General features: G+C 37.8%; 7 protein-coding genes across 9 annotated transcripts; 2 read left to right on the top strand and 5 right to left on the bottom strand.

Moving 5' to 3' along the window:
- The first annotated feature begins 35,755 nt into the window (after positions 1-35,755).
- Positions 35,756-44,928, top strand: LOC117222053 (ras-related and estrogen-regulated growth inhibitor). Of its 2 annotated transcripts, XM_033473520.2 has the most exons (4): positions 37,110-38,032; positions 38,197-38,419; positions 40,813-40,999; positions 44,234-44,928. In XM_033473520.2, the coding sequence occupies exons 1-4, from the start codon at positions 37,852-37,854 to the stop codon at positions 44,414-44,416; spliced, it is 774 nt and encodes a 257-aa protein (XP_033329411.1). In that variant the 5' UTR covers positions 37,110-37,851; the 3' UTR covers positions 44,417-44,928. The 2 variants fall into 2 exon arrangements, with proteins under 2 accessions (XP_033329410.2, XP_033329411.1); XM_033473519.2 differs by lacking the exon at positions 44,234-44,928 and having other exon boundaries at positions 35,756-38,032; positions 40,813-41,862.
- Positions 44,797-48,679, bottom strand: LOC117222052 (BBSome complex member BBS2). Its single transcript, XM_033473518.2, has 11 exons — positions 48,403-48,679; positions 48,212-48,331; positions 47,963-48,151; positions 47,709-47,891; positions 47,428-47,650; positions 47,137-47,348; positions 46,913-47,083; positions 46,744-46,848; positions 46,303-46,615; positions 45,083-45,337; positions 44,797-45,024 (listed from the first exon to the last, which is right to left on the bottom strand). Exons 1-11 carry the CDS (start codon positions 48,625-48,627, stop codon positions 44,930-44,932), a joined length of 2,091 nt encoding a protein of 696 aa, XP_033329409.2. The 5' UTR covers positions 48,628-48,679; the 3' UTR covers positions 44,797-44,929.
- Positions 48,680-48,947: 268 nt separating this feature from the next.
- On the bottom strand, positions 48,948-50,196 carry EMC10 (ER membrane protein complex subunit 10). Its single transcript, XM_033473521.2, has 4 exons — positions 49,984-50,196; positions 49,615-49,878; positions 49,273-49,542; positions 48,948-49,199 (listed from the first exon to the last, which is right to left on the bottom strand). Exons 1-4 carry the CDS (start codon positions 50,041-50,043, stop codon positions 49,101-49,103), a joined length of 693 nt encoding a protein of 230 aa, XP_033329412.2. The 5' UTR covers positions 50,044-50,196; the 3' UTR covers positions 48,948-49,100.
- A 2,797-nt stretch (positions 50,197-52,993) lies between these two features.
- Positions 52,994-53,940, top strand: LOC117222051 (uncharacterized). Its single transcript, XM_033473517.2, has 2 exons — positions 52,994-53,387; positions 53,492-53,940. The coding sequence occupies exons 1-2, from the start codon at positions 53,174-53,176 to the stop codon at positions 53,620-53,622; spliced, it is 345 nt and encodes a 114-aa protein (XP_033329408.2). The 5' UTR covers positions 52,994-53,173; the 3' UTR covers positions 53,623-53,940.
- LOC117222120 (uncharacterized) lies at positions 53,918-56,551 on the bottom strand (the record flags this gene model as incomplete). Its single annotated transcript, XM_033473636.2, has 1 exon — positions 53,918-56,551. A coding segment is annotated over one exon (522 nt), but the record flags the coding sequence as incomplete, so codon positions are not given.
- On the bottom strand, positions 56,532-122,862 carry LOC117222050 (TWiK family of potassium channels protein 18). 2 transcript variants are annotated; one of them, XM_033473513.2, is made up of 6 exons: positions 122,137-122,862; positions 66,114-66,548; positions 63,522-63,876; positions 61,036-61,427; positions 58,011-58,458; positions 56,532-56,664 (listed from the first exon to the last, which is right to left on the bottom strand). In XM_033473513.2, the coding sequence occupies exons 2-6, from the start codon at positions 66,366-66,368 to the stop codon at positions 56,552-56,554; spliced, it is 1,563 nt and encodes a 520-aa protein (XP_033329404.1). In that variant the 5' UTR covers positions 66,369-66,548; positions 122,137-122,862; the 3' UTR covers positions 56,532-56,551. The 2 variants fall into 2 exon arrangements, with proteins under 2 accessions (XP_033329404.1, XP_033329406.1); XM_033473515.2 differs by lacking the exon at positions 122,137-122,862 and adding an exon at positions 121,591-121,701.
- Positions 122,863-133,769: 10,907 nt separating this feature from the next.
- On the bottom strand, positions 133,770-141,995 carry LOC143258925 (two pore potassium channel protein sup-9-like). Its single transcript, XM_076519476.1, has 3 exons — positions 141,859-141,995; positions 140,636-140,820; positions 133,770-133,876 (listed from the first exon to the last, which is right to left on the bottom strand). The coding sequence occupies exons 1-3, from the start codon at positions 141,993-141,995 to the stop codon at positions 133,770-133,772; spliced, it is 429 nt and encodes a 142-aa protein (XP_076375591.1).
- Positions 141,996-144,179: the final 2,184 nt, after the last annotated feature.

Here is a 144,179-nt window from a genome sequence, read left to right as displayed (position 1 = left end):
AAAATCGCCACTTTTTATTAATTTATCTTTTATTTAATTTACCCCAACATCAACCCCTCACATCCTCGAGCGCCCATCACTCAATTGTTGATATAGTCCTCACGCGACAAGCAGGCATCTTTGTTGTGTTTACATTCCCCCTCTTATTAGCTGCGGCAGTGGAACAGCTGGTAAGAGGGGGGAATGTAAACACAAAGATGCCTGCTTGTCCCGTGAGAACTATACGCCGCTGTCAGATACACGCCCATTTTGTTTTCATCCGTCGCTGATGTAATATTTTGTTCCGCGAGCCGATGGGAGCAACGCGGGGAGCGAGACGCTGCGGCGGTCAGCCGTTGGAAGCAACACGGTAATCAGGAGGCGTAGCCCTGGCGGCAATGTTGTGTTCCGAAGCGTTCCGAGCCCTGATGTAGCCGAAGCCAACAATACAGGGTGTCCCATAATTATGCTAACACCCGGAAAGGACTGCTTCCCGAGGTCATTCGAAGTAATTATCATATCGTATTTTACTTCAGCTTATTTTATTATTTTGCAATTAATACTGATACATTCTTTTGATAAAAAGTGTTTTGTTAAGCAATTGTTAATAAACGTGGTACGTATGAGATAATAAGTATATTCGTTTGTTACAATAGTCAAACAATTACTTTGCCAAAATGGCTACAAAAATTGTTAACTCTCACCTGCACTGACAGAATTGCAGCGGCATTTTGCATGTCGAAATTAATGATTTTTGGATATACGTTGATGCGACTGTTCGACGATTTAATACTGCAACGTAAGATTGATTTGAATTCTGCGGATAAAGTGTATAAATCCGTAAAATTCGTAGCTTAATTATGAGCAATCAAAATGTATTTCCCACAAAGATAACTATTACAAGCGCCAGAATTAAAATGTCCCCCATATGAACGTCAGAATTAGAGACTCCCTCATCGATAACAGTTATGAGTAAACAATAGTATTTCCTCATACTAATAACTATTATGGGCGATAAAATTTAAATTCCCCTTATCGATAATTGTTACGAGCGACAGAATTAAAATTTCTCTCGTTGACAACTGTTATGGACAAACATATAGATTACTATTATGAGTGACAGAATTAAAATTTCCATTATCGATCATTGTTATGAGCAAACGAAAGTATCTCACTATACTGATAACTATTATGTGCGGTAAAATTTTAATTCTCCTCATCAATAATTGTTATGAGCGACATAATTAATATTTCCCTCATCGATAATTATTATGAACCACAAAATTAAAGTTTTTCTCATCGATAACTGTTATGAGCAAACATATAGATTACTATTATAGAGGACAGTATTAAAGTTTACCTCTTCGATAATTATTATGAGCAAAGGAAATCAATTTTTCATACAGACTACTGTTATGATCAACAGAATTAAAGTTTCCCTCATCGATAACTGTTATGAACAAACGAAAGTATTTCCTCATACTGATAACTGTTATGAGCGATAAAATTTAATTTCCCCTCATCGATAATTGTTATGAGCCACAGAATTAAAGCTTCCCACATCGATAACTGTTATGAGCAAACGTATAGATTACTATCATGATCAACAGAAGTTTTTCTCATCCATAACTGTCATGATCAACAGAATTAAAGTTTTCCTCATTCATAACTGTCACGAGCAACAGAATTAAAGTTTCCCTAACAGTTATTAAGCGCCAGAATTACGGACTCCCTCATCGATAACTGTTACGAGCAACCGAAGATTCCTCCGCCGATAATCGTTAGCAACAATGAAACCCTGTCCCGTCTCCCATAATTATCACTAGCAACGGAAACCATTTCGTTCGAACGAATAATTGTCACCCTATGACGGTCTTTCGTTCCTGTTGTAACAGTTAGGAACTATGGCCGCAATCGCGGCGAACCTAATGCAACAGTGCTTGCACCGCAGGCCGGCAGACTCAACAGGTTAATAGTGGAGTTTACGCTGATCGAATGGGACGGCACCTCGGGCGTCCCGGGAGGGATGATTGGCGAAAATAATTCTGCTTAGTGATCTAATTCACCTATATTGCCTCGCTCGGGCTCGGTTAAATGATCAGACACGATTGAGCCCCGGGGTTCAGCGGCTGAACGAGCCCACATACATATGTAATTGTTCCACGGCTCTCGAACACGTCGATCGTGTTCGCCCGGCGACGTCGAGGCCGGTCACGGTTTCCGAAAGCGAAGGTCCCGGGAGAAAGATGAAGTCCTTTGTATTCCTCGGCTCCGTGACCCGCGACATTTCGTGCTCAGCCGCTGCCGACGTAATCATCCGACGGGTCTTACGATGTATGTAGCTCTATCTAATTCACCGTGATCATTAGTCTTAATGTAAGCGGCGGACGCGACGCTTCTCTGACACCAGGCCGAATCGCAATTGGCCGTCATAACCGGCGTCCAATGGACTGCTCCGAGAAGCCCGGGCCCCGGTCGTTGCACGTCCATCAACCTCTCTAATTGGCAACCATTCCTGCCGCCGCCGTGCTCTCTGAGAGGTGAACCACGACCGAAATCCACGACCGTGGATCCGTCGTACGGGCGCCGTATTACAAACGTCAACATGCGCTGCTCGACGCGGTGCTCAGCACAGATTTCGGAGACTCGCATATCTCTCTTTAATAACACATCTGATGGTGGGTAACGAAAGTGCGCGAACACCTTTTGAAGCGCAATGACTTCTTTTCAAATTGGATTGAACGACTTGGAAGTTTTTTAGGTAATAGATCGACTAGTCCAGTAGACAATGACTGAAATGCTTTTTCTTATTTTTGCTCTTTCTTGGAGCGACAGAAAAGATCAAGAACTATCGTTTTAATTTAGAAAAGAATTTAGGAAATGCCTTTCGTAGATCCCGGTAACTTATGTGCACTTATATGCACTTATATGCACTTATATGCACGTTAAGAAATTGATCGAAATCGGTTAGCCCAGAGTCAAGCTAAAGGAAAGATTTCAAAAACTGCAGAGTTTTTTACAGTTTTTGGTCGGAAGTGTCAAAAATTGCGGCGAAACTGCGATTTTTAGCGACCATTCATTTATTGATAACAACGTCATAACAACGTCAATCGATTTCTTTTGCCGTTCCAAGTGACAGTAAAAGATGGCTCGATACAGTCGACTTAAAGACGTCCATTTTAGGGCGTACGACGTTCAGACCTAAGATGGACGTAAAATGGACGTCTTCAAGACGTACAGTGCTTATTGGGATGATACAAAGAACTTTTTACGTAATTATTATAAATTAGTTATAATAACTAACGAGTTATAATCGTTAATTATTGATCAAATTACTTCTTCTCCAATTACTTTGTGCCCAAATTATTATAGGTTAGTTATAATAACCAACCAGTTATAACCGTTAATCGTTAAACAGAGTACTATATGAACAATTATTATAAATCAGTTATAATCGTTAATCATTGATCAAATTACTTATTGCCTAATTATTATAAATTTGTTATAATAATTACCGAGTTATAATCGTTACTCATTTATCATATTGCTTCTTACCCAATTACACTATAAATTAGTTATAATAAGTACAGAGTTATAAACCGTTAATCATTAATCAAATCACTTATCGTATAATTATTATAAATTTGTTATAATAACTACCTAGTTATAATCGTTAATCATTAATCTCACTAATAACCAAACAGTTATAATCATTAAACATTAATCGGAGTACATTCTCAACCCAATTGTTATAAATTAATTATAATAACTCCCGAGTTATAATCTTTAATCATTAATTAAATTACTTCTTGCTGAGTTATTATAAATTAGTTATAATTACCAAGTTATAAATGTTACTCATCAATTACATTACTGTTTGCCTAATTATTATAAATTAGTTATAATTACCAAGCAGTTATAAACGTTACTCACTAATCACATTACTGTTTGCCCAATTAATATAAATCAGTTACAATAACCAACCAATTATAATCGTTAAACATTAATCAGAGTACATTCTTCCCAATTGTTATAAATTAATTACAATATTATAACTCCCGAGTTATAATCGTTAATCATTAACCAAATAACTTGGTAATATAATGGTAAAATAATAAATAATAAATCGGTTAGAATAACCAACCAGTTATAACCGTGAACAACTAATCAAAATACTTTTTACCCAATTATTCTAAATAAATTATAATAACTATCGAGTTATACGATCGTTACACATTAATCATTGCCCAACTCTCCGGCATACCAGCGCGCAGAAGAACAATATTCCCGCGACCGGGTAACACAACGCGCGGCCGTTTTCAACTCGTTCGAAACGATCGCAATTGAGAGATAAACAATCATGATCCTCCATGAAGATCCGCGTTGCATTCGCAGAAGCAATTTTCATGATAAAAGAATTGTTATCGGGGACATTGGTACGGGTCGGCTCGAATTGTTCGGCGCGATACACCGTGAGCATGGTTTAGCCGGCGAGGCGAGGCGAGACGAGGCGCGGCGCGGCGCTGCGCTGATCTATTTTTAAAAGCCCGATTGGTGCAAGTGCACGCGACGGAATTGCAGCGACTTCCTGAATTGCAGGCGGGGGACGGGGGCGGAGTTCCCGGAGCGCGAGGCAACACGTGGAAGAAGTAGGTCTCGCCTTGTCCGCCGAGGATCATCCTAATCTATGCTACCACGGGTACTTACCTCGTTGACTGATCATGCACCTTGCTCATGCACATTCCCTCTCCCTCCCTCCCCCCCTCTTCAGCCCCTCCCGCGCCCTGCGATGCCGTTACAAGCCGCGTTAACGCACGCCGACTGACCTCTGATTTATACTGGTACCGTGCGCTATCGTCGGCCGGCTCACGATTGACACACGGCATCGGCCGTGATTACCCGCAATAATTGCCAGACACGCAAATCCAGCGAGATCGCGCGCCATCGCACAGCTCGGTCAACTCGATTTTAGACGGGGCCGGCCGGAGCCGCCGCTATAAATTACGCGTTCGCGTAGGACCCGGCCGTAGGATTCGTCGATCCATCGATGTCCGAGGTCAATATCTTCGTTCGCAGTCTGTGCGGTCGAAGGAGCACCGCGTTAATTCGGCTAATTATTCGATACAGCAGTTGCCGCGGTAATCGATCGATGATGCGGGATTCGATCCCTGTCCTCAGCAGGAAATTTTGTTCACCGGTTATTATTGCTTTTTCGAAACTGGGCTGGATGGCTTGAGTTTGAAACATTTGCCCCCGAGCGGCGACCCCGAGGCGCTGTTAAAAATTGTAGCGTTGCGAGTCGAAATAATTTTATTCATCAAATTTGTTTATATTTGCAGAGCTGCTGAAAGCGCGACTCACGGGACACAATATTCAATTTCACATGCATAAAATGCATTTAGGTCACATTTTAAATTTTTATTATTTTATTATTATTTACTATTGTTATTTTATTATTATTTATTATTATTATTTTATTATTATTTATTATTATTATTTATGATTATTATTTTATTATTATTTATTATTATTATTTTATTATTATTTATTATTATTATTTTATTATTATGTATTATTATTACTTTATTATTATTTTATTATTATTTATTATTATTATTGTATGATTATTTGAGAAATGGGTTTTATCGATCTCGGTGACTCGTACGAGTGCTGCAAAATTTGAACGAAATCGGTTGAGGTAGAGTGAAGCTGCGAGTGTCGAATGATTTAAAAAGCTAAAGAATTTTGACGGGTGGTGGTCGAAAGTGTCCAAAATCGGGGCAATACTGCGATTCTCGCGATTTTTATGAAGCCATTTTAATGAAATTTTCAGTGCATGCATATGAATTATTAAAATCTACAGAATAAAACAAAATTTTCGTTATGGGCTCGGATAGTAAAGATAAAAAAACTAGTTGGCCAAATCGAAGTTTGCCAATTTTGATTCAAAATTTTGTTATTATTGTTATATATATAATTTCTCCCTAATTCGCGCTCAGATTGCTCACAAAAATGGACAATTTCGGAAGAGGAGATATATATATACATATATAACAATAGTATATATATATATATATATATATATATATATATATATATATATATATATATATATATATATACTATTGTTTAGGGAGAAATGATGATGAAATGAATGAATTAGGGAGAAATTATTGTACAAGAAATTTTACTTTGTGCCATAGAATACACTAACAAAGTTTGAACATTAAAACCTGGGACACCCTGTATAAACAGCTGCACGCGAGTGACATGATATTGTTGATTAAATATCACTGATATTGTTATACAATGATAACAAAATAACGATGTAAATGAAACGATGTGAATAAAAGTGCAGATTAAGTTACGGGAAACTATATTTTTACTTTTCATTTGTCTATCAGGTCATTAAGTACGAAATGCGTATTTTACTCTAGAATTTTATAACAAAATTTTATTATAAAATCGATGCATTTCCTACTTAGTGACCTAATATTTATTGCTAGACTGCGGATCTTCGTGTAAAACAAAAATCGTTTGCATCAATTGCAAGACATAAGAGCCAAGTGCAACATTTTTCCTTTCTTAGATTATTTCAATAAGTAGGAATTAATAGAAACAATTTTTGGTTGCTATGAAACGTTTCACTATCTTATGTTTTATTTATCCATTTTTATTGTAGAAGCATAACTCTCCGCAGTCTATTAATTACATGTACATACAGAATTTATTCTGATTCTATATTTGAACTAGAATAAAGATTAAATTAAATTAAAAAAATAAAATCAGAATAAAAATTAATTATAAACGATTCAGTTAATTTATCAACATCACGGTCCATTTGCCAAAATTTCAGTAGCTTGAACAAAAAACGTTCAAGACATTTTCATTCTTTCAATCTTCTTGCAAATCTGAGTCAGTTGGTCAATTAGGTTTTCAGATACCATGGACACCGTTCTGAAAAACATAGTTTCGAGATAAATGCCTTTCAAGTTTAGTAAATCTATAGTGTATCGAAGATAGTATCAATAACGACATCGTCGCGATTTTCAAACAACCATAACTTCGTCAATTTTAATTTCCAAGCTACATCCATTAAGAATACGCAAAAAGGAAAAATTAATTTTTTTTTGAAAAATACACGATAGAATAGCCGCTTGAACGAATGGTCTAGATAAGCGAGAGACAGTACCTGAACAGCTAATGGATACTAACTGACTTGTTCATTAAATGAAATCCGTCACGCATGCGCGAGGTCTCTTTGAATCGAAGCAACGTGGTGAACTTTCTTTGTTGGTCGATATCCAAGCTGGCTAGGAATTTAGGTTGAATCTCTTTTAGTTCCAGTGATCGGACGTTCGCCTAGATTCTAGGTGGTAGAAGAAAGTGATAACAGCGAAGGAAGCGAGGACAAAAAGCTGGCGGACTGAAACGTGGATGTTTTCTGGCCGGTATTCAACGATAACGGAGTCGTCGACACCACAGTCTCTCGCTCAGTCCGTTCGATCGTCACAGACAGGTCGATCCGTGGCGTCTGAACTTGGACCTCGCCGGCGTAAATCAGCAAAACAACCGTCCCCGCAGATTGTAACTATAATTGGATTTTTACGCTCGCGACGTGCCGCGCGTTCCCCTATTGCAATTTGTGTCGTCGGTCCCTATCGAGAAATTGCGCCGTGTAGGGCTTCGGAAAGACGAGGTCGATTTAAGACGACCACGTGTGCCTCGGTCGCTAATTATCAGAGGTAATTATCATTAACGTCTTGTTATATATACTGCCCCACTACGTTATTGTTGTTACTAGACTCTGCGGATTCATTGTAATATTAAATTATGTTATATATTCTGTTGTTATTTTAATATAAATATATGTAAATATATTTATAATATATTACATTACATTACATTTACATTACATTTACATTACATTTACATTACATTAGATTACATTACATTACATTACATTACATTTACATTACATTACATTACATTTACATTACATTACATTACATTACATTTACATTACATTTACATTACATTAGATTACATTACATTACATTACATTACATTACATTTACATTACATTACATTTACATTACATTAGATTACATTACATTGCATTACATTTACATTACATTACATTTACATTACATTAGATTACATTACATTACATTTACATTACATTAGATTACATTACATTACATTTACATTTACATTTACATTTACATTTACATTTACATTTACATTTACATTTACATTTACATTTACATTTACATTTACATTTACATTTACATTTACATTTACATTTACATTTACATTTACATTTACATTTACATTTACATTTACATTTACATTTACATTTACATTTACATTTACATTTACATTTACATTTACATTTACATTTACATTTACATTTACATTTACATTTACATTTACATTTACATTTACATTTACATTTACATTTACATTGCATTTAAATTACATTTATATTTACATTTACATTGCATTTAAATTACATTGCATTTACATTACATTGCATTTACAGTACATTGCATTTACATTACATTGCATTTACATTACATTGCATTTAAATTACATTGCATTTACATTGCATTTACACTGCATTTGCATTGCATTTGCATTGCATTTACATTGCATTTACATTTACATTACATTAAATTATATTATCTAAATATAAAATAGTGGTGTGTATAATTTCAACTTATTAAAATTATTTATGAAAGGAAAGAAATTGCATTTGTTTCCAGTGCCCTGCAATTGATGCAGACAATTTTCATTTTGCATTAAGGTCCGCAGTCTAGTTATTACCATATTGCTATTACTATCATTTGAGGAGGTATTCCAGACGTTCAACAAAAACGACAAAAAAATAATTACGCGAAAGAAGAACATGAAAATATATATCTCACTTTTTCAAAGCCGTAAACTGTAATCTGAAGAACTCTATTTGAATTACGTTGTATTTAAATTACATTCTATTTCAATAACAGTGTATTTCGATTGCGTTGTATTTCAATTATAAATTACACTTCAATTACACTCGCGATTAAAATAATTAGCAATTGAATTAATCGAAAGCTTTGGATTACGCAACTGAATTACAACGTAGATGAATTACCATGTAATTAAAATACAGTGCACAGTAGAGCCTGTCTTATCTGAGCGTTTATTTTTGTAACAATATCCTGATACCAAAACATTCTATTATCTAAAAATATCATTCAAGTTCTCCGCTATGCGATAATGTATCTAAATAATGCAACGATTAGATAATAGAACGTTTGGATACCAGAATATTGTAAAAACAAACGTTCGGACCGGGGAGCCTCTATATTTATTAATTGAATTGCGAAATTCAATCGCGATGTGATCGAATGCGGCAGAACTCGGGTCTCGCGTAATGAAAATCGTCCACTGCATTCGAAGTCCGTCGAGGATCGAATATGCATAGTTAGATCACCGAACGGTTGCCAAACGATTCCACGAAGTTCCGAATAAATTAGTAATCGGACCGAAGCGAGCGATCACGCGATCGGACGAAATTTCGCCGAACATGGGGCGACGGTTCGTCGATTACACTGTCCGACAAAATCAACCTTTCTTTCTGGGTTCCTACAGCCACTATGAAATTCTTGTAGAGCTTCACTCCCTGAACAAGAATCCGAAAACCGAATTGCTCCATCACCCTCAGTCTTTTTTAAAGAAACGAACTTTTGTAAGAACCCAAAATTTTCGACAAAAATGAGGTATTGCATGAAAAGTACAAACGTTAGAAAGTTCTAATTGGTGTTAAAAGATAGAGGAGAGTTCCCCGAATATAGTGGCATGCAATTGATTAATTGTTTCTGGTCCTAAATAGCAATAAAGTAATGTCAAAGTTTAAAAAAGTGTCGACGTGAGCAGTTTCTGCGCACTATATTTTTATATTTTTACGAAAAGTTTTTTGTTCAGCACGAAAACTTTACTCAGTATCGGATTCTGTAGACATTTCTGAAGAAGAAACGGCCCGGTAAAAGTGTCGGAACGATGTACATTTCGAGTACACGACGTTTTGCCGCTATGTCCTTCGCTATGCAATACCTCATTTTTGTCGAAAATTTTGGGTTTCTACGAAAGTTCGTTTCTTTAAAAAGCTGAGGGTGATGGAGCAATTCGGTTTTCGGATTCTTGTTCAGGGGGAGTGAAGCTCTACAAGAATTTCATAGTGGCTATAGGAACCCAAAAATCGTGTCGGACAGCGTTATTGAATCGCGTTTGCATAACGCGGGAATCGGCGACGGATGCACGCAGAACGCGCATCATGCTCCGGGGAGCAACGTTCAGGGTGCGTTGTCCACGAACAGTTACAGCAATTGTGTAACCGGTTGTTTGCCGGCACACCGCTCCGTGTTTGGGTTCGCCACGGCTGTTTACGACAAAACCGTGAGCGAATCCCGGATCGTCCTTCCTTTCACGGCATTGAAATTCCGCGGGGAACGTGCCCTGGCTCTTCTCGCCGGTCGTCACCGACACGCCGAATCTATCGTTCGATACAATTATCGCTCCCTATCGAAATAGCGGCAAGGTTAACGGTGTTTTAGAGACGATCCGATGCTCTCCCTCTCCCCCTCCTGCCATCGGGGAGAACATCAAAGTGGCAAGCTTGATAATTAGCCCAGCGAGCTGCATTCTTCGTGCAGCTGCTTGATTCTTCGCGCAGCTGCAACCATCTTCGACAAGTCTTCGCGAAGTCGGTAAGAACTTTAGAAGCAATAATAAGTTGGAATGGAATTCCTCATATGGAACGCGCAATTACAGTCGCTACGAAAAGTGTTTCTACGGTCTTCGAACGCAATAACTTTCTTCAAACTGGAATAGAACTGTATCGAATCTCTTTTCTTTTAACTGTTAACTTCTTTTAACTGGGGCTAGTTTACCGTAAAATAAGCACAATATATTTTCCAAATTTTGTTATTAGGGTGGCGGAGCCAGTTACTACGTGGTTGCCAATTACTGCACCTGTAGCTTATTTTCGAGCATAATTAACTTTATATTTATTTTTATTTGATCAAATTTATCTTATTTTATTTTTACTTATTTTTATTTATATCTTATTTTAACTTCGTATTATTTCATCTAAATTCAATTGATCGTTTATTTGTTAAGATTAAACATGCGAAAGACGGAAGTTCCTGAAACATCGCAAAAGTTATTTCAATTTTTATGTAATTTTTTATAATTTTTCATATAGTAAAATAAATCGTTCTAGGCAAGATATCACAATGTTAATTGTATATTAGTAAAACGTAACAAGATTATGAAAAAAACAAAACAGTGGACTTCGTTTTCAGTTTCAATTTCAGTAGTTTATTTACTGTACACAGTAACTAATCTTATTTTCGCTCGATGCGTTAGTTACTGAGCTGCTTACCGCAGAACAGGGCTGTATAACCTCAAATCTGAAATCATCTCTGACATCTTTTCAGAGAGAAGAAATGAGATATGAAATATGATTAAAGTATTTCTCTCTAATGTGAACTTTTAAGTGACTTATTATGATATGAAACATATATGATATTATGAAAATAAAATTTATTAAATTATGATAATAATAAATTTTTATTGTGCACAATTACTACGGCTCAGTACTAAGACAGGAAGGGAATACTAAGGCACAGTAATTGGAGCACAGTATTTCAAGGAAGAGTTACAGTAATTGAAGCACAGTGTTCAAGGAGGAGTTACAGTAATTGAAGCACAGTGTTCAGGGTGGGGACACGGTAACTAGGGCACAGTAATTGGTCTTTGAGGTCATAGGCGCACAGAAACTGGCTCCAGAACTTTCTTGTTCTTTCTCCCAATATTCGAAGAAGATTACACATTTCTTCCAAGAAAAAGTTTATATCGATAAAAAAACTTCGAAATTTAGCTTTAAATTCTTAAGAAATGTCAATTAAATTGTTGAAGTTGGTTCCAGTAGCGAAAATTCTCGAAGTCCGCCAACAAGGCACAGTAATTGGCTCAGCTACACTACTTGGAGTGACAACAAAAAAGACTCATGTTTTTTAACTTTCTTATCTGAGTCTGTGAAGAAAATTTCAAGAATGCGTTTTGTAAACCTGAGTAACTTATTGTACAGTGACTCGCATTAATATTCGGACACTTTTCAAACCGCAATAACTTTTTTAGAACTAGACTTGAATCTTTTTCAGATGATAGTGCGACCAGTCTACTAGATCATAACTAGAAGGCTTTTCTTAAATTTTCCTATTGCTTAGAATGGCAAAAGAATATAGGAAAGTCTCGTTTTTTAACTTTTTTATCTATTATTTTCAACATGCATATAACTTATCGGGATTTACAAAACGCATTTTTTAAATTTTCGTTATAGGCTCAGGAGCAATAACAAAATTTAAAAAAGAAACATACTTTTGTCATTGTGCAGTAAATTCATTGCATCGTTTCAAGAGGTATGCGCTCACTTTTGTTCCTCTCTCTTACTGTACTTACTTTAGAATCAGGAATCAAGACTTCCAAGAAACCTTCGTAATGTTCGTAAGTACCTCAAGAGCAATAAGAAGGAATGGAATTAGTTTAGAACAAATTCGAGTTAACATTAATTTTCTTCTAAGCACCGAACAGTAGTTCATTTATTAATGTTTCTCTATGATAATATTGATATTTCTCATTCGTAAACCTGTTACTTCTTTCTTATATTAAACTACAAAGCAAGCATTAAATTGTTAGGTCATGTTAACACGTGATCGTTCGATCACAAACAGGATCAAGTTAGTTATACAAATCCATGCTCGCCTATTTTCTAACAATAAAAATATAAGAACAGAAAAGTTCGTGCGTTCTCCTCTTCCCAAATCGTCGATTTTGGTTTACAAGCCGAGCGGAGACAATTGCAGAGAATTTACTGTACATATTGGCAGGGGTGGTATTAAAAGCAGATGAGTGCTGCGATCATGCTCGACACAGTTCCCCGGCCGGTCGAAGGATTTTCCGCGAAAGATTCGGAAAATTACGCTACACCGATCGTGTTCCGCGCGCTGTTATTGTTCTATAATTAACTGAAACTTTATCCCCCGTGCGACATTATTGTTATTGTTATTACGTGTATATATTTGCACGCATATATAGAATGCATATACGGTGGCCGTCTCTCGGACAAACACGAGAGATACTCAATAAGGTGCATGACACATCGCGTCGCCGCATCGCAGCGCGAGAAGAAGCTCGCTCTTTCTCTCGGCGAGAAGAAGCGCGAACGGGTCCGCTGCTCGCGCGCTATCTTGGCCGTTCACATCGGTTCAGAGGTCGATCAATTGAAAAGAGAGGAAAAAAGGCGAGTGTTAACGGCGCCGTTAATGGTTCCCGCGTTATAATTGAAACGACAATCTTTATTGTGGCAATTATTCTCAGCCGGGTAATAGGTTTTTTACGAGGCGCGCGGTTTATTAATAGCCGACGTTGTCCGTTCCTTCGCATCTCGCGGATTGCACCAGCCTGGTCAACAATCCTTTCCTATCGTGGGGAATCGTGTCAGGTCACGGAGAATATTCCGGGAAACCGAGTGCAGCGATGGATCGCTGTGGATCCATCGATCATCCCCGTTTCCGTGAAGAACGACGGACCGGACGCCGCCACAGTCCCGCCAACGTGGCCGAAACGTTCTCGAAACTCCCTCTCGCCGTGGCATCCCCGTGACAAATTTTTATGCAGGTATCTAGTTCGATGGCCGAGCTACAATATCGTATTTTTCGTTTTCAAATCAATGCGTTTTCAACGCTGTTGTTCACCGCTTTGAATTCGCAGGCTTCGAACTGACCGGGGACCAGATTCGAGACTAGCGTTGTTTTGCAAATTGAAAGAAACTTTTGTGGAATTAATATGACTGAACATGACGTAGTGGCCAAGTGAAAGGTAAATGAAGTATTTATGTCTTTTTTAATGCATGCATTAATATAATGTAATATAATGTAATATAATGTAATATAATGTAATATAATATAATATAATATAATGTAATGCAAATGTAATGCAAATGTAATGTAAATGTAATGCAAATGTAATGCAAATGTAATGCAAATGTAATGCAAATGCAATGCAAATGCAATGCAAATGTAATACAAATGTAATGCAAATGTAATGCAAATGTAATGTAGTATAATGTAATGTAATATAGTATAATGTAATGTAATATAGTATAATGTAATGTAATATAGTATAATGTAATGTAATATAGTATAATATAATGTAATATAATATAATATAATATAATATAATATAATATAATATAATATAATATAATATAATATAATATAATATAATATAATATAATATAATATAATATAATATAATATAATATAATATAATATAATATAATATAATATAATATAATATAATATAATAATTTAATTATTAATATAATTTAATATAATATAATATAATATAATATAATAATTTAATTATTAATATAATTTAATAATAAATTTCGCATTTTTGCTATAGTATTATTCACCTAGAAGTCGTCACAGTAATTGCAGCACAATGACTAGATCACTGATTGATCAGACTAGATCAGAAATTGACCCAAGCCACACATGGGTCTTACTCCTGCACATGTCTAGGCTGCAGCTTGATAGCGAAGGTCGATACTGAAATTTTAATTGCTCTGATTAGCTGACAATTCGCTGCGCAGACGAGGTCCACTGCGGATTGGAGGCGCAGTAAAATGGTGGGGATGTGCGCGCCAGCTTGGGGAGTAAGAGAAGCGTGTACGAATAGGTCCCATCACTATAATTGAATTAGTGTACGGAAATTGACACACGCTAATTAGATCAGTGTACAAAAAATCAACGCACAGTAATTAGAAGAAGCTCAGTAACCGACACACGGAAATTAACTTTTCGTCTATTTAAGGGCACAGTAACTCGTTCAAATATTGTTGTTTATATATTTCACTTATAAAAAAGATCACACTTATATGGAAGACAAGCGCGACACGGGCAAAAAAAGACTATTTAATTTATTCAACTATTTATTATATTAACTATTTTTTTAATTAATAACTTTATAAGTTATTATTTGTATAATATATTTTTATATTATATTTTATATAAATTATATATATATATATATATATATATATATATATATATAAATTTTTATATATATATATTATATTTATATATATATATATATATATAATTTATATAAAATAATTTATATTATATTATATATATATATATTATATATATATATAAATTTTTTTAATAACTTTAATTTCGAAAACTCCGGACGTCACTTTCATGGGCACTGAAATTGTTGCGCTTACCCTGTTGCATTTTATTCGGCGGCTTATAAAATACGTCCCGAGGATGATAATATGCAAAATGATCTGGCATTAGAGCTAATTAGCTACGGCATGTGCCTATCGCGAGGGAGTTCCGCAAAACTGCGCGGCAAGGTTACGACGCCGTGCCGGCGATGTAAATAAATTGTATGGCCCCCTTTTCAGCCTTCGGTTAAAACGGAACGTGGATCGAGGGAAACGCCGACGGGAAACGCCTCTTACGGCGATTCGCGGGGACCGATAAGAGGGGACGAGCGTGTAAATAGCCTTGCCCGCCGCTCACAATCGGCTTTTTACCGGAAAAGTCTCGGCGATCGACGAAACAAACGATTAGTTGTTTATTAATTTGGCTCGTGGATTATCGACACCTCGATGAGTCACGCCCGACGCTCCACAGCCATAACAGAAACTCCATCGCCCGACGATACACGTCCGCTGATTCTTCCCCTATTAATTAATAAAACTCGCTTGTGATCCGCGCGAAGAGAAAACAGCGTGGCCGCGATAACGGTGCAATCTGAGGGGCGATAACGCGGAATAATTGTTACGGGAACGATTCGAATTCGAATTCCAGATCCTAGGAAGCTTTACTTTGACTCGCGCTTTTTGTCATTTCGAAATATACAGGGTGGTCTAGTTAAATGCATCTCTTTGTTTGCGACGATACTTTATTTTGTGGTTTGTATGAGATTTATGTATTTTGTAGTCTGTGTTGGGAATACATTTCTTTGCAAACAAGTATTAATATTATTATTATTATACATTATTATTATTATACATTTCTTTGCAAACAAGAATTAATATTATTATTATTACACATTTCTTTGCAAACAAGGATTAATATTATTATTATTATTATATGATTTATTTACGGTCTACTAGATCCTTTAAACTCTTTGAGGCACAAAAAAATATAATCTAAATTGCACAGAATTTTTTTAAATAGAGAACATGGAAGAGAATCATTCGTTTCGATTATTTAACATGAAATATTACTTATTCAGCTTCAACATTAGTACAAAGCATTAAAGAATATGTTTTGTTTTGATTAAAAAACAATTTATTCGCTTATAATAAATTTTCAGGAAAGAAACAACATATAAAAGGATAAAAGGATACAAAGGATAAAAATTCACTGCACCATATATAATTAGTCAACATTAATCACAACAGTGTCAATAATTTATTAATATGTTTTTACTTGTGTCAGTTTTTGAAAATTAAATTGAACCGATGTATATTTTCATATAAATTACTTATACTTATGTTTCGAAATGTACTAATTATTTTTGTATTTTATGAATATTAAAATAAAAAATGCTTAAATCAAAACTTTATATTAAATATGTTCATGGTATAAATTATTATTATATATGTAATTTATTCGACAATTTTAGTAAATCACTGTCCTTTCAAAACATCACTTCAGTAAAATACGTCGGACAAAATTAATATACGTCAGTCATTTTTCTAAACTATTTATTTTGAAAGTGGCTTAAGTCACTTTACCGTAATAAAAATTGGTGATTTTTTAATGTTTATACGAAATTATTTATACTGAGAAAAATATCAGTATCCCGAGATAACAAATACAAGTAAATCTTCTCGAAAGTTAGCATCCATATTTTTAAACGTGTTAAAAAACGCAAACCCTTAAATATCTCGACTTAAAAACAAAATGACTTATGCCACTTTCAAAATAAACGGCTCATATTCCACTGTGCATAAAAAGCTAGTGTAAGCAACAGGTGGAACAGTTTTTAACCCCAAAGAATTAAATCGGAGCAAGGAAATGCACATAATCCGGAAAGAGGAAGATTTTATAACAGGTACAGTGGAATTAGTAAATTGGCTCAGGGTGTTTCCGAAGAAATCAAGCTTTTTACTGAACCCATTCGCCGTCCTAATTGCACTTGTGATGCAGTTTTGTGAATCCAATGAAGTTCTGTTGTGACTAGACGGCGGATTTTTATACGAATGAAAAATTCTCTGCGTCAGCTGAAAGATACAGAAACTAAAAAGCAAATTCATTTTTTTGTAAATTAACGTTATCATTTTTAAATTCGTCGAATCTGTTTTCTAGGGTAGTGGAACCCTTTGAATTGTTTTCAGACATAATTAACTTTATATTTATCAAATAAAACATATTAAATTATTGCATCCAAAAACGAACAAAATAAAAGAATAAAAATATATTCAAGTTTTTTGTATTAAAAAATAAACGAAATAAAGAAATAAAAACATATAAAGTTTTTCCTATTCAAAAATTAAAAAAAGAAGGATATAAAGACATATGAAATTTTTGTATTCAAAAATAAAAATATAAAAGAACGAAAACATATTAAGTTATTGTATTTGAAAATAAACAAAATAAACGATTAAAAACATTACATTATTGTATTCAAAAATTAATATAAATAAGAGACTACAAAAACATGTTAAATTTTTGTATTCAAAAATAAAAGAATAAAATTATATTAAATTTTTGGATTCAGAAATAAACAAAATTAAAGGAGAACAAAATTTAATATATTTCATTCCATGAATATAAAGTTGATTATGCCCCAAAGCATACCAAGGGCACAGCAATTAGTCACCACACAATAATCGGTTCTACTACTCTATTTGAAATTGCATCTACTCAATTTTGTCATAGATGCATAAAGTACGCAGTCTAATTATCACTAATCATCTAATTATCATCAACAAGTATACTGATCGCTACGGGGCCCCTTAAACAAATTATTAGCAAATAGCTCGAACGTGTGTGTGCTCGTAGAATAAATTCAAAGAGTCGCAGAAATATGTCCCAAGAATAATGAAATTCGCAAGGATTAACTGCGCATGCGCGGTAGATCGAACTGCTACAACCGACAGGAGCAGTTAGGAAAGTTTCACGGCTAACAGGCGCCAGCCTGTTGATCGATTTTTATGAACGGGCGATAACCGAAGGGCCGGGAAAATCGTCTGTATTGTGAAAACATTGTTGGGCGTCGAGATAATGGTTTATCTAAGCTGAATTAATGTTTTCGTCGGCCGAGTCCCATCGGGGAGCCGAATATCTGTTATTATGTCGTTTATGTAATCCCCTAAAGGCCTTCTGAAGTATTCTCGAAGTAAACTGCAACACGGAATATTTTTGTAAACACTATGTTTACCAAACGGGTTAAAGGACACATCTTGTAATTATTTTTAATTGAAATTATTTTCTATGTTATATGTTTTCTATGTAATCGATTCTCGACTTATTGCTGCGGTAATTAGAAGATTAATTCGGTTTATAGTATAATATAAAATATCGGTAAAAATAGTGTTAGAGATCTCATTTCAATAACCAGGTACATTGTTGCAGATTCTCCAGAAAATATTTTTTGTTCCCTGTAAAACGTTTCAATAGCCAGCTAGATCGTCGTTATTTGGCACGTTTGCTATCGATACTCGTGTCGAGCCTGCAATTTTATCATCAATATGGAAATACATTTGTTCAATAAGAAGTAGAAATTCTCCAGACAATCAGTAAAAATAATATTTTATTACGGTAATAAATACAAAATAAATAAAAATGTACAATAAATTGTAAATGCAAGTAGAAATGAATAATAATAATAATAATAAATATAAAATGAATAAAGATGTACAATAAATTGAAAATGAAATTAAAAGTGAATAATAATAATAATAAATATAAAATAAATAAAAATGTACAATAAATTGAAAATAAAATAAAAAATAAATGATGATAATAATAAATATAAATTAAATAAAAATGTATAAGAATAGAAAGTGAAATTAAAAATGAATAGTAATAATAGTAAATATGAAATAAATGAAAATTAATGTTTTCATAATTATATAAAAGTGTTGCACATATAAAACTGTAACGTAATATAGAAGCTTATCACAGGGATATCCGGGTATCACGGTTATAAAACGACATCGACGATTATTATTACTGCGGTAATAAGTGTAAAATAAATAAAAATGAACATTTACATAATTATATAAAAGTCATATAAAATAGTAACGTAATATAGAACGTCATTATAGAGGTACCCGGGTATCCCGATTATTTATAGAACAACGTCGACAATTATTATTACTGCAGTAATAAATGTTGAATAAACAAAGATGAACATTTACATAATTATGTAAAAGCTATATAAAAGAGTAACGTAATATAGGATCTCATCATTGAAGTATCCCGGTTAAAAAACACCGCCGACAGTTTTCGTTATTGACGTAAGGGTTGCTTAACCCGATTCATAACAAAAAAAAAATTCATAACAATCGGATAGAAAACGATCGCGCCATCAGCAGCCTCCATTTCCGGTTCCTCCACGGGGTTATGCGAAAATGGTTGAGCGCCCTCTGCGTCTGCGGCCGGCGCGATTGCGGCGCCGGTTCTTGCGCGCGGATACGCGTTGTCTCGTTACAAGTCATAAACAAACGTTACAAATGGAGAGGAAAATTACTGGGCCACCGAGTTCAGCGAATAATCGATCTTCCGTGAAGTCGATAGAACTTCCGATACCGGGGACCGAGATAATCGAAAATCCCGGACGCCGACTGCAACTTACACTGCGCCACAAAAGTATCTAAACTGCTCTCAGTTATTCGGAATTTATTAATGCATCTAGTAGATTAATTATCTACGCGCTGTCGATGCTGCGATTTACGTTTTACAATGTTTCAACGCCCTACGGGTTGCTTCTATTGTTTAACAACTGCATTGAACTGAATGGAATAATATTCGTCATCGTAATGGGATGGAATAATATTTGTAATTCAATACTGAATTCTGTATAAGTCAAAACGAAGGAAATATTTCTCTGACGCGTTAAGAGATTCCTTCTGATAAAAATAAAATTAAGGTGCTACTAATTTTTAGTAATGTTCACTACATTTTCTGTATTTTATAAATCTTTATGTGCTGTGAATGCAATAATTACTTTAATTCTTTGCCGCAGAATTTTCATCACTGTTGGTTTGATTAGATCTCATTTAAGTGTAATAATTTCTTGGACGGAAAAGAGAAAATTTATTTTCACATGCATATACTCGAATGCTTAAATGTTGATAACAAGAGGACAGAAATTGATTAATAATTTCTTAGAACAGAATTTGATTAAAAATTTCTTAGACGAAAAAGAATATTTATTTTCATGCATTTATTATCGTTACATTTACTCGAATGCTTAAATATTGATAACGAGAGAACAGAAATTGATTAATAATTTCTTAGAAAAAGAAGAAAATTTATTTTCATACATTTACTCAGATCCTTAAATATTGATAACAAAAGAACAAAATTTCATTAATAATTTCTTAGACGAAAGAGAATATTTATGCTTGAATATTGATAGCAAGAGAACAGAACTTAATTTCGGCTTGCAGGAACAGAATCACATTCTTAATTAATAGTTTATTACTAGAAATCTGCACCACGAATCAGACTCAACAAAGCTCGATAAAGAATTAACAGCCAAAAATTGATCGATTAAAAGTTCAATGAAATTCCCGAGCGATTCCTTTGCCCTCTAGCTAATTGCAATTAGGGTAGCGTCGATACTTTTGGGCGGCAGTGTACACAACATATTTGTGCAGCCTGGAAATTCGAGGCGCCCGAGGTCCACGAAAGATAACCAAGGAACCGTTAATAATCCCTCAGTACCGATGACGATACGATCGAGGCGGATAGCCAGCGGGCTAGACGCCTGGCGTTTATCCAATTTACGATCGTCGATAACTCTCGACGGTGTCCTTTCGATCCGGAGATCCTCGGACACCCTTCGATCGCAGACAGTTCGCTATCAGCAGCCGACCTCGTGCACAGAGATTCGATTGAAAACAAAATGTAACCGATCTCGCGCTGTGTTTACACCAATTTCTCGGCACTTTCCTTATTTCTGTTTGCTTCGTTCTGTTGGAGATCTGGCGTGAGCTTTTTCAAAGCTTTTGCAAGCAACACTATTTAACTGATTAGAAAGTCGCATCGATTTTCCTTATATAGATCGAATTATATGCTACAAAGGCCATAAAGATGTCAATCAAAAGTGCCACCAAAAGCTGGTCTGGCCTTGAAAGTAATTACAGTAAATTACGGTAACCATGAAAACAAGCCGTAAGGCTTGAACAATCGTACTTCCCCTTCGCAAATTGTCCTCTTTTTTTGTGTACAAGCTGACAGTCAATTAGGTGGAATTTACTGTATCTCTTTACATGCAATTGAATTGTAGAACGCAAGTTGGCAATAAATAATAATTAACAGAGAGTAAAGATAATGAATAGGTAATACGTATCACATAAATGTCAAACAAGAAATCCAAACAAAAGTCAGTTCCGTTATTTTTCCTTGCTTTTTTATTGATCTCCCAATGTCAGACCAGGCCCTTTAGCACATTTAATTTATTTTAATTTACATTTTTGACATTTTAAATTTCAATTGAATTTTATCTATTTAATTTTTAATATCAATTTAAATAAAATTTTCAGCATGATCTACGAGCATATCACCAAGATCTACGAGGGGCATTTTTTAAATTTCCCTTATAGGTTCAGATAGAAAAGTTAAAAAACGAGAGTCTTCTATCTTCTTTTTTTGTCATTCCAAGTATGTAATAGCGAAATTGTTTAAAAATGCATTTCGGTCATCGTCTAGTAGACTAGTCCCGTTACCATCTAAAAAGACTTCAAGTCATTTAGTTCAGTTTTAAAAAAGTTATTGCGTTCTAAAAGGTGTACGCTTAATTTTGTGAGTACAGTAATGTCTCCCTAACTGACGCTCAGATTGTGAAGAAAAATGGACAATTTGGGAAGAGGAGATACGATTAATTTGAGTCTTGCGCCTTGTTTTTATAATTACAGATTCTCAACAACTATAAAAACGAGGCGCAAGACTCGAATAATCGTATCTCTTCTTCCCAAATTGTACATTTTTCTGCACAATCTGAGCGTCAGTTATATTATATTATATTATATTATATTATATTATATTATATTATATTATATTATATTATATTATATTATATTATATTATATTATATTATATTATATTATATTATATTATATTATATTATATTATACTATACTATACTATACTATATTATATTATATTATAGTTAGGGAGACATTATTGTAACTGTAAAATATTAGTAACAGTAACAGTAATAGTAATAGTAATATCTGTATAATATTGGTACTATTAGCAATAGTAATGTCTATATAATATTAGCATCAATAACAGTATTAATAGTGTCTATATGTTATTGCGATACGAGAAGCCAAAAATCTCTTCAAGAATCAACATGGCTTCCGCAAAATACGCTCCACCATAAACGCTATAGCGCAAGTGGTGGACGCAGCGCGAAGAATAGACGCCGCCGGTCATCAGCCGAGGCCAGTAGTACTGTTGGTCACGCTTGATGTGAAGGAGGCTTTTAACGTGATGAACCGGCATGCTGGAAGCTTACCTTCTTGGCGCCGGCCTACCTGCTCAACGTTATGCGGGACTACCTGAGGGATCACTGGCTGCGATATGCCACCGAAGACGGACCGTGGATCAGGAAAATTACCGGTGGGTTGGCTCAGGGCTACTCAGGACTTTGTCTTGGGGCCTGACCTGTGGAACGAGCAATATAAGAGCCTGCTGCGACTACAGATGCCGACGACGTGGACGCCATCATCTCGGCTCGTAGCCCGGAGCTGGCACAACTCAGGCTGAAAAAGGGTAGCTCTAGCCTAAGAAGGGTAGAGCAGTGGATGGAAGACCGTGGACCTTGAAGGAAGATCTTCAGTTGGTAATCCAGAAAATGGGGATCGTCATGCTGTCAAGAAAAAAGAGTCCCCACTGTCTTTTCGCTGCGGGTAGGACGACGATTGTACACAAACGCGGCGTTCTGCGATCTGCCTATCTTGACGTCATGCTGGACAATAAGCTTGCCTACGGAGAGCATATACAGTCGGTTTGGAAAGTATTTGTCCAGTGACCAATTGAACGTAAAATTATCTACATATATTCGCATCAGCAATAAATTTTATGAGAAAACAATGATTAGTAAATATTTATAATATACATTTTTTGTGAACAATATGTTATTTCCCCTCGGCATTGCGAAAGTATCAACGAAAATAGACATACGAGCAGAAACAGGCGCGTAGAAAGTATTCATACGTCTCCTATTTTGTGTGTTTATACAATGTAACCTTGCGAATACGTAGAGGATGTCCCGAAAATGTCTCGCAATTCGGAAATAAGGGGTTCCTGAGGTGATTTGAAGTAACCTTTTCCTTAGCGAAAATGCAATCCGCGGCTTCGTTTACGAGTTATTAACGAAATACAGTGACCAATGAGAGGCCAGCTCGCTTAGCGCTAGGCGGCCGAGCCTATGGGCGGAACTAGGCTTTGCGCGCTCGCTGGCTGGGCCAGCTGGCGCCAGCCGAGCTCGCCTCTCATTGGTCGCTGTTTACATTCAGTTCGAAAGTATCATTGGAAACTTCGTTTCTTAGTTATTGCCAATTTCCGAGCTCAAGGTCATCCGAAAGTCATTGTATGATGGATCACTGAATTCATTTCTTCATCAGATACAACAATATGAAGTTAAAAATACATAGTGCTATCTAAAGAAATCAAGATGACCTTAGTTTTTTACTGAATACAAAATTTTTCGCAATTTTTATCAATGCACTATATTCCCATCAAAGTACTGAATAACTTTTATTCGAAACATTTTTTTGTTAGATTGGCCTAAATGCCTCAAAAATCGTGGTGGCGACCGTTACGATGAACACTCTATATATACCTCAGGGACCCCACATTTCCCGGAAGTACCATAATTTTGGGACACCCTGTACAATGTTATACGGGGCTGAGATGTGTGCTGAAGCTCTACGACTAAAAAGTACAGGGCGTGTACCGACAGGGCGTTGATGCAAAGGCAACGCGCGCTAAGGGTAGCCTGCTCCTACAGAACCGTCTCGGAGCAAAGGGTGCTGGTCATCGGTGGCTGCATCCCGATGGACTTGCTCGCTCTGGAACGTAAAGCCACAAACAGTAAATTCTCCCCAATTGTCCTCCAGCTTGTAAACAAAAATGGACCATTTGGGTAGAGGAAATACGATTGTATTCAAGACTCGTGGCTGGTTTCTATAGTCGTCGATTGTCAAGAACTATAAAAATGCGGCTTGAGAAATCGTGCCTCACAAATTGTCTGTTTCTGTTTACAAGCTGAAGGACAATTGGGGAGAATTTACAATATGAGGAAAGCACGGGAACTGACAGGGCGGAGATTGCGGCTCGGAAACGCGCGCCCTCGAGCTGTGGCAGAGACGCTGGGAAGCCTGCGATAAGGGACGATGGACGGCGCGCCTCCTAGGGGATATTAAATCCTGGCTGAAACACAGCCACGTAGAGATCGACTTCTATCTCATCCAGTTTCTCACGGCCAATGGATACTTCCGGCAATATTTACACCGGATGAGTAAAATTGCGTCACTCGGGTGCAGCTATTTGCGACGCCGACATTGTCGATGACTATAGCACGTTTTTCGCATGTGACCGATTCCTCCAGAAAAGATGGGAAATGGAAGCAAGGGTCGGACACGTCTCGGCGGAGTGCATCGTAAATCCGATGCCGCGTAGCTCGGACTATTGGAACGAGATCGCAAAGTACATACGTGCAGGGCGTACTGCGCCTCGAGGGAGAAAAAGGGTGCCTAACTGACACCTACGAACACGTGCACAACGCGTAGGTGAAGGTCAGAGTACAGCACGATCCGAATCGGAGTAATGCAACGAGCGGTTTCTGGTTTGGGGTGTTATGGTGGAATAGGGGGTGGATTTTGTAGTACGACCGCGTTGTGTGGTAATTCCACATCACCTGGCAACGGGTACTTTTTGAAGGTTTTTTCCACCCGTTGCCAAAAATATCTGTATAATACTGGTATTAGTAACAATAATAGTGATATCTGTATAATATTAGTACTAGTAATATCTGTATAATATTAGTAATAGTAACAGTAATCGTGATATCTGTACAGTATTAGTAATAGCAATATCTGTATAATATTAGTAATAGTAATATCTGTATAACATTTGTAATACTTACGGTAATAGTAATATCTGTATAATATTACTAATACTTACAGTAATAGTAATATCTGTACAATATTAGTAATAGCAATATTTGTATAATATTAGTAACAATAACAGTAATAGTGATATCTGTATAATATTAGTAATAGTAACAGTAATAGTGATATCTGTATCATATTAATAATAGCAATACATATCTGTATAATATTAGTAATAGTAATATCTGTATAATATTAGTAATAGCAATATCTGTATAATATTAGTAACAGTAACAGTAATAGTGATATCTGTATAATATTAGTAATAGTAATATTTGTATAATATTAGTAATAGCAATATCTGTATAATATTAGTAATAGTAATATTTGTATAATATTAGTAATAGCAATATCTGTATAATATTAGTAATAGTAATATCTGTATAATATTAGTAATAGCAATATCTGTATAATATTAATAATAGTAATATCTGTATAATATTAGTAATAGCAATATCTGTATAATATTAATAGTAGTAACAATAATAATGACATCTGTATAATATTAATAGTAATAACAGTAATAGTGAAATTTCTATAATATTAGTAATACTAAAAGTAGTAATAATATCTATATAATATTAATAGTAGTAAAAGTAATACTAATAAAATAGTCAATCATTCGTATATTCTTTTACAGGTAAGAACACATTCTATCGTATGAAATAAAATTTGTCATCCTTCATAATACAATTGCACGTTAGACAAGTGCTTTATTAGCTGCGTGTGTCAATACCTTTCGTCCCTAGAGGGTTATATATATAAGATCTATACTTTCCTAAATACTCTTTTTTATTCTGTTTTACTACCTGTTATACGATTAAGGCAATAATCCCATTTCATAGGGACTTCAAGACCTAAAAAATTGTTTACACCTTCTTTTCTGTCTAGATAACACTTAAATGCTCCAAAATTTGGGGCATCCACCCTTACACGTAATTGATACACGTTCCTCGCTTTCTATCGCCTCCGCTCGTTAATTTAAAAGGAAACACTTGGCGTTCTCAAATCAATTAACGTCCTTATCAGCCGTCACATTTATTATCGGTCGACAGAGCTCATCGTTTGATCATTGGCCCCTTCGCCATTCTTTTTCTCCTCACTCAATTCAAATCCAACGGCGCATAGGGTACCCCAAATCTCGAGATAACGAAACTGCTGAGTTCCTTGGAAAAAATCTCTCCCTTTCCATTCTCAGATTAACACTCGAATAACCGACGTAAAAATGAGCGACGCGGTGAGCCGACGCCGGGTCACTTTTGACCCGTAGCTGAATTTTTAGCGTACTTGCTTTGCGTCACACGGTTTGTTACAGGATGTTGTCTGATGATTCTCATAACACAGAGAGGAGAGGAGTTCGTTCAAAAAATGTAAAATTCAATAAACATATTTTTAATATGTTTATTTTAATATATTGTATATTATAGAATATTCGTTACATAAATATGTATAAAATGCTTTTCACAATTATTCCAATAAATTAGAGATCACGTAACAATAAATTACAAGCATTCTTTCCAAATTAAGTGTCGCTAATTGACGACGATTTACTGTCAAGATCTGTTTTAAATATAAATATGCAAAGCATATGCATTATGCGAGAAGTGTAGAGTAAATACTGTATTTTTAGAATCCACTAATCAGAAAATAAATTTCGCGAAGTACAAGATAAAGAGGGCGGTAAAAGACAAAGAATTGAAATGATTATTATTGATGGTAGAGAAGATTTTCCATGAATCACCTCCAGCTTTACAAAATGCGTGGAACTAAGTTACAATAATCGAGTGTGCGACATATATCGAAGCAGAAGAAGCAAATTTTGAGCATTCAGGGTAAATTTTATTTTTTTTTATATATTTTAATTATTATTTAATTTAATATTATATATATTTATTATATATTAATATAATATATATTAAATATATTAAATATATTAAATATGTATAATATTAAATTATAAACTAAAAACCCGAAGCAGCTAAATATACAGTCGGTGCACAAAGTATTCGAATTTTAAAACCGAATAAACATTCTTATAATTGTGCCAAGCGCTCGAAATCTTTTTGGGACATTAGATAGATCAGCTCACTAGACAATGGCTACGAAAATGTTTGGATAAATTGAAATTGGTTGGCGTGATAAAGGAATTAAAAAAATTATGTTTCTCCAACGTTTTTATGTGCGCCAAAAACGAACATTTAAAAGGTGTACGAATACTTTGTACACCGACTGTAAAAATACACAGACGTAGGGACAGAATTTTCTTAGCACCCTGTATATCGTCACGACTTCACTACGAACCATAATCTCATATGTCGTGACGACATCTGCGAACTTCCAGTCGAATTGGTGCAGTAGAGTTCGAGATATCGTGGCACAACCATCTCCGAAAACGAGTTTCGAGTGTTGTCAGACCGAACGACCTGTAAAACTTCGTTATCTTCCCGACTATTGTTACAAAATTTTGGGGAGACGTTTACGAAGAAGATCCGTTCCGCCGATGCACGCAAAGAAAAATCGATTTCTGGGACCTGTCAGAGCGGGCCGATCTCTCGGAGACTGGCGCGGCGCGGCGCGGCGGACACATTTTTTCGGGCGCCGTTGGCGGCGGCGCGGGGGAGGACGACAACCGATAAGGGCGCTAGCTACACAAGACGATAACCCCGTGGAGCGCACATGAGGTCACCGAGGACCGGCACGCTTTGGTCTTACACGGCCGACTTCATGGTGTCTATATTTAGATTATCAATGGCCAGCTGGATATATGTACCAGGAAACACGGCCGGTCTCGGGCGAAACTGTCCAGGAATTCCTGGAACTGGCCGGTGGATGACGAATCGTGTCCCGATCGTGGATTCGCGGTCCCCGAAAACCGAATAAGGCAACTGCACCTATTACGAAACGCTTTTCAAGTGGCATGCGATTATCATTCGAAGTTTCGTACAATTACAATTGAATTACTCAAGGAATTATAAATACAAAGTAATTTAATTATATTGTCTTTCGTAATTCGCTAGTCAATTAAATTACTAAGTAATTCGATTGTATTGCAATTTGTGTAATTCAGGTCGCCATTGAATTAAATTACAGAGTAATTCAATTACATTGGAATTCGTAATTCAGATCGCAATTGAATTGAATTATGAAGTAATTCAATTACATTGGAATTCGTAATTCAGATCGCAATTGAATTGAATTATGAAGTAATTCAATTACATTGGAATTCGTAATTCAGATCGCAATTGAATTGAATTATGAAGTAATTCAATTACATTGGAATTCGTAATTCAGATCGCAATTGAATTGAATTATGAAGTAATTCAATTACATTGGAATTCGTAATTCAAGTGGCCATTGAATTAAAATAGAAAGTAGTTCAATTATACTGTAATTTGTAAATCAGGTCGCCATTGAATTCAAATACAAAGTAATTCCATTGTATTGCGATTCGTAATTCAGATTGCAATTGAATTAAATTACAAAGTAATTCGATTACATTGAAATTCGTAATTCAGATCGCAATAGAATTAGATCACGAAATAATTCAATTACATTGTAATTCATAAATTCAGGTTATATCATTGAATTAGAAAACAAAGTAATTCAATTACATCGTAATTCGTAATTCAGGTCGCCATTGAATTGAATTACAAGTTCATCCAATTACATTGTAATTCAATTAGTTTGTAATTCGTAAATCTGATCGCCCCATTCAATTCAATTACAATGTAATTGGTAACTACATAGGAGTACAATTACAAAATATTAAGTGACTGAATCACATTAACTACTAATTACAATGTAATTAAGAAATAAATGAACATAATTGACATTGCAATTGTAAATATATTCATCAATAACAAATAAACATTATTATTATTTATTATTGTCATCTTCCGTTAAAACTTGCAAATAATAAATAATTTTGTATACATATAAATAATCACTCAAATGATGCCCAACTCTGGATTCCGGATAGTAAAAGTTTCATTATAAACACGAGACAAGGATAGACAAAAAACATGAACATAAGATAGCGTCACGTACTATGAATGACGACGAGGAGCAGAAGAAAATACGCAGATGGGACAAAAAATGGGTATAGGAAAGAAAATAAAAAGATGTCCTCTGAGCTGCGATTTGAGGAACTGCATTTTAATTATATTGTATTTCGATTACACTCATGATTAAAATAATTAGTAATTGAATTAACTGAAAGGTATGAATTATGTAATTGCATGATTGAATTAGCACAACTGTGAGAGTATTATCGATTTTATTACAACTGAAAAATATTATTTTTACATATTCATACTGTTGTTCGATAGATCGATGTTTGTAGATTTCAGCATGCATGTATAATAATTTTCAGCATGCATATAAGTTACCGAGATCTACGAAAGACATATTTTAATTTTCGTTGTAAGCTCAGATAAAAAATTAAAAAAACGAGTTTTTTTATTTTCTTTCGTCATTTCAAGTAATAGAAAAATTTAAAAAAAAAGCATTTTGGTCATTGTCTAGTACACTGATCCCTCTATCATCTAAAAAAAAATTCATGTCGCTTAGTGCAGTTTTAAAAAAGTTATTGCTTTTCAAAGGGTGTAGTGATACACTACAGAAACTATATAACATAATATAAACAAAAACTGCATAACAATGCTAGTTATACTCAAGAGAGCTTATATTTGAGGTTGAATGTAGTGGTTTATTAAATGTTTATTTTGTATTATTTAAGTCTTTTATATCGCTTCAATCTTGAAATGGTGCTGGTATTTTCAAGTAGACTTTCTGCTAGCTTGACATGACAATATTTTTATGAGTGAATTTCTAGTTTTTATTTTATTGTTTGTGCTACTGTTTCAAGAGGGATAATACGTACTTTTAGCAGAACATCGAATTCATCGGTTGAACACTTGGCTGTTGCTTGAACAACGGAATCGTACATTAGATTATTCGACTGCAAAGGTCGCTAAAGTCGCTACGCAAGGAGTGGGGGCAGGCCACGCATGCGCGGGAGTCCCGCGCAGCGGCGTGGGGCATCTACCGTGCGAACATTACAATTCTGAACTACGATCAGACAGAGGCACCGCGTCCCGTCGCCATTGTAGTTCAGAATTACAGTGTTCACCCGTTAGACGCTCTACGCCGCTTTGTGGCGCCTTGTGTAGTGACTTTTCGTGACAGCATTGATCCCGCTACAACACTGTGACAAATACTGTAAAAAGTTTACCAAAATATTTTTCAACGTTTGAAATAATCTCATAATAGGTTTGTGTGCAATGATTAATACAGCATAATTAAGAAACCGATACCGACTGAAGTATGAATGTGTACTGGTCAAGAAACTTCAAGTCGGTGAAGTTGAAATGTTTGAATTAATTATACTAGGGCATGCGACATGATAAACGAACACACGAAACGATAGATTAATTTGTTGAGACGTGTGAACATTGTCGAAACCTCCTTCATTAATCACGATGTGCGGCACCTCGTTATCGACTAGCTGACGTGTCGCCTTCATCGATAAATAGCGTTGCGAAAGCTTAGAGATGCGTGTTGCAAAAAAGGAAGTTGTACGCGAGATCTATTGGTTGATAAGGTCAGCAGACTCTGGAGGTCACCGATAAGTAGGCGGTTTTTACAAATTCACGAAAACTGGATATTATTGTCGTGTCAGTAATTGTACGAATAACGTGTGGAGGCTGAGTTGCTGTCACGGTCGTCTAGCTTAATTGCGAACGTATGTAAGTAGAAATAAAATAACAGAGAGTCCATTCACACAGAAAAATGTACACTTACCGACAAAAGTTATGGAACTTTATGTATCGTTAACGTTTGAGTGAAATTTGATATTTTAACAAATGCACGTCTTGTTAAATTAAAATTACATATCATATTGAGAAGCATATATCACATTGTTTATATCTCGATATTCTTTTACTCAGTGCATACCATAAACAAAAAGGTGATCGAAAATAAAAAAGAAATAGAACAAGTTAAAAGGAAGATAAAAAACTTGGAGAAAGAGTAAAAATATTTTATAAAAAATAAAAGAGTTGAAGAAAAATAAAATAAAAATTATAAAGTTATAAAATTATAAAAAAATCAAATTAATGTTTTCGTTAACATAATACAAATTTTTATTCTTTGTTAAGAACGTTTACTACACTTAAGAATAGGTATTTGTATAACATGTTTCTCAATATTTCTCGATAAGTGTATTTAGTTACTTGTCTCCTTCATCAATTTCTGGTCTAAAATAATTATTTGTATTGGAACACCATTTTATTGGTACACTGTGAAAACCGATACACAACGCAAACTGAACTGAACGTTTAAATCGGCAAGTTAGTCGAAGACCTAATGCAGAGGAGAAAATTGTGTATGTGTGTGTGTAATGTGAACAATTGAATCATGCAGGTTTATTTGCAGTGAAGAATATGATAACGATGATGGTATCGAGTGGCACAGGTGTCCATAAAATAACAATAGAGGTTGCCGGGGCCGTCGATGAAGGCAAACGATGTACAGTCGGGGAAAAATATACATATGTGGATATCATTTGAAATGGTATTACCTCTCTAAAACTAGACTAGTCTAGACAATTGAATTCCTTTTTAGGTGATAAAGGGACTAGTTTAGTAGACAATGACTATAATACCTTTTTTTTTAGATTTTAGATGATAGAGAAATTAGTTTACTAGACAATGACTATAATACTTTTCTTTCGATTTTAGAGGGACTAGTTTACAATACTACAATTGTAATACTTCTTTTTTTTTACTTTTTCTATTATTAGGAATCACAAAAACGATAAAATACTCACAGTTTTTAACTTTTTTATATGAGCTATAACGAAAATTTAAAAAATGCATTTTCGCAGTCTTTAATTGTTTTTAACTCATAACAACGTCAACCGATTTCGACGAAATTTTCAGCACGCGTACAAGTTATCAAGATCTACAAAACGAATTTTTTAAATTTTCCTTACAGACTCGGATAAAAAGCTCAAAACCGAGAGTTTCTTTTATTTTCGCTTGTCATTCCAATAGCAAAATTAGAAAAACCGTTTTAGTCATTGGATAGTGGACCGATCCCTCTGTCGCCCAATAGAAAAATTCGAATCGTTTAGTCCGTTTTCAAAAAAAAGTTGTACCGTTCTAAAGGGTGTCCGCATTGTATTTGTCCCGGACTGTAAGTCGCACGGAGTCGCGAATGAATTAGGTCTGGGTCATCGGTTGAATGGATTCTAAAATGAATGAAATGATTCCGGTGAAAAAATAGAGCCTCGAGATTAAAGTATTATCAAAATACAGAGATAGATATATCTCGCGAGAATATTATCCTCATACAGAATAATATTATTCGCATAGTTTCTGGCGATTCTTCTTGTTGTTAGACTTTGGCCAAGCGAGCTTCACTACTACCGAGCGTGCAGGGAATCTCGGAAAATTCCTGCGCTCGACTCGATCGAGTTTTTAAGTCCTTTGCAAGATCGCCCCTTTGAAACTCGTGTTTCTTTGTAAGAAAATCGCCAAGCATGCAAACGCATCGTGCTTCTAGGTATACGTAGTTCCGTACAGTTTCACAGCCCTCGTCGTCTTCCTTTAACTTCTTCCTCTTCGAAGATCAAAGCAGATAACGGGTCCGTCCATGCAGTTTTCATTTCGGTTGAAATCTCCCTCATAATACAGTTATTTCTCCCTAATTCGCGCTCAGATTGCGCACAAAAATGGACAATTTTGGAAGAGGAGATACGATTATCCGAATCTTGCGGCTCGTTTTTATAGTTATCGACAATTAATAACTATAAAAACGAGACGCAATGGATTTAAATTTTTCTGCTCAGAATTTAATATTCTTTCGATATATAATGTGAAAAATATACATTTCAATTTAAAAAAGGATGTTGACCTTGAACTTTCGACATCACTTTACCACCCTCAAAACTGTAGAACTTTTATATTTAATAATTCTTAATTGGATGCATAATTTAAAAGTTACATGACTCACCCTGTATGCGAATGAAATTACTATCATTTAACAATGATACTATAATAACAATTTATTATGATTAAATGATAGTAATTTCATTCGCATACAGGGTGAGTAATAATTTATTATAGTATCAAAAAATAATATAATATATTACTATATCGAAATTGTCAATCAAGGAATTACAATAATTTCTCCCTAATTATGCCTTGCGGCTCGTTTTTATAGTTGTTGGTAACTAATAATCGGTAACTAACTTTATATACCTTTATTTTTCACGCTTTTATGATTTGTTCATAGTACGAATTTTCTGTTGCTGCAACTTGTATTACCGAATCCATTTTATGGGGATGGTCAATCATGTATAAGACACGTGTTTGTTATCTAATTTGTTATCTGAAGAAATTTGTAAAATTAGCATTCATTAGATCAAAGCGTCTGTTGTCTTCTTCTTTCATAATGCGAATTTCTGTAGATTCGAATAATTATTCAGTCCCTGTTTTTGCTTCCTACGAAAGAAATGACCTTGAAAAAAGCTACTTTTTGCATCGTATTCGTCACTTGATATCGGGAGATACAATTTCACGTTTCGTTTTCATGTTTGGTGTCAAAGGTCATTTCACGGTCAGGAAGTTATACAAGCCTATTTTAACATCGGCGATGCGATACAATAAAAAAAGCTATGCAATTATATGCACCCCGACATCGATGGCCTTGAAAACTCCGGAAGAAGAGAGTATTCCAGGGAGGAAAGTATTCGAACACCTTTCAAAACGGAATAACAATTTCTTAATTAGGCCAAGTGGCCTAAATTTTTTGGGGTGTCAGAGAGATTAGTTTACTAGATAATGGATGAAAAATCGTTTCCAAAAATTGCAATTGGACGGGATCATAGCGAAATTAAGAAATTATGTTTTCTCAATGATCTTTCTATCTGAGCCTATAACGAAAATGTAAAAAAAAGCGTTTTGTAGTTCTCAGTGACTCATCCGCATGCTGAAAATTTTATTGAAACCGGTTCGCGAAATTGCTGAAGTCAAGGTCATCTGAAGGTCGTAGTATAGCAGGCCGTTGAATTCATTTTTTTATCAGCAATAACCCTACGAAGTCAGAAAGACCGAGTGCCATTTAAGAAACATCAAGGTGACCTTGACTTTTGGTCGAAAAGTAACAATTTTTTAAATTTTGTTATTTCTCAATGTATAGCTGATTAAATACTGATTAACTTTCCTTTCGAAACAGTTTTTTGACAGATTATTGAAAGTAACACTTAAAAGATTGTAGCGACAGTTATGCGCCCCACCCTGTATATTTGTGGAGAGGTCATTCTCCGCGTTTAAATTAATTTCGACAGACAATCTTCGTCAATTGACGACACTAAATTTGTGCAAAAAAATGCTTGTAATTTATTGAACTATGATGTATCGGAATAATTGTGATAAGCATTTTATATATGAAATCCACCGTCTAATAATTAGCAATATACATATTGTATATTATAAAATATTATATATAAATTTATATATATATATATTATATAAAAAATATAAATAAATAAATAATATATAAAAATAATAATATAATATAATTAATATAATAATAATATATAATATAATATAATAATAACATATAATATAATATAATAATAATATATATAAATAAATATAAATAAACAGCGAAAATATTTCAAGAATGCAAAAATACCGTTGAATTAACTTGTACATTCTAAACTGATTCAAAAAAGAAATAAATGTAAATCTAGCTTTCACGCGTCATAATAAATGCAGACAATTTTCATTTCGCATGAAAATCGGCAGTCTACTTAATATGCTACATATTAAACATACCAACATACTTCCCATAATTCGCATATTTCTCGTGCACAAATGTCACAGTCCAGCGACAAACAAATAACAGAGAAAAAAAAACAACGAAAGGACATCGCTTCTACAATTCGCTGAAACGTGAAAATCTGATCGACGATTCCTAAGAAGATTTATCGATCGTTTCGAAAAATCGGCTCTCCGACCGAAAGAAACGATTTGACCAGGAATCGAATCGGCATCGGACATCTTTAACTGGCACAACCATCGTCAATCGAGGCCCGTAAAGATGGCGTCGGCGGCTGCGTCCACGGTGCCCACGTGGCGAAAAGTGCGTCGGTCGTCCACGGCGGAAATAGCGAAACGCCAATGACTCAGAATCCGTGCCGGACACATATCTGTTTAGCGTCGCGCACGCCGAGACGGCGAGAGGGGTCGCGGGGGAGAGATCGCCGTGCTTCTTACGTAAAGATAAGTGCGAACGGCGACGAGGGGCGCGTGCCGGGTGTCCACCATGGGGTCGACACCCATCGGATCTGGTGCACGGCTGTCCAATAGCACCCGGTTTTATTCCATCCAGGACGAAGACACGCGAATTGCGAAACGCAGCCATTAAATGTCTGACCTAACGACACTGATACGAAGCGTTTTGATTAGAACCGTGTAGCGACCTTTGCGGGTTCACGTTGCCTGGCGCCACGGCAGAATGCCGCGGGGCGCGCGGGTCCGCAGGAATTTCCTGCACTGTGCCCGCACGCGCGCGCGCGCGCTAATGATTTTTTATAATCGATGACCACGCCGTGCACAGCGCATCATCGAGCATCTCGAGCGCGACTCGCCGCCGCTACGGTTCGGTTCGACGGTGAATACTTACGCACTCTCGTGCACACACGTGATCTGAGAAACATTTTGAATCGATAACGGGCACGTTGCGAAACCGCTACTATAATTGCGATTATCTGGCTGTTACGCAAAAATTATTGGCATACATGGTGGTGAAGCGACGTGATGCACGTGGCCGGCCACATTTATTTTGGCCGGCTTATCGCCGGAACATCGATAACTACGATCGAGAGATTCATCGATCGCCCGCCTGGTCGTTTCAGTTCGAGATAAGAGCGTCTATTTCGGCACGATTTTTAGGGGCTGCGAGATTATCGTCGATTGTCTTCGCTATTCGAGGCGCACGATTTTTAAAGAAAATAAGAACACAAGTTGCACCCCGAGAGAATGTAAGGAAACTTTCATTTCGATTATTTAATAGAAAATGTTATACTTATTCAACTTTGAAATTAGTATAGAACGTCAAGTGATGTGATTTGTTTTATTATGAAACAATTTATTCGCTTTCTGGTAAATTTTAAGAGAAGGATCGACATAGGGTAGATGTCCCAGTTTCTGTGCCTGTCCCAATTTCCGTGCCCCGGGATTGAAAACGTATTGAAAAAGAAAAGTTTCGTATATAAATTGATGATCTATATTTGAGAAGAGTTGATCTTTTTAATTTATAAACTCTTAATAATTTCATTTTCATTTTCATATTCGATAAATGAATTTTGCGAATGTAATTATTGAAAATTGTAACGCATAGCGCACGATATTTAGAGAGCGTATTTTATGAGCGGATACGATTAATGCAATAAATATATAACAACTATCTACGCTGGTGACGCTACTTTCAAACGTGTGAAAATCATAGAAGTATTCAAAGTATTTATAGCCACCGATTAATATTAAATTAATTAATATTTATTATATATATACAATAATAATATATAATAATATAATATAATTATATTATATGGCTAATTAATATTTAATTAATATTAATGCAAATACATTTTATTTTGTACTCCACCAATCATTACGTTATTTATTAACACGTTGGCTGCCGTGGGGGTCACCGGTGACCGGCACTCGACTTGGCTACAGCGCCGTGGGGGCCACCGGTGACCGGCGACGCGACGAATAGTTAAAATACATAATTAGGGTAAACATCGATACGCATAAATTTTTAAATAATATAATATTATAATAATTGTAATTTATTACAATGCGCCACACGAAAAATCCATAAAACAAGTTTATACAACTAAACTTATCTGCTGTAAATAATATTTCAACATAATATGCATCGCATAATGAAAAATTCATGTTGGCGCCTTGGGCAAGTCACGTAAAATTCGCGCGGCAGCCAACGTGTTAAGTTCCAAAGGATTTCCACACTCGTGTGTCGGAAATACGCTCGTTCACGGTTGAATAAAATCGGTTCCGTTTCGAAACGGCTGCTGCGCGAGAGAAGTTCTCTTCTCTCTCTCTCTCTCTCTCTCTCTCTCTCTCTCGGCAGAATAGGTTCCGCTTGAAAGCGTGCTCGCATGAATGGAATCCACGCACGCACACTTGGCCGCGTGTGCTAAAAGCACTGCAACCCTCGCGGAAAGGACAAACGTCACCGATCGATGTGTTTATCAGACACGGTGAAAAAGGGAGGCTCCGATGCCACACGGGCGTGTACCAACGTGTCTATTAAATATCATCGGTGCAGGAGAGGGTTCATAATCGATGGAGCCGCCTCGGCAGGAAAGCAGTGACTTCGAAGTCATGGAGAGGTTCAGTCCACCGGCGGCGTCGCTCAAGAAAAGAATCAGCCCACCGATCGCGTGGAACCTCGGCCTCAGCAGCCCCAAGGAGCCGAAATTGTTCAAGGTGATCCTGCTGGGCCTGCAGGGCGTCGGTAAAACTGGTAAAGCCAACGAGTCGAATGAGACCGTCGTTAACCATTTCTCTCCCTTGGATCGTCCACCGGCGACGTGAACGAGTAGCGAAGTAGCAACGCTAGTAGCGAATCGCCGATCCGCCCTCTGAGAGTCCATTTTACGACGCTGTTGTATCGTTTCGACTGTTCAGCATTGGCGGTTCGGTTCGCGACAAAGCGGTTCATAGGCGAGTATGACTGCAGCACGGAGAGGATGTACAAGGTTGACAACTTCCTGGACGCCTCGTGGGAACTGACCGACCCGCCGGGATTCCTGCCACCCCCAACCGAGTTCAAGCTGCGATTGGCCGACGCCATAATACTCGTTTACTCGGTCTCGGACCGTGTCAGCTTCGACGAAACCAATCGGCTACGGTGAGAATTGATTTCTTTTTATAAACACCGTTCGAACCACCCTCGTTCGCGACCTTCGCGCCATGAATGCTTCTGCGATTACCCAGGCTCGCGGAATCCGTCCGAATGACGGGTCGCTAATTCGGAGATTTACAGTTATTCAAATTGCGAACGTTTGCGAGTTATTCGTTCGATACACGGTGGCGCGAATAATTATAGGCTCGAAGTAACTTTTACGCTTTTAGCGATATTTAAAGGGGAAAACTTAACGATATATCATATATATATTTGTGTATTTCTATTTTGTATTATTTTTTATATAGAAATATACAAATGTAGCTTCTTTCTTGGCTTTCCGTAAATATCTGTTTGTCGCAGGGGTTACTGCGACGGTTTTTATAAAATAATCCGAGAGAGTTTTTTTGGTTTTTATATAACGAGAAGTTTAATATAACTTGTAACAAAAAGGTGATGGGGTACAGTGTGTAAAAGGTAAAGGTAAACGAGTGACGGATGAGACAGAAATATGAACACATCGAGAGTCGGAGGAAAACTAGCTAACTAACGTCTCCCGGTCGAGAGGTCCTCGTATTTATTGGGGAGAGCGTATTGAAATTGGTAAGGGAAGGTCCTTGGGAAGGGCGAAGGCCTTTTCCGAAGATTTTCCGACCGGGGTGATCCAGGACCTAAGGTCCGAAGCTGTGTCTCGACGTTTTTATTGTTTTATGGTGGTGTGTACGCCTTGCGTCGGGAAAACCCGAAAAAGGCATCTGCACACCCCGCTTTTGGAGGACGTGGCTTTTTATGTCTGGTCCGCCACATCTGTAAAAATGTAAAAGTTAGTTTGAGTTTATTTATTTATTTATATTGAGTTTATTTATTTATATTGAGTTTATTTATTTATACTGAGTTTATTTATTTACACTGAGTTTTTTATTTATTTATACTGAATTTATTATTCACGGCGCTCTAAATGATCTCTTTTAGCTGAATCATCCTGTATATTTAAAAAACAACTTAACAGAATACCATATTTGTATACTTCTATGTTAGAGACCACAGAAAATAGAAATATATAAATATAATATTTTGTTAAGTTTTTTTTTATAAATATATAGGATGACTCAGCTAAACGTTACTTCGAGTCTATAATAATATGCACCCCATTATATATTACTTGCGACAAATATTACAATAACACTTGTTCGAAATCAGAATAAATGTCTTACTGTTGCTTTTATAAATTAATATAAAACAGCTACCCCACATTTCCGTATTGCGAGACATTTTTGGGACACCATGTATTGAACGATCCATAAGGAGAGTCGCTTTTAAAATACGTAGGAACGCGAACGTGTCTGCTCAGTGGTGGGGGAAGCGTTCGAATACGGTGGAAGAGAATACGAACTATTGGGAGAGATATATATAGAAAAATAGAGAGAGAGAGAGAGAGAGAGAGAGAGAGAGAAGAGAGAGAGAATACTGTAATTAGATCGCATTATGCCATCGACCTTAGGTTGCAATCTGGGAACAAAAGTTAAGAGCGGCGCCTAGTACAAAATATTAGGTTATCATATATTAATTATAGTATATGATTATTATTATTATATTATATATATTATATATAATTATATTATATTATATATATTATATATAATTATATTATATTATATATATTATATATAATTATATTATATTATATATTAATTATAATACATTATTAATAATATATATAATTATATATTCGCTTAAAAATCGGACATTTCATATACACCAACTTAATAAATACAAAATTTCGCCTTAAACGCGTACGAACAATCCGCTGAATAATCGACGCGACGAAGTTAATTTCCCGAGCAATATTTCGTTCGCGAAATAGCGTATTACACGACAGATCGCATTAAAAAGTAAATACCGCCAGAATAAATCGTTCGGAATCACAATAAATTGTAAGATAAGGAATCCGAAGTTCCTGGTGTTTATGTCCCAGTTCCGAGATATTTCAAGTGACACATTCGCCCCCGAGTCAGCCCCCACTGTTTTGACTGTGGAGGAGACGAAGTTTCGGCAGTCAAGGTCGCGGCCAGATAAAACGTACAGCGCCCGTGTTAGCATAATTGTTTCGATCAGGGAAGAGAGAATGCAACGTCGGAGCCGGGGTCTTCGCCTCCTTCACAGCCGACGCACGTAAGTGCGCGCGTGAAAAAAGAATCTCGGCTGCCGCGAGAAAAAGATAGTTACACACGTATTATGGCGGAATAAGATCGTCTGAGGACTAGCCAGCCAATTAATTTCGTGTCGACGATAGTCGGGGACCGATACCAGTGATACCGCTCGTCGGAAGAGTACACGACGGATTATCGTGTTTTATGTGAATGGTCCGTTAATTCCGATAGCGATTGTGTTGATTCCAGATTTTTGGTGTCGCACGCGAAGAAAACTAGAAAGGTGCCACCAGTAGTGGTGCTAATCGGGAACAAGTCGGATCTGTCGTACACGCCGGGCGAAAGGGTCGTCTCCACCTCGGAAGGACGGCAAAGGGCGGAGCAGATCGAGGCGCACTCGTTCCACGAGATCTCCGTCCGGGAATCCGTCGAACAAGTAATTCATTATCTCACCTTGAACTCACGCAGAACAATCGTTTCGATCTCCTCGACACTATCTTTATCAAGTTCGTCATGTTTTCGACACTATTTTTCTTTCAATTATCGTCGCTTGCGCACATTTTTGTTTACCACCCCCGTAAAAAGAGCGCTTCTCGAGACCCCCGGACACAAGATGGCGGCTGCGCAGGAGGACCCGCTATCTCTGTAACTTCTTTCTAAACTCCGCTATATTATCTCTAAGCAGAGTAGTAACAACACCAGATTAAAAAGATTGCCGCGAAATCGCTGGCCGGCCGCCGGCGTCGCACTGTGTTTTTTAAAGCGGCCCGACCGCGAAAGATCGGGACTTCTATTCGAAGCTGCATCAAGCATGAATTAGATTTTTTTTACCTAGTCGACGGTGCATACTACATGAATGCAACGAATTCAAAGTATTTGGAACAGAGGCTGATATGCTATATGTGCTATTCTCGAAATTTTGTTATCAGTTTGCAATTTTACGCGTGTGCTGAAAAATTGAAGTAAACTCGACTCGTTTGGCCCTCGAGAAATAATGTTCTTTTGTTGAGCGTACGTCTAACTACAATGTACAGGGTGTCCAGAGAGATACGGAACAAATCTCTACTATGTGTTACTGAGGCCGTAGAGACTGGTCGTAAATGTTTATATAAACTTGTGTCCGGAAATACTTTATTGAAAAGATATAAGCATTCAAGGATATTCATGATTTATTATAGCGGTTATAAGAAATGCTCGAATATTCGAGAGAGTGCAAGAATGCAGACTTTTGATCGTTGAATGTTTTCAAATATTCCATCTGTATTGGAAATAATAGTAAATGCGTTTTGAGTAGATTCCCAAAATTTAGAAACTTTGTATAATGTATATAATATAATATATGATATAATAATATTATTATTCCTGTATAATAATATTGTATATACATATAATGTTATTATTATATTGTATATTATATTATAATTATATGAATATATATAAAATAAAATTATAATATAATATACAAAATATAATAATAATATTATATATACATATATTATATCTTTTCTTATCATTTCCGGACACAAGTTTGTATGAACATTTTTAATAATAACACATATTTATAATATAATATATAATATAATAATAATATAATATATAATATAATAATAATATAATATAATATAATATAATATAATATATAATATATAATATAATAATAATATAATATAATATAATATAATATAATATAATATATGAAATAATAATATATATATATGTATGCATACACAAGTTCGTATAAACATTTCTCATCAATTTGACCACGACGACACATGGTACAAGCGCGGTCCCGATCATTCTGGACACCCCGTATACGGTGGAGCGCAGTCGGAATTTTGAATGTCAAACAAACGGAAAGACACGTGTCACGCGTACCCGCGTATCAAGCCGGGGCGAATCGTGTCAAAGCAGCGCTTATAATTGAATATCAGTGAACGTTTATAATTAACTGTCGCCGAAAAAAAAGCTCCGAGTGACACGATAAAGGTACAATAAAAACATGCACGACGTTCCGGCGCAGAAATAATTCCATTCGTTTTTCAAACCAAGAAAACGCTCGCTATCTTCCAGTCGGACCGCTAATTGAAAAAGGAAAGAGCATCCCTCTCCGCTCAAAAGGGATCAAAAATTACGTAACAAAGCGCGGTGAAAATTTGGAATTCGTCGCCTCCTTCCCTTTTCGGTATGAACGTCGCGGTGGGACGCGATCAGGGCGAACGGAAGAGTCTCCACGGACGAACAAAATATCCGAAAGCCTTGGTGTCCCTTGCCTTGATGACGTGGTCTCGAGGCTGCCGAAGACGCGGTGCTACGTCACCGTTATTACGGTGCTAATTAACCGAATTGTCGGAAGCTCTGACGTATGCCGCGCGTCACTCGGCTTTTCCCCTCGGAACAGTTCGAACCCCTCCCCCCCGCTATCGTAGGGGGTCTTTCGCGAATCTGTCCCCGAGAACTTGATTTCATACTGTCGCCGAGTCATAATCGGCCGACAGTTATTTTTCTATACGATTGTTTACTCCTCCGGGAAACCGGTCATGGCGTTTACGCGTGATCGCAAAGTCGTAAACAAAATCTGTATCGCGGCGAGTGTGGACGCGCGATATCGACCGACATCGGTACAATGTGTACGCCGTTATCAGGATCGTAACCGTGCCGCAATTAAAAATTTGTTTCACAATTAATTACCCGGTCACCTAATCGAACAGCTCGACGGTGGCCACGGTTATCGTTTTCGTGGTTCGCCCCGTGTGGCACTCTGGCACCCTTCCGCCGGCGACCCTAGTCGCACCTCTGCACCCTTCGTCGCTCAATTGCCGTGCACTCCGACGACCTTCACCCGGAAGGATATTTAAATTTGCAATCGTTTACTATGTACGCTTTCGCATCGACCTCGAGCGATTACTTTTTATCTGCCGAGAGAAACGCTCTGTTTTATTTCTGATACATACGTATACCGTCGAAAGGATAAAATCGCTGATATAATTAGCTTTCGCGGGGGTTTCGCTGCGAAATTTTGTACGAATGTGTAGAGCGCAGCGTAAATTGGACGAAGACTCGTGTCAAGATGCAAGCGAGCGACGCGTTAGAGGTATCAGCGATATTCGGAAATATTTATTCGGCCTTAAAAATCGATTTTTTGCGCCGACAATATATATAATATATATAATATAATATAATATAATATATATAATATAATATAATATAATATATATAATATAATATAATATATATAATATAATATAATATTATATAATATAATATAATATAATATAATATAATATATATAATATAATATAATATAATATATATAATATATAATATACATAACGCCGAGTGCGTTAGATTTGCTTACGATCTGCACGGTGCAGAAGATATAATCTGGTTTTATTGCAACAATATGACGTAGAAATGAATGGAAACGAGTATGAATGACAATTTTTCGAAATTCGTAAAGGTGCAGAGAGTGAAGAACGTAGGATACGCACGACGCGACGGCCATACACGTGCCGCGGACGTTCAAGGGGTGGGAACGAAAAAACGGCACGAGTGATAATGTTCGAACGTAGCCTGCGAAGAAAAATACTCTCGTCATAGTGACTGAATAGATAATCCCGCTGGGTTATGTAACGGTAGCAGTGTAACTGGTCCGATTATTTTTATTCGACAGGTCATGGCCGTTTTCACCGACGTCTACAAACTGTTGACGGAATTGCCAGGAAATTCTGGACAGCAGACGAACTCCTTCAGGGTGAGGGCGTCCACCGACAGCACCCTGAACGCTCTTCGTCGGCCGTCGCCAGTGCCCCTCAAGAGAAGGTTCAGCATCTCTGTGCGGGGTGCAAACCATTGATCAGTGCGCTGCTTATGCCACAGGAGGGGAACCAGAGAAGAATTTAGATCAGTTGCCCATGTTTATATACTAAAATTCACTTGCCTTTTCACTGAACCGAGCATCTAACTTGCTGAAGCACCTAGATTTAAAATTATGTCGAAGATAACATTGATCAGAAGACCAAAGATGTCTATCTGTCCGATGAAGCATAATTGTCTACTCTCTGTCTTGTTAAGTGCACATCTTGCCTTGTACAAATTGTCCCATTGATAAACGTTTCTATAAAACAGACCTCGATGAAAGTACAAAACCTTGCTGTGGAAAGATTGTCGTACAGCTTTGTCGTCCTCGATCGTTTGAAGGTCGAGTGTTATAGGAAAGACTTACACCCTGTGATATAATTTGTTAAAACTATATATATTGTATAACATCTGGTCCCGAGAAGATTTAGCGGTACGCGACAGTACTTATTTTATGGAGTATTTTAACGGTTATATCGTCCAACAATAAAACAATGATGGTTAAACAGCTTCATCCGTGTCTTATTGCCAACAGAAGTGCTTTCGGATTATTGTCCTGGATAGCGGTTCGACAGTGTGCCACCGTGTTCGATGCGTTCTTGCCGACTGAAATCAAGTTATCAAGGTCCTTCAACGCGCCACTAAAACTGATTTGGTCACTTACCCCTTAATCTAGCAGCTCTCTGCACCCCAAGGTTCAACTCCTTCAAGTTCGCCGCCAATTCCCGGTAACTCTTCATCCTGATCTCGTGTTCCTTGATCAGATCCACGTTGACGTTTTTCAGCTGCACCAACCTCTTCCGCATCTCGTCGATGTTCTCGAGGATCCTGGCGTCCTCTAAACGAATTATAATGTTCTTCAACAGAGTTGTATCGCTGGCTGCCTCTGCCTGCAGCCTAATGTCGATTTCTTTCAAATCTGCAACAGAAGAAAGTATTTTTATTCGTTGAGATTGTTGTATTAAGTTGGTGCGTGTGAAATGTTGGATTTTTAAGTGAATATATAAAACTGCATTTTTTTTTTCAAAAGCTGTTTATTTAATCAAAATATGCTCCATTCGCTTCAATACTCTTTTCCCAACGAGATTTTAATGCATTCTTAAAGAAATTCTGATCTTTAGAATCAATAAACTTTGATATGAAATTTTTCAGACTGTCTCCATTTGAATAAAGATCGGTTGGCCAATGATCCGGCGAATAAGCTGGATGCTGCAAAATTTCATATTTTAATTCATTTAATTTTGCAATTGTTTTGTATGATGTATACAGCAGGGGGCTGTTGTGGAGAAGTATTGAGCCATGGCGATGATTAGTTCATGCGGTACCTACTTATCCATTTTTTACACCTTGCCAATTTCTGAAAGGTGTTGCAATATTATTGTATGATCAACTTTCATTCCGGTAGCAAGTTCCCTTGTAGATACAATTGGATTTGTTTTCACCAATGCTTTCAGAGCATCATTTTTCACAGACGTTTTGGGTCTTCCACGCGGTTCATTTTGTAGGGAAAAATCACCGGACCGCTGATTCAAACCAACGCTGCATTTTTTGATCGTTAACAGTATTCTCCCCAAATGCCTGATTTATATTGCGTGCAGTTTTTGCAACATTATTACCAAGTTTATACCCATATAAAAAAATTACCCCCAATATCGGTTGAATTCATATCCTTACGAAATTCAAAACAAATAACAAAATGGAACACTTTTGAGAAAATCTCCTTTGTTGAAATGTGATTTTGGCAATGGACAGTACGACTATAAACGAGATTACGCCAAAAACAAAAGCATAACGAAAACAGGGAGAGAAACGTTCACACGTAAAGAAAATCCGACATTTCATATGCACCAACCTAATAAAACAATGAGGTAGAGTGTATGTTACCTTTGACTTTTTCTAAAGCGTCCAAGAGCTTCTTCTCCTCTTCTGGAAACGTGACCTCCGAGGACAACTCCCTCAGACCCAAGTACAAAGCTAGAGATTGAATAATGTCCCCTGCAAACGTGGAGTCCTCAGTTTGAATGGTCACTTTCCCGGTTGAGTCTGCTTTGAAGCAATGAACCTTGCCGTCCCTCATCCCGCGAAGCCACATCTCAATCCCGCCGCCATTTGATCCGTCTTCTCTGATCTCGAACTCCTTTGGCAAGATCAGACTCTGGTTCAACCAAAGCGCGATTCTTTGAGGTCGCTCTGCAAACTGGAGAAATGACACCGTAAGAACCTTACAGCTTCTTCTTATCAGATAATTTTGTTGATCAGCGACTTAAATAGTTTAAGAATGCTGGCTGTTTGTCGGTAGGTAAAATGTTAGATTATCCGATGTACCTCGGCGACGACGAAGTTGTTCAGAATGTTATCTTCAGTGCGCCCCGGCTTCATGATCATTTCGTACATGCAAAACCTGGGCAGTTGTCGGGTCATTTCGAACACCTAGAAGAAAATACAATTGAAACGATGATCAGTCATTTCAATTCTGCTTCGACCAGTTTTCTACCTGCATCAGATCTGCGCCTGCAGGCCCGACGCACACCTTGACATGAATGTCAACCGGAGTGTTTTTCGAAGGACGAAGCTCGATTTCCAGTTCCCCTTTCGGCCTCGGGGGATGAACAACGAGAGTTTCACCATCAAACACACCCTCGGTGAACACTATGGCGCAATGGATCTGAAATGTCACTGTTGTTGACGTTGAACCATTAAAACTCCCATAATACCTACCAACAGTCCAGGCCCTGATGCTAGAGCAACCCTTGCAGCACCATTAATAGTCATCAAGGTGACCGCCAGTTTAGTCCTGTGGTACATAGCCGGAACAGACGCAGTCCTTTGCCTAAGTTCCATCTGTAGAACTTGTTTCTTCGCCAGCAATTCACGCATGGCTTCTCCTGGTTCCGGAGTGTCCATCGTGGACCCAGAACCATAGCCACGAACTAGAAGCGATTGATGTTTAGTTTCTTGCATTTTGAAATCTATCAGCACTTTGCTCGTGCTCATTTCTTCAAATAGTACCTTCGCCGCTGGTGGACACTACAACTAGATCAGGCTTGCCGATTCTTCTGTAATCGGCTTCCACGATCCCAGCTATCCCGTTGGATAATTGAATTTTAAAGATCACCTCTCCACTATTCGATGATCTCGCATCGACCTTTCCATTGTTCCAGCCTGTGATAACTTCCGGTGCACCGTCCCCGTTCACGTCGAAGCTTCTCGTGACCACCACTCGGTGCTTTGACTGAACAATTCGTGCTTTATTATTCAAATATCGAGAATAGTGTGTTTACTGAACTCACCTTAACGCGCCATAATCTTTGCGCCATTTCATAGACACCCAGAGTCCCGTTCCCAACTGAATAAACGAACCTTCTATTGGGAAGGCCTGTTAGTGTAGTAATTGGAGCAGTCTCCTTGGCTTCCCAGAGCACATTCTCCTCTTTGTACACCTTGATTTCAAAGTCTTGTGTACCAGTGACCAGCTGAAATAGAAAAGAAATTGAAGAGACGAAATAACATCAAGTCGCAGTAAGGGATGATCGATGAAAGTTACCTCGTTTTCGTTGTCGCCATCAAAGTCAAAGACAGCCAAGGAGCTGACGATGCCCTCGACCACCGTCCAAAATATTTCTGTGCCTTGTGAGTCCAAAATCGTCACTGAACAGTTACCACCAACGATTGCAACCTGATTGGGGAGCCATCCCAATTTACCGATGGCAATGCATTTGACGCCATCGGACATCTACACGAAATAAATGATGAGTCTACGTTCTGATTAAATACTGATCTAGTGTTCTTGTACCTCCTTGTAGAAAATGTCGGAATTGTCCTCGACATGGAAGGCAAGGACGTGGCTTGGTGTTCCAACCAAGAGGACATCCTTATCATCGTTTGTGAGACGACCGATGCTCATCGCCGTGATCTAATGCACGCATTGATTAACATTTGATAAAGAATAAGACTTGTGAGAAATTTTGCAAAAATTTATTGTACCTCGGTTCCTATCTGGAGTTCCGCCAATTCTCCGCTCCAAGACAGCTTTCTGTCCAATTGTTCATGATCGTGGCTCTTTATCTGGGGCTGCCTATGAGGACTGTGAATCAAAATGTTGCCACCGAACGTCGCCGCTGCCAAACAAGCGTGGGAACCATCGAATTTGCCACAAGTGACTAGTCCTGGCTCCACGTGTTTTTGAATGTTCAAAGAGAACGCTGCCATTCTGAATCAGCCTGGTAGACAGTCTGATGCAGAGTGGCAAGCCCTGTGGCTCAATCAATGGAGGTGGATTATTGATCCTTCCCTGGTACACCTGTGTGAACCTCACCTGATGTATTGAACTATCTATACACATATGTATATTCAAGTATAGTCACGACGGTTTTCGTTTAACAAAAAATTAGATGCCTTTGTCAAATTTCTGAGTCGTTCTTCTATATGTAAAGAAATGAAGTAAAGTGAAAATTGATTTTTGATGATCGATACAAGTACCGATAGTGTGTTATATAGGTAGTACACGAGAAAAGTAAAAGCAAACTGAATTAAATTAAAGAATTTATTTAGAGGAGCATACAGTCATGATTACTGCAACTGCATTTAGGAAAGTACATTGTAAATTTTATAAATAAACATCTCCCACACGAGCATACTTAGAAACACAATGCACACGCGAATGCAATAATACAGTTTTTACATCACTGCCTCTGGGCACTGCCACCTGATCCTCCTGCTGCCTCTGGATTTGTTGCGGCAGATAGAACAACAAAAATAAATATGAGGAAAATATACATCCACTGAAACAGAAATAAAGGTGCATAAGATAAATGACGATAGCATTATAAAATGTATTTAATCGAAGGGACTTACGTATCTTGAAAGGTAGGGTCTATTATCTTTGGCTTCTCCTCTTTCCCTCGCTTCCCTTTCTCTTTCTACTTTTAGTATATATGTGGCAGTGTCCGGGACTGGCCCGCCATCAGGGTATTTAACAAGTACATCTGTAGTCCACATACTGGTTACAAGCGAAGCTTCAGTGCTACAAGGACCTGGAGATGTTTGGGTGACGGCGATTGGTTCGCCCATGCTATCCAGCCAAATTGTTATAATGTCTTCGAGGTCCGAGCCAATAAGGTAACACTAAATGCGGGAAGGAGAGTATAATTAGGGCAGCAATAGAATTGGGGCAATGAGATATAGGAAGAAACTTACCGCAGGTACAGACGTTAGGAATGTCATCTCGCTTCCCAAAGGGGTTCGAGCCACAGCTTTGAGTCTGTACTTGCCATCGTGTTTGGCAAGTTCTACTAGTTCATGCGTATGGGCTGTCAACAGACCATTTTGCCCAACAACGGAAACACCGCTGCGCACACTGGGCACTGTAATGTTTCCTCTTTCTTGATAAATCGGCTCCGGACCATCGTTAAACGCGTGCCACAGTCTTAATTGTATCCATGCGTCGTAATCTAATTCGCTCTAAAATTGAACGTTTCCTCTCGTTAAAATACAATCAATTAATTTAAACGATTCGTATAACAATACGTGTATCAAATATGTATACGTATTTGAAGTTTTACTAACCCCATGAACAAACAACGAAGCGCTGACTAATAAATTAATGAGAAGATAGGCTAAATACATTTTTACAATTTTACACTCTGCAAAAGGTGAGAGTAGAATCAGGCTGGTCTCATTTTATTATCGTTAATCTCTTTTACAATTTATTTAACAAATAACGACAACGGTACACGTACCAACACGTATGCTCCGATACTGCAATGTATCTATAAGTGACATTAGCGATCAATGGAATAACATTGGTGGATGTTAGCAGTAACGGGTTATAGTGTCATAGGATTAATCATTAATTTTGTTGAGTTACTATCGATGCTTCGATAAATATTCAGCATTATCTATCCAAAATGATTAAAAATAGTGATTACATAATTATCAACATCGTATGAGGGGTGAATATTGTTTGCAATGTTTAATTAACTATCGTATAGTGAAAATTCACATTTAGAACTGTGTACAGTGCATACAATTCTGGCCAATCATGTTTAGCGTTGTAAGGGGCCACACCTACACAAATTTTTAACTAGCATCGTGAAACTAGCATATAGGGAAATACGTCAAATATTCGATAGAAATGCAATATAAAATTATCAATATCTTGAAACTTAGAATATTCGTAATGATGGAGCTCGCTAAATTTATATCTCATTATTCTATAATTCTGCCTGAATTCGATGATCATAAAAACAGGCTTTTCATGGGTCCACTGCATTGACACACTATAACCACATAGCGGCAAAATGTCCGAACTAAATCAATCCTCTGGAAAGAATTTATAAAATGGGATGAAATATGGCGATTGTATGACTAAAGGAATATTCTGAGGGTACAGAAATGTTCAGTGGAATTTTCTGCATCCATTTCATGCCAACAACGTCTCCTTATTGTTGCAAATATAGTAAGCATTGAATATTTCTTAAAGCTACAATTGATTCTTGCTAACTTCGCAATGAGGAGAATTGTACGCCTAGTAAGAATGTAAAATGGCCCAAAATTTACCACATTGGGCGTGAAATAAATAAATTGAGAGTATGGAAATATTCAGAAGAATCTGTTGCATTTGTAACATCGAGGAAAAGTTTATTTGTTGCTACACATATGGAGAACATGTGGTACTTACCTCTATCCCTATAAATATAGATAAAATATAAATTCTGGCACGAATGATCAACTGTATAAAATAGAAAAATAGCGCCAAGTGACAAAACGCTCGAACTGTTCGTCAAAATTACCTACAACAATTTCTGACAGAAATAGCACCACGATCACAAACTTAGGGTCCAAATTAATGTCACAATCGCGGAGTAAGTGCAAAAAAAAATTAGATTTGTGGCAAATATAAATAATGAAATTTTGTACAGAATTGAAATTTGGTACTGTGATTACAGGTAATTCGAACTCAATGTGTTGTAATGTTATATTATAGAAGACAATAATTCGTCCCTTGTTCCAGAAGATTTTAAGGAACAAAATTTTAAATAGTATATGTAGTTTATCACGTCCCGGAAGTGAGAGTCTATAAGAAAGACATATTATCACAAAGATTTGTTTGGCCAAATATAGCAAAAGATGTGGCAGAATGGATGAGGACTTGTTTATCTTGCCGAAAGAGCAAAGTTCATCGCCATCATAAAAATATACCAGAACATGTATATTCCAATACCTAAAGAAAGATTTAATCATACACATATATGTAGATCCCATTGGCCCACTTCCTAATATTAACGGATATCGTTATTATTTTACATTGATTGATCGTTTTTCTCGTTGGCCCGTAGCAATACCAATTAAACACATTACTGCAGATATAATAGCAATAACATTGTTCAATATATGGATTTTAAGATTTGGTATACCATGTTACTAAATTATGTTATTAATGAATTTTTTGCTATCTTGTAAATATTAATACAACTTTTTAGTGTTACTTACCAATGAATGTTATAATAAACCTTTAAAGAGCGTCCAAAACAGGAATAATTTATTTTTTAATTTAATTGAAATTAAATTAAAAGTATTAAATATTAAGTTGAATTATAATCGTTAATTTAATGTATTATTATATAGTATTAATATAAATTGTGAGTTTAAATTTTAGATTTAGTTAGTTTATTTATATGAACTCCCACAGATTTAACATAGTGGCGACATCTGCCGGGGATTTACAAAAAACCCAAACTTATCTCTTGTCAGTAATTTTAGCTACCAGTTTGAGCGTTTGGTCACTACGTGTAATTACACTATTTTTCTGTTTTTTTATTTTATTTTATTGGCTCATGATATTCCCAATGAAAAATTGATCAATATACCATATAATTTCAAACTTTCTCACAAAACTAAGAAAAGTGTATTCTTGCAGTTTGAATTTGAGCCCTTAGAAGTTCGAAAATTACAACTGGAATACATTTCAACATATGAGCCGTTTATTTTGAAAGTGGCATAAGTCACTTTTTTTTCCTTTTTCGCAAGATTTTGATCAACAAATTGAGAGGAGATTATCGTGAACCACGAGATAGATCTTCAAGTTCGACGTCCAACTCTGACGAAATTCGTCTAAACGGGAAACTGCATGTAATTGTTACTGGCACAAAGAAATATTGCAAAGTTTGTTCCAGTCGAAACAAACCAAAGGGAAGACATGAGACGACCTATTTCTGTGATACATGTCCAGATAAATCAAGAATGCATTTTGGTCAATGTTTTATAAACTATCACATCGAACGAAACTACGAATCATAATTTTTGTAAAATTATGTTCATAAAAGTGTGAATATAGATAAACTAACGAAATATAACGTTTTTGTCAGATAATTTATATGTAAGATCACTTTATTGTATCATATAAGACACTCGACATATTTGCAAAAATCACCTCGTCCTGCTACCTGACTCTGCCGAAAAAGTCGTCGTCCGCTAAGGGTTAATCCTCCAAGAATCAACATTGACGGTCATATCGTAACATTGTGATCGACAGTCGATTCCACCAACAGTATGAACATTCAGCTTTCATCTGATTTCAGACTAGCGAGCGCACTTCAAATTGTGTTTCGGCAATGTCCTCTCCCTTCGACTAAATTGACAAGAACATGGTACATTTCGCGAGCCATTTTGACAAACGAAACCGTGTCAAAGTGACGTGATCCACAATTCTCGGAAACACAGATAAATCACCGACGGACAGGTCGAACAATCAAAAATGAGTTGCGATTTGCTGCCGGAATGGTTGAACCTTATCCTGGACGATGTGGAATCTACCCTGTGTCTGCCGATTCTAATCGTCATGCTCCTCTGCACCGCTCAATTCATAGTGAATCACACGATGGACATAGGGTGCACGTTCTATCAATCTATAAAGCAGGATTCGGACGAGGATGAAGAGAAGGGCGAAGATTTAATTACGAAATTCAAAGGTCCGTCGAGCGCATTTTTCGTCTGCTCTTGCAGCGAACCCTTACTCGAGCTCCTCTCTTACTCCGTATCAGAATTTCTTTCAAATCTGACACGCATTTAACAGGGATCCTAGCTAACTGGGGTATCGGTCAACCGCAAACGAACATCGCCTACGACGAAAGCTCTGCGTCCCAGCTGAACAGACAAAATTCCCAAGACGAGGACTGGGACTACTGCGAAGAGGACGACGAATAATCACAACTGTCCGTATTGTCCTGAATCATCAACGTCGCTTCTGTATCGTCTCAAGTCGCGATTAAGTCGCCAACTTCGCAGCGATTGGCCAGCGAACGTCTTACCTTAGCTCCTCCGTGCAGCTTCTTCCAGGAACATTCGCACATTCCGCCACCGATCTTCAGAGGTTCCCGACGAAAACTTGTAAATTTGTAAATTTGACACGTTGCGAAACCGAACCAGTCGAAACAGGAAACGATACGTTCTTCGTTGAACTCGTCGACGGTCGGTTCGATGCAAGAAAAGATGAGCCAAGTAAAGGAAACAGGATGTAAACAATTTATTCGTCATTCGCAGTGCAAAAAGGGAGAGAAACGTTCGTTAAATCGATTGGTCGTTCGATGGTGCACGCCCCGAGGGGCGTTCCCGGCGCGTGGGCGTGGCCTCGAACAGCCAATCACCGTTACCGACCGCACGTCCCGGGGTTCTCACGGTCGAAAGAAGGAAATCCATGGTGGTCGTTCGGTTTTACTTCGTCTGCTTTAATGAAAATCCATTTTTATCGAGAAAGAGACACGTATGTATATATAAACAGCGTATTTGAACACTCGTTGAGCCTCGATCCAGCCTAGCGATCGAACGATTCTGCTTTCACGTGGACTGAGGTCGACTGGACTTGGTCCGTGTTACGATACCGGAAGAAAGAAAAAAGGAAACAAAGAAAAGAAAAAAGGAAACAACGTTCCGTTCGATGGTTCGTGAAAGTTCACCGTCGAAACCACATCCTCCGTGCCTCGCGCATACATAGCACGGCTCGATCGGTCCGTATTAAAATTAAGCGATTCCCGACGCGTCGGTTAAACGAGTTTCCTTAAACGAGTTATCCTAGGACAGACCGTTCTCGTAGCTGCCTGATCGTCCGTTCTTCTAAACTTTACGATATCTGTCTTTTTTTTTTGTAACAATATTAAGTGAACCGCCTGTGGGCCGCGGTTTAAGGCTGTGTCTTTCTTGTCCTCCTACACCGCCTCTTTCCGCGTTCAACATTACCGAGAAACTCAAATCTCCGAACGAAATATAAGCGAAGCCCCGAGCTAACCGCGAGACGTCCAATCGCGATCTGTCTCGCGAGTAGAACGTTCAGGGGCGGGGGAAAGTGGGCGGAGCACAGAACAAGTGGGCGGAGCGACTCCGAGCAGATTTTCACCGCGAGGCTGGCGCTGACTGAACGAAATCGCGCTGTCGAATCGAATTCGAAGGAAAGAAACGGAAATTACAGCAACCAATCGGGTGAAAATGTTTTCTTTTTTTTTACATGAAACGCACTTCTCGGCAGAATAAATGATTGCGCGGAGAACCGTTTTCGATGGTTTGCTCTCGTGAAAACATGAAAATTCTCAGCAGTCGTTTCGCAACCGAATTATCGAGTTCTGTCCAGCCAGCGCGCGCAGCTCGAAACTCCGCGTGAAAAACTGATCCCTGCGGAAGAGGAGGAGGCGGCAATATAGTTCCATAGTCCGATAGTTCGCAGTGGTGTTCCGTACAAAGTAAGTTCCCCGCCAGCGAATTCGCAGTCCCGGCTGGCACTTGTGTAACCTAGCAACGATAATAGTAAGAAGAAGAGTATCAGCAGCGATAAGAGAGTATTGATTAGTGTTACAGTAACGGTCGTTATAATTTAAACGGTAGAAATCTAGCGTCTTTCTTTCTGCCGGGCACCGGGAACTCGTGGAGCTTGACGCGCCCCCGCCGGCCTCTAATTTCTTACAGAGATTCTGTACACCGGTAGCATCGTGTCGACTTCCTCCTGGCTATTCCCCTGTTCCAGAAAGCACACCTTGTCTCCGTGTTCCTTCATATTAACTATCGTCCCTCGTCCTTCTTTTTCTTCGATGCACACCGTCGTCCTCGGTCAGTTCCCGACGGACGACGGCGTTCCGCACACAACAAATTCTCGCTGGCTCGTCACTGTTCTCACACTGGTTCAGTTTCGCCACCTTGTGCGTGGGATCGAGGACAGTTCACACCTTCGGGACGGCTCCGACAACTCGAACTGGCATACAGAAACAAGTAAATGACGCCGCTCTCGACCTCGCCGAGCCCTTAAGCGGGTCTCGCAGATCGATCTCGCGGAATTCTTCTCGAGATCAACGATCGCAGCTGCCGGACTGAAACTTGGCATCTTCACGTTCGAAGTAACAGCGTGAATGTTGTCGAGACGTTTCCTCGAGAATCGAGGTCGTTGTTGACGAGCGCGAGGCTACTTCGAATATCTCATCCGGCATTCGATCTTCTTCCGAAAAGATTATTCCGTCCCGAAAGTTTTCAGGGTTGGTCTCCCCGGTCACGTCCTCGGCACGGCTGCTCAACGGCTGCGTCCGTGCAGGTCCATCCTCTTCAGATCCGCCCATATTCGATAGTTGCAGCGTCACATGAAAACGTTGTCCAGGCCGGAGACGTTCTTCCTGGTGGGGGTGGAGGTGACGCCCTCGTCCTCGAAGGTGACCATCTTCTCGCGGCTCCTGGTCGCAGTCCCGGTGCACTCCAGCAACCGGGACTGGTTCGACGGATTAGCGACGGAGGTCAACGGGGGCGTGACGGCCGCGGAGGGTCGCAGCACCGACGAGGGCGGCGGGGGCGGGACCGCCATGTCGGTGACCGCCGCCGCGGCCAGGTTGAACTCGCTGACGCTCCTCGGCACGAAGTATTCGAAGTGCAGCGAGCTCTCCTGCTGGCGGTGCTGGTGATGCTGGTGATGATACTGCGTCGGCGACAGGCAGCTCCGTCTCAACGATTGGGCACGCTGGAACTGCTGCACCGACGAGTTCCTCGTGTCCGAGATGACGGACTTCTTCCGTGGCAGAGAATGGTGGCCGGGCGACGGTTTTATGGCAGTGTTGGATGCATGGGCCAGGAGCTTCCCGTCACCGGGACTCCTGGCCTGATGCTGTCAGGATGCTGGCACCATGGACATGGCGATTGCTTCCTCCTCTTGCTCGGACAGCCGCGAGTCACTGGTGCCGCCGCCGTCGTCGAGGTCTCCCTTGAGCCCAGGACCGGAACCTGCAACGAGAAAGCCACGCGTTCAGGCACACCGCAAGCTTGCAGGGCTTTAGTCGCGTGGTTATATGCTAGCTGTTTTTATAACAGAAGGGTCTTGCGGAGTGGTCAAGATGCTCCATCGAAATCCCCGACGCGATTTTGATTAGAACCGCTCTAATATTCGTTCGAACGCAACGGGTGACGAGGGTGAACGTTTTGAGCCCTGCGCTGGCTGATGATCTCTTTTTTTGATTTTGCTGCCTGCTAACAAGGAGAGGTCCCCAGGCGTGACACTCGGCATTCGATGAGATTTTGCGCGGTGGTAGAGCTTGCAAAATTGAATCTAATGATACCCGGTGTTCGGTGCAGACAGCTTATAATCTTTGAGATATTTAATGTTAAATTTGTTAGTGACGAAGCCAGAAATAAAATAATAATAAATAAATGTATAATGTAATATAATATAAATATAATATGAATATAATACAAATATAATATAAATACAATATAAACATAATATAAGTACAATATAAATTCAATATAAATATAATATAAATACAATAGAAGTATAATATAAATACAGTATAAATACAATATAGATATAATATAAATATAATATAAATATAATATAAATATAATACAAATGCAATATAAATATAATATAAATATAATACAAATACAATATAAATATAATATAAATATAATATGAATATAATAAAATATGACATTAATATATAATGAGTTATAATATATAATATAAATATAATAAAATATGATATCAATAATTAGTTATAATATATAATATTATATAATATATGTATAGGTAGACAATATATAAATAATAAGTAATAAATAAATAAGCCGCTGCGCTGCGTTTTGTTCAAGTACTTCAGAAAAGTGCTCGCAAGTGATGGGAGAAGAGAGGGAACAAGGTTCTTCCCCCGTCACTCCTCCACTCGTGAGCACTTCTCTGACATCCCCGCATCCCCACCCAAGCGCACGGTGCCACAGCGTAACTTATCTTTCTGGTCTTGTTACCGACAACTTCAACATTAAATATCTCGAAAACCATAAGCCGTCTGCACCGAAAACCGCTTATCATTAGATTCAGTTTCACGAGCTGTACCACTGTGCGAAATCTCATCGAAAAGCGAGTGTCACACCTGGGGACCTCTCCTCGTAAGATCCGCAGTTCATCCACAAATATTCGAAATCTTGTCAGAAAGCGCGCTATGGCAGCGTCACCATTGTTCTGGCAACGCCACCACGGCCAGGGCTAACTTTTTGAACGGGCTAAAGCGGAACCGGGGGATTTCTCGGCCGGAATGATCTAGCGGTTCCCCGTCGAATGCCTGCATCAGGGATACCTGTACCACCGATAGGTCCGACCACCACCCCGGACGACATGCCGCAGGTTCTACTGAGGACCCTGACCACGCGTACCACCTCCTCCTGGACGAGGTTGAAGCACATGGCGATCAGGCCCATCCCGGCGAGTATGTAGAGCGAGCAGGCGCACAAGCTGAGCTCCTCCAAGGTCGCAGTCGCCGCGTTTCTGCCGACCGGCATCAGGTCACCGAACCCGATCGTTCCCAGGCTGGTGAAGCAGAAGTAACCGCTTTCTAGGAGGCTCCAGCCCTCCAGCCGATTGAACATTATCGCCCCGCCGCATATGTAGATCAGCATGATCACCAGGCATAGGCTTATCGGTATCCTGACGGGGTTCGCCTCGACCATGTAGCCCGGCGACGACGTCGTCGACAGGGACGACGAGCACGGGTGGAAGTGCCGTTTACCGTTTCCGGATGACACGTCCTGCAACCACCAACTGCTCAGTGACACGCGACTACGAGGATCATTGGTCGAACGTTCAGTGTCGTTTGTCCATCAGCGGGCAAACCGTACAAATCCTTTTCTGACTGACCCAGGGAACCCCGGTGTCTGATGGACGCCGATTTTTGTGAAACTTCGCCGAAGAAGACGGTTTTTGATTTTGTGGGAAAAATCAACCCTTCTATACGAAACGGCTGTTCTATGGAAGTGCTTATAAATCGCAGACGACAAGTGCTATTATAATATTATATTATATACTAATATATATATACAGGGTGTCCCACAATTATTTTAACAGCCGAAAATGAGGGGTAGCTGAGGTCATTTGAAGTAACTTTTTCCTTTGCGAATTTGCAATCTGAGGCTTTGTTTACGAGTTATTAACGAAAAACACTGGCCAATGAGAGGTGACGGTGCGAGGGAGAGGGTCCGCGAGAGAGTCCGCAACACGAGGCTTTGACAGAAGGTCGGGACGGACTCGATCCGCGTTCGAAGTATTGAACAAGTCACCAAGCGAGAACTTTCCGGATTTTTTTAACTACATAACAGTGATATTTTTAAGAAAAACGCTGTTCACCTTTACTTTAGAACGTCTGAAGAATATTTACTAATTTTTCGGACCCGAAATAATATGAAGTTTAACCTTGACAGCTGTTTTAATTTTCTGGTGTGCATGACACCTCGTGTGTACCATATGAAATTTTTATGCAAGGTGTACAGTGAAGATTAACGAATGATTTGCAAAGCTGATTTAATAATAAATAAGGGACGTAAAGGATTTGTTTATTAGAGAGATATGAAAAATATTATCAGTAAGAAACTCACCCATTTAGTTGAGGATGCATTTGCTGGCTGAAATTCATGATGTCGAAGGGCACTGACCTTGTACAACGTACAGCTGATCTTTCACTGCACTGTCACCAAACACTGATCACTTAATTAATCACTGATAATCCGAATCACTTGTGGATATTTAAGAAAAATTACTGAGACTCGTTCGCGGATAATCGTTTATTCGACGCGTTCGTTCGGAAGTCGACGTTTCACTGCCAAAAAATCGAGGCCTTGTCGTTCGTCTTTCGGCCGTCCGAGGAAATAACACCCGATACTATTTTCTTCGAAGCGCAGGGTACCGCCAAATGAAATAAACAAGATATGCCGAGACGTAAACTGTGTCCGACCCGCTGTCACCCTGCGCTCTTAGAACGTAATTAATGGCCGTGCGAAGAAAATGGTATCGAGTGTCATTTCCTCGGACGGCCGAACGAAGAACAACAAGGACCCACAGTCAAGGCCTGAATTTTTCGGCAGTGAAACGTCGACTTCCGAACGAACGCGTCGAATAAACGATTATCCGCGAACGAGTCTCAGTGATCTTTCTTAAATATCCACAAGTGATTCGGATTATCAGTGATTAAATAACTGATCAGTGTTTGGTGACAGTGCAGTGTAAGTGAACTTCGCAAATAACCATACCAGAGGTTCCACCGACAGTATCCCTCGAATGTTGCGGTCATCGACCTGGGATCAGCTGTTCGTTGTACGAGGTCAGTACGTACGAGTCAGCAAATGCATCCTCAACTAAATGGGTGAGTTTCTTATCGATAATATTTTTCATATTTCTCTAAAAAACAAATCCTTTATGTACCTTAACGCGATTATTTATTATTAAATCAGCTTTGCGAATCATTCGTTGAATTCTGTTCGTACACGGAGTTATTTAAATTAAAATATCATTTACGAACTTTGCTAATCTTCACTGTACACCTTGCATAAAAATTTCATATGGTACACATAAGGTGTCATGCACACCAGAAAATTAAAACGACTGTCACGGTTAAACTACATATTATTTCGAGTCCGAAAAATTAGTGAATATTCTTCAGACGTTCTAAAGTAAAGGTGAACAGCGTTTTTCTTAAAAATATCACTGTTATGTAGTTAAAAAAATCCGGAAAGTTCTCACTTCGTGACTTGTTCAATACTTCGAACGCGGCTCGAGTCCGTCCCGACCTTCTGTCAAAGCCTCGTGCTGCGGACTCTCTCGCGGACCCTCTCTCTCGCACCGTCACCTCTCATTGGCCAGTGTTTTTCGTTAATAACTCGTAAACAAAGCCGCGGATTGCATTTTCGCAAAGGAAAAAGTTACTTCAAATGACCTCAGCTACCCCTCATTTTCGGCTGTTAAAATAATTGTGGGACACCCTGTATATATATATATATTAATAATAATATATATAATATATATAATATTATAATAAACTATCCAATAATAAAACCATTATTTTACGAAGCATTTTGCATAGCATTGTTTTGGATAGCATTTGTCATTTGCGACTTAGAAATCAATCTTACTTTACCTAGAAGAACCGCTTGGGATAAAAGGGTAGATTTCTTCCTGAATGCAAAAGATGGGCAAGGACGAAAGGGGCTAAAGTTTTAGGTAGGTCTATTGAACACTTGTACGAAGTTTCGTCAAAATCGGTGCACATCAGTCAGATTTGGTGTACATCATCAGATCAGAAGGTGTTCCCTTCTGCGAAGGGATCATTGAAGTACCTGAAGGGCGGCGGTAGAGCTAGTGGTAGCATGGAGTAGTCCCTCGCTTCCGCAGTCTAACAGAATGGCGCTGCTGGTGCCCCTCGTCCCCAAATCGTCGCAGGAACTCTCCCTGCTGGCCGAGTAATAATTGCCGGACTTCGAGTCAACGTGGTTGTCGTATCTGTAGGTCTTGCTCATGATGCCACCGACGGGTGGCGGAGGTGGCGGCGGTTGTTGCTTCCGCGTGCAGTTTCGGGGCCTGCAGAGCCTGCCGTACATACGGCGGAAGCTTCTCGAGAGGACATCACCTACTGTACTCAAGTAGACCAGCACCAGGGGAATCCCGGCCAGCGCGTACACTATCGTGATCAGGCGACCCCAAATCGTGCGTGGTACCACGCTGCCGTACCCTAAAACATTGGTGCAACGTGGTAATCACTCTACCAGAGTCTACAATCGGTGAGGTACCACGAGGCTCTAAATGACTCGATCCTTCAGTTGGCGAGACTGTGAACAAGCCTTGGCTAATATAGATTCTAGAATCCAGACTTTGGAACTTGGACTCTGGAATCTAGAACCTGGATTCTAGAACCTAGGCTTTGGTACCTAGGTTCAAAAATGTAGGATTTCGGACCGAGGTTTTAACATCTACATTCTGGACTTACGTATTACTACTTAAGACTCCAGAATCTGGACTTGAGAATCCAGAATTTGGAATCTAGATTTTTAAATGACTCTAGGTCTTATACTCTAGAAACCTAAACTGTAGGATTTACACTCTAGGACCTAGAATCTGGGACTCACATTCTAGAGTCTAGACATTGGGACTTACACTCTAGAACCTAGACTTCAGAACCTGAATTCCAAAACCTAGCCTTTGGAACTTGGACTCTGGAATCTAGACTACAGAGCCTGGATTCTAGAACCTAGACTTTGGTACCTAGGTTTGAAAGTGTAGGATTTCGGACCGAGGTTTTAACATCTACATTCTGGACTTACGTATTACTACTTAAGACTCCAGAATCTGGACTTGAGAATCCAGAATTTGGAATCTAGATTTTTAAATGACTCTGGGTCTTATACTCTAGAAACCTAAGCTGTAGGATTTACACTCTAGGACCTAGAATCTGGGACTCACATTCTAGAGTCTAGACATTGGGACTTACACTCTAGAACCTAGACTTCAGAGCCTGAATTCTAAAACCTAGACTTTGGAAACTAGGTTTAAAAATTTAGACTTTTGAACTGAGATTTTAACATCTAAACTCTGGACTTACACTTTACAACTTAGAAATCAGATCCTGAAATTCAGAATCTAGAATTTGGAATCTTGATTTTTAAGCTTAGACCTTAGGTCGTTGACTCTAGAACTTACACTCTAAAAACTGGACTCTAGGACCTACAGTTTAGAATCTGAATACTCTAGAACCTGGACTCTAGGACCTACTTTCTGGAATTTAGGCTCTATGACTTACACTCTAGAACCCAGACTTCAGAACCTGAGTTCTAGAACCTAGACTTTAGAAACTAGAATTTGGAATCTTGATTTTTAAACTTAGACCCTAGGTCGTAGACTCTGGGACTTACACTCTACAACCTAGGCTTCAGGACCTGAGTTCTAGAACCTAGACTTCACAAACTAGGTTTAAAAATTTAGACTTCTGAGGTTTCATCATCTAGACTCTGGACTTACACTTTACAATTTAGACTTTAGAATCTGGAACTGAGAACCTAGAATTTGGAATCTTGATTTCTAAACTTAGACACTAGGTCATAGACTTACACTCTAGAATCTAGTCTTCAGAATCTGAGTTCTAGAACCTAGACTTCACAAACTAGGTTTAAAAATTTAGACTTCCGAGGTTTCATCATCTAGACTCTGGACTTACACTTTACAACTTAAACTTCAGAATCTGGAATTGTGAACCTAGAATTTGGAATCTTGATGTTTAAACTTAGACCCTAGGTCGTAGACTCTGGGACTTACACTCTACAACCTAGGCTTCAGGACCTGAGTTCTAGAACCTAGACTTCACAAACTAGGTTTAAAAATTTAGACTTTTGAGATTTTAACATCTAGACTCTGGACTTACATTTTACAATTTAGACTTTAGAATCTGGAACTGAGAACCTAGAATTTGGAATCTTGATTTCTAAACTTAGACACTAGGTCATAGATTTACACTCTAGAATCTAGTCTTCAGAATCTGAGTTCTAGAACCTAGACTTCACAAACTAGGTTTAAAAATTTAGACTTCCGAGGTTTCATCATCTAGACTCTGGACTTACACTTTACAACTTAAACTTCAGAATCTGGAATTGTGAACCTAGAATTTGGAATCTTGATTTTTAAACTTAGATCCTAGGTCGTAAACCCTGGGACTTACACTCTAGTACCTAGGCTCTATGACTTACACTCTGGAACCTAGACGTTATTACTTACATTCTAAAATCTAGACTCGCAATCAATCTACATATCTACGACGAATGTTCTCAGCTCTCACCAATGGTGGTGATGAGCGTGAGCGAGTAGAGCAGACTGCCGCTGAAGGTCCATCGTCGATGCGGCCTGCGATCCATGGGATGATCCCTGGATCTCGATCCGACCGGTTCATATTGGGAAGAAGTCCGTCTGAGACCTCGTGACAAGTTCTCTTGGAACTCGAACACCTCTCTGGCCGCCAGCCGAGTCCAATTCTCTTTGTAGAGTACGTTCAAATCCTCCGTGATGCTCCAAAGCCTCTCGACCGTGCGTGCCCTGAGCTCCATCGCGGCGGTGTCGTCCTCGACGCTGGGCACCACGTAGGATCCTCCCTCGGTCTTCGAGCCTCCGGTAACGAGCAGGTCGCTCGATGAATCCTGGATCAACGGGGATTAATTTCAAATTGGTTTAAGGATCTGCTGCATGCATAATCGCGACGAAGTTCGGAACTGAGCTCAACGACGCTCGAATTCTTGTCCGGGGGATATATATGCTTGCGATTACATTCATGGATAAATCTTTCGATGGTGCTCCTTTGTAGCTTCTCAACCTCTTGCCATTATTTTCACATTTACAATGATCTTGACTTTTTGGGTTGCGTTAATATCGCAAAAGAGAATTGATATTTTTATATCGTGTGCCTACGTTTACTTGAATGGATTATACAGGATGTCCCAAAAATGTCTCGCAATCCGGAAATGGGAGGTTCCTGGGGTCATTTGAAGTAACTTTTTCCTTAGCGAAAATGCAATCCGCGGCTTTGTTTACGAGTTATTAACGAAAAACGGTGACCAATGAGAGGCGAGACCAGCTGGCGCGAGATGGCGGAGCCAATGAGCGGAACCGAGCTTCGTGCGCTCGTTGGCTGGGCCGCCTCGCGTCAGCCGAGCTCGCCTCTTATTGGTCACTGTCTTTCATTGTTTACACTTTTTCTTTAACGGAAATGCCCAATGCAATTTCGCTAACGAGTTATTAATGAAAATTCGTGGACCCTGGGAATTACTCATTTCATTTGATTCGATCACTTTTGGGACACCCTATATAGGGTAGTCGAGTCGAGTACCATGATTAGGGACCAATTGCTATGCCTTTGGTTACTTTTCGGGCATAATTCAATTTATAAAATAAAACATGTTAAATGTTTTTATTCGTTTATTTTATTTATTTCTGAATGAAAAGGTTCGGTATGTATAATTCGAAAAATATCAATTTAATTACGCTCGAAAATAAATCTAACGTCACACAGCAATTGGTCACCCTGACAGTAACCGACTCCACGACTCTATGTCCAAAAAAGGAAGAGAACAAGGAAATTAAATTGAAGTCTACTTTTCCGAATTGTAGGGGGTACGACAAGGGGTTAACAATCGCATCATGGTCCTCTAGGGTAGAAGAGCCAATTACTGTGTCCTGTTAGCAGTGTTTAGGAGTTTTCGCTACTAAACAAAGCTTTCGCAATTTAAATGACATTTTTTAAGAGCTCAAAGGTAAATTTCAAAATTTCTTTTGTTGATATCAATTTTTCTATGATACAAGTATCAAATCCTCTTTGAATTTTGGGAGAAAGAAAAATAGTTCTGGATGCAGTTATTGTTTGTCTATGATATGTATAAATCAGTTAATGCGCCCCAGTTACTGTGTGCCTCAGTTACTGTGTATCCTCCCTGAACACTGTGCTTCAGTTACTGTAACTCCTCCACCTCGATAACTGTGCACAATAAAAATTTAATACATAACATACTTTCATAAATTTCATATTCTATCAAAAGAACGTAATATATTATTAATATATTATAATTATATATTAATATTTTTATTATTATTTTATTTCTCCTCTTTAAGTGTGACATAGATGATTTGAGATTTGAGGTTAGGAACAAATAGATTCAGTTATAATAATAAATATTATATAAATGTGTTATATATATTTATAACAATACAAATTTAATACATAACATACTTTTATAGATTTCATATCCTATAAAAAGAATGTAATATATTATTAATATATTATAATTATATATTAATATATTATAATGATAAGTCATTTAAAAGTTCACATTAGAGACGACTGCTTGAACAAGATTTCATATTTACGTTTCTCCTCTTTAAAAGTGTGACACAGATGATTTGAGATTTGAGGTTATGTAGGCCTATACCGTAGTAAGCAGCACAGCAAACAAACGCATTAAGCGAACAAATAGATTCAGTTACCGTGCACAGTAAATAAGCTACTAAAATCGAAACTAAAACCACAAATTCAAATAAATAATTACTCTTTTGTCCTTTCCTAATCCCAATATATTTTACCAATATAATCAACATTATAATATCTTGCTCAAAACGATTCATTTTACCGAAAGCATTGTAGAAATGATCGCGAATTCGGGATTAAAACATTGAAACAATTTATGTCGTGTTTATAAAGAGCTTCCATCTTTTACACGTTTAATGTTAACGAAAATCAGTAATTGCTTGAATTCAAATAAAAAAGATTCGACGAGTCATACGCGATAAATACAAAGTAAGTTACGCTCATCGAGATGATCAAACGGCACAGTAAATGGCTCCGCTAGCCCAGCATCGCGTACCGAAAGCTGAAACGGGTACGCACCGTCTTGAGGCCGCCCTCCAGCGCCATGAACGCGAACGCGCCGAGCAGCGTGTAGCCCAGGACGAGTACGCAGACCCCGAGGCAGGCCAGCAGGCCCGGCGTCTCAATGGAGGTGGAGGTGCTGCAGCTGCAGCAACAGCAGAGCAGCTCCGCGCCCCTGACGGACGTGCTGAGCCGCAGCGCCTCGGCGCTCGCGTTCGCATTCCTTCCGGGACAGCATCTAGCCCTCTGATAGTAGTCGCCGGTGGCCTGCATCGTTCCTCCACGGTCTGATCAAACCGGTGCTACCGGCAGCGTCGCCGCCGTCGCCGTCGCTGTCGCCGCAGCTGCAGCTGCAGGTGCAGCGACCGACGCCGCAGCTGCAGCCGCAACCGGTCGCCTCCTATCGTTCTGCTATCCTCCCTCGAGCCTCGTCCATCTGGTGCGGTGGCAAGCCTGTCACAGAGATTACCGGGATCCGATTAGATGTCAGCCCTCCGTTCGCCGCCCCCCCCTCTCCTTCGCCGCTGCTACACCGCCGGGCTAATTGCCCCTTACTTGGCAATTAAGGCTCCGCATGGCGCGCCGAGATCCTGCGATATCATGTATCTTAGACGCGGCCTCGCGCGATCTTGCATAGATCTGGGCTGTCTTAGGAGCAAGCTACCGCGGTGCTCCCTTTTCCACGCTCTACGCGCGGTCTACACCCTAATGTCCTCACCCTTTCACCGCGGACGCCATATACGGAATAATAGAGCGGCCGCGCAGCGATTGGCCGCGACACTTTTACCCGACACCTCGTGAAAGGGGTAATTGTTGGGGATGGGGTGTGTGCGCAGAGACCTGGACCGTGGTGGCTCAACACCTTCACGGCTGGACACACGTATACGCGAGTTCACGCAATCGCTAATTACCGACTGAGTTCGCGTGTTCGAATCGTTGCAGAGCTTCGGTTGTTTATTATTTGCTCGTTGTTTGTCTGTTTAGTATCTACTATTATCTATTTAGTATCTACTATTATGTTATATATTTATCTATTTACTATATATCTGTCTATATTTACATATACACGGTGTCCCAAAACGTCTCGCAATCCGGAAATGGAGATTCCTGAGCTCATTTGGAGTAACTTTTTCCTTAGCGAAAATGCAATCCGCGGCTTCGTTTGCGAATTATTCACGAAAAACAGTGACCAATGAGAAGCCAGCTCGCTTAGCGCTAGGCGGCCGAGCCTATGGGCGGAACTGGGCATTGCGCGCTCGCTGGCTGAACCGGCTCGCGCCAGCAGAGCTCGCATCTCATCGGTCGCTGTTCTTTCGTTAATAACTCGTAAACGATGCCTCGGGGAAGATTTTTATAAAGGAAAAAGTTGCTTCGAATGACCTCAGGAATCACCACTTTTCGGATTGCGAGACATTTTTGGGACATCCTGTATATACAATTCTTCAAAAATGAGTGAAAGCATCGATGAGATATACGTCGATAACCTGTCGAATGTTAGTGAGCCAGAATCAAATGACAGCGAAGATTCAGACAATGGAAACGGAATTGTTGTTAGGATTCAGAATTTCTTCTTTCTCTTGAATCACGTTTCACAGGTTAAAAAATTACTTGTTTCAGTGCAATAAAGCTTAAAATTACTTAATCTACGCTTGCGGTAAACCCAACAAATAGTCTTTCTCGCAGCAAAAACGTCGATGAATTCGGTTTTCATTTTATTTTATAATGATGCAGTTCTACGAAAAATCTGAGAAAAATTGAGTGCGCTGCTTGTGATAGTACCTTATCAAAGAATTAATATGAAAAAAGTATAATTCTCTGTTTTCGAGAAATCTTTAATTTTCTGATTTTTTTGGGATTTTCATTTTTGATAACCACAAATTGCAACCGAAAAATCTGAACAAATTGTGACAAATTTCTTGAATCTTGACAAAAATTTTGCCGGCGCGCGTCTCTCGCACAATCTATCAAATTACAACCGCCGAAAATATTCACCCGCGTTCCCCGACCACCGTTCAAGCAGCCGCAGCAGTTTCGAAAAGAATCGAGCCGTTTATATTGAAAGTGGCATAAGTCACTTTTTCAAAAAAATCGAGTTAATGCTAACACTAATTACAACTGAACGGTATCTATCCATTAAAAAAAACAAAAAACAAAAAAAAGTTACTCTCGTGCCACTTTCAAAATAAACGGCTCAATTATCTCGAAAGAATCGTGGCGAAGTCCGCCTCGCTTTTATCTGGCCGCGGTAGGTGCAAGATCCGGCGTTTGGACGAGAAGCTCGCAGGAAACGGCGGACGTTTAAATGGAGAACGGAAGAGCAATGAAATAAAGGTGATCGCCGGGACCGGTAGCCGAGCTCATTCCAATTCCTCATCTCTGTCCGGGGTGAATGCGGTCCGTCTAAAGAATTCATTTAGAAAAGTGTATGCTCGGGGGGAGCGCGATCTCGTTTCGCAGGATCTGTAACTGACGCGGCGTCCCCGGGGTCAAGCATCCGGCGTGCAAGTATTCCCGTAAACTGGAACAACGCGCGGGCATTGTTTATCCCCCTCGAGCCACCCAGAAGTGGAATACGACGGAAGCTTTTTGCGTAAACAGCGTGAATTCCCGTCTCCCCGGGCGGCCGGGGGTCCGCCGTTGCTGCTGCTACCACCGCCGCCGAAAGAATTGGATGCCGACCAAGCTGCGCGCGGTTGTGCGCTCGTACCCGCGCGCTTGCTACCGAGAGAGAGCCGGAGGCCCTCTTGTCCTCTCGGTCGTGTTTTTCAATTTCCTGCCGGGGCGAGCGTCCCATTACGCCCGGAGTTAATAATCGTCGTCGCCGCTCGCTCTTTCGCGCGTTCGCTCTTTCGCTCGCGGTGCGCGCGGCCGGCTCGATTTCCCGAAATAAATGTCCCGTTTTCGCGCTTTTAACCGGCATTCAACGCCGCGGAGGAGTCGCGGCGAGGGGAACAGAGGCGCGGAGAGAGAGAGAAAGAAAGAGAGAGAGAGAGAGAGAGAGAACGAGAGAGGAAGACAGAGAGAGAGAGAACGAGAGAGGAAGAGAGAGAGAGAGAGAGAGAGAGAGAGGGCGAGAACCGCCACTGATAAAGCGATCGTCCTACCATCGCGCGCGTGCACAAGCAGAAATAGCCACAATCGACCTCCAGCCACGTATCCGCCTACTACGCGACGCGCAGGAGGCCCGTTAACGCGACCACACTTTCCTAACAGATGTACCAGCCCGGCACAACACGCTGGGAAACATTGCTATCACGCCAGCCGCGGACTACATCATGAACTGCTGCGAGGGTTTCTCTCCTCCCTCCTTTCTCTCTCACTCTTACTCTCTCTCTCTCTCTCTTTCTCTCTCTCTCTCTCTCTCTCTCTCTCACTCTCTCTCTCTCTATGCCTCGCCTCTGTCCAGGCTAGTTTAAATACGCCCACCCGCGTATCGCGTGCACGTATCTTCTCTTTTGCCTCGCGACCGAGCCCGCTTGCAGACAACCGGGATACAATGAACAGTTTCGGACACGCTTCAGTTCCGCGCAACTCCATATTCCGTGTCATTTGCTGCGCTTGGGACACCATTGTGCTGGGCCGTAGCCTGTCGCCGAGCGATTCGGTGGCTCAAGGTCAACGAAGCGGTGCGATTGTCGAGTTATTGCTCGGTTTCGACGGAGAAGCCGAGGCAGATCTTTTGGGAGATTGTATTAGGTTGGTGCGTGTGAAACGTCGGATTTTTAAGTGAATATACAGCATGTCCCGAAATTATGGTATAATACCATATAATTATGGTATTTCCGGGAAACGAAGGGTTCCTGAGATCATTTGAAGTAACTTTTTCCTTAGCGAAAATGCAATCCGCGGTTTCGTTCACGAGTTATTAGCGAAAAACAGTAGCCAATGAGAGGCGAGATCAGCTGGCGCGGGGCGAACGGCTGGCTCGACCGCATTGCGCCTACCGAGCTAGCCTCTTATTGGTCACGGGTTTTCGTTAATAACTCGTTAACGAAGCCGCGGATTGCATTTTTGCTAAGGAAAAAGTTACTCGAAATTACTTCAGGAACCTCTCATTTCTCGGAAATACCATTATTTTGGGACATCCTGTATATAAAACTGCATGTCTTTTTTCAAGAGCTGTTTATTTCATCGAAATATGCTGAAAATATGTTCGCCGTTTATTGACGCTCGTATTTTCAATATTCGCGGGGGTTGAAAGTGCTAGGGATGGTCTTCTATTAGGTTGGAAACTATGAAACGGACGTTTCTGTTTAGTTTGTGTTCAGTTGCGACTGAGAGAGGTTCATTGTAACGTGCGCTATTTTTATTGATAAATTTTAAAGGTATTCTTCTTACTCATTTCGTAACATTTTTTCGCGTTTGTATCCCATTTTTATATTATTTTTCTCAGAAACTAGATGGAAACAAAACACGATTTACATCTACTTTTCTTGTACGAGTTCAAATATATATATATAATAATAATAATATATATATAATAATAATAATAATAATAATAATAATAATAATAATAATAATAATAATAATATATAAATATATAATATATATATATAATAATAATAATATATATTAATATATTATTTTGTTGAATTCGTATCCTTACGAAATTCAGAGCAAATAACAAAATCGAACACTTTAATAATATGGAACAGTGTGGGAAGTTGCATGGCTCGATCGGATAGAAGAGAGTCCACTGGCTGGTTTGGGTGCGCTTCGCGACAGGAAGACAGCACGGTGTATAATTTTGATGATTCGCGGAAATGAAATCGACGGATAACTGTTTTCGTATTGTACAGAGTGTCTCGGGATTAAACCGAGGAACTTCGGATATGAATTCAAGACCGTAAAACAAACAAAGCTTGTACGCTCGCAAATGCTTCCTTCAAAAGGTATTTACTGCCAAAGTTGTAGGACTCGCGAGGGGAGTTTACGATCGTGGAGATCGCTTCTGAAACGGGAACGGGTTGAAGTTACGGCGCATGCCTAATGTCAGAATACCTTGATAGGCTTTTTCGTAATGGGCTTTCGTTTTTAGGGGATTTTGATTTCAACTTTGTACGCAGTCATGTAGGTAAAATAACATATCTATATAGAATGTTCATTTGGAAACTTTAACCCTTTGCGCTCGAAGCTGAATTGACGCAGAATTTCAAATAGTTTCTCCGACTACGTTGTTGTTAGTTTTATAAACTAATATAAAACAGCTGTTTTTTGTGCTCCGTAAATCTAGTGTTAATTAACAGTTATGGGTTCTGATAAAAGACAATATATAATAATAATAATAATATAATAATAACATATATATAATATGATAATAATATAATAATATATATAATATGATGATAATATAATAATATATATAATATGATGATGATAATATATAATAATAATAATTATTATTATACTATATAATAATAATAATATAATATATAAATAATATATATAATAATAATTATTATTATTATTATATAGAATATGCCAATGGAAGTAAATTTCAGACGGTTCAGGAATTAAGCGGTTTCATTGAGCAAAATTGCAGAATATTAAGCTGAAAATTTGTTAAAAATGATTTATATCTTCACCGACACGTTTACTAGTGATAATAGAAACACAAGGTGGGACTAGAAAATATTAAAATAATATTTCTATATACATGTGAATAATTTTAAAAGGATTATGCTATGTTTTCGACGCACCGATTTATCGTCATTTCTTAAATTTGTAGAACAATATTGTTTCTTCGTATAATACAATATAGCTGGTATACTGAAATAATGTATTATTCTTATTGAACAGTATAAACGTCAAAAACAGTGCAACATATTGTTTCAAAAGTTAAGAAAACGTATATTTATACAGTCTACTATCTATTTGTCGCGCAGTGTAATACAAAATCTACCGCCTAATTTGGATAATACAGAATCTACTGGTTAATCTGTCGAGTACAGAATCTACTGGTTAATTTGAATAATGCATAATCTACTGAGTGGTTTGCATGGGGGAGACTCTTCTGGCTAGCATGGGCAGCAGAGGATACACTAATTGGTTTACATGGGAGATCATCTTTGTCGGCTAGAAGATAATCTACTGACACTTTCGCAGTCTCAGTGGACTGATCGAAGAAGACTGCAGGGAACTACAGTAAGTTCTCCCTAATTAACGCTCAGATTGCACAGTTAATTCTCCCTAACTGACGCTCAGCTTGGAAACAAAAATGGACAATTTCGGAAGAAGAGGAGCCAATACAATTCGCGGTTTGCTTTTACAGTTACCGATTGTCAACAATTATAAGCTCGAATAATCGTATCTCCTCTTCCCAAATTGTCCAAGTTGAGCGTCAATTAGCCTCTCATTGGTCGCTGTTTTCCGTTAATAACTCGTAAACGATGCCTCGGAGAAAATTTTTGTAAAGGAAAAAGTTACTTGAAATGACCTCAGGAACCTCCCACTTTCGGATTGCGAGATATTTTTAGGAAATCTTGTAGACTGGGCGACATCTAGTCGACATCAAGAGTCTTCTCTTACTTGAAGGTACAGTAAATTCTCTCCAATTGACGCTCAGATTGTACACAAAAATGGACAATTTAGAAAGAGGAGATACGGTTATTCGAAACTTGCGGCTCATTTTTATAGTCGTCGATTGTCAATAATTATAAAAAAAGAGATGCAAGGCTGAATTAATCGCATCTCATTTTCCAAATTGTCCTTTTTTGTATACAATCTGAGGCGTCAATTAGGGAGAACTTACTGTATTCGTACAGTGACCAATTCAAAGTAAAATTATGTACAGTAATGTCTCTCTAATTGACGCTCGGTTTGTCCACAAAAGTGGACAATTTGGGAAGAGGAGATACGATTATTCGAGTCTCGCGGCTTTATAGTTATTAATAGTTAATTATTTCTCGATCTTTTAATCCCCCGTAGACTGTGGATCTTTATGCGAGCACAGAGTAAATTCTCCCTAAGATTTATTATTATTAGGTTCATTATTATTTTTTTATTCTCCCTACGGTTTATTATTACCTTTTTATTCTCCCTCAGATTATTTACCGATTGTCAACATCTATAAAAACGAGCTGCACGACTCAAATAATCGAATCTCTTCTTCCCAAATTGTCCATTTTTGTGCACAATCTGAGCGTCAGTTAGGGAGACATTACTGTAAAACTATGTACAATAATGTCTCTCTAATTGACGCTCAGTTTGTCCACAAAAATGGACAATTTGGGAATAGGAGATACGATTATTGGAGTCTTGCAACTCCTTTTTATAATTACGGATTTGCCAACGACTATAAATCTATAACAATAAATCGACTATAAATAACCTTGACATAACCTATAGATCGTATCTCCTCTTCCCACAAATTGTCCATTTTCGAGCACGATCTGAGCGTCGATTAGAGGTGAATTTACTGTATTCGATAGCCACTTAATCCCAAAAGTCCATCATTCGCCCGGCTCGGATCATTTCGATCAATTGTTGTTCGAAGAGGGAATCAATGGCGGCTCAGCGTCACCATAGAAGAGCCGCCGCAGCAGTTATAGTTTCGGTTTGGCGTGCGAGCGAGTCTACAGCCGTTCAGCGGCCACTCAAACAGTGTGAATCTCGAACCGCCTACTTTGGTCCATTGTAAATGAGGATAGACGGCGCAGGACGGAGAGCTGGGTTAATTGGTTGCTCGAGGACACTAGTCAAGACTTACCACCCCCCCGCCGTAATGGTTAGTTTCGACTTGGTGGACGGGGGTGATACAGTGAAACGCTCGAGACATACTTGAATTGTACTGAAACTAGAACTTACTACTTTGGGGTATAGCGAGTGGCGGCTGAAGTTAGGGATGGGGGTGGAAGGGCAGCGGCAAATTGGTGCGTGAAAGATGGTGGAAAGAGAGAAGGGGCGAAAATTGCAGCAAGTTTCGTCCTGGAACCGCTGCCGACGATCGTTACGCCCTAGCTAAAGTCTAGCTCAGGCTGGTGAATAACTCTTGATCGGTTCAGGAAGCTGTAGGATATACTAATCGTTGACAATCGGAGCGCCGACGAGATGATTATTAACCCTTTCGCTACGGCAGGCCTCGCCGCGGAGTCCCTCGTGTAGAACGGAGCACCCTGCCGAAAGCAGGAACATTAAGCGCGCGCAGTCTTCAGCATTCGGGGCCAAGTCTTTTGCTTCAAAAACGTTGGATTAATATGACCAGATTTATTACAATTGATCGTAGTTTTTGGTAGATGATAGTGTCTGCGAACAGAGGAAAGCGAGGCGGTAACCCTTGTTTGAACTTTTGGCTCCATTGTTGTGACCGGTGACTATAGTCACCCGTCGTGTATAGGTGGGATCTTGTGGCAAGTGACTATAGTCGCCCATCGTATGTGGGTGTCGTTTTGTGGCGGGTGACTATAGTCATCCGTAGTAGCGAAAGGGTTAATAGACGGACGCCGGATAGATCGTGGTATAGGTAAATGGCGAAGGTGAGCCCGTTTGGAGACGACTGCTGGGGGCAGCCGAAAAGACGAAACTCCGCCGAGAAGCTAAACGGACGTTCGTTCCACTTAATCCCTTTCACGTCCAGATTCTAGGTCGTTATTGGATAAGGTAATCCCTTGCGCTATGATTTCATAGGTTTTCTTCATGATTTCTGCCTTGATTAGCTATTCATCGTCCTTGTAATTCTCCTGATGGAACGGGACAATTTTTGCTTTTTCCGCGTCTTCATTTATTTACTTTGTAGTTCAATAACCTTTGTTCTTAGATTTTTATAGCAGAAGAATCAAAGTTTTGGTCTGGACAAAATTAATAATATTTTTATTTAATAGATTACGTATTAAATCTTCGTCGCGAGACTGACTCATTATAGTGCGAGGGGTTAAGCGATGAAGAGAAGACGTGATCAGGTGGCGTCGTTTAGTTTGCGGGTAGAGTTTCATCTTATTAGCGCAACGGTAGTCGTCTCGTTTCGGTTCAAATCACGGTCTAAGGAGGAGAGGTGGTCCGGTTTCGTCTCTATTCCTGTGATCTTTTGATATAGTTATTATGCATTGTTTCCTCATAAAATTAATTATTGGCATGGGTGTACAGTAATGTCTCCCTAACTGACGCTTAGAATGTGCACAAAAATGAACAATTTGGGAAGAGGAGATTCGATTATTCGAGCCTTGCAGCTCGTTTTTATAGATGTTGACAATCGGTAAATAATCTGAGGGAGAATAGAAAGGTAATAATAAACCGTAGGGAGAATAAAAAAGTAATAATGAACCTAATAATAATAAATCTTAGGGAGAATTTACTGTGCTCGCATAAAGATCCACAGTCTACGGGGGATTAAAAGATCGAGAAATAATTAACTATTAATAACTATAAAAACGAGCCGCGAGGCTCGAATAATCGTATCTCCTCTTCCCAAATTGTCCACTTTTGTGGACAAACCGAGCGTCAATTAGAGAGACATTACTGTACATAGTTTTACTTTGAATTGGTCACTGTACGAATACAGTAAGTTCTCCCTAATTGACGCCTCAGATTGTATACAAAAAAGGACAATTTGGAAAAAAGAGATGCGATTATTTCAGCCCTGCATCTCTTTTTTTATAATTGTTGACAATCGACGACTATAAAAATGAGCCGCATGGTTCGAATAACCGTATCTCTTCTTTCTAAATTGTCCATTTTTGTGTACAATCTGAACGTCAATTGGAGAGAATTTACTGTACCTTCAAGCAAGAGAAGACTCTTGATGTCAACTAGATGTCGCCCAGTCTACAAGATTTCCTAAAAATGTCTCCCAATTCGGAAGTGGAAGGTTCCTGAGGTCATTTCAAGTAACATTTTCCTTTACAAAAATTTTCTCCGAGGCATCGTTTACGAGTTATTAACGAAAGAACAGCGACCAATGAGAGGCGAGATCAGCTGGCGCGAAGCGGCCGAGCCAACGAGTGGTCGAAGCACTGTTCCGCTCATTGGCTCGGCCACCTCGCGTCAACCGAACCCTCTCACCTCTCATTGGTCAGTGTTTTTCGTTAATAACTCGTGAACAAAGCCGCGGATTGCATTTTCGCTAGGGAAAAAGTTGCTTCAAATAACCTTAGGAATCCCTCATTTCTCGCTTGTACAATAATTTTGGGAGACCCTGTATGAACTTCATTGAAGCTCTCGCACTATCGGTGTGAATTTCTATAACGCAGAATTTTATTCAAAACATCTTTTTTCATTTCATTACAAACATTATTAAATTACTAGCTTTTGTCACGCAAAAGAATATTTCTACAGAAAGAAATGTCTGAAAAAACGAAATATAATTTTAGCGCATTAAATGAAAATTAGAGAATTTAATGGAAGCTTCAGCGAAGCAAAAATTGGCTTAAAAGCGCGGAAATCGGGACATCTGCTCTACGACGAGTTTGACAAAATCGAATTTTGGCCGGCTAAATCCGGCAAGTACTCCACTGTGCGATGCTTCACCCAGCATCCCTCGCAGAAATTCATTTAGCTTCGCAGAAAATTGGTAGGAGGGGGAGCGGTAACGGTAAATGGTCCAGCTCTCCTTCTTACTAATAGCTTTGTGGACAGGAAGCTGCTTAGAGTCGCGATTAGGCTGATAGATATTTCATGATCGATCCAGGAATCCGTCCTAATCGACGACATAAGCGGCGGCAAAAATGTTAGCTAACGAACGCTCTCGTGGAGAGCGCAGGAATTCCTGCCACAGGTGGTTCATGGTAGCCGAGGAAGAGTCACGTGTACCATAAGGTCCAATTTCGTCCTGGAATTCCCTAGAGCGTTATGAGATCTTAATCTGCCACTGTTGTCACTGCAAAGAATTTATCCGAAATTCAGCAGGCCATTTCCAAGTCTGATGGAAGTTGTTCCGAACTGCGGGCCGCTGTAAAAAGAAATCCGATGAATTCGTAGCTGCGATTACCTCATGGAGATTTCGTTTTCACGGTAAGGCAGGCCGACGTCGCGTCGCCTGCGTCAATATGGAAGGATCCCGGTTAACGACGCGTGTGCCGCGCGCCAAGGGTTATCAAGGGTTAATTACGCGGCGTGCGCGCGTAAATAAATATCACCCTCTATTTACGAAGGTGCATCGCGGAAAATGAGGTTGCGTGAACTCATTTTTCATCATTTGCCTTTCAACGGTGGCTAAAGAACCGCGCGACACCGTAATCAGACGAAATTTAAATAAAAAAGCACGCGAGCCATCCCTGTGCTTTCATTAAATTTTTCGGAGCATTTCTGCATAGAAAACGGAACCCGTCGGCGAGGCTCCGACGATATTCCAGATTTCGTTCAGAGCAGTTTAATACATTCTTGAAATACTTAGATCGCGATCAATAGATCGCGGATCATTACGGAATTTCTCATTTTCGTTTCAAAAATTGATATTATTAATTTATGATTTATTAATTATATATATTATATATTATATATATATTATTATATATATTATATATTATATATATATATTATTATATATATTATGTATATATTATTATATATATTATATATATGTTATTATATATATTATATGATTTATTTATTTATTTTATTAATTATGATTTATTAATAATAAATAAAATAAAAATGCTGTCAGACCTTGTTAATTTATACGTTTTCTTGCATTTTTGTTTTAAATCTGCAGTTGCCATAAATTCGTAAAGATTTCCGGTCTAGTGAATCAAACTCTGACAGTATCGTTAATAAGTTTATTACTTTTTTAAAAAAAAGTTATTTGTAACGATTAACATGGAAGAAATTAATCAATAAATCTCGAAAATCTTCGAAATATAAATTAATAAATATAAAAATCGGTAACTTTTTTATTACTTTTTAAAAATAAAAGTTATTTGCTGACAATTAACATAGAAGAAATTAATCAATAAACTATGGAAAATCACTATATTCCATAATTATTAATCAAATCGATTATTTTCCGAAATAATTCCTGCACAAATAAATTCTTATTTGAATAACAAATAACTCCTTTTTCAATTGAACATTTATTCAGATAAAATCTTATTAAATAATCTAGATAAATTACTGGAGGTTTATTGGATAAAGTCGAATTAAATTGAATTCGTTAATCCTTGTCTCTTATCCGTGATCCGAATAAAATTTTGCCCAACACTGATGCAGAATAATCTGCACAGTTCGACATAATGTATATTTTGGGAAAAATTTATTTCGAACGCTTTCGGAGTCGATCCACGGAAACTCGCAGAAACCTCTGGTTAACAATTTTGATCGAACTGCTTTATCCGTTCTCTGCGTATTTACACGGGCTCGGAGCAAAAAGATCCGCATTCGGTCTACGCACGGAACTCCATAAACAGTAATAAATATTTCCTTTGCGTCGCGAGTGAGCGGGGAAGTGAAATATCCTAGATCCGCGAGGTTTCGTCGAATTTCCGGGCAAACATCGTATCCATAATTCACCGTTTCGCCGGTGCGCGAACGAAGGAACGAACGATTTCGTTAGCGAAAACGCGCGGACGAAAATTGTGCCGCTGAATAGAAGCAGGTATGACCAACGACGATCATGCTTGCTTGTCAATTGTATATTTCCACTAAAGAAAATGATTATTTCTTCCCTGGCAACCCTGATCATCGAACAACGTAAGAATTAAAAGTGTATATCGTTCGTTCTCAATAAAAATTGATGCTTGCAAAATATTCTGTTCTTATTTTAGTAATTCGTTCGTAATTTATATCAACATTTCTACCGGATATTTCTCAGCGAAAAAATTCATGCGCGTTCTTTAAGCACGGACCAAGGCATCCTAAAAATTTCAGAACGAATCGCATCATAGTTTTCTCAGAAAAAAATCGCAAATGTCAACTTACTCGTCCGTCCCAATTTCACGCATTTTCAAGTTTCAGAAAACAATAAATTCTCCCTAATTTTTCTACAGCTTGTAAACAAAAATAGACGATATGGGATGAAGATTATAAAACAATTATAAATTATTAACAATTATAAAAACGAGGTGCAAGACTCGAATAATCGTATCTCCTCTCCCCAAATAATAATAATAATAATAATAATAATAATATAAATATATATATTATTATAATAGTATATATTAATATATATTATTATAATAAATAATAATAATAATAATAATAATAATAATAAGATAAGATAAGATAATATAAATAACGTATAAATAATTTATATTATGTCTTTTAACATTTTTATTTATATATGAACCTATAATGAAAATGGTGGGCCTACGACGTTCAGGTGGGTAGCCAGAATAAAATTATTTGAGATTAAGGGATCTCGTGGATTCTGTTTTAAAGTACAACCCCTGGCAAAAAGTACTAGATCATATTTTAAAATGCAATAACTTCTTCCAAACTGATTCAAGTAACTTGAATCTTTGTTTGTGTGCTAAAGGGACTAGTTTACGGATACATTTTCTCTTTTAATTCTGCTATTACGTAAAACGACAACAAAACATAAGAAAGTCTTCGGAATATGAATTAATAAATTCAAAAATCGATAACTTTTATTACATCTTTGTTAACTTCTTTACCTGAGCCTGAAACGAAAATGTCAAAAACGCGTTTTGCACATCTCGGTAAAGCATGCTGAAAATTCCATCGAAATCGGGTGACGCACAGTCAAGCAGTACAGTCACTGCAAGACGCAAAGATCATCTGTTTTCCGTCGAAACCGGAGAAAAACTGCGATTTCCGCGATCTTTAATTATTTACAGTTACGAAACGCAGTTTCTAAATTATCCTTACAGGCTCGGACGAAGAAGTTAGAAAACGAGGATTTTTTTAATTTCTTTTCGTCACTCCAATTAATAACGCAAGAAAGTCTCCAATCAATAAAGAAAGCATCACAGTGACGCGCTAATAATCAAGTCTTTCTATCATCGAAAAAAAAGAATTCCAGTACTCTAATTCGGTCCAGTTTCGAACAAAGTTTATCGCGTTCATAAATTTATCGCGTTTTAAAATGTGTCCGAATATTAACGGGAGTCACTGTACGTTTCAGGGCATTCTGGGGCTCGCAGGGTTGGCGAGGGGGGAGGGTGGAGGGGGATTGTACAGGCCGCTGCGGTGTATGTGGAGCGTACAAGGGAAAGATAGAAGGATTCGCAGCCGCCCCAGTTGGAGCATTGTACCGTGGTTACCAGAGATAAGGCATGAAATTAAATTCGACGGAATGTGGGTCGTCGTGGCATCCCTCCTTCCGCGACCGTCCTACGGCTACGACGTCGACGACGTCACGCGGTGCGATGCGGAGCGGAGCGGAGCCGAGCCGAGCCGAGCCGGGGGGATGTTCTCGAGCGTTATGCACCCACTCGGATGAATTCACGATTCATTCGTATTCGCCGAATGCGAGACGGCAACGGGCAGAAAGCTGCGCCGGTTGCGATATTCGAGGATCTGCCGCGGCATCGGCGCCGAATTTCTATATCGGCGGTAATCTAATCGGCCTGAAAATAATCATTTCGTAAACCGTAATGGACCCCTTTTGTTCGCCTCGCGCTAATAGGACGCGCGATAGCGCTGGCTTTCGATTTCCGATAACAAACCGGGGCTGCTGCGCTCTTTTTGCGATGTTATTTTTGGGGCGGCTTGCGCCGGATACTGGGCCGGAATGATTCCTCTTTTGTGTTGCTTGATAATTCGGTTGCGAAAGGTGGAATTTTCGGTGAGCTGCTTGGCAGAGAGGGAATTATGGGTCTAAAGTGGACCTAAGAGGCGCATTTTTAGACCGTACAAGTGGCTGAAGTTCGTTATTGTTGGTCATATTATGCGGCGTGTCGGCAGAATCGTGATACAACAGGTCGGAAGTAGAAGAAATGGAGTAATATTTTTTTATTTAAGGCTCTGTTTTCGAGAAAACTGAGTTGAAAGATATAGTATAATAATATAATATAGTATATAATATATATAGTATATAATATAGTATAATAATATAATATAGTATATAATATATATAATATATAATATATATAGTATATAATATATATAATATATAATATATATAGTATATAATATAGTATAATAATATAATATAGTATAATAATCAAGGTTTTTCGAAATACCGTCATGTTCATTTATTTTAACGATAATCACGATAATATGACGAAGTGTTATGAACGACAACATTTTAATATAACATTTGATATTATATTAATCGAATAAAATCATTCAAGTACTTCTTGTACTTTTCACTGTAAGTTCTAAAAAAAATTATTAAAAGGTATTAGTTATGTGTTCGACTCTGGATTACTGATAATATTCATAATTTCTGTCGTAATTTCAAATACTCAGCTTTTTCAGTCAACTGAAACAGTGTTTTTATATCATAAAAATCATTCGATTTTCTAAAGAAATTATAAACAAAATTGAAAATTATAAGCATACTTGCAACATTGTATTTATGACCAGCACCTATCGATGCAAGCAATTGTTCGGTAAAATTGTTTTCTTGACTTTCGTACGAAATACAAATTTACAATATCTTTTTCTACTTGTATATACTTCTGTACTTAAATGATATCATTTAAACAATTTTTTAATTTATTCTCTTTACATGTTATTAATGGAGCGCAGTAATAGCAAAATATATTTTCTTTGACTTGTCATAAAAATTCATGCAATAGAAGGTTAATTTGTACGTTTCTTTGCAAAGTATAAAATCGTTTGCTTAATATGGAATGTAGATCGTTGGTTATAGTCAAACATTATTGATGAAACAATTGTATGAAACATCTTTTGTACAGTTTTGGGATAAACGATTATATAGCCGGTTGTACCACGATTTTTCACACACTCTGTATACTTTAATAGTTTAATTTAAGACGAATAGTTTATCAGATAGTTAAATTAGTATAAATTCATTTAATAGTGCATGAAATACAAATTAGAAATATTTAGTAGTTTTATCAAATTTACGCTTCCTACGTTCTGGAAAAATTTAGTTATATGATTAGAGAGCGAATCAATATGAAATGAAAGAAAAAGTTAAGTTTTATGGAAATTTCAGCAGAAAATATGTAGATGATATATATCATAAATTTATATATTTTATGTATAATTTATATGTATATAATATACATTATATTATATTATATTATATTATATTATATTATATTATATTATATTATATTATATTATATTATATTATATTATATTATATTATATTATATTATATTATATTATATTATATTATATTATATTATATTATATTATATTATATTATATTATATTATATTATATTATATTATATTATATTATATTATATTATATTATATTATATTATATTATATTATATTACATAATATTATATTATATTATATTATATTATATTATATTAAATTATATTATGTTATTTTATATTATATTACATATATTTTTATAGGAAACTATATGAACGAAAAATTGTCCTTAATGTGTCAGTAAGTGGATCCAGCGTCATGTTCGCGTGGCTTGTATTATACTACGACCAGAAGTAGAATTGATATGTCATGATCAGACGTGCCAGTCGAGAGTTCTATTCAATAGTATAACTTCTTTAACCGAATTTTTCCCGAAAACTAAACTTTAGCAGAAAAAAAAGTTACTCTATTTTTCGACTCATTTTTACATGTAATAGTATCGCCATCTAACCGGTTGCACCATGACTTTCGACACACCCTGTGTAGCGAACAAATTGTTAAATTTATACGAAGCACTTGTTGATGCAATATGTTGCAATTTAGGTTACTTCACATCGTAATTTGAAGCTAATTTATAAGCTGGTGGCTGTAGCAGGCGATTTACGCTTGCCTGACCATAACAAGGCTCATACTACTGTCGCGGTTTCTCGCGTCTTTCTGCGAGATGCGTTTAGTAAATTCTGAATTTTATGCATTTACGGTCATTCTGAAGGGATGATTTCCCCATCTCGCGCATGGTATTATTGTCCGATAACCGGACAAAACTCACGGGGTATAATCTCCCGAAGATAGGACAGTGTAACTGTAATTGATACGGCGCAGTTTCCTCGACCATGAACTAACATGCGTAACTAATTAACAGGACGAAGATAATCCGAGTGAATCGTGTCTGAACAATAGCCCCCACGTGGCTGGTATCGAACAACGGAGGGATGGAGAATATCAGAACTCGAAGAGATAAATGATCCTCTTAATTGTGCGCTTGATTCATTCATTAATAACGTTTCGCTATGACCTACGATCTACGTCCCATGTGAAGCAGAAGACCGTATGTTTTACAGAGAAACGTGCAAATTAACCGTCTATTGCATGAATTTTTATGACAAATTAAAATAAATATATTTGGCTGTTACTGTACTTAAATAGTAAGATGTAAAGAAAATGAACAAACAGAGAAAGATAAAAAGAACGATATTATTTAACGATTGTTGTGAATGTTCCCACGTGGAAACTTCATATGCGTACAAGTACAAGAAAGTAATTTTTGTATAAAAATTACGAAAACAATTCTGCTGGACAATATAAGTCATGAATAAATACATATAATGTTGCAAGCATGCTCACAATTTTCAATTTTGCTTAGCTCTTTAAATTATAGAACATTTGAAATTACGTTTCCAACCAGGAACGGTATGCTAATTATGCTAATACTAATTATGCTAAGAATTCTGCTAATTATTAGCAATATTCTTTTTTTTTACAATTATTAAGATATATGTAGTACCTAATATGAAACACCGCGACAATTGTGGCCTCTACTTGAAACATCAGCGCAAAGAATGCAACAAAAAATAGATAGAGCACATGAAAGTGGATGTGAAAATTCTATCCACATTTTCAACGTTGTTCTTTGTAAATTTACGTACAGTCAAATATTGTTATGTAACATTCAGCTGTATTATAACTTTTGGAAATAATTATTAATATAATTATAATATATAATATAATTAATATAATTATGATATATGATATAATTCATACAGTTATAATATATAATATAATTAATATAATTATGATATATGATATAATTAATACAATTATAATATATAATATAATTAATATAATTATTAATAATCTCATCACATATGTGCTACTATTAAAATATATATTTTAAATATTATTTCCATATGTAAAAACTATTTAAAAAGTTATTAAAAAAGTTATTATATTATAAAAACTATTTGAAAACTATTCGCCAAATTCCGTATCACATGAGAAGATACAAAATATTTATAGTCTATTTACAATTTCGAAAATCTACTTTTCCCCAACTCTGCTGTCCAATATGCACAAAAAATGATTTGGTCTCACTGACAACGAAGATAAAAAAGTTCGTTTAAAAATCAACAATTGTTGCATCACACGAGAAGATTAAAATATCTACAGCGTATTCACAAGTACAAAAATCTCTATTTTACCCAAACCCGCTTTCACCTCATTTCGCCCCCCCGCCCCCAAAATAATTCGAAAAATCCGAAATAATACGAACACAGTCCCGTTCCTTACAAAAGAATTCGAACGACCTGTTCAATATTCACGTTGACATTAATTCAGAGAAGTGGAAGTTCGGTGTCACTTCCGTGGCACATATTGCAAAACACCATCCAGCGCAAATCATTCCGGCCTCCTCAATCGCGCGATCCCCGAGCTCTCCTCCGCCAAATATCCCGCATTCTTCGTTCCCTTTTACACGCCGGCAGATTCAGGAATCAGTTCGCGACGGCTGCGGCAACGGCAACGGCAACGTTACGCTCGCAGGGATCCCCGCGTTTTCATTCTCGACTCGCGTTGCAACTCGTCGACGCGTCCGCCATTTTTCCGGGACTCGTCATATCCGTCCCCGTTTCTCGAACGAAACGATGGAAGGAACGCGTATCGACGATGTAATCCCCGGGATGAAATGTTTGCGTAACGCGGTTGATTCGAATTCCCGGTTGCACAAAGCCGGACCGATAAATGAAATTCCTTTATGCTCGTGGACGCGATGCGATGCGCCGCGCCGCACCGTGCCGCGCCGCGCCGCGCCGCTGCACGGAGGCAAAACGCAATTGTAACGCAAACTTTGCGCGAACTTTGCCCCGTGTGTACACGCTCGAAATCCGTGAATTCGGGAGCAGATGCTCCGCCGCGCAATCGGACCTGAACAAACTTGCGACCTCTCACCCCCTCCTCGGCACCCTCGTCTCTCCCTCGCTCTCATCCCTTCTCTCTCTCTCTCTCTCTCTTTCCTTCTCTCTCTCTCTCTCTCTCTCTCTCTCTCTCTCTCTGCCTGTACAGTATGCTCGCTCTCGATATTTCCGGTCGGGAGTTATGAGATTCCCACGGGATACCAGTGTGCTCTAGATGATTGTTACCGTTTATCCTTATTTATCTGCCGTCCGAGGACGGTTTCTATTAGACCCGCGCTTCCGGAACGCGATCGAACGTTGACACTCATCCTGACCGACGACACCGTCGCCGGACGCGATCTAACAGGGGAACTGCACTCCGCGATAATGGCGTAGAACGCTGTATAATCTTGTTGATTTTCGCAAATGCAATCGAGGAATAACAGTTTTCATGTCGTACACGGTGTCGGATAGACGTGGTGGTACAACCGGATAGACGTTGATTCTACGTCAAAAAATGAGTCGGAAATATGGGGTAAATTTTGTTCATTCGAGGCACACCGTTTCGAGATAAATATTATGCAATTTTCGATCAATTTTTGCTGACGGAAATATTCGTGAAAATTATGTCCATGATGGAAATTCTTACGGAACTGTGTGTTCTGGTTTTTCAAACGCTACGGAAATTCTTTCTTTTAACCGTTTAATGTTCGGTATTTTTTCAGTATACAGGGTGGTTTATGCGATTGCTTTAATAACTCTGTTAGTAATGTATTTATGTAAAAATGCCAAAGGAGAAAGATAAATAGTACGAAGAGCACTACATTTGTAGACTCTTAGATCTTTATTAAGTGCGTCGGTGCATGTGCAATGAAAAATTGCATCGTTTCTTTCAATGGAAATGCATACTTTTGATTGCACGGACCGATTCCTCTGTTCGTTCTACGTGAAAAATTGTTAAGGTATCAGTGCGAAAAAGTTATTAGTTCTCGAGATATTTGCAAACAAATTGAAGAAGATGCTCCTTTACCGAAGAAGATGCTCGAACGCTTTTCCATTGCACTGTAAACATTTCCGATAACGTTCGTTTTATTATTTCCATAACTGCACTTATTATTTCCAAACTTATCGTAGTAATTGCTGCACACTCCAGTATGATCCTTTTCCCAGAATTTATTCAAATCCTGGAGGATTCCTCCAATTCTGTGGAAGATCTGAGGAGAAAGGATCACACTAGAATTTGCAGCAATAAGTACAGAAAATTCGAACGCGATAATAAAAAACTGAGTGATTGTGAAATAGCAACGATTAAAAAATCAAGAAAACAACATTGTTCTATGGCAAAAATTGCAAAAATGTGAAATCGTAGTCGCGAAGTAACATACAATCTTATAAGAAATGTAGAGAAATATGGAAAAAAAGTGTACAGAGCATCCAAAAGCGACATCCAACCGTCAACGACGTGCAATTTTAAGAAGTGCTTCGAATTTCGCTGCTACCGCAAGAGATATTGCAGCAGAAGCTGTAGCAAATACTAAGATACGTAATGTAGAACGCATTAGAGAAGGCTGTAAACACATAAAACGCAAAACCACTACGAACGAAGCAACATTGAAGAGGTTCGTATGCGATTTGCTGGAGAAGATATTTATTGACGGAAAATATGGCGAGAAGTAATTTTCAGTGATGAAAGGAGGTTTACGTGAGATAGATCGGATATACAGAGTATCCCAAAATTATTGTAGAAGCGCGAAACGAGGGGTTCCCGAGGTTATTCGAAGTAACTTTATCCTTAGCGAAAATACAATCCGCGGCTTTGTTTACGAGTTATTAACGAAAAACAGTGACCAGTGAGAGGCGAGATCAACTGGCGCGAGGTGGCCGAGCCAATGAGCGCAACTGGGCTTCCTCTACTCGTTTTCTCGCGGAACCGTTTACGACGGAATGAAATTCAATCCTTTTCTCCTCCAGTTTAAGAAACAAGAAACGTAGTATTAACTTTTTAGTCTGTATATACAATATACATACTTATTCTGTCTGTATATACAGGGTGTCCCAAAAATGTCTCGCAATCCGGAAATGGCGGGTTCCTCGGATCATTTGAAGCAACTTTTTCCTTTACAAAAATTTTCTCCCAGGCACCGTTAACGAGTTATTAACGAAAAACAGTGACCAATGAGAGGTGAGCTCAGCTGGCGCGAGGCGATCGAGCCAATGAGCGGAACTGGGCTTCGTGCGCTGATTGGCTGGGCCGCTTCGCGACAGCCGTACTCGATTCTTATTGGTTCTTATTTAACCTTCACATAACCTTGACAATTCGTAACTATAAGAAACGAGACGCAAGGCTCGAATAATCGTATCTCCTCTTCTCAAATTGTCCAATTTTGTGGACAATCTGAGCGTCAATTAGAGAGACATTACTGTATTACGTTGTATATTATTATACATTAGACAGACCATTTCTGGACTATCTATTATGACATTTTTTCTGGCTGATATAACCTACGTTCTAAAACACCGTTTGTGCTCTTGTAAAAAGAAACGTTTAGAGAACATTATTTAGTTTCAACAATAATCTAATCATTAATATATAAAAATGTAAATTGGCGATTAATCTCTGAGCACGTCAAATCATTAAAACATTTATGCGACTGTCACCAGTGTCTAAAATATGCCGACTAATTGTTTTATCGCTAGATTTACGGAGCACAAAAAGCAGCTGTTTTATATTAACACGTGTTACTGTAACATTTGCCGTAAGCAACGTATCAATTGAATAAATAACTCATAAATGTACCTTTACGATATAAATAATCGTAGATTAAAAAATTACTGACCCGCCATTTTGACGGGTTCCGTAAATCCAGTGTTAAAGCACCAACGTATCAGATCGACGAGCATTACGCCAAAGTGCCGTAACCTAGAAAAGAAGAAGAAACAAAAATCGCAGCCACGTTCCCTTTTCCTTAAATTCGAGAAGAACGATCGAGTCTCATTCGACCGCGAACGGCGTCCCCGAAGAAAATTCGACAAGCGCCATACATTTCGTCGAACCCGACAACTTTTAACCCGAAGAAACATGGCGTCCCATTTAAATGCGCCGAGGCCGCGTCAAACTTTTAAAATCCGAGCTTTAATTCGAAAAGATAGCTAATCATCCCGCGACGCGACTTTTCGCAGAGTTATCGCCGGCCAAAGTCGGCCAATTCCCGTCCGAAATGTTTCCGTGCTGTAATCTCGTCGAGCAGCAGCGTATTCCTTCTTCGGCCGGACACAAAGCTGCCCTCGGTCCCGGCAAATTGAAATGTCCATTACGAAACCGCGGCGATCCTATCATGCCAGCGGCGGTCCCTTAAACGAGAGCGGCGAAGGCTTAAAGTGCCTTGTAATCCGGCGAATTCTATCGCGGCCCCTCGAGTGTTCCGCGGCTGTGCATGTATCCGGGCTTCCACGCGTCCGCCCAGGACTCCCCAATTACTCCGATCGCGGTGGTCCGACGGCGCGGATTGTTAAACCTGTCCCGGTCGAGCAGAGAAATATCGAAACGAGGGTGAGAAAACGAGAATGGCGCCGGCGAACGGTAGAGCGGGCGGGAGCGGGGCCGGACAGGGTGAGAAGACACGGTCTGGCAATATAATCGGGAGGAACACGGTAACACCGCGTAACGAGTTAGCACAACGAAGCCAAGCCAGGGGTCTTCGTGGCCCTGGCAGCTCGCAATCGATAGCCGGAGCAGCTAGAGGCGTGGGAGACTGCAGCCTCCGGGGGTAGCGCGAGCGAGACCGTGGCAGAAAGAGAGGCACGGATGGAGTGGAGAGGAGGAGATGCAGAAAGAGAGAGCGAAAGAGCGAGATCGAGAGAGCAGAAGAGTGAGATCGAGAGAGAGAGAGAGAGAGAGAGCGAGAGAGGAAGCGAGAGAAAGCGAGAGAGATCGAGACAGAGCGAGAGAGATCGAGACAGAGCGAGAAAGATCGAGAGAGCAAGAGAGAGAGAGAGACAGAGAGGGACACAAAGAGACGTTGGACCGAATTTCCGGAGCAAGACGAACTCGCGAAGAACTGCAGGAGGAGCGGAAGGGGCGCGGGGCGGCGCGGGGGTGGCCGAGGGTGGCTGAAGGAAGAAAGCGTGTCGCGAACTAAAACGCAGACACCAGACGCGAGAACGCTCTCTTATCCGTCGGAGGAATTCGCGCGGATTCGATCCGGCGGGGCTAATGGGGTGCGAACGGAGAGGGTGCGGCGAAATTTTCACCAGGGATCCGTCAATTAAACGGCTTCGCGTTCGGAGGGTTCGAGGGTTCGCCTTTCGAAAAAAGGAGACGAGAGGACAGCTCCGCGGGGTCCCGAGACGAAGCTTCCGAGCGTATAATAGGGCGAATCGGCGAAACGAGACGGGACTCGAAAGTCGCGGAAGCCTTTAAGGAAATAGGTCGAGAACCAATAAGTCGTTTAAAGGACTCTCTACGGCGCGGCCGGGCTCCGCTCGCCGGCCGACGGATTTATGGAGACGCCTTTTAATTAAACCCGACCGTCGTCGTTCCCTACGCGAGCGAGCGCCTCGCTCCTCTCTCTCTCTCTCTCTCTCTCTCACTCTCTCTCTCTCTCTCTCTCTCTCTCTCTCTCTCTGTCCGGCGACGTTTCCGATATCGGGCGTCTCTGGCATCTCTACTCTCTGTTTTGCGTGCACCGATGCGCCGCCTCGAATTTCCCGTCGCTTCTGGAACGTTCGGCTTGCTCTTCTGGCCCTTTTCGTGCCGAACGAAAGTATCGTATCTATAAGTGTACCTAAGTATCTACCTATTAGTGTTCGTACATATTTGAACCCTTAAATGCATATTGTTGCCAATTGTCTACATTCCAGTTCCACTTAATTTCATTCAAAAACCTGAGTATGTGCGTTTCCGAACACACGTTGATAACAATTGACAATGGACCATGTGTGAAATAAAAGACTTGTAAGTTATATGTTTTTTGACATTTGAATGTGGTGGGTGATAACACCTTCAATGTGTTACTTGGAGAGATATTTTCTTTTTTCTAGTTTCACGGACTGAGTGCACCGAATGCAAGGTTGCTTTGTGTCACAACAAAAATCGCAATTGCTTTGCTGCATTTCATTTATAAATAATGTGAAAATTCCTATACTAATAGATGATATAAATACATGACCATTTGTTTACGTCTACAATGATTTGAGTAATAAACGCATATTGTGGCCAAAAGTCTGCATACAACTTTTTTTCAAAATAAATACTCGATATTATTACCTAGATTTTTTTATTTATTTTTTACGTATCCTATGACTACATTCCTATAAAAAACGATTTTTTAAAATTCAAAACAAAAAATCATGCATTTAAGGGTTAACACATATTCGTCCGGTAATTTGTTGCACCGCAATTCGTATAATGCCGGCATTTTTTGACGCTATCCGTAGAAATGTCGAAAGTTGTGCAACAATTTTGAAAATTAGGACATAGATACGATATCAGTTTTTGTCAGGGGGACGTTGGGACATACGAGTGGATTAGGATCATAGTGACGTAAATCACATTTTACTTATTGTCAGAAACAAGCAAATTGTTGTTCACTAACATATGTTAATTATATTCATATATGTGTACCAAATTTATTGTTAGCATAACTTAGAGTTTAGTTAATTCATAGTAACTTTATAATTTATTACACTTCTCCTTGTTGCCTCTCTCTCTCTCTCTCTCTCTCTCTCTCTCTCTCTCTCTCTCTCTCTAGGTCTCTCTCGCTGCTACATAATTAGCATTACTATATATATATATAGTGATGTAAGTCACATTTTCGGTGTATATAAAGACAACTTAACTTGTTCAAAATCATATGTTTTTCAGTGAAATTTTGGAAAATGATACAAAACAATATTTGTATATAGTTATATACAAAACTTTGTATATAAATTTCTAATTTCTTTTTCTTTGCTTTCTGATCATAAAAAAATAATTAAATCCACATAAGAGTTGAAATGAATTACTGAAAACACAAAGTTATTATTCTCTTTTTTTTATTAGATGAAGCAACAGTTTTAGGAACAGTTTTTGCATATAAGAAAAATCATCGTTTGATGGTAGCTTTATGTAGATCGCCCAGTATGAAGTATAGATATTGTACTTTCAATCGCTTGTAACAAAATACCAGATATCGGATCGCAAAACTAAAAGATAGTGCTATGATGCACTATCTACAAACGCTCACTACATATATTAAAAAGTGTTATCATTTTTGAATTTCCGGGTTGGGAACATCCCTTGTTAGAATCATCGATTTGTGGTGAAGAAATAAAAAAAAAGAAACTCAGATTGAAACGATCAAACTACAAAATAAACATGTTCGAACAACATCGAAAGAATCGATTTAAATTCGGAAGTAGTTCCGAGTTCGAATCCTAAACTTGATGAAATGCTCGATGAAATCCGTCGAGTCGGGTCGAGAATCGCAGCTGCTTGTTTATTTATTTGCCTGGTCCTGCCTCGCGATCTCAACGGGACATGTCGAGGGTGATATTCGATTCGCTTTGAGCATAGGTTCCAGGTATTCAATTATTCTGAAGTTAGGCTATCAAAGAGCCTGGATTACCGTGCTCGGATCGGCCAAGATCGCGCGATTATTCGCTGGGAATCGGACATGGAAAAACCGGAAGCCGATGCGATGCGACGCGACGCGGTCCTCTGTGCGGCGGTCGCGCGAAAAGTTCAAGTGTCTCGAAATGAAACGGGTCTGCTGGCGCGAGATAACGAGCCCGTAACTATCTGCATGTCGCGTCAAGTGAATCCCGGTACACAAATAACAGTAACGTTTACCTTGTAGCCCCAAGCACCGCGTAATCTGCCCTCGTCTCGTCTTACTTAACGTCAATTACGAACCGTCGAGACGTTTCCCACACAGAGACAGTGCCAGGGAGACTGAGGAAGCGAGATAACACGAGTAGAAAGCAAGTGAGAGAGAGAGAAAGAGAGAGAGAGAGAGAAAGAGAGGCAGCGGGAGAGAGAGCGAGAGAGAAAGAGAGGCAACAAGAGAGAGAGAGAGAGGCAGCGAGAGAGAGACCTAGAGAGAGAGAGAGAAAGGCCCAGAGAGAGAGAGAGAGAGAGAGAGAGACCCAGAGGGAGAGAGATCCAGCGAGTGAGAGAGAGAGAGGAAGGCCCAGAGAGAGAGAGAGAGAGAGACCTATAGAGAGAGAGAGAGATCCAGAGAGAGAGAGAGAGAGAGATCCAGAGAGAGAGAGACCCAAAGAGAGAGAGAGAGAGAGAGAGGAAGACCCAGAGAGAAAGAGAGAGAGAGAGACCCAAAAAGAGAGAGACTCAGAGAGAGAGAGAGAGAGAGGAAGACCCAGAGAGAAAGAGAGAGAGAGAGACCCAAAAAAGAGAGAGACCCATGGGGAGAGAGACTCAGAGAGAGAGGGAGAGGGAGAGAGAGATCCAAAGAGAGAAGGAGACCCAGAGAGAGTGAGAGGGAGAGAGAGAGTAGGACCCAAAGAAAGAGAAACCCAGAGACAGAGACAGCGAGAGGGAGAGAGAGACAAAGATTCATGTCGTCAATTTTTCATTTCGTTTAACAGCGAGTTGGTATGCACAATGGGACTGGGTAATTATAATCCCGGCTACAATGCTATTCGCACGCGAGGAGCCGCAATGAAACCCGGCAAATTAAAACTAATGGTAAGACTAATATAACCCAATTAGCCTTAACGACGATATGGTACCACTCGCAATCAGACTTTAACGAAGATTGAAGTTGCGGCGCGCCACCGGGCCCAGAGGATTCAGAACTAATTACCTTTAATCATTGCCGGACTCCCGGACTTTATGCAAATTCACAGTTTTTTTTCAGGGCCAGCCCGAAGAAGTCGGAGTCAAGCGAAACTCCCTGTTTTCTTCTTGATGCACGTCGTTCCATGCGAAAGCTCGACTCTTAATTTGCATTCGGTCAGATACCGGCTGGGTCGAAATCACTGACTTCAGAGTTTTTTGCTGAACGGTTATCGAAGAGAGGCAGCGGAGACCTTGCTCGGGAAAGTGGGCAAGTACGATTTCTAGTAAGATTGCGCTCGTTTAAGTTTCTCGGAGTTTTTGGACCACTCCAAGACCGATGGCTTAATCTCCATCGATTACTATTCTGCGAATTTTTAGGTATAAATAGTGGCGTAGATTTTCATTATGTACTTAGTAGGATAGATGTTTCAATTTCCGTGTCTTCGAGACAATTTTTACTGTACCGAGGCTCTCATTGAGTACTCTAATTTTCATTGAATGCGCTAAAATTATAATTCAATTTATCAGACGTATCTCTGTCTTTAGAAATATTTTTGTGTCTGACAGAAATTAGTGATTTAATACTATGTTTTTAATGTAATAAGAAAGGATGTTTCTGACTCTAATTCTGTGACCTTTCAGAGGCTCTGCACAAAATTCTGTGCCCCGTATTTCTGTGCAATAATAATAATATAATAATATATAATATATAATATAATAATATAATATAATAATATAATAATATATAATATATAATATAATAATATAATAATATATATATATTATTATATTATTATATTATTATATTATATTATTATATTATATATTATATATTATATATTATATATTATATTATTATTATTGCACAGAAATACGAGGCACAGAATTTTGTGCACAGAATATATATATATATATATATATATATATATATATATATATATATATATATATATATATATCTCCTGCAATTACTGTGCTTCTTTCAGTAACGTTTCCGGTCTGATTTTCTTTTCTAATAATAATCTTTTTTTCATGAAGTGAGGTTAGGTTTGATTACGTTCTAAAATCTAACCCCATTTCTGGATTTATTTTAATAATATGGCAATAAGCATGGCCATCAGTATCCACAGAAATATATGAAAAAAGACAACACTGAAGTACTAGAAAAAATTCAAATATTATTTACACAAGGTGGGTGCCCTATTGGATCCCTCCAACGGTGTTGATTATGCATAGCTTCGGCCCTGCCGAGCCGAGAGAATCGAGCAACGTAACACATGGCGGCGAAACGTCGTGCACGCGTTGCCGACGAATATTTTCTCGACCTGCTCGAAATGTAAATTGTTCCGACACTTTTATCGGGCCGTTTCTTCTTCCGAAATGTCTACTGAATCCAATCTCGGGTAGGGTTTTCGTGCTGGATAAAGAACTTTTCGTAAAAATACAAAAATATCCCGGAGAAACTACGCACGTCGGCACTTTTTTAAACTTTGACATTAATTTATAGTTACGGTAAATTCTCTCCAATTGTCCCTCAGCTTGTAAGCTAAAATTGACAATTTGGGAAGAAGAAATACGATTATTTGAGCCTCGCTTAAATAAGTAAAAATAAGAATTGAAGTTAAAATTAAAATATAAAAATTAAAATAAAAATTAAAATCAAAATTAAAATTAAAAATTAAAAATTAAAAATTAATATTAGAAATTAAAATTGAAATTAAAAATAAAAATTAAAATAAAAATAAAAATTAGAAATGGAAATTAAAACTAAAAATGAAAATGAAAATGAAAATTAAAATGAAAATGAACATTAAAATTAGAATTAAAATGAAAATTAAAATTAAAATTAAAATTAAAATTAAAAATTCATATTAAAAATTAAAATTAAAATTAAAATTAGAAATGGAAATTAAAACTAAAAATGAAAATGAAAATGAAAATGAAAATGAAAATGAAAATGAAAAATTAAAAATTAAGATTAGTTATAAAATTAAATAAATAAGTAAATAAATAAAACAGACAGCCAATGCCTTGCCTAAAGAGATTCGCAGAGTAGTTGCATCTCCTAACGGTTGCCATTAATCGGAGCGCCCCTCTCGACCCGGCCCCGCGACTGAATCATTTAGCGGGCCGTTACACGGAACAACAATGGAGGATTGCGGAGACGTTAATCGGGTAATTCGATCGTGTCGCGAGTAAAGTAAATAAATCGTCGCGGTGAACGGGCCCCGTGTATTTCCAGTTATAGCGGAGGGTACGGGGTTGGATTCAAGGGGGTAGACGCGAGATAAGGAAGGAAAGGGCGCGGGTGCGGGTCGAGGAGAAAGCACAGAAGCAGCCTTTTTATCCTCGGAGCCGCGGCGGGAAGAGTTTCTCGTTCGCAAATGAGGCACGAGCGACGAGATAAGGGAGGGAAAGCCGCGGGCCAGGCCAAGCTACCGGCGTACACGCGAATAAAGGGCGATCAAACGCGATAAAAACTCCGCTCGAGAGAACCGATAAGACCTAATTGAATGTTCCCTCTCGATTTTAGCCGGCCGTAAAGCCGGGAACTTCCGACGGGGGCTCCGGCCGTCGTCGATAACCCTGCACCGTCGCCACCCTCTCGCCGCCTCTTCCTCGTACGACACACATTTCTCTTTTGCATAACCTACTTCGACGCGGGACGAAGCTGCGAGCGGATCTCTTTTCGGCCATCCGGACCGTGGACACGCTTCTTCTGTGCCGGGTGCTGGGAATAGTCGACCGGAGGCAGGTGTTCGTTCCGAAGCTAGGTAAAGTCGAAGCTGTTTCTTTAACACGTGAAATTCCGAAAACGAATCCCTAAAATTCTCACGAGATCAAAATAGTTTAATTAACGCAGCCTCTTAAGATGATTTTTAATAGGTGTCATGGAAAGATTATGTTTAACAGCATTTTTTTCGAAACGGTTATAAAACATCTTTCAATCATTTTTTTAATTTTAGCATTCAACACTACAGGGTGACCCAGGTTTTAATGTTCAAACTTTGTCAGTATATTCTATGGCACAAGGTATGAAAAAAATGTTATGTAAACGTAGATCATATAGAGTTTTATTAAGAAGTTGTGACAAAAATTCAGAATAGGAATAGTAATCAACTAAAAAAAAAATAAAAAATAAAAAAAAATCTTCGATCGATGTCGATCATGTATTGTCAACAACGGTTATTAATACGCGTTTCGAAATGTATTAATAAACACAGCTTACATAAACACACGGCATGTGCTGATCTATTCAAGCCAATGCTCGCAGTAACAGCAAGTTGATTACTATCCCTATTCTGAATTTTTGTTATAACTTCTTAATAAAGCTCTATATGACCTATGTTTACATAACATTTTTTTCTTACTTTGTGCCATAGAATAGACTGACGAAGTTTGAACATTAAAACCTGGGACACCCTGTATTTTTACCGAAGGGTTGCAAGCACAACTTTTAATCATTATTAATTAATATTGTTTTCTACATTTTATGTTTTCTATGTGTATAATTACTTCTCGACTTTTGCTATATTACACAATTAATTCGGGAAATTGTATAATACAAAATGTAAAAATAGCGTGAATGGAACTGAAACTGGAGAGTCAAGATTTATTATGCTGAATGGTACTTTAACTTTTCTGCAGTGTAAACGTTCGAGTAAAATTCAGTTCGTTGGAATATATCACAATAAAAATGAATTTTTAATACTACTAAATGTCCCAATTACTGTCAGTGTCCCTATAACTGCCACTTTAATTTACTTAATAGTGAAATAATACGTGGAGAATCGTAAAGAAAACAAATTGTAATTTTAAACTTGGATTCCATTTTAGGTAATAATAGGGAAACATTTCATACTTATATCTATGAATTAATATTGTATGGTGAATTTGCCATTATATCGTATCAACAATGCAACTGCAATAAGTAGAGAATAAGAAAAAAATCGTAGTGCAAAAATGATGTTAATTTTACTGTTCGTCTCATATCTGCTACGATAAATGAATCACTAATACATTTAAGAATCAATTCAATAACATAAACGAGTAAAAGCACTGACCGTTACTGTTAGTTTATAGTAATTAGTGGGACTAGCATTGGGGTCAATGCTCGTTTGTTCTGTCCACACTATTGTCGTCGGTAATCGGTACGTTATAACGTGTCGTGCACGCGTAACTGCCACAGTGTACCCAGCACACATAACCTCAATCTATGCCTCCGACTTGAAATCTGTCTTGCCTCAAATCTGTTTGTTTAATCGAAATGGTACGATTTTTGCACGTCGTAATTATTAATTGCCTGTGTTATTTGTAACGCATGCACATAATATTGTGTTGATTTATAATACAATCACTTACTTTTTGTCCTTTTGAAACAATTATTAGGTCGTGCTTGTAGAAGATTTACAGACACGGTGATTTTTTAAATGACAGTCATATGGGCAGTGAACACTTCCATAAACATATTCAACGGATTAGTAATTATAATATAATATTTATTACATGAACAACTTATTTTTACTAAAAGGGATCTTAAGCGCTATTATGCTGCGAATTGGTATGATTTCTACGTTAAACGATCTCTGAAATAATTAACTAATGGTATGCGATGAGCTTAAGATAGCAGTAATTGGACATCTGCTCTATTTAAATAATATCTGTTCTGGTAAAAAATTAGTGCAACCTATAAGCCGTTGACGCGATACTCAACGCGTTCATAAAATATTAAGTTAAAAAGCAGACAATTATTGGGTCGTGCTTGTAGAAGATTTACAGACACGGTGATTTTTTTAATGACAGTCATATGGGCAGTGAACACTTCCATAAACATATTCAACGGATTAGTAATTATAATATAATATTTATTACATGAACAACTTATCTTTAATAAAAGAGATCTTAAGCGCTATTATGCTGCGAATTGGTATGATTTCTACGTTAAACGATCTCTGAAATAATTAACTAATGGTATGCGATGAGCTTAAGATGGCAGTAATTGGCACATCTGCTCTATTTAAATAATATCTGTTCTGGTAAAAAATTAGTGCAACCTATAAGCCGTTGACGCGATACTCAACGCGTTCATAAAATATTAAGTTAAAAAGCAGACAATTATTGGGTCGTGCTTGTAGAAGATTTACAGACACGGTGATTTTTTTAATGACAGTCATATGGGCAGTGAACACTTCCATAAACATATTCAACGGATTAGTAATTATAATATAATATTTATTACATGAACAACTTATCTTTAATAAAAGAGATCTTAAGCGCTATTATGCTGCGAATTGGTATGATTTCTACGTTAAACGATCTCTGAAATAATTAACTAATGGTATGCGATGAGCTTAAGATGGCAGTAATTGGCACATCTGCTCTATTTAAATAATATCTGTTCTGGTAAAAAATTAGTGCAACCTATAAGCCGTTGACGCGATACTCAACGCGTTCATAAAATATTAAGTTAAAAAGCAGACAATTATTGGGTCGTGCTTGTAGAAGATTTACAGACACGGTGATTTTTTTAATGACAGTCATATGGGCAGTGAACACTTCCATAAACATATTCAACGGATTAGTAATTATCACATAATATTTATTACATGAACAACTTATCTTTAATAAAAGAGATCTTAAGCGCTATTATGCTGCGAATTGGAATGATTTCTACGTTAAACGATCTCTGAAATAATTAACTAATGGTATGCGATGAGCTTAAGATGGCAGTAATTGGTACATCTGCTCTATTTAAATAATATCTGTTCTGGTAAAAAATTAGTGCAACCTATAAGCCGTCGACACGATACTCAACGCGATCATAAAATATTAAGTTAAAAAGGAGTGCTTTTGTCGATTTGAAAGTAGCCTAAATCCATTCAAAAATTCTTCCTCGTTATTTCCGTTTCGGTATTTGTGGACTTGTTTCTTTCAGACGAACTTAAAAATTAATTTCAAGTCTAGAGAAATAATTCTGTCTCTCAAATACGGATGCCAGGGTAATGAACATGTTAATGATGTCACTGTTTACGCCAGGGTGACCACCCTCCGCTAATCACCCTCTCTTTAAATTATTTCAATAAACAATTTTATTTCAGCCTCGCGGTATCTTCGGAGATAGAGAACCAATATTTTGAGAAAAGTAAATATTCAAGTTGAAGAATAATAGGTTGGCAATTCGTCGGCGTGAAAGGTCTTATTTTCTCTGCCGAAGTTCGCCTTCATTGAGAAACCGCGACAACAGCTGTATTTATCCTAGTGTTTAATAGAACCGCAAAACATTTCAATAACGTTGGTACTTTACGAAACTTGTTCTGCTCCCTATTTCACTCGTGTTTAGAATACTGTTCCGTTGTGTTTGGTTACTCTGCTATCGTTATCTTCGCTTCAAACTCGAAAGTGTACAACATCAATCTCTCCGTAAGCTGAATTGTACCATGTTCCGTTATGATCACGATTATTCACCTCTATTATCTCGTCTTAAGCTGCTTTCTCCGAAGCACCGTAGAATACGTTTCGTCTTACTTTTTGCTTTCGAAGTTTTAAACGGTTTCCACAGGTGTTCTGATATTTTCTCCAAGTCCTGTTCAAATACAGCGGTGTGAATAATTACAGACTCGAAGTAACTTTTACATTTTTAGCGCTATTTGAACGAAAACTTAACAAAATATTAACGACATTAATAAAACTTAACTATACAAAACATAATAATTTGTATTAGGTCTACCGAAAAGTTCTGTCCGTTTTTGAATTGAAATATAACACAATTTTCATACATTTAATAATATTTATTGTAGAATATACTTTCCATCGTTACTTATGTCTTCTTGCCAGCGTGATGGCAACTTGTAAATGCCATTTTTAAAAAATGATTTATTTTTAGAGGCGAAGAACTCGGCTAGTGCTTGGTTGACATCAGCTTCAGTTTTGAATTTTTTTTCCTGTAAAAAGTTTTGCAAAGAGAGAAACAAGCGATAATCGGAGGGTGCTAGGTCTGGGGAGTATGGTGGATGCGACAGAATTTCCCAGCCTAGCTCTGCGATTTTCTGACGAGTCGCCGAAGCAGCATGTGGTCTGGCATTATCATCGGTAGCCATGTTTTCACGATCGCGTCTCGCTTAATAATGACATGAGACGTCTTTGTTTCAGTTTATTTAGGAGAGTACATGTGTGTAAATGCAATGATAAAGAGAGATAGTCATATATGTCTCAAATCAACATGTGCATATTGATTGAAACTTGAAGTGTCACTATCGGACAGAACTTTTGCGGTAGACATAATAAATATATTAGAAATGACAAAAAATAGAAATATACAGATATCTTATTTTGTTAAGTTTTAATATTGGAAATAAAAAATGGAGGTACAGAGTGTCCCATAATTATGTTAACACCCGAACAAGGTGATTCCTGTGGTCATTCGAAAAACAGTGACCAATGGGAGGCGAGATCAACTGGCGTGAGACATTTTTAAACTCGATTTTCTCAAAAATTAGGTCCGAAACAAAAAGAGATTATTCTATATTTTTCTCATGTTTTTCTTATAAGGAATCGCTTGGTGCCAGCTTGTACATTTCAGGGACACCCTGTGTACTAATTGCTTGTGCAACGTATATCGCACGCTGTCGCTAACACGTACTCATTATAGCAGCGATTACTTCATTATCAACGCGAATAGAAGGGACGGAGGAACGAATATTAATAATAAACGCCGCGCCATAAAATTGCCCTTTCGAAAACAGTGCTTTAAAATTTCCCGAGCAAGCTCGGAGACCGCTGCCGCAAAATCCAACCTCCGCAATTACTTTCCAAGTCGAATCTCCGCGCAGAGCTAAAACTAATCAGCCATCAAACTCGCATCACAGGTATCCCCCATTACTCAGGATCGCTTTGGAAAGCGGTCGTAAAAGTAACATCACTGAAAGAAAGCTTGATCAGAACACATCGGTCGTTTTTCCGGCTTGATCGCACCTTAAGCGAGGGCATACATCCGAAAAGCAAAGACCAGTGATTTTTCAGATAAAATTTAGACAGCATTTGTTACGCTGATGCGAATTATGTGCAAATTGTTTCAAAAATTAATTTTATTTATAACGAAAAGATTTTTCTTGTATGGAAGAAATCATCGGATTGACATAACCTATCAGGGTTGGGCAAAATTTTATTCGGATAATGGATAAGAGATAAAGTTTAACGAATACAATTTTATTCGACACTATCAAATAAATATAATATAATAAAGATATTAAAAAAATTATAAATAATAAAATAAAATAATTACAAATAATATAAATAAAATATAATAAATATTTATGCGATTGAGATTTTATTCGAATAACTTATTCGATGTTATCTCTCATAATTAACACGAAAATTGAAATAATTCGAACAACGATGAAGTCTTCGTCGTGAAATTTTTACCGTAAAACTTAACTAATTTTGTACGCGATGTTGAAGAGAATTGCGTACGGATTTTTCAATTCGACGTTTTTCTTTCACACAAAAGAATTTCTTTATTATCCAACAAATTAGTTGGCAGAATAATTTCCCCATAATTCCGATCAGCAGCATAAAAGATGCACTTGAAACGCGTATTATCAAAGTCCAATCTGGAGAATTAACGGCAGTTGTTGTTAGTGCTAGTTAGTGGTGGATTTTCGCCAGACTATGTCCTCCCTTAATTGCAAAAGTAGCACGGCGTCTTCGGACGGACTTCGCCGGGTGAAAAATTCAGCTTCCGTCAGACTTGTTGGCGACGAAGCCGATCGGATAAGTTTCTTGCGGACGGGAATTCGCGCAACTATTTCGATTAACCGCTGGAAATTTTCGAGCCTGACGGAGGGGGTTGGAAAGGCGACGCGCGGCCAGCAGCAAGCTGGCGACCGCGCCTATCCGGGCGCGATCTCTCCGCGGCAATTACAGTCATTAATCTCCCATGGAAACAAAGGGGGGCAAATGAAACGCGGGTTTATAAAACCGTGATGGCGGTGAGCGAGAAAGGTTGGTGCGCGGTCGGAGGGGGTGTTGGAGGAGAGGCTCCGCTTCGACGACTCGGCGCTTTTATCCGCGCGCGATGGAAACGAGATTTATCGGTCGCCGGGAGGGTGCGGAAAAGCGGGAAAAAGCCTCGGAATCGTTCGCGAGAATCCCGGCGAGAAACGGGCCGGATTTTCGTCGCGTTACCAGACCGACGGAAGCGAAAGTCGCGAAGGAAGCTCGCGGTATACCGGAGACCCGAGCGGAAACGTTACCGCGATCAACTTCCTCGCGCACCTTCGGTCAGGTAGCCTTTTTGCTTGGCTAGCTATCCCTGACACTGGGAACACGGACACTTCGAGCCTCCAGGGAAGTTGGGAGACTTTCAGTTGGTAAGGGTAATTTTGACCCTTCATCGTTTGCACTCGAAGCTATTTTAACCCTTTGCTGTCAAGTGGTCATTCTGAGTCTCCATAAAAAATTGCTATTCCATAATATTACATTATATGTATAATATAATATAATATTAATAAATATAATAAATATAATTAATAAACATAATATAATATTATATTATATCCATAATATCATATAATATTAATATAATATAATATTAATAATTATTAAGAATAAATAATAACAAATAATAATAATATATTATTATTAATATATCATGATATTAATAAATATAATAAATATAATTAATAAACATAATATACTGTTATATTATATCCATAATATTATTCAATATTCCATAAATAATTCTATATCTGTAAGGAGGATTTCAATTTTAGTTTTATTATTATTTAATTATTATTACTATTTTTATTATGTTATATAGATATATGCAGGGTGGTCCACGCGATTGTTTCAGGTAATAATTCTGTTTTTAATGCATTTGTAAGAAAATGAGAAGGGAGAAAGATAAATAGCTCGAGGATCACTACATTTGTAGGCCCTTGGATATTTTTCAATTGCATCGGTGCATGTGCGGTCAACAATTGCATCGTTTCTTTCAATGGAAATGCATATTTCTAATTACGAAGTTATAACCTCAAATAATTGCGTGCACCACCCTGTAAAGAATAAATGTGTAATAAATAAATAAATAAATTAATGAATAAATTCGATAATGCAAAAATTATATTAGGACGTGATGTAACAATTTTTAGTAGTGCCACAGACTAAACCCCCCTCCTCCGAGTGCAAAGGGTTAACCCTTGATCGAGGATTATTTGTTATAATTTATCATTAACAAAGAATTTTAGTATGATTCTAACTGAACGTATTGCTGAAATGATAACACACATGTTGGCAACATTTGCTGCTATATAATATTTTGTTTATTATAACAATATTATGTCGAACCCTTTAATATCTCAATAAAAATCAAACCGCGTACACCGAATTTAAGAAACTTATTCTGTCTCAAGAGAGAACATTCAGGTGAAAATCAACTATAGGTAATTTTCCCAGATAAAATTCTGAAAATATGCATTATTTAATAGCATCTTTTACGCTGATTCGAATTACGTGCAAATTATCTTGCCAACTTATTTTGTAGCTAATAAACGAATTCCGTTTTTATGAAAAAGAAATCTGATCGAAAAATCCATACCTAATCCTCTTCAATATCACGTACACAAACTGCAGTAAACATTTCAGCTTGGAAACTTTATTATCGTTCGAGTTATTTCAATTTTAGTGATAGTTATCGGTTTTACGATTGTTTATGAACCTATCAGACTAACGAATAAAATATTATTGGACGCTGTCGAATAAATATACAAACGAATAAAAATTTATGTAGATAGTGATTTATTCGAATGAATTATTTCTAGTCGAACATCTCATTTGAATAACAATTATTCATTCTTCGTCATAAATTATACGCATAATTCTCTACTGAAATAAGTTGTTCGACTAGAAGTTGCAAAATTATTCGAATTATACGTAGACTGTTTTTATGTTTACGTAATATTTTATAAGAATATAATACATTCGTCGTTTATTTTGAAAATGGCCTAAGTCAATTTTCCATAAACATCGAGCTAGCTATTTTAATATTTGCATTTCTGTTATATATAATTTCATTTCAGCAGAGCCTCTAGAATGCAATAACTAGTAGAAACACAGAAACATTATACTACCATGTTATCAGTTACCAATATTTTGAAATTTATAAAAACGCAAAATTCTTAAATATCTTGATTTTCAAATCAAAGGACTCGGGCCACTTTTAAAATATAAACGGTGAATATTTATACGAACCGGTATATCCTGGATCAGTATAACGTCAGCTACTTGTACAAGGTGTCTCAAAAATGTCTCGCAATCCGGAAATGAGAGGATCCTGAGGTTATTTGAAGTAACTTTTTCCTTAGCAAAAATTCAATCCGCGGCTTCGTTTACGAGTTATTAACGAAAAACGTTGACCAATGAGATGCGAGATCAACTGGCGCGTGACGGCCGAGCCAATGAGCGGAACTGAGTGCGCTCATCCGTGCTCGCCTCTCATTGGTCACTGTTTTTCTTTAATAACTCGTAAACAAAGCCGCGGATTGCATTTTCGCTAAGGAAAAAGTTACTTCAAATGATCTGAGGAATCTCCCATTTGCGGATTGCGAGACATTTTTAGAACACACTGTACATACAGTGGCCCACAAAAGCATTCGTACACCTTTTAAAACGCAATAACATTTTCAATACTGAACTAAATGACTTGAATGTTTTTTAGATAATAAAGGGACTAGACTACTAGACGGTATTTGTTTATTTTACCATTACTGGGAATAATCAAACAAATAGTAAGAAACCAAAAGTAACAAACATTCCGATGCAACATTTGAAAAAAGGAATATCGAAGAAATAAATCGATGAGCTATGAAAAAAATACTGTGTTGTCTCTCTCCATGATTTTTATTCAAATCGATTATTATCCGTATGAATTCTTATTCGAATAAAATCTAATTCGATTAAATTTTTATTCGATTGTATATTTAATCGATAGCGTCGAATAAAATTGTTCTCGTTGGTATTTATCTCTTATCCGTTATCCAAATAAAATTTTTTACAACTCGGATCGCAGGTACACAGACGGCCAATAATTAATACTACAATTAAAATACCTGGTAAAATAATAAAGTTTTCGAGCACAGTGTTTACTGCACAGTGTTTACTGTGTTTACTGTTTCGAGAAGTGTTTACTGCAGTTCGTGTACATCATGTTGAAGAGACTCGAGTGCGGATTTTTATATCCGATATTTTTTCATAAAAAAAATCTTTCCATTGCCAACAAAATTAGTCGGCAGAATGATTTGCACACAACTCGAATCGGCGTAAAAAATGCTATCAGAATGCGTATTTTCAACATTTCATCTGGAAGAGTATTCTATGGAAAAATACTTAAGGAAGCATTTTTCAAGTGCAAATGTCGATTTTCTTTAACTTCCTCTGCAATTTTTGTTTACAAAGACAACTGTAACACTTGCCGCAGCCATATTTGCAAGATTTATTTATGCCCGTTTCAATGACATTAACAAATTTCACCCTGCGAATAACATGGAAGAAAGTTATAATCGAAAGAAGTGTCTCGGTTTAGCAGTTCGGGTAGCTCCGAGTACAAAGGGTTAAATGAGTCCCGAAGTTCGAAGTAGTCCAAGGGGTCGATCTTCGTGGAACTGGAGAAGTTCCGTGGAAAAATCCCCGGGGAGAGATCAGAAAATCCGTGGAAGTCGAAGTCGCGGAGCGAAAAGAATCGGTATCCGTATAATTTCGTTGCCGACAGGAAATCCCTCGGCGGCAGGGTGTAAATTAAAGGGGGTTAAAGGAAGTTTCGGCGAAGGTATTTCCAGCTAGGCGGGACGCTTTAAAGCAGCCCTTAACTTCTTCTTAACGTTCCAGCCGGTCCTCCGACAAGGTTCTCGCATAACTTCCATCGCGCGACGACGCGACGGCTTTTCACGGCAACGGCGGCGGGGCACATTCGAACGGAATGAATGGTTGAAACTCGATAACGCCTCGAGAAAATATTTTCAAACGGCACGGTTTTCTCGGCCCCCCCTCCCGCATCCCTTTGCAACCGGCCGACACCCACGCGATCGTAACTTTCCTCGTTTCCTTGGCGAGCCGAGAATAGATCGCGCTCAATGGGAACGCTTCGAAGCAATGATAGCAACAATGATCGTTTAATTGCCTACTCTCGCGGTATATTTGTACGCCTCCTTAGAACCTGCGAATTATTATCCGTCGTGACCCTGCGGAAAAGCCCGCAACGCACTCGCTGCGCGGATTTTGTGCAGTTGTTGCAGATGCAAATCGGCCGTTCCGGTGCGAAACGCACCACATTTGTACCTCGATGCCGGGGATTTCGGTGATATTGAAATATGTTGCGGTCATCGTTTTTTTTATTTGGAAATTGTTTAACAATTACAAGCCCCAAAGGTTTTCAGTTTTTGCCGAGTTTTACGAAAACTGCATTCATGTTCGAATTAATATCTTCGAATCTATTGAAAACACGAAGTCCAGACTTTTTTGTGGTAATTTTGAAGGACGTACGTCCCTGAAAAAATTTTGTTAGAATTTAAAAGAATATTGTTTTAACGTACAGAAAATAAAAATATTTTTGTTTTGCAAAGTTTTTTTTACGAAAACTGCCTTCACATTTGAATTTATATCTTCGAAACTGTTAAAGATACAAAGTCGCCATTTTTTTCTGGTAATATTGAAGGATATATGTATCTGAACAAATTTTGTTAGTACTTAAAAATATATTTTTTCAACGTACAGAAAATAGAAATATTTTTGTTTCGCAAAGTGTTTTAGGAAAACTCTTCACACTTGAATTTATATCTTCAAAATTATTTAGGATACAAATTCGCCATTTTTTCTGGTAATCTTGAAGAACATACGTATCTGAAAACATTTTGCTAGTATTTAAAAAAATATTTTTCAACAAATAAAAAATAGAAATATTTTCATTTTGCAAATTTGATCCACGGTTATATGCCTAATCAATTACAAAAGTAATCGTGAAATAATCGATTACCGTCGAATCCTAACTCAGTAGATCGGAAGCAACGTCAAATACATTTGAAACATTTACGATCTTTCACTTTTACGTATCAATTTCTCGCCATTGCCGTAAATTCGTAAATCTGCGGTTCAGTAAATCGAGAGTGCTGTTGAGTAGCTTCTGATGTTCGATCGATCCAAAATTTAGTTGACGACGAAAATTGGGAAAAGTTTCTGCAGCAGAAGCCCCGATCTGGGCACGCCGGATGATTTTCAAGGGCAATCGAGCCGAACCGTGGCGAGTTTCGTGAAATATAGTTAAACGCGACCGGGAAAGAGCGAAACACGAAGGTGACGAGGGTCGGACAACGAAAGCCGATATCCTGCAGGGTGCGGAAGGGCTAAAAACCGGCGGAGAAAGTTTCCAATTTAGCCGGGACGAATTAAAGCATCGACGGGGTGGCGGGAGGTGAACGGGGGTTGGGGAACGAGGGAGAAGGGGAGGGGGGGAGGGGATTAAAGCGCGTGAATTCGCTCGCGGGAACGGGAGGCGAAAATGAAAAGGCAGCCGGGCTTTTTCGGCCAATGAAATTTTCGAAACGCAACTTTTCGCCGGGATTTCGGACTTTTCAGCAGCGTTCCGGCGATAATCGACCATTCCCGCGGGATTGGGGAACAGCGGGGGAAGGAGGGAGGAGAAACGCGGCGAGAGAAACGAGCCGGCGAACAATACCGCAATGAAGAGTCACGCTTTGCGCGCGATCCTCGCTGAAAGCCGTAAGAGGATTTCGTTTGACTGGGAAAAATAGTCGTACGGAGCCCGAACGTTCCTGCTATCCGTTAATTCAAGTCAGATAATTAACCATAAATCGTCTCTATTGTGAAAGGAAATCATAATCAGCGGAAAAATCCAGCCCACGCACAGTGTACGGTCCATATGGGCGTTCGGGACAAAAACCATAGCTTTTGAACCAATGAATTTTTAGCATATCTAGTCTATGGCTTTTTTAAAAGAAATATATGGATGCACCGATTACTGCAGAAAATATATAATTATATTTTAAAAAATTCGCGCGCGAGTTACCTTTATTCTTTATTAGGTTAATAATCATTTTGCAATATACAGTATTGAATTTCTTTTTAAACTAAGAACTGATTAATGTTTTTGTGGAACAAAATTTTATGTGCACCTGTTTCTGTATAACATTATAAACTGGAATTACGAATTAAGAGAACATGGAAAGCTATTGTTAACATTGTAAGTTATAAGAATATCTGTATTAAACTATTAAACTATTATATTATCATATTGTTATATTATTATATTAATATATTATATACTACTATATTAATATATTATATACTACTATATTAATATATTATTATATTATTATACTACTATATTATTATATTATTATGTTATTATACTACTATATTATTATATTATTATTATTTTTTACTTGGCATGCGCGAGTGACCCTGAGTGGAGGCCGGTAGGTTATGCTAGAGGCTTCCGCTATGAGGGTTTTAATAACAATTTTGATTATTTTCTTCGTTAATTTACAGTGATCAAAAATATTATAGCATAGCAAAATTCTGGATAGAGATTGACCAACTTTGACTAACGATAACTCCGCGAAAAATCATCGTAGAATAATGACTTTTATTTTAAATTAAAGCTTGAAATCTCTATTTTAAGATACATATTGTCTCTAGACTTTCAATTAGACGCACCCTCACTATTATAACTCTTTGAGTGTTAAACGATGTTTGTCGTATTGAAAATTACTAAGTTTCGTGAAACGTACAGACTTCGTCAAATTTTTTTCGGGGACGCCGTTTGCAGTCGAACGAAGCTCGATCCTTCCTCTTCAGTTTAAGAGAAACGAAACGTAGCTGCGATTTTTTCCCGCAATGTTACAGTATTTCAAAGTAACCGTTTAAAAAACTCTGTTTCGTTGTTCGTTCAAAAAGTTATCATGTGGGTTTTCAATATTAACAATAATAATTAATGATAATAGATACCGATATACATAATCAACGACGTCATCTATAGGACAAGTGTTTATTTGTTAACTATTACACTGGGTAAAGAAAGGTTCGGCACAATTTTAAAAGGCGATAACGTAAAACTAGACTAAACGACTTAAATTAATATTATTATTATTTTTCCAACCTATTCCTTTTCGAAAACGGAGCCTTAAATGAGAAGATGTTATTCTTTCTTTCGACTTATTTTTACATGTAGAATCGTGCTCTTGCCGGTTGAACCACGGTTTCTCGAACACTGTATATATGCAGCGGTCACTTCACTAGATTACACTGTTCTAGTAGTGCACACGTAGTACTTACTACCACTATACAACCTGGTTTTACTACTATATGTTACAAACTCACCGACTGTACACATTGCTGACTAGAGCACTCGAATGGACGGCAACAGAAGTTCCTACTTATCCGAACAGGGCGGGGGCTGGTACGATCAAACCTCCACTCCCCTTACATCGTGATCCAGCCTTGGTATCGCTCTAATAGTTTTTTTTCCACCGAGGGCAAATCAAGTTTTATTTCACCTTAAATCCGTGATGTTTTCTAACATCTTCACCAGTGGCTCCGAGAATTCATAAAAAATTCAAGGATTTTCTTCGATGAAATGTAAACGTTGAGAAAGTTATTTATAAATCGTTAGTTATAAAATGTTATTTATATAAATTGTTATGTACTGGCACGATTTATATCGTTATTCTGTAAATTGTTGTTCATACAAATCGGTATGTTCTAGCACGATTTATGTGATTATAAATCGTTATTCTAAATAAATTATTCTAATTATTATAAATCGGTATGAACTAGCACGATTTATATCGTTATTTATAAATCGTTATTCATGAAACGTTATTTATATAAATCGGTGTGTACCGGAACTATCTAAATCGTTATTTATGAAACGTTATTTATATAAATCGGTGTGCGCTGGCACGATTTATATCATTTATATAAATTGTTATTTACGAAACGTTATTTATATAAATCGGTATGTACTAGCAGGATTTATATCGTTATTTATATAAATCGATATGTACTGGAACGATCTATATCGTTATTTATAAAACGTTATTTATATAAATCGGTGTGTACTGGCACGATTTATATCATTATTTATAAATCGTTATTTATGAAACGTTATTTATATAAATCGATATGTACTAGCAGGATTTATATCGTTATTTATATAAATCGGTGTGTACTGGCACGATTTATATCATTATTTATAAATCGTTATTTACGAAACGTTATTTATATAAATCGGTGTGTACCGGAACTATCTATATCGTTATTTATGAAACGTTATTTAGATAAATCGGTATGTGCTGACACGATTAATTATCGATATTTATAAATCGTTATGTACATAAATCGTGCTAGTACATATTGATTTAACCAGTTAGCTGTTTCCAACGATTACATAAATCGTTGTAACACAAAATGTTGCCACTTCTTCATGACGAGTAGAATCGCCAAAAACGGCAAACTGGTTAAAAAGGGTATATGTACACTTTGATAATGTTTATTAAATTATATTTTTGATGAAAAGGTCGTATTTAAGCAAAATATGAAGAAAATCAAGCATATACAGTATAATCGCAGTAACTTTCACACTTTCAACGTTGCAATGAGTCGTAACTTCGTTGCTGGTTCGTTGATAATTTGGACTGCATCCAATGAAAAAACACCGATCTGTTGAATTAATCATAAAATGAATTCCGTACATTGTACGAAACTGTTGGAGATGGTTTTCATGCCATTTCGTGAAGAAATTGACTTCTTTAACTTCATTTTTCAGCATGATAACGCCGCAATTCGTGCATCAAGACGAACGAAGCAATGGTTAGACGGCAAATATTGAAGAAAAATGTACAGGGTGTCCCAGCATCGGTGGTACAACCGAGAAGGGGGTGATTCTACACGAAAAAAAAGCAAAAAATAAGGAACAAAATTCTTTTACTCAAGGTTACTTTGCAGAAATTTTGCACTTTACTTTTTTGTAAAGTACATAAAATTATATTTTTTTACGAATAAATATTATATTTAGGACTGGTAGCATGTACAGGGTGTAAAAGAAATAAATGTCACGGCTATGCTAGATCGATTCTACAGCTTTGATTTAATTGAAAACAATGTAAGCAAGGTGTCGCAATATTGATCTAGACTGGTTTTTCCACGTATCGTTTTCTAGTCATCTCAAGAATTAAATACAGTTCTCTATATATAGCAAAATTAATTAGTTAATTAATTAAATAATCAACAATACAATTACCATATAATTAACATGTAGCAAAAACAATTAATTAATTAACAATACAGTTACCATACAATTAACACGTAGCAAAAATAATTAATTAACTAACAATACAATTACTACACAATTAACATGTAGCAAAATTAATTAATTAATTAATTTTGGTCCTTGAGACGAGCAGAAAGTGATACGTACAAGAAAAAATTTCAACTCTTTGGCTTCAAAAATACCAGTCAAGTTTAATTTTGCGGCATCTTGCTTACATCGTTTCTCACTAAATCGACGGCGTAGAATCGATTTAGCATAGTTGTGACATTTATTACTTTTACACCATGTATATGGTTGCTTTCGTTAATCCTGAAATTCTATTCGTGCACTAACTTTTCATTGCTGTGGAATAATGGCATATATCAGGTGGATTTATGGAAATTGTTAAGAAACTCAAGTTGAAAACACGGAAAGGATTTAGTATCGAAACGAAATTACAGTGACTGGAGGAAATGATGAAGCGCGCTATAAGGGTGCGTAGTATTTAACCTCTTGACATACTTTAACGAGTCTGAATCGTGGTGGAAATTTCTAGAAATAACCTGTCAAGTATGAATGTCATTCCGTTCTTGTTAGTCGGAGTAAAATTCTCTTCTCGTGTCATCGATATTAACCCTTTTAGCCCTCGGAAAATCTTCCTGATATACCAGCAGCTCGGAGCAAATATTACAAAAACTGTGAGTTTGCTATAAAAAATGTTGAAGTGAAATAAAATTCATTATATTGTTGTGAAATTTTATAGGAATTTTTCTGATTTTATTTGATTACCTAAAAACAGTAATAATTTAAAAGGAATTCCACTATGACAAGAGTATACAAGGTGGTTCAGGGTTAAACCGGGAAATTTTAGATATAAATTTAGGATCGTAAAACAAACTAATTTTTCTCTGGAAATATGCTCGTAAATGCTGCCTTGAAGAGATATTCACTAATAAAGATGCATAACTCAGTAATGTATGCTATTGACAAAATTCAATTCCTCACGTGTATTGCCGAAGAAAAAATTGTAGTATTTATTACTAACTGTAATTCATAAATAATATAAAATAATATAAAAAATATAATATATATATAATAATAACTTTAACTCAATCTCGTTAACTCAATCGTTACTGCGATCGTAAGTTCCCCTTGTAAATCTTACAACTTTAGTAGTAAGTATCTGTTGACAGAATCATTTGCGAGCAAACTTCCAGAGTAAATATTTGTAATTAACTTTATGGTACTAAATTCATATCTGAAGTTTGTCGGTTTAACCGTGAAACCCCCTGTATAGTGATATCCGAGTGCAAATGGTTAAAGCATCTCGAGCAGACAGATAATAAATATAAATTTTCTTTGCTTTCGAAGAAATTACGATCGAATAGTAAAATTACAATCGAATAATAAAATTACAATATAGTAATAAAATTACAATCGAATAACAAAATTACAATCGAGAAAGCTCTAATTAATGTAACGATGAAGAAACCGGCGGTCAGGAAAGATTGATGAACGGAAGAAATTGATGGAGAAAAATTGTTGATGCCTATTTAAGAATTCCTCGGCATCTGTTATTTTTGATTTCTGTATAATTTCAGTCGTCTGTCGCGGGTCAGGAAAGGTACGCCCACCCACAAAGGGTTAATTAACTGAGCTGGAGAGGTTGCGGCGGTGCGATGGGAAAAACAGGGTGCGCGAGACCGGAAGGGAACACCCCGGGACCAGGGTGTTATTTGAAATGCCCGGAGCGATAAGTTTCCAGAAGGTGTATTCCACGAGGCCCGGGTACATAAACGCCGCTAATAAAGGTCTCAAAGGACCAAGGAGCGAGAAGGATGCTCGCGTAAAGTCTACCCCCTAATCCCTCTCCTTCCAGCTGGACAAGAAAGAAAGAGGGTAGCAAAGAGCGGGCCAGAGAAAGAGATAGCAACGAAACAGAGTGCGAAAGAGAGAGAGAGAGAGAGAGAGAGAGAGAGAGAAAGAGAGAGAAAGAGAGAGAAAGAGAGAGATTGCAAAAGTGAGTGAGTGAATGAGTGAGTGAGTGAGCGAGTGAATGAGTGAGTGAGTGAATGAGTAAGTGAGTGAGTGAGTAAGTAAGTGAGTGAGTGAGTGAGTGAGTGAGTGAGTGTGTGAGTGAGTGAGTGAGTGAGTGAGTGAGTGAGAGAATGAGTGAGTGAGTGAGTGAGCGAGTGAGTATGTGGGTGTGGATGTGAAAGAGCGAGAGAGAGAGAGAGAGAGAGAGAGAAAGAGAGAGAGAGGGGGGGAGAGAGAAGTCTGGTTCTACTGGAAGACCCTTAGGATTACGAGCTCTCTCCAAGCCGACCAACTTGGCCGATGTTTAGCCGGGAGCTAAAAAAATTTGACCAAAGAAAAATTCCAATTTCACCCTCGTCTTACATAGAGTGGAGCGTAATTGGGACGGGCTTTATCTCTTGACTGATTGAAAATGGAAAAAATGCTGGAGGAAAATCCATTTTCTCTTCGTTTCGTTTTGTTCATGTAAGTATTTAAGGCGGCAGCCTGGTTTGGAACGATGAGATATCAGCAATTTCAAAGAATTTCTTTTCTTAACAACTAGAAGTTGAATTTTTGCAGCGATTTAGAGGAACTTTATTTAACATGGAGACACTAGTACAAAAACATTTTTCTATTAACAATAAAATCTTTCTTAACACTGAAACCATCGAACCTGAAATTTATATTTATTTATAACAATGACGAGATTGGATTTATTTAAACTTCCTACGATTTTTATTATAAATATGCTCGAATGAAGAAGTTCGTATAAAAATTTCAGACAGAAACATTTTTATATTGTAGTACCAGTTCGGTGGACAAAGAATTCTAATATTGGAATTTAGGACCGGATAATCGAGCTTTTGCTGTATAACTTAATATTTTTATGAATGTAATATAATAAAATCATCGACGATGGTTAAGTACTAGCTAAGAAAAAGATAATTTGGCAAGACAATTTGTAAAATAGTTTCTTCTCTTTCGTGTACGCAGACTCTGAAAACATTGTTCTGAGAAAAACGCGTTTAAAGTTTTCGCTATAAATGAGTTATAATTATTGAAAACTAACTGCAATGAGCTGTAACCATCGAAATAATTCGAATTTCGCTTTGACACTTTATCTTCGATAAGTATTGCCGTCGATTTATGCGAAAAGAAAAAAGTCGAAAACTTTTAATGTGCGACACTTGACATTTTTCGCGACTGCGATTTGTATTTGAAACTATGATTTTCTAAAAATGGTTCTGATGAAATGTACGGTTTTTCCTGTATTATTTACTGCAATATTTAAAAAGGATTCTTCCTACTCTTATAAAAATTCTCCCTGTTTAGAAATGCATGGTTTTTGGGTTTAATTTGTTTTATGATTGAAGTTTTCGTTTAGAAACACTTCTTTCTGAATAGCACAAAGAAGTCTATTTTTGGACGTTCTGGACATCTTAAAGACCTAAAAAACGATGATAATATTTCGTTAATTTATTTTCATAAAGAACGTCTTTCGGGACGTCTTCCAGACGACGTCTTAAATAAAACGTTTTAAAGGCGTCCATTTTAGGTTATTTCAGACGTTCAGACCTAAAATGGGCGAACAATGAACGTCTTTAAGACGTCGTATGCTATCCGGGTTGATCTCAAGATGTTGAGGAAATATACAACCTCGGCTTTCCCAAACTCTTATCTTTATTACTCAGCCACATTACGCATGTGAATAAGACGATCTAAACGGTACAACGCTGCCTACTGCTCAAATTAGTAGAAATTTAACGTAGCCCTCCAACTGAAACATCTTCGCAATTATCCGAACATCCATGTTTCCTTAATCAGTTCAGATAATAATCTTAATCCTCGACTTCAAATGCTGTTTCGATCCTCAGCTCTGAGTGCTGTGTTCATGCTTAATTTCGAGGGTTGTTTTCACCCTCAAATAATCAATTAAATGAATACTAAATGTAAATATTTTGGTAGTTATTCAGAAGACTGGACTTCACTCTGATCTTAATAAATTTTAGTTATTTTGTGAGTTGAGTAAATTTTCAACAAATTTTTCCTTATGAAGTATTATACATATATGGCGGTCTCCTTTCGTTTCGAAGATATTTGCAAAAAGTTTTTTACACCATTACTGTGGAAACTGATTATTTTAATTAAATGAATAATATGGTTTGATTAATATGAGGGATGATTAAAGATTGAGGGACGCGCATTATTTAAAATCCTTGCTGTTTTAAAAAATGTAATGTTTTCAATTATAAAAACATTTAATATTTGCAGAACTAACGACGATTTCGAGGATTTCACAGAAGGATTCATTAAAATATTTAACGAAATTAATAGAAATTAAATTCTTTAAAGAGATATTCATAATTCTCCCGTGCATAGTGTGTTAATTTTCATAATCAGATGTTTTCAAAAATGTTCAAAACTAGGTTCGCACAACACGTCGATCGATGATTGATATGAGTGGATAGCATCGAAAGTTTGAACTTGAAGCCCGATGCCACGTCAGCCATTTTGAACGATCATCGCATTACTCCGCGCCACGTCACAGTGAACTATCATCAGTGTGTTATCTTTGCTTCACTGAACTCTTGACTTTCCTGTACACGCACTATACACATTCCCTATTTAGTAGTATGTACACAGTATATAACTATTAAATTATGCATTTAACTAAGAAGAATTAAATACAATAGTTTTAAAGTTTTAAGGATGGGAAATGATGATGTATTCATCTTTCTTGTACATAGTATAGTTTTCAAAATCTCAAGATCGACTTTCTTTTCTTAAATGGAAAAGCATATTTTGGTCATTATAGGTCGAGAAAAAATTAAATTCTAAGTAGAAAAGTATAGATCTATGTTAATAATAAAGTTAACAATTAACAAGATTTTAGTCAACAAAGAGCCTTTATGACGACACCACGCGTTTAGCATCCACCGATCGACTTATCTTAAAATCTCGATGACTATTAGTATATTTATACTCTATCTTATTATATTATAATCTTATTATAAATGTATTATAATCTATAATCAATATTATAACCTTACTATCTTATATTATAATATAATAATTATATTATATTATATTAATCTTATTATATTATAATATATAATAATTATATTATATTGTATTAATCTTATTATCTTATATTATATATTAATAATATCTTATTATATTATAATATAATAAGATAGTGTATTAAATATCACATCGTATATTTGTCCTTGCAAATTAAAATTCAATATTCCTTCGAACTAAAACGCGAAAAATATTTCTATTTAAAAAAAGAAAAAAATGCTAACCTCGAAATTTCAAAAACTACACTCCCTACAATAAAAGTGTATACGTCATCATCTCCCACCCTTAAAGCTCTACAACTGTTGTCTTCAACACTTTTGAATTTATTGTATAACTTAAAAGTTATACGCGATGCGCAAGTGAAACGACTCACCCTGTACATACCTCAAGGCTCTGAACACAGAACGCAGATCTAAATTTCACGCGAGTTTGGTCAAAATCACAGTGTTTGCGCTCCGCGCTGTTTTCCTGGAGGAACAGTCAGGGATAGGCGGTAACGGTGTACCAACAGGACAAGAAAAGCGACAACTAAGGGATCACCGCGGCAATTCATTTCCCCTATCTGCGCCGGCCGTTTTGCAAATGGTGAAACCGTTGGAAGAAACGGCGATTGCTCGTTGAACGTAATGGAGTGGCGTAGATAAACACGGTACAAGGCGGAACGAGTCGATCCTCCGAGACGAACAATTTTCACTTAGCGCTTCTCCCTAACGCCGTCGCCGCGCGAATTGTTTGCCTTCTACTTCGATCGAGAGTGAGAGGGCGAGAGAGAGAGAGAGAGAGAGAGAGAGAGAGAGAGAGAGAGAGAGAGGGAGGAATCTCGAAGGATTCGAGTCGGTCGTGGACGGATACGAAGGACTAGGAAGCCGTTCGGAGCCCCTCTTGAAACGTTGCAGACCCTCGAGGGCCTCGAACACGGGACTCCAGCGACGGGAATCGGTTTTTTCGGGAGAGATTGTTCCTGCTTTAAGAAGGGTGCCGAGTGGATTCTCGCTCGGATTTTTCAAATTTTTTTTAGCCCCTTTACAAGGCCTCAATTAAACGGAGTGATACCGGCGGACGCGCGGTGATCCAAATCCAGGAAAACACGAACTAGAATCGAATTTTCAACGTTCGTGAAAAATGTGTGGAACTTTGATCATAGATTCCAGTCAGCTCGAATCGTGTTTCAAATAATTTGATAATACGGTAGAATGTCTATTTTCGAACGATTGCATTGTGTAGGGTGACGTGTTCCAATTTCCGTGCCATTAAGCCAATTTTTGCACTGACGAAGCTCTCATTAAATACTCTAATTTACATTTAATGTATTAAAACTAAATATCGATTTTTCGGACATTTCTGTCTTCAGGAATATTTTTATGTGCGAACGAAATTAGGCATTTAATAGTGTCTTTAATGGAATAAAGAAAGGTGTTTTTGACATTTCTTTCGATTTTTGGCGAGGCATACTACTTATACTCGTCAGAACTGTTTTAGCATCAATTGATAACGTAATAACATAATAATATGATAAAAAAATGTATAAATTATCAAATTATACATAAAACTTTTTTTGTCCAATACGTTTTTCATCTGGAGTCACAGAAATTGAGACAGACACAGAAATTGTGACATCCATCCTAGTTGTCCTTTACCTAATTCAATTTTCGTTTAGTTTCTAATCAATTTCATACACTTTCTAGTCAGCGACTAAAGAGCTAACTTGTAGCTATAAATCCCGAAAACGTTAGAATAATAAACATAATTTAACACCTTGACATCGTTCTTCTCTATTTCCTTATTTTTTCGATCTCGATTTTACTGGGATTATAGCTACAAGGTGGAGTTCGCGCCAGGCAGCAATGAATCATGCAGGAGCGAGTTTAGTAGAACATGTAGAAGCTTATTTTAAATAAATAAATATATATGTATATATATATATATATATATATAAATAAATATATTTGTGAAAATATATATGTAAATAAATATATATGTATATTTATTTATTTATATATTATATATTATAATATTTATTTATTATATGTAATAATATTTATATATTATATATTATATATAATATAAATTTAACAAATTTCAATAATTTATAAATAACAAATTGTAATAATATTTTATAAATAATAATTTCTTTGTCGTACTAAAAAAGTAACACCACAATCAGATACATCCTAAAAGTCACCTAAAACTGTTTCAGTTACAACGAAGAATGCGAATATAACAAAACTATTAATTTAGTTTGCGTTTTCGGGGATCGATACCATTGTGTGCAACGTTTCGGAAAATTCGAGCCGCTTTAGGGGATGAAATCGAAGAATTGTCCAGTACTCAACGCATTTGCGATTTTGGGAGTGGCAAATTAATACTGATCATTATACTGCGGATCTTTATGCAAAATAAAAATGATTGCCATCAATTGCAACAAACATTAATCAAAAGGAAATTTGTTTCTTCTTTAAATAATTTCAGTGAGTTGAAAATAGTACATACAGTAATAGTACAACCGTTTTTATTATAAATGCATAAAATCCGCGGTCTAGTAATCGTGTTCTCTTGGAACTACTTCGCCGTTTACAATTTCCTGCAAGAAAAAAGAATTCATCAAGGGCTTAAACCACAAATTTACCACACCAAATCTTCTTCACCTATAAAGTGGTTAAACATCTTTAATTGCGATTTTCTTGGATTCGTCACAGATACGATCCAACAAAGGAATCGTAACTTAAATAATCCTTGTTAAACGTTTTCACTGCAATTTCTGTCGGAAGAAAGTACAGCTTCTTCTTGTACAGCAATTTTTCCCTAATCCGCGTTGAGATTGCGCATAAAATTGGACAATTTGGGAAGAGGAGATACGATTATTCGTTCGTTTTTATAGTTGTCGATCGTCAACAACTATAAAAACGAGACGCAAGGCTCGAATAATCGTATCTACTCTTCCCAAATTGTCCATTTTCGTTTCCAAGCTGAGCGCGAATTAGGGAGAAATTACTGTATCGCGAACATCCTGCCTTCTAACACTGACAATAGTCCCTCTAATCTATTCTTTAACCCCTTCTCGTATTATTTATCGTCAGAGTCACAACGATAAGAAGTTTTTCAGTCGTAATATGTATTCGGATATTCTGTTTTATGATGCTTGAAAATGATACGGGTAGAAAAAGTTCTCCGGCACAATTTAATTCTTTGGCACGTGTCAGATTTCATACTGCGGGAGAAAAAGTACAAGAAAAAGAAAACTTAAATTGAAATATACAGTTCCCGACAAAAGTGTTCGTACAGCTTTTAAAACGCAATAACTATTTTAAAACTGAACTAAATGACTTGAATTTTTTTTAGATGATAGAGGGACTAGTCTACTAGACGATGACTGAAATGCTTCCTTTTTTTTAATTTTGTTATTACTTGGAATAACAAAAAAATAAAAATCCCTCGATTTTTAACTTTTTTATCTGAGGTTATAACGAAAATTTAAAAAAATGTCTTTCGTAGATCCCGGTAACTTATACCCATGTTGAAAATTTTATCGAAATCGGTTCACGTTGTTACAAGTTACAACAAACTAAAGGTCGCGAAAATCGCAGCTTTATCATGATTTTGACAAAAAACTGTAAGAAATCTGCAGTTTTTAAAATCCTTCGATTTCGACCTTCGACCGATCTCGATCGAATTTTCAGCATACATATAAGCTACCGAGACCTACAAAAGGCAATTTTTAAATCTTCTTTACAGACTCAGATAAAAAAGTTAAGGAACGAGGATTTTTAATTTTTAATTTTCATTCCAAGTAATAGCGAAATAAAAAAATGCTTTTACCCATCGTCTAGTAGACTAGTCTCTCTATCACATCTGAAAAAAGTTAAAGTTATTTAGTTCAGTTTTGAAAATGTTATTGCGTTTTAAGAGAGGTACGAACACTTTTGTCTGCTACTGTACGTAACTTTATGGCGTTTTACTTAAACCTAGTCATTAGCCCCTCGCACTCAAAGCCGAATCAACGCAAAATTTAATAATAGTTTTCCCACGGTTTTTCCACTTTATACGACCTGGCGCATTTTATGCATATAAAATTGAATGTTATGACCCGCGCAACAGTCGCGCTTTCAACGCAGCTCTTTAAAAATCTAAACAAATTTGATTAACAAAATCATTTTGACACGCGACACAACAATTTTTAATGCCGCCTCGGCGTCGCCGCTGCGAAGCGCAAACGGTCGAGGCGGCAGATTCGATTAACCGACGGAATAATTTCGCGGAACAAGAAGAAAAGAGGGAACAGAATTACATTAACAGGCCACTGCCAGAAATCTCCATCACGAGTCGGACTCCTGAAAGTACGACAATGGGCCAACCACGAGGCCACGAGTTCCATCCCTTTAGTTTTGAAGTGAAGCCCTTTAAATCTTCGAATTTCCGGGAAATCCTCGTGAAATCCTATCAGAAACAGAATCGTTGCTCCAAGAGGGTTAAATCCGAGCAAGAAGATCTTCCTCGACCCAGCAAATGAAGATTTCCGCGGCTCATCCGCGGGATTCTCGCCGAAACTACAAAACACCTTCGCCACCTTGCCGCCTCGCCGGCGTCGATAAGGATCAGTCCTTCGAGCAGCGCAACGAAACAGATGATAAGATGGATAGAAACCGAGAAAGAATCCTCGCCGACCAATTACGTAAAAAGATCCGTGGCACGGTGCTCGCGAAGCTACAAGTTTCTCGATAGGATAGCGCGCGGACGGATCGGCATGGGGTTGGTGGCTGCGAAACGGGGGTGGGTCTGTGTGAAAAGGCGAATGAGAAGGAGAGCGTGGACGTAGAAGCTGTGCGAGAAAGAAGGAACAGATGGAGAAAGAAAGAGAGACAGAGAGAGCTAGAGAGTTAGAGAGAGAGAAAGAGAGAGAGAGAGAGAGAGCAAGAGAGAGAGAGCAAGAGAGAGAGAGAGAGAGAGAGAGAGAGCGCTAAACCAGAAAAAGGAAAAAAGGAAAAGAAAAAAGGGTCGATGGAAGAAGAAAAGCCGAGGAAGGGGTTTCCGTGTGCTGGAATGACAACTATAGCCCAGCTGTCGTCATTATGAATTATCTATGTAGGAGTGACGCCTGCGCTTTTACACGCCGCGAGAGGCAAAAGCGAATTTCGCTGACGAATCGACAGACGCGTCCTACTGTTGCGGATCGAACAACAACAACCGCCGTCGTCGTCGCCGCTTACGTAAAATCGTTCTCGCCATTCACCTGGGTACACCCCTTTCGATCGTTGCCAGATACGCCACCGCACGTTCATTCCCTCGGCACGACCGGCCAATTTACAGCACCGCGGCGATAGCTGGTTCAGAACTGACTAGCGCCGGAGTCACGCGGAGGAGAAGCCGACGGGTGCCGCAGCACGCACGCCGCGTGATTCTCGCGGCTAACGACCGAGCTGGGCCCGAGGCGACGATCGTTCGACGACGATCGGCGTGTCGCACCCGGCGTTTGACTGTTCGCGATCGACCAAGCAATTTCAGCCCTCTGTCATCCGACGATTCCCGACGAACGTGCACAGCCTTTGTCGACGCTCCCGGCTAGGCCGTGCGCTCGATCCGTCGGCGTGCCGCCGCGACATAGCTCTGAATCCGCTTCGGAGCAGGACGCAGCTCGTGATCCGCGCTCGCCGAACGGAGAGCTTGGGGCCGAAGTTGTCCGGAGTGCGCGAAAGGCACGGCGGCAGAGGCCCGAGACTGCGGTAGAAGAATCGATTCGCGAACGTTCGGAAGTGTCGGCTACCTGACGACTACTCACCTGGGCAACGATCGTTCCCTTTCGTATCGCGGCTCAGCTTCGCGGCGTCGCCTCGGCGGGCATATCAAGCGGGTTGTTCCGCGTCGAAACTTTCCCCCGAGAGGACCTCTTCGGCGGCGAGAGCGATCTCACCACGGCGCGGCACACGTGAAGCAGCACTCCGCGAACCGATCCTCTATCGCACTGTCGAAGTCGTCCCACTCGATCTCACACCGATCAACAGTCTCCCTGTGGCTGGCTAGCCGGCGGCGGCCTTTGTCGCTCCGCTTGACCCACAAGCTGGAACTCATCTGCCGGGGCTCCGGTGGACACCGCAGCGTCCCAGGTGGCTGGGTCCTCGGGATCGGTCCGCAGCCGGTGATCTCGGACGCGGTCGGTTCGCTCCAGGAAGAGAGCTAGCTGGCTTCCGATCGGCCGCGGTTGGCGCCATAGGGCCCCAGGGCGCAGAACGGCGGTCTAGCTGGCTTGCCACGTTGGTTCCGCGTCGGGACGCAGCATCCTCTTCGGGTCGCGTGCTCGCAGCGGGCTCTGCGGGTCGGACGATGCTCGCAACACCTTCGGTCAGGACATCCGGAGCGGCGCCGGCTCCTGGTCGACGGGATATCGACGCGGTTCTGCGAGCGGTGCCGAGCCTGGACGAGAAACGGCGGTCGTCGAGTGCCGTGGGAACTGTCTGCCGTCCATGAAGAGCGTCGCCGGCACGGACGCACCCCGTAGACGGGCCGTGCACGGCGCAAGATCAGCTCCGGATCGTGCACCGGCGCATGCGCGGCCTCGTGCGGTCCGATCGCCGCATGAAGGAACGCCGCAACCTCGTTCCGACAGCCTCCGCTATTCCGAACACCCCCGCCGGACGGCTTTACACCCCCGCCGACCCACCCCCGGTGGCCAGCGCGCACTATTCTCGCCCTCGCCGGCCGCCGGATCTCCTTCGTCTTCCTCGACGAGCGCGAGATCTGGCGAAGGCCGAGGCCACGCGACCTCTGCGACGACCCCTTCGCGATCCTTCCTGACGACCTTCTTCTTCTTCTTCTTCTTCTTCTTCAGCTTCTTCTTCCTCTTCTTCTTCTTCTCTTGTTCTTCTTGTTCTTCTGCTTCCGCCGCCTCTTCACCGCCAGGCGAGATTGGTTCGACGAACCAAACGGCATCTCCGAACTCGATCCGCGCCATCAATGATTCGTTAACCTGTTGGCGGTTCATGTACGGCTAGATCGGTCGAGGATGGGCTTTAAGGGGTGTCGGAGATATCGGTTCAGCTGGACTGAGGATGATTTGAGCGACACGGTTCTTATGGTGCGCGCGCTCATTTCGGAGTTGAACTGTCGCGAGTTGCTCTCGGAATGGTCTTCTTCTCGCGGATGGTCACTGCGGCTGACAGTCGCTGTCGCTGACAAGGGACGCTGTTTAACTCGGACGACAAGATCGCGCCGATCTTTTTAAACAGAGTGATGGTAGGGCAATGTGCGGTGACCAATTGCTCTGGCTTTGGTTCGTGTTTGTCGTACGAGACGTATCAAATTTTTGTATTTTTTTATTCAGTTTATCTTTTCGAATAAAAGGATTTTATATGTATTCTTATTATGTACAGGGTGTCCCGAAATTGTGGTACTTCCGAGAAATGAGGGATTCCTGAAGATATTTGGAGTAACTTTTTCCTGTACGAAAATTTTCTTCAAGGCATTATTTAACGAAAAACACTGACCAATGGGAGGTCAGCTGATCTCGCCTCTCATTGGTCAGTATTTTTTGGTAATATCTCGTAAACAAAGCCGCGGATTGCATTTTCGCCAAGGGAAAGGATATTTCAAATAACCTCAGGAATCCCTCATTTCCCGGAAATACTATAATTTTAGCGATAACAATAGCATATAATTTATTACAATAATTGTTATTTTTATACTATAATTGCGCCTGAAAACAAACCAAAGGCACAGCAATTGGTCGCTCTGCAGTAACCAGTTCCATTATTTGCTACAAAGAGCATAGAAATGTAAAGTAAAAGTGCTATCAGAGCCTGATAGCACTTTGTCGCTTACCATAAGGTGGGCCTGCATAACCTCAAATCTCAAATCATCATTTTTATATTTTTAAAGAGAAAAAATGGGAATATGAAATTTTATGAAAGCTGCCATCTTTAATAAGAATTTTTGAATTATATGAATTGATATATTGTTAATTTAATTCAGAAAATTTACTAGAAAAGAGAAACAGATTGGAAACCTTGTTAAAAGAAGCATAGTAATTGTAGGTGATACTTATAAGGCAGAAATAGGGGGCACAGAAATACGATGCACAGAAATATGGACAGATACAGAAATACGGTGCACAGAAATATGGACAGACACAGAAATACGGGGCACGGAATTATGCGCAGTGCCTCTGAAAGGACGCAGAATTAGAGGCAAAAACACCTTTCTTTATTCCATTAAAAACATTATTAAATGCCTAATTTCGATGGCGCACAAAAATATTTCTAAAGACAGAAATGTCCGAAAAATCGATACATATTTAATTTAAGTGCATTAAATGTAAATTACAGCATTGAATGACAGCTTCGGCAAAGCAACAATTAGCTTAAAAACACAGAGATTGGGACATCTATCTTGTTTCAAACAGTACAGTAGAAAGTTAAATTGCGCAAAATCTACCAACAAATTATAAATTAATAATAATAAGTATAAAACAATCTAACAATGATGATATAAACTAATAAACTAACATAAACTGACACAAACTAATATAAACCAATAAATTAGAACACTGAAGTTTCGCACGACAACTCCCATAATTCTGTGATTTCCGTAAGGGAAATTTGGCCATCGCTCTGTTCCTTTTTTTTCATCCGTGATTGTAAACAAGCGATGCGCTCAAAAATTCAAGGTACGGTGTAAATTCCCCATTCGACGCTGTTGTCGTATATTCGTGTCGATCGACTATCGTGGCGCGGATATGGAGTACAAGCGCAAAAATAGTACAGATACAAATACGCATTTGCGTAGCGCTGTGGAACAAAAGATGTCTCTATATATTTGTCGTCTCTATGTTTCGTGCGTAAAAATCTTGAAAAATTTTCGCGAAACAAAATGTTTGCGCCCGATCACTCTGTTTCCTCTTTGCCGAAGCTATTCGCGAATGGGATCAATTTTGATTCCTATTTTCGCGTTTCGAATGTTTGGCCATTTCTCTCGCTGTCTGAAGATAAATAGCATGATTTCGTGCCAAACAGCTTGGACAACTAAATAACAAGGTAAAGTCGCGCGAAGTTTTATGGAAAGCGTGGCTCGCTCACTTCGCGAAATTTCTATAAATACAGATGCACGAGCATCGGCAGCCGACCGACGATGAGACAAGAGCTTCGAGGAAGCCACTCTCCGCAATTCGTTTCGGCAACGCGTTCCATTCTTCGGGATATTCAATTACCAACAGCGGGAAGGTTGACAGGTAAAGTTCTGTTTATAAATGTCCCGTTGGCACAAAGTGTCTCGCTTGGATTCGACAACAAGGCAAATATACCAACGGTAATGCGCCTGAAACTGCGATCTCAAAGTCACGAGTCCCCGGAGAAAATTAAAAGGATTCAAAGTGGCTACGGTCTGGCCTCTCCTCTCTCTCTCTCTCGCTCTCTCTCTTTCTCTCTCTTTCTCTCAAAAATATCCATTAAAATATTAGTGGAAGGATGATCTTGACTGTTTCAGTCGAAAGGCGTGAATTGAAAGGCTTGAAATCTGCCATAGTTAATCCTGTTTCTCACGGTTTAATAAATAAATTTAATAAATATTAAAGAGTATTTTTCGTCGCCAAAAATACGCGAACTCCATCGTAAATTCATATTACCAACGAACGGTTGAAATTATTTCCCTGCCACGAAATTACATTTACGATAAAGAAACTGTTGCGAGCGTGACCGCTAACAAATTTGTATAAGTTACGCGCGAACCGCGGATTTTACGGGCTCGTGACAAAAATAAATAAGTGGGACGCAAGATTGTGAAAACATTCGAGGAATTTATGGTGATATTATATACATTTTTTATATGAGCATTGACTTCGAAATTGCACGTATTGGTGTATGTTTTTTTTCATCTTGGATGAACAAATTGATCGCAATCATGGTCACCGTGGAACGATTTTTTCTTTTTTTTTAATTTAATTGTTTCAGTGTATTCGGTGCCAGCAATATTAACTTTGGGAGGAAAACATTTTTAGATGTTATTCGAACGTTGTAGTTCGAGATGTTGTAGTTTCTTCGCAAAATATTCTAAAGTAAGGTAAATCAAAAAGCAATTTACATAGAATATTAATTATTACATTAGGATAATATTGCACTAATTGTTACTATTTCTTCATGACGAATATACTCGTCAAAAACAGCTGACTGGGTAAGAAAAATTATGTTCTATATTTTATATATTATAATATTATTATAATATTATTTATTATATAATATAATATATAATATAATTAATATAATAATATTATTGATATTAATATTATTAATATTATATATTTTATTATATATATATATATATATATAAAATATATAAAATATAGAACATGATTTTTCTTACCCAGTCAGCTGTTTTTAACGAGTATTAACGAGTATTGTATATATTTTATTATATTTCATATATATATATATATATTATTTTATATATTTTATATTTAAATTATATATGATATGAAAGTGTTCTATTTAAACAAAATACGAAGAAAGTCAAACATATACAACTTAATTATAATAACAGTAATTTACACACTTTTCAAAGAGAGATTATAACAGCTAACTGATTAATTAGCTAACTGATTAGATTATAACACTAACTTTTATTTTTCTTCCATTTCTGTTCTTTTTTGCAATTCACTTGACAAATGTTCCTTTCGCAAGAAAATCTCTAATTTTACATTCACATTTGATTACCGCGCGATCATTCAAACATATGCATTGCATTTTCGAAGACGGGGAACATAAATCGCTGCAAATTAATGAGAAAAAATTAACCGTAGAGAATGATCTGCACGAATGATATTGCAGCTTTCCGGTTAATTTTATACAGTTCCATTGAATAAACACTGTCCTCGACGTTCGAGAGTCGTCGCTCTCCAGGAAGGGAGAGTACTTTTGAGTCAGGTCAGCCTTCTCTCGTGGAAACAGAATATTGAAAATAAACAGGAGCGTTCTCCGCTTAACGAGCTTTTATGTTTCCCATTTAACGGGGATACGCATTAATTGAATTCGCGGGTTAAACGGGGATTAAACGATTCAGAGAGAAAAATAATTCGAATTATAGTCGTTCGGAGATCGAGAATCCTAATGTCTCTTATCAATTAATTATTATCTTGGGAAAAATGAACTAAACGAGTAAAAGTTTAACCGAAATATGTTTTATTATTAGAAGAATGAACTAAACGAGTAAAACTTTAATCGAAATATATGTTTCATTATTAGAGGATATACATATATATTTTCCATACAAGTTTGTATATTTTGCATATTACATGCATGTACACAATTTTGTATAAATTAGATGGAGATTATCAGAATTTGCTTAAAATCTGGCAATCTTTTACTTTAAAAGGGTAAAGTATAGTTCTCACTCTTACTAACGGCCCCACCGCCACAGCTAGTAAGAGGGGGAAGACACAGAGGCGCTTTCTTGTCGCGCAAGGACTATACTTCGATTTCGTTGTGCTCTTCACTATCACTTTCTCGTGACGTAGTGTTTTTCTGCAAAGAAATTCTACAAAGAAATTCTGCAAAGAAATCAAGAATTTCAAAAATGACATTAGAGTAAATATATGTATGCTCAATTTGTGTGTTTAAATCAATTTTTTTCCGCCAGTTGGCATCAATTTTCAATTAAGCATTTTGAAAAAAAGAATTGTAGTTTATTGTCCCTTAAATTATGTGCGTGAAATCTAGTACATGGAAGTATTATGTAAAGTATAATATTAATAATCGAATACTTGAAAAGTTTATAAAGTTAATAGAGTTTACATTTAAAGTTTCATATTTTAAAAATATATAGAGTCAATATATTAAAAAGTTAATTGAGTTTAATATAATTGCAAACGTGTACAAATATTATATTTGTGTAATATATACAATATTATATTTGTGTAACATACAATATTATTTTTTGTTTATTCAAAGAAAAAGTTAATATTTTAATAATACTTTTTTCAATTAGTTTGTGTAATTTTAAATACATTTTTATGTACTTCACATTGTACACGATATTAAATACATTGATTAGACACAATTTTACGAATTGAATACAAATTAGTATTATGTACAGCATAATATTACTATAATCAAATACTTAAAAAGTCTATAAAGTTTATATAGTTAATAGATTAAAAAGTTAATACAGTAAAAATAGTTGTAAACGTGTACAAACATAATATTTGCATAACATGTATAATATCACATTTCGTTTCTAATGCCAAAAAGTTCCTATTCAACTAACAAGCGCCATATGTATAACATAATTACTTCTTCGAACGATTCGTATATAATATTAAATATATTCACGGAAGAACGAAAGTCGTGGTGAAGCTCGGAGAATACGAGCACAGTTCCCGATTCTCACTTTTCCCCTCGACCAATTAAAATCGCCAAGCACAGCTGCTATTGGCGACAGCTTATTGACTTCGTTGTTTGTTGTCAACCGAAGTTCCCCGGTTTCTTGTTCGAGCGTCGAACAACAAAAACAGAGGTGCCGGGATAATCCGATGTCGGAGGCTGGGAAACGAGCTCGAAATATTGGGAACCCGGATTAATTGGGGACATTTCCGCGCTGAATTCGTTAGTGTCGCTATGCCGATCGCGGAATTCGTTAATATACAGCGTGACGCAGAAATCTGCGCCGCCATCTAGAAAACAAATTAACTTATAAACAATTCGGAATGTAACGCGCGGGCCCTGTTACGCTTATACGAGATTTGCCGGCGACGCGAGATAAATAAAAGGCTCGCAACAACAATACTGCCCGTTGCAGCAGTCGTAATAACAGGCTGGTTTGCAGCCGGGAATTACTTGCTTTTACGCAAAGAAAATAAACGTGACGTTGGCCTGTTGATTTTTAAGTCATTGCTGTGCGTGAAAAGATTCAAGAAAATTCGTCGAATATAGAATCTAGAGCGAAAATATTTGTCATGGAACGTTTTTCAGAGGGTGTAACATTTCCAGTGATTTTATTACAATTTATTAATTTATTTTATTTTATTATTTTATTTTATTTTTTACTTATTTCATTACAATTTATTATTGAATATTTATACCATTGTTTGATAGATTGATGTTTCTAGATAACGTGATGAACTCTGAAATGTTTATTTAACATGAGCGAAAGATAATACGAGTAAAATAGTGATTTTAATTATTATTTTATTATATTTTTATAATTTTTATTGTGTCTTTTGATCTATGCAGAAAAGGTTTTAATGAATAATTACTTTTCTTTTTCATTCTTTTACATTTGTTAATAAGAAACATGGATAGTTTAAAATATGTAACATTAACATTATAAATTTAAGCGAAACTGTAAAATTACATTTTTTCATTTTTATTTTCTGTTTATATACACGTTTATACTATTATTGCATTATTATTTTCTAATTGAAACATATACACGTTTTCCTTATCATTATCACTTCATAACTGTTTGTGCCCTGACAATAAACGATACTGAATAATCGAAGATTATTGAAGAAAACTGTTTTAAAAAATAATAACAGATTACCGGAATATGCACCATGTATTCCTTAATTCTTGTTAAAGGTACAAATAAAACATATTATGTGCAATCTGTAAAAGTAATATAAACGAAATAAATATACAGGGTGGGGCATTTGAAAAGAGACACCCGAATAACTCGCTTGGTTTTAACAATAGAAAAAAAAGTGTCAAACAAAAGTTGTTTGACATCGAGGAACACATAATATAATGTCAATTATTTTTTTATAGTTCGAAGCGTAGAGGACACGTGAAGGTCAAACTTGTTTTATTAAACGGGATGACCAAATTTTGTATACATATTCCGATAGATCCTTTCGAGATGAATACAATGATCTATAAACAAAGCTCATTCTACGTGACAACATACGAAAAACAAATTCTTCTCCATGTAGAGATTGAAAAATACATCATAATAATGTGGATTAATCACCGTCAGCTGCTTGCAGTTATTAATTACACAGCTTCATCCACTTCTAAATAAACATTCTAACCAAGCAGTAAGAGTAATTAGGGCGTTCTCTAGCGAAACTGATTGCGGGACGAAAGGAATTTGTCGTTCGAGGTGCGTCGTGTCGGGTCCCGTCGATCCATTTTTTTTCCGGCTTCTCATAACATTTCCCCCTCGAAAGAAGATTTCATATTTCATCCGGGCGTTCGCTCCCTTTATCTATTCCGCGGGTCGTCGCAGATAGAAACAAGCTTCCCTCTTTTTGCAGGTGACAGCGCGCTCCCGGAAGACCTGCCCCGAACGTCGTCGCCGCTGTACACCGCCATTTTTTTTTCTTTTCTTTTACCCCCTCGCGGCGGACATCTTGCGTGCTACATCGCGACATCTTGTCTCCTGTATTTCCTGTCTGGCGGAGCTCCCGGAAAAATCCTTCGAGAAAATTGTTTTGCGACGCGCAACAGATCGAGCAAGAAATTCCGATCCTAAGAAGCACCAGCGCGAATTCAACCCCCGACTGTACATTCAAATTTCTTGAGATTGGCTGTCCTTAACCCTCCGCTGCCGTACTGGATCACTTTGTTCCACATCTTTTCTCAGAAAAAGCGTTATTGTCACGAGATCAATGAGATTAACACAATCGACCGCTAAAATTCCCACAAAGTCGAAGCAATTTAATTAATTAAACCGAAGCTAGAAGGTTGAAATTTATCATAGTGGATGAGATTAGAACTCTTTCGCATCCGAAACATTCTGGACAAATTCAGTTCGTACGAGGATATTACAATGAAAATGAATTTTCAAAATTGGTCAGAAATTAGTGTCACCCACGAGTGACCGACGTGTTGAATTCGAGGTTTCTTCTACGTTCGAGCTCAGATTGCGCACGAAAATGGACAATTTTGGGAGAGGAGATACGATTGTCCGAGCCTTGCGTCTCGGTTTTACAGTTTTACAGTTGTTGACAATCGGTAAATGTAGAAACGAGCCGCGAGATTAGGGAGAAATTACTATACTTCGAAGTGAGGCAGACACGTGTGTAGATGCCAAAATTGAAAAATTACGTTTGTTTATAATATTTATCTTATAATATTCTAATAATATTCTATGCACCGATGGGAATACGGTAGTATATTATTTAGGTACAACATCTTTTTATAAATAGTTGTAAATAGTTGTAGAAATCAATATACACGGCCGTTCAAATGTATATGGACGTTTTTATAGCAACTAATTCATAGAAACAAATTTTATACAAACTACGAAATATAATGTGTATTGTTATTGTTAAATGATTATTGTTAAATTCTATCGTGAATGCACGTATATATGTAATGTACCTTGATAACATCAAATTAACCAATTTAAATATTTAAATCCTTTAAATAAATAAGAGTTTACGCAGGAAAAAGATTAAAGGAAAACATTTGTCGAAACATTTATTTTGAAAAACATTTACGGGAAGTTTTTCAATCGGAGTGGAACTCAATTGACAGCGTGTTAAATTCTATCGTGAATGCACGTATATATGCAATATACCTTGATAACATCAAATTGAACAATTTAAGTATTTAAATCCTGTAAATAAATAAGCTTTTACGCAGAAAAGAAGTTAAAGGAAAACATTTGTCGAAACATTTATTTTGCAAAACATTTACGGGAAGTTTTACAATCGGAGTGGAACCCAATTGACAGTGAAATAAGTGAAAAAACTAACAGCCAGGATGCTGAGAAGAAGATATAATTGTTTCTTTATTATTATTGGTGAGTTATTTGATTAATTACTGATTATTTTGTACAAACTATCATCAAGTTTATTAAAGACTTCATAATCTTTTTGTTTATATAGTTGTAAGAGTTATATATATGGGAGATGTCCACATACTTTTCAGAGGCAGTGCAAGTACCAATGCATCATGTGGAGGACAAGCAATGTACTGCGAAAAGACTTGGGTTTGACGGATACACCACACGAACTTCTGTTATTAGAGTATACTCTAAAAATAAATATTGGAAATAAGCGAGGCCTTTTATATTTTCTGTACTTTGATATTTTTAAGTAATTTTCAACAGTTTGGCGTTTATAGTGCTTGCAGATCTAAAGAATCTTCCTACAACTAAAATGTGACGCATACAGGCTTTTTTCTTCATAAATTCATGTATTATTATTATTGTAAGAAATAGACAACTTTGTTATGTTTTTAAGCTGTTGTGGCCTTAGTTACATGTAAAGATAAAAATAAATAAAGTTTTGTTAATAGTTTGAAGACAGCAGTCTTTCTTCTTTCTCTTAGAAAATTACATTTTTTGCACTTACATTGCTTTTTACAACGCTTCTTTAATTATAATCTACAATTTTTGGAACTGAATGGTATTACTAGCTTTCGAGTGACTGTCGTTTGAAAATTGAACTAGAAATGACCTAGTACGATATACAGGGTGTCCCAAAATTATGGTACTTTCATAAGTTATTATTAAATTATTATTATCAAATTATGGTACTTCATCCTAAATGAGGAGTTCTTGAGGTCATTTGAAGTAACTTTTTCCTTAGAGAAAATGCAATCCGTCATTTTGTTTACGAGTTATCAACAAAAAACACTGACCAATGAGAGGCGAGCTCGGCTGGCGCAAGGCGGCTCGTGCTAGCCGAACTCGCCTGTCATTGGTCATTGTATTATGTTAATAACTCGTGAACGATGCCTCGGAGAGAATTTTTGTCAAGGAAAAACTTACTTCGAATGACCTTAGGAACTTCCCATTTTCCGGAAATACCATAATTTTGGGACACCCTGTGTCGTAAATTCTCTTTAATTGACCCTCAGCTTGGAAACAAAAATGGACAATTTGGGAAGTGGAGATACGATTATTCGAGCCTTGTTTTTATAATCGTTAATAATCGACAGCTATAAAAACGAGTCGCGCAGCTTGAATAATCGCATCTCCCCTTCCCATATTTTCCATTTCTGTTTCCAAGCTGAGAGACAATCGGAGAGTACTTACCGTACTAGGTTTTGAAAGGCGTTCGAATACTTTCGCGAGAATGTCAGCTTACTGGAGCAGCTAGCTTCTTGCTGATAAATGTGTCCGAAAAAAACTAGCATTTTGGCGAACCACGAAACAACGCTATCTCGCGAGCTGGCTTTGGAACCAAAATGTCCGAGCATCTCTGAGAAATATCCGTGAAAGTCACTTTCTTTCTGGCCAGCCGTCGTCCGGCAGCGTTCAAAAATCGCCCGAGGACTCGGCGCGCCGTCGGAGGACATTTTTCACGGGGCCGGCTCGCATAAATCGAGCCTTCGATCCCGTATTTCGATACGGCTCCCTGTCGATCGTCGTAAGCCCGGCACGATTACATTCGCCGTAGATATTCCATGAATAAAACGTGACGGGATTGGACTCACCGAGCGTCGCGCAGGTGTGCGGAGCGTTGCCTGAGACCGGGCTTGGTCACCTGTCACACCGGAAGATATATTTAATGGTACGCACCAGGGCGTGCACCTTCGCGATCACCTCCTCTTGCATCAGGTTGAAGCACATCGCTATCAACGCCATACCTGTAACACACGGTGACACCTGAGTTACGGTTTTCCGCGATCCTCGTCGTCGTCGTCGTCGTCGTCGTCGTCGTCGTCGTCGTGGTCGTCGTGGTCATGGTCGTTCGGAAGCAACTCGAGCGTTTCGATTGCATTGATGTTTATCGCCTAATTCCCCCCTGGGTACAACAGTCGAAAGGAGAGCAGAGGGATGGCATGGTCGATCGGATGATTGCATTTTAATATCGAGTTACGAGGGTATCGAAAACGTCGGGATTATCGATGTCCCTCTAGTTGCTCGTTGCCTCGGACCGGTTACGAGCATTTAGAGAAACGGACCGTCCGTTTGAGTTGTTGCCGTGTTTATGAGTTGACTGGCCGATGGACTGCTCGGTCTTTGACCAGCCTTAATTAACACGTGCCGAGCCGATTTTGCTCGATTTTTTGCTCAGGCCATTTGACGTTTTCTACTAAAGATTAATATATGGTAGATAATTATTAAGTGGTATATTTAACGAGCATAGCACGCGACGACTTAAAGACGTCCATGTAACGTCCATTTTAGGTCTGAACGTCTTACGACGCAAAATGGACGCCTTTAAGATGTTCTGTTTCAGATGTTAAAATGACGTCTGGTATAAGACGTCTTAAAGACATTAAAATGACGTCTGGTCCGAGACATCTCAAAGATGTCTCAAAGACGTCTTAAAGACTTATCTGTACCTGGTACTGAATTTACCTAGATTCTATGCCTCTATTTTTATATTATAATGTCTGCTCCAATTAGCAATTTATTCAATCAATTCCAATAAGAAAGCCTCCACAATTCCAACCATTTCCAAATGAAAAATTTGAAATAGATGATCTCGATAGCTATGGTAGGTTTCATTTTAACACTAGATGTACGGCATCCGTCAAAATGACGGGTCACTAATTTTTTAATTCACTATTATTATAGATACATTTACGAGTTATTTATTCAGTTTATACGTTACTTACGGCAAATATTACAAAAACACTTGATAAAAATCAGAGAACAAATGTCTCATTGTTACTTTTATAAATTAATATAAAACAGCTGTTTTTTGGTGTTAAACAAGTTAATCCCCGCCAATGGACAAGGAAAATTTGCGAACAGAGGCGGCATACAGTCCCCGCCGAACGAATCAAAACAAAACAAAGTTTCGCACAACTCGCGCGGCATCGATCAGTCCCCGGGCACTCTGATTTCCATAAAGAGACGCGGCTCGACTATGAATATTTCGAGAACCGCGACGCGTAATCCCGCAGCGTCGCGACGAGACGCGCGCGTCAGTTCCAAGACGCGATATCCATGCCCGCTGAACTTTTGTCCCCCGGTGTACAAAGTGCCGAGGTTAAAAAGCAATCGATCTTGCGACCCTTGACACGCTTCCCGCGCGCTTTCGGCCCTCGAATTCTCATTAAGTGGAAGGGTCGGTCCGCAAGGCGGAACTTATCGCAATCGCGAGTAAACGACGCCGCGCGCGACGACCTTGCCGAAACCGGCAGACGTTCTTTCTCCCCGCGTTCGGATATAGCGATCCGGCGGATCGACGATCAACGATTTGCGGAATCGACGATTTCGCAATCCGGCGAGCGATTTAACCGGCGCGAAACAAAGCGAAAGCGGCCGGACGTCGGCCGCGTTTCAGCGACTGAACGCGCGCCGCGTCACATCGTGTCGGCGTCGCGCGGATCCAAAGCGGCTCGAAAGCGGATCCGGAGCGGATCACCGGGGATGGTTCGGCGAATTAGAGTAGCCGTTCAGCTCTTTCGAAACGATTAAGTCCGGCCGCGGGACACCGTGTTTCCCGGTGCCGCGCGAACGTGAGCTTCGCGCGGAATTGCCGCGCGGAAATTCCCGGCAATCCGATTGCCGTCCTGGCAAAGAAACAATTACGATGGGAACACCCGCTCCTGTCTGCCCGGCTGCCTCGTCGATAAACTACGTTCATCGATAGTTTTTAAATCTCTCTCTCCCTCTCTCTCTCTCTTTTCCTCTTTCGTTCCTTCTTCTCTGTCTCCGGCGACCGAGCGATCTCTCTTTCGCCGCGGTTCTCCCGCTCTGGGTTACGAATTATTGATACCGATCGATCTTTTGTTTCATTGTTTCTTTGCTGGAAGCGACAGAGAATCCGCCATTGATCGTTCCAGGCGCGGCCCGGGCTTCGGATAGAGTTTATTCGTCAAACGTCCGTTCTATTTTTCGTGAAAATAATCGTTAACGTCTACCGTCCCCACGGTGAAATATCATTTCGATACTTTATTGTATCGGCCGTTCTATTTTCATCCTTTATACCGCGCCGTTCCGAGCGGCCCGTGTCGCGTATTCGGCGAACAGTGCGCGAAATTGCAAGGTTCACGGTGAGAGGAGCGACGAAATCACGCATTTCAAGCCGAAATTGCGGCGATTAGCGTGGATTTTTATGCGAAATCAGAATTGTTTCGGGTTAACTGCAAGATACGGCGGCTCTTATGCTGACATTTACGTCTGCCATGAATTATTTTAACAGTAAACCAACCAGCCACCAGACGTGACTAGCGCGTGTTTCTTAACGCTCGCGAGACGGTGGCTAGATCAACTTTGATCCGGAGAATTTCAATTGTTCGCTAGTTAACGCTCTATCCGCGGAAAGTCGGTGAATTTTGAAAAAATCAGATTGCTGAAAAATATTTAATATTTGCAATACTGACGATAAGATTTTGATAAGAAGTATGTAACGAGGATTCTAAGGATTTCACAGAGGGATTCTTTCGAATATATAACGAAATTAAGAAGAATTAAATTGTGTTTAAAAAGGTATTAATACCTCTCTAGAATATAGGGTCAATTAATCAATTTTCGGCAATTAAATATAATGAACTTCTGTTACATTAGAAATATTAGAAAGGATAATAAGTCTGCAAGGAATTTCTTCGAAAATATGTGTTGAAAAATTGCTGAAGAAAGTTTGAATGTTTCAGATTGAAAATTGTTCTTTATTAATTTATAAAGTCTGCGACATACACAGGCATGAGCGTTGAGTGGTTAATAAATTCTTATTTTCTATAAAAAAAATGTAATGTCATAATAAATCATTTAAAAGTTAACGTCAGGGGTGACTGCCTTAAAATTTCATATTTACATTTTTTTCTCTTGAAAAATATATCAGAGTTGATTTAAACTTTGAGGTTATGCAGGTCTAACCTATGGTAAATGTAGTATCATAATAAGTAATTTAAAAGTTAACGTCAGAGGTGACTGCCTTAAAATTTCATATTTACACATTTTTTCTCTTGAAAAATATATCAGAGATGATTTAAACTTTGAGGTTATGCAGGTCTAATCTATGGTAAATGTAGTATCATAATAAGTAATTTAAAAGTTAACGTCAGAGGTGACTACCTTAAAATTTCATATTTACATTTTTTCTCTTGAAAAATATATCAGAGATGATTTAAACTTTGAGGTTATGCAGGTCTAACCTATGGTAACCGGCTCAGTAATTAACGCCTCGAGCGAAAAATAGGTTCACTTTCTGTGCACAATAAATAAACTACTGAAACAAAGATTCAGACAAATAATCACTGTTTTGTTTTCCTATATTGTTAATACCTTTTACCAATACAATTAACATTGTGATGTCTTGCCTAGAACAATTTACTTTACTGAATATTGATCATTATTCGTTCAATATTTTCTTAAGCTTTCTCATAAGCTTTACAGAAAATTTCACGAATTCAGTAACGAAAAATTGAAACAATTTTTGTGGTATTTTATGAACTTATGTCTGTTATATGTATATTAAATTTTAACGAATAAACAATTAATTGAATTTAGATGCAAACTGTAATGCGTCGTATTCGATAAAGTTAATTATACTTGAAAATATAGTTCAGGCACAGTAATTGGCTATCCGATAGTAACTGGCTCCGCTATAAAGTGAACTGCTTTAAACGAAAATATGTCGTTCTATCGGCACGTCAACTTTAACGTTCACGAACTTTAGTTGTAATGAGTTGAAATTAATACAACGGTATTTAAAAATATTCTCTAAAAATGTTTTTAATATCTACACTTGATCTACTTAATAGTTTAAAGACTGTATAAAATTCAGGATTCGAAAAAGTTTCGAAAATTAACTACAAAAAATAAACTACATTGAAATTTTTATCTGTGTTACTATATGAAAATGTTCTCATATTACAAGTTCCAATGAGAATAGATATAAAAGAATTCTTGAGAATAGAGGTTTTGGTTTGACTGGAGTTAATGACATTTAAAAATAGAAATTTTTCTTTAACGGAACAGATATTTCGTTAATTAATATTTATAAAGTTCTCAAACACTATTAGAATTGTCAAATATTAGTTAACGAATAATACTATAACGATATTAAATAATTATTCTGGTCGGAAATCAAAAAGTTATAAAATATTGTTAAATTAACTCAGCGCCTGTAGATCTAGCGTCCATCTGTTATAATAATTCAGTGTTTTACTTATTTTGTAAAACCTTTAAATAAACATTTCTAAAAGGATTTGTTCCCACGAAATTTTTAATGCGTATTTTGTAAAATATCTGCTCCACGAGAACATTGAAAAAATTCCAATATTTTTGTCATAAAAGTTTCACGGCAACGGATAAAAAAACGTACATATTGGAACAGAATTTTCTCACTATAGTACCACAAAATACAAATAATTTATATCAATTACAGAGATTCTGTTATATTGAATTTCTTCTTTTAATTATCTATTTATTATATAAAGCGAATTTTATGTCGTTTAATTTTAATTTGTCTAAATTTGTCTAAATCAAAATCTAAGTCAAAATACAAATAATTTACATCAATTACAGAGATTCTGTTATATCGTATTTCTTCTTTTAATTATCTATTTATTATATAAAGCGAATTTTATGTCGTTTAGTTTTAATTTTAATTTGTCTAAATTTGTCTAAATCAAAATCTAAGTCAAAATACAAATAATTTACATCAATTACAGAGATTCTGTCACACATATTGTATTTCTTCTTTTAATTATCTATTTATTATATAAAGCGAATTTTATGTCGTTTAATTTTAATATGTCTAAATCTTGACGTAACTTTTTAATTCATTTGGTAAACTCGCTTCGAGAAATCTATATTCGCGAAAACATTCGCTGGATGTTTGTTAGAATCGGGAGGCTCAGCTTAACTGCACCCGTGCTTAAACTAAGCTGCCCTAAATGCCTAAAACCCAAATGACACGAATAAATATCCGTGGATCATGTTGCTTTATATCTTGTTTTATTTTCATATCTCTAGTTTGTGTTAGAGAAGTTAGTGTTATTTTTTAAATAGCGTATAAAAGAGCACGACTGGAAGTTGATATTCAAAGAAGCTGGTCTGTTAATTATCTTGATTCCTGCTTAGATAACAACAGACAATAGGGATAATAGACAATAGGGATGATCAGGATCAAGCAGGATAACGATCAGAGAAGCCGGAATCAGACCGAGCCAGGATAATTGGGTGGCCATGTTGAAACGCTTTTAACATACTTATTGACAATTATGACATACTTATCGACAATCATGTCATATTTATTGACAATTATGACTCGACTGTGGATCTTTATGCAAAATGAAACTTTCGTTGAGTAACTGTATAAAACAAGAATTGTATAACACTGTGTTTCTTCGTTTAATAATTTTAATCAATTGAAAATATTGTAATAATGCTCTTAAATTCTTCTAATGTTTTCAATATTCTGTATTTTTCTTATTAATATTTGCAATAAATTCGCAGTCTATTTATGACATATTTATTGATTAAATTTCTGAACGAAAATTTCTTCAAATCGATTATGAATCGATTTTTCCCGTAGGCATTTTTAAACTTTTAAGGACTTCAATGAAAAATGGACGATTATACTTCACAATAAACTGTTTTATAATTTCACCAAGCGACGATTGACTCTTCTGAATCTTCGTACAAGGTAAAGTACCTATTATGAAACACCGCTCAATTGTGACCCTTACGTAACAAATAATAGAAAGCACAAATGATTGAATAAAAACTAGATAAAGCATCTGAAAGTAGATGTAAAAATTCTACCTATATTTTTTATTTGCTCATACAGATACAAAAAAAAAATTGTTCCTTCGAATACAGGCGTTTCTAAACTGGAACATACTGTTCCATATTGTGTACTTCAATTTGTTTTACCGTCTTGATATATGAGCCGTTCATTTTGAAAGTGGCATAAGTCACTTTTTCAAAAAGATCGAGTTAATGGTAACACTAATTACAATTGAACGGTATCTTTTCATTAAAAAGAAACAAAAAACGAGTGACTTATGTCACTTTCAAAATAAACGGCTCATATGGAAAACTTGACATCCATGTTTCATACTCAATGTCCATAATTTGGAACAGACATTTCAAATGACCAACGTTCCATATTAGGTACACGTTCGCACTTTACTATTTCATTCGTAACAAATAAATATTTCAAAGTATATCACGTCATCGAGGAATGTCGATCTACCAACAAATAGTATAAACATGCAGCGATAACATTTTGAAGTTGCAATAAAATCGACGATAATCTTACACCCCTCGAAAAGCGTTCCATAATGGACACTTTCACCTCGACAAAACGCATTCAATTCCTTACGCTATCAACTTTCCAAGTAAAATTTAGTTCGCAAAGATTACTTCGAGAGTGTTCATTGTACATTTCGAAGATTAAACGCGGAAAGCGGCGAAGCGTAAAAATGGAGGCCACTCACCGAGCATCAGGTACATCGAGCAGAAGATGAAGGACAAGTCTAGGCCCTGTGCCGCGTAGATTTTGTCGCCGGGTACGATATCCCCGAAGCCTATGGTCGATAAGGAGACGAAGCAGAAATAAGAGCCGTCTAGCATGTTCCATTCCTCCCACTCGGAGAACAGGATCGCTCCGCCCCAAATGTATCTGGAAAAGTCGTTCGAAGCGGCGAACTTTTAGAACCGGAAATTCTGCCCGTTCGATTCACGCTAAATAATTCCGTGCTTTCGGCTGGAACTTAAGCGGCCTAGTTGCTGCACTCCGAATTAGTATTGCGCCCGGCGAACGATTCGAAATAATGACGAATTCCCGCTAAGATTTACATAATCGAACGTTAACTCATTCGAATCATTTTCAGGAATTAATTTTTACCGCTTTCTATTTATTTTTGCTGTCACTGGAAATTACACGTAAAACAATTTCGAACAATTTCAACACTGATCTTGCTTGCAAGGATTTACAAATTCCTTGTCGCGTATTAAACGAGATTTTAAGTGGAATTCGGCGTTTCGAATAAATATTTATCTAAGATAATTATCCGAGTGAATTCCTTTTGAACGAATATTTTATTCGAATAATTCTCATTATTTCTCACAAATTGTTCTATCTATTTAATAATTCTTTATTCGCGTATAATTCGAAGAAGTAATATGAAAGAAAGAAATCGATAAACTATGAAAAAGCAATTTATATTCCATCATTTTTATACAAGTCAATTATTTTCCGTATGAATTCATGTACGAATCAATTCTTATTCGAATAAAATCTTGTTCGAATGAAATTTTATTCGGATAAATTTTAATCTAGAAAAATTACTCATTGAATGTATTCGATAGTGTCGAATAGAATTTTATTCGAATAAATGTTGATCTAGATAAATTTTTCAAGACAAATGAGTTATTCAAGTGAACTGTTTTAGATGCCTCGCACTCTATATAAATTGATGCTCCTTTCTTAGAATTATAATCGAAAAACTTCTAATCATTATTACTGTGAAGAAAATGGAACGGTAAGAGGTCAATGCAGTTGCTAAAAAGTGAATTGTAAAATGAATTGAATTTGAATTCGATGAAATATTGGAGTAAAAATATCTTCGAGTGCGAATTTTCTAAACGAAGCATCTGTTTGGTTGAAGTTGAAAATTTGTCGACTGCAATATCTAATCAGAATATTGTTAACACGAACCCGACCATAATGGCGACGCACAGTGTCAAAGGCACGGTGACTTGCTGAGGATCGTAGCTGCTGCTTTCATCATCATCATCGTCGTTCCCGTCGTCCTCCTTCGTCCCGGCGCTACTCCCGAAACTTTCATCGTCCATACTCGTCGTATCTATCTCTCTGCCGCGCATATTAACCAGCTGTTCACCAAAACAATCCTAATCAGCGCTGTACAATTATCAAACCATGGCAACGGAAGCGAAACATCGAGCATAAAGCATCGAAACTATTTAACCCGAGAAAGATAACCTACGTCGCAGAGGCGCCTGCGAAATAAACAACTGACTGCACCGTGGATGACGCAAAGACTAGAAGCACCCACTTTGCCAAGGCATGTGCGAAGCAACATTGAGAATATTTTTTCAAAATCTGCTGTACAGGCTTCCACAGATGATGAAGAAGAACCCTCAGCCAAAAAAAAGGCGTTATTGCAGTCTTTGCACGTCTAAAAAGAAAAGAATGTCAAAGATGACCTGTGCCAAATGCAAAAAGACAGTTTGTGGTGAACACAAGAAAGACGTTTGTCATGACTGTCTCTAAAGAAATTTTTTATAATATTATAGTTTTTTTTACACTGATTATATTATAGTCTACTAGTTTGTAAGGATAAAACACTATTTTTTGTGATATTTTACGGGATTTGTTCCCATAAACCGAAGACTGTTGATTTTTGTTAATTTTTCATAGAGGTCTAGTGATTTAAGTTTAAAATTACTTAAAATATAAAAAAATATAATATAAATGCATTTTATTTTTACAATAATGCCAAACCTTTAAAATGACTAGATTAACTTAAATAAATATCCATTGTTAGTATAAAATTGACGCCTTAGAAAAGCATGCGCCTCTGAAGCGTATGGTTATCTTTTACGTACGTTGTCATATGGTTATCTTTCTAGGGTTAAACTAAATTTTCATGGGGGGGGGGGTGACATCAATCAAAACATCACTAAAAACATTGACCTAGGAGAACAAAGTGATCGCAGAAGGGTAGTTAAACTGTGGGGTAGCCAATTACTGAGCCTTTAATTTATTTCCTTAATTATTAACTTTATATTAGACGAACAGGACATATTAAATCTGTTTATCTAAATTCAATTAATTATTTACTCGTTAAAATTGAATATGAAATAGACAGAAGTTCATAAAAATCCGCAAAAGTTTTTTCAATTTTTCGTTACTGAACTCGTGAAATTTTCTGCAAAGCTTGTGAGAAAGCTTAAGAAAATATTGAACGAATGATGATCAATGTTCAGTAAGACGTCACAATGTTAATTGTACTGGTAAAAGGTATTAACATTACAGGAAAACAAAACAGTGATTATTTGTTTGAATATTTATTTTTAGCTTCAATTTCAGTAGTTTATTTATTGTGCACAATAAGTGAACATATTTTTCGCTCGATGCATTAGTTACTGAGCCGGTTACCATAGGTTAGACCTGCATAACCTCAAAGTTTAAATCATCTCTGATATATTTTTCAAGAGAAAAAATGTAAATATGAAATTTTAAGGCAGTCATCTCTAACGCGAACTTTTAAATGACTTATTATGATATTACATTTTCTTTATAGAAAATAAGAATTTATTATTTATAAATTAATAAAGAACAATTTTGAATCTGAAACATTGGAACTTTATTAAATCCGAAACTGTGATTCATTGTTTATGCATGCATTAATGCTTCTATCGCGAAGGAATCGAGTGATATCAATTTTCGTTCGACAAAAACAAGTAACAACATTTCTAAAATGAATTTACTGTTTTGGCATGACACGTATAGTTACAATATTTGGGCGAAAGATCTAAATAAATCGTCGATGTTTATAACAATTCTGAGCTGTATTCAACAACTTTTTAACACATATTTTCGTAGAAATTTCTTGCAAACTTGTTATCCTTCCTATTTTTAAATAACATTTGGCATTTGTTTCGTGCGATAATTTATATCGATAAAAGCAACCTTGAAATTTACTTTCAAGTTCTCAAGAAATGTCAATTAAATTGCTAAAGCTGTTTTTACTAGCGAAAACTCCTGAAATCCTTCTACAGGACACAGTAATTGGTCCTACAGTACAATAGAATTAGCGAAAGATCTAAATAAATCGTCGATGTTTATAACAACTCTGATCTTTATTCAACAATTTTTTAACACATATTTTCGAAGAAATTTCTTGCAAACTTGTTATCCTTCCTATTTTTAAATAACTTTCGGCATTTGTTTCGTGCGATAATTTATATCGATAAAAGCAACTTCAAGTTCTCAAGAAATGTCAATTAAATTGC

This window comes from Megalopta genalis, chromosome 3 (genome assembly GCF_051020955.1).
Source record: "Megalopta genalis isolate 19385.01 chromosome 3, iyMegGena1_principal, whole genome shotgun sequence".
Lineage (NCBI taxonomy): Eukaryota > Metazoa > Arthropoda > Insecta > Hymenoptera > Halictidae > Megalopta > Megalopta genalis.
The sequence above is the reverse complement of the archived record's forward strand: the minus strand, read 5'-3'. Positions and strand labels throughout refer to the sequence as shown.

Excerpts from the sequence above, each read along its gene's own strand:
- EMC10 (XM_033473521.2), bottom strand. The coding sequence starts at position 50,043 with ATGTATTTAGCCTATCTTCTCATTAATTTATTAGTCAGCGCTTCGTTG. Across the intron at positions 49,879-49,983 it reads CTTCGTTGTTTGTTCATGGG|AGCGAATTAGATTACGACGC; the intron begins GTTAGTAAAACT and ends GTTCAATTTTAG. Across the intron at positions 49,543-49,614 it reads TCCTAACGTCTGTACCTGCG|TGTTACCTTATTGGCTCGGA; the intron begins GTAAGTTTCTTC and ends TCCCGCATTTAG.
- LOC117222052 (XM_033473518.2), bottom strand. The coding sequence starts at position 48,627 with ATGGCAGCGTTCTCTTTGAACATTCAAAAACACGTGGAGCCAGGACTA. Across the intron at positions 48,332-48,402 it reads AACTCCAGATAGGAACCGAG|ATCACGGCGATGAGCATCGG; the intron begins GTACAATAAATT and ends TGCGTGCATTAG. Across the intron at positions 47,349-47,427 it reads AGTGTCCACCAGCGGCGAAG|TTCGTGGCTATGGTTCTGGG; the intron begins GTACTATTTGAA and ends AATCGCTTCTAG.
- LOC117222053 (XM_033473519.2), top strand. The coding sequence starts at position 37,852 with ATGGAGCCGCCTCGGCAGGAAAGCAGTGACTTCGAAGTCATGGAGAGG. Across the intron at positions 38,033-38,196 it reads GCAGGGCGTCGGTAAAACTG|CATTGGCGGTTCGGTTCGCG; the intron begins GTAAAGCCAACG and ends TCGACTGTTCAG. Across the intron at positions 38,420-40,812 it reads GACGAAACCAATCGGCTACG|ATTTTTGGTGTCGCACGCGA; the intron begins GTGAGAATTGAT and ends TGTTGATTCCAG.
- LOC117222051 (XM_033473517.2), top strand. The coding sequence starts at position 53,174 with ATGAGTTGCGATTTGCTGCCGGAATGGTTGAACCTTATCCTGGACGAT. Across the intron at positions 53,388-53,491 it reads TTTAATTACGAAATTCAAAG|GGATCCTAGCTAACTGGGGT; the intron begins GTCCGTCGAGCG and ends CGCATTTAACAG.
- LOC117222050 (XM_033473513.2), bottom strand. The coding sequence starts at position 66,368 with ATGCAGGCCACCGGCGACTACTATCAGAGGGCTAGATGCTGTCCCGGA. Across the intron at positions 61,428-63,521 it reads CACGCTCATCACCACCATTG|GGTACGGCAGCGTGGTACCA; the intron begins GTGAGAGCTGAG and ends CCAATGTTTTAG. Across the intron at positions 58,459-61,035 it reads GCTCTACCGCCGCCCTTCAG|GACGTGTCATCCGGAAACGG; the intron begins GTACTTCAATGA and ends TGGTGGTTGCAG.
- LOC143258925 (XM_076519476.1), bottom strand. The coding sequence starts at position 141,995 with ATGGACGATGAAAGTTTCGGGAGTAGCGCCGGGACGAAGGAGGACGAC. Across the intron at positions 140,821-141,858 it reads TGCGTCGCCATTATGGTCGG|ATACATTTGGGGCGGAGCGA; the intron begins GTTCGTGTTAAC and ends CGACTTTTCCAG. Across the intron at positions 133,877-140,635 it reads CTCGATGTACCTGATGCTCG|GTATGGCGTTGATAGCGATG; the intron begins GTGAGTGGCCTC and ends CGTGTGTTACAG.